Source organism: Mytilus galloprovincialis, chromosome 13 (assembly GCF_965363235.1).
Source record: "Mytilus galloprovincialis chromosome 13, xbMytGall1.hap1.1, whole genome shotgun sequence".
Taxonomy (NCBI): domain Eukaryota; kingdom Metazoa; phylum Mollusca; class Bivalvia; order Mytilida; family Mytilidae; genus Mytilus; species Mytilus galloprovincialis.
In genome coordinates, this window is record NC_134850.1 from 73,095,480 (window position 1) to 73,223,267 (window position 127,788).

Here is a 127,788-nt window from a genome sequence, read left to right on the forward strand (position 1 = left end):
TATAGACTATTTTTAGCCTTCATCGCCACGTTTGTTTGTGACAGGATCATAAGACACACATACTTTGTTGTGGAAGTTAAGGTTCAGTCTGCCATGGAATTGTATGTACATGCATGAACAGATGATTATTACAGTTTACATTCAAGTACTGTATGTTGTGGAAGTTCATGTTCAGTCTGCCATGGAATTGTATGTACATGCATGAACAGTTGATTATTACAGTTTACATTCAAGTACTGTATGTTGTGGAAGTTCATGTTCAGTCTGCCATGGAATTGTATGTACATGCATGAACAGTTGATTATTACAGTTTACATTCAAGTACTGTATGTTGTGGAAGTTAATGTTCAGTCTGCCATGGAATTGTATGTACATGCATGAACAGATGATTATTACAGTTTACATTCAAGTACTGTATGTTGTGGAAGTTCATGTTCAGTCTGCCATGGAATTGTATGTACATGCACGAACAGTTGATTATTACAGTTTACATTCAAGTACTGTATGTTGTGGAAGTTCATGTTCAGTCTGCCATGGAATTGTATGTACATTTGATTATTACAGTTTACATTCAAGTACTGTATGTTGTGGAAGTTCATGTTCAGTCTGCCATGGAATTGTATGTACATGCATGAACAGTTGATTATTACAGCTTACATTCAAGTACTGTATGTTGTGGAAGTTCATGTTCAGTCTGCCATGGAATTGTATGTACATGCATGAACAGTTGATTATTACAGTTTACATTCAAGTACTGTATGTTGTGGAAGTTCATGTTCAGTCTGCCATGGAATTGTATGTACATGCACGAACAGTTGATTATTACAGTTTACATTCAAGTACTGTATGTCGTGGAAGTTCATGTTCAGTCTGCCATGGAATTGTATGTACATGCATGAACAGTTGAGATTATTACAGTTTACATTCAAGTACTGTATGTTGTGAAGGTTCATGTTCAGTCTGCCGTGGAATTGTATATACATGCATGAACAGTTGATTATTACAGTTTACATTCAAGTACTGTATGTTGTGGAAGTTCATGTTCAGTCTGCCATGGAATTGTATGTACATACATCAACAGTTGATTATTACAGTTTACATTCAAGTACTGTATGTCGTGGAAGTTCATGTTGAGTCTGCCATGGAATTGTATGTACATGCATGAACAGTTGATTATTACAGTTTACATTCAAGTACTGTATGTTGTGGAAGTTCATGTTCAGTCTGCCATGGAATTGTATGTACATGCATGAACAGTTGATTATTACAGTTTACATTCAAGTACTGTATGTTGTGAAGGTTCATGTTCAGTCTGCCATGGAATTGTATGTACATGCATGAACAGTTGATTATTACAGGTTACATTCAAGTACTGTATGTTGTGGAAGTTCATGTTCAGTCTGCCATGGAATTGTATGTACATGCATGAACAGTTGATTATTACAGTTTACATTCAAGTACTGTATGTTGTGGAAGTTCATGTTCAGTCTGCCATGGAATTGTATGTACATGCATGAACAGTTGATTATTACAGTTTACATTCAAGTACTGTATGTCGTGGAAGTTCATGTTCAGTCTGCCATGGAATTGTATGTACATGCATGAACAGTTGATTATTACAGGTTACATTCAAGTACTGTATGTCGTGGAAGTTCATGTTCAGTCTGCCATGGAATTGTATGTACATGCATGAACAGTTGATTATTACAGTTTACATTCAAGTACTGTATGTTGTGGAAGTTCATGTTCAGTCTGCCATGGAATTGTATGTACATGGATGAACAGTTGATTATTACAGTTTACTTTCAAGTACTGTATGTCGTGGAAGTTCATGTTCAGTCTGCCATGGAATTGTATGTACATGCATGAACAGTTGAGATTATTACAGTTTACATTCAAGTACTGTATGTTGTGAAGGTTCATGTTCAGTCTGCCGTGGAATTGTATGTACATGCATGAACAGTTGATTATTACAGTTTACATTCAAGTACTGTATGTTGTGAAATTCATGTTCAGTCTGCCATGGAATTGTATGTACATACATGAACAGTTGATTATTACAGTTTACATTCAAGTACTGTATGTCGTGGAAGTTCATGTTCAGTCTGCCATGGAATTGTATGTACATGCATGAACAGTTGATTATTACAGGTTACATTCAAGTACTGTATGTTGTGGAAGTTCATGTTCAGTCTGCCATGGAATTGTATGTACATGCATGAACAGTTGATTATTACAGTTTACATTCAAGTACTGTATGTTGTGGAAGTTCATGTTCAGTCTGCCATGGAATTGTATGTACATGCATGAACAGTTGATTATTACAGTTTACATTCAAGTACTGTATGTTGTGGAAGTTCATGTTCAGTCTGCCATGGAATTGTATGTTCATGCATGAACAGTTGAGATTATTACAGTTTACATTCAAGTACTGTATGTTGTGAAGGTTCATGTTCAGTCTGCCGTGGAATTGTATGTACATGCATGAACAGTTGATTATTACAGTTTACATTCAAGTACTGTATGTTGTGAAATTCATGTTCAGTCTGCCATGGAATTGTATGTACATACATGAACAGTTGATTATTACAGTTTACATTCAAGTACTGTATGTTGTGGAAGTTCATGTTCAGTCTGCCATGGAATTGTATGTACATGGATGAACAGTTGATTATTACAGTTTACTTTCAAGTACTGTATGTCGTGGAAGTTCATGTTCAGTCTGCCATGGAATTGTATGTACATGCATGAACAGTTGAGATTATTACAGTTTACATTCAAGTACTGTATGTTGTGAAGGTTCATGTTCAGTCTGCCGTGGAATTGTATGTACATGCATGAACAGTTGATTATTACAGTTTACATTCAAGTACTGTATGTTGTGAAGGTTCATGTTCAGTCTGCCATGGAATTGTATGTACATGCATGAACAGTTGATTATTACAGTTTACATTCAAGTACTGTATGTTGTGAAGGTTCATGTTCAGTCTGCCATGGAATTGTATGTACATGCATGAACAGATGTGATTATTACAGTTTACATTCAAGTACTGTATGTTGTGAAGGTTCATGTTCAGTCTGCCATGGAATTGTATGTACATGCATGAACAGTTGATTATTACAGTTTACATTCAAGTACTGTATGTTGTGAAGGTTCATGTTCAGTCTGCCATGGAATTGTATGTACATGCATGAACAGTTGATTATTACAGTTTACATTCAAGTACTGTATGTTGTGAAGGTTCATGTTCAGTCTGCCATGGAATTGTATGTACATGCATGAGCAGATGTGATTATTACAGTTTACATTCAAGTACTGTATGTTGTGAAGGTTCATGTTCAGTCTGCCATGGAATTGTATGTACATGCATGAACAGTTGATTATTACAGTTTACATTCAAGTACTGTATGTTGTGAAGGTTCATGTTCAGTCTGCCATGGAATTGTATGTACATGCATGAACAGTTGATTATTACAGTTTACATTCAAGTACTGTATGTTGTGAAGGTTCATGTTCAGTCTGCCATGGAATTGTATGTACATGCATGAACAGATGTGATTATTACAGTTTACATTCAAGTACTGTATGTTGTGAAGGTTCATGTTCAGTCTGTCATGGAATTGTATGTACATGCATGAACAGATGTGATTATTACAGTTTACATTCAAGTACTGTATGTTGTGAAGGTTCATGTTCAGTCTGCCATGGAATTGTATGTACATGCATGAACAAATGATTATTACAGTTTACAATCAAGTACTGTATGTTGTGGAAGTTCATGTTCAGTCTGCCATGGAATTGTATGTACATGCATGAACAGTTGATTATTACAGTTTACATTCAAGTACTGTATGTTGTGGATTGATTTTTTTTTTTCATGAATAAATTTATCAAACCATCATGTTGTATAACTTTAGACAGAATTTGTTTTACAAACATGAAAAAGCATCTAAAGAAAATAATTCAATTTAGAAAAATACTGATTATGGACCTAGTCAATTTGATAGTGCAGCAATTCATGCAAATTCCAATTGTAGACAAGACAGAGAAAGCTTTACAATTAATCTTAACTAGAATACACTTTCAATAATTGTAGTCAAGTTTTGTTATAATAAAATTGAGAATGGAAATGGGGAATGTGTCAAAGAGACAAAAAACCCGACCATAGAGCATAGTCCATTTGCAAGTTCCCTAGTTTACTATAATCAGAAATCCATTTTGAGAGTTGTTTCACAAAGGAGGGACATACTTTTTCATCGACATATGCAGTGATTGTGGAAAGAGCACATTTATCTGCTTGTAATCTTTAAAGATATCAAATAGTTTGATATTAGTAACATTCAATCATTCGTTAAACTAAAAACTGTTTATATTAATACATTGTAATAATTATTTTACATTAAAAATGAATAAAAAAGCCTATCAAATTTTCAAGCTTTGCATTAAAATTGGTAAAGGGACATTTTGTCTTCAGGTTGCACTGTGTAAATACAACTGTTTAATAAACCGCCCTTTTTGGGGGAGATATATATATCATTCACAGATGTTTTATTTGCGTACTGGTTCCCAGGTATGATCTCTGTTTCTTCTCATAGACATAACTTAAGAATGACACCAGTCTAGATACACATGCAAAGATAGTGGCTATATTGAATTCTGAGGAAGACCCAAAGTGAAAGGAGTTTAAACTCTTAGAATTTCAGGGCATATAAATGTTGAAAAACCGCTCGGTGGCCACCTCAATACTTAATTGATAGGGGTTGTAGCTGATATCTGTTTATACCCCACCCTTTTCATGTAATTTAGATCTTAAAAATGTATACCTTTTCATTTATTGCAATTAGGTAAAAATGTATCCTTTTTCCCATATTGTTTGTGTTTCGCGGGGCGTGTTGGAAAAAATGGAATATTCTATGCTAAGTAATTGGATCTTTATCGACCTTTAAGGCTTATAATATTTCAGATAGTTTTCCCTATTTATTCCAATACTTTCAAGCTGGAAAAAGTTAACCTATTCCAGCGACAAGTCCTATAACCTTGTATATAGTAAACAGGGCAAGTAACATGAGGCAGGCTCAAATCGCCATTTGGGTCAGGAGAGTTTAAAATAAGAAAGAAAACTTTTCTCTCATTTAATCATTTCCAGTAGAAAAAAAGTAAAATCATAAAAATACTGAACCCTGGAGAAATTCAAAACGGGAAGGCCTCAATCTAATAGCAAAATCAAAAGCTGAAATACATCCAACGAATGGATAACAACTGTCATATTTCTGACATGCATTTTTTCATGTAGAAAATGGTGGATTGAACCTGGTTTTATAGCTAGCTAAACCTCTCACTTGTATGGCAGTCGAATATAATTGGAATGGAGATTAAAGGAAAATGACAAACTTGTTTTCACATTTAATATTTAAGCAACATATAATTTACACAAACAGTTGTAACAATAGGAAATAAATTATTGTAAGTTTGCTTAAAAGCCATAATTGAGAACGACATTGAGAATTACATGGTTCCATAAATATCTACGATTAAAAGTTGCAGATGAACAGTCTTGAACCAACATAATACAAAAGATAATGTGTAAAAACTGATAAGTGGTTTTATTAAAGTCCTGTCACGGGTTTTGATAACCCACATTTATCTGTGAAATTTATACAATGGAAAAATGCTTATCACATAGATTGTTGAATTTTTTTTTAGTATTTCATGGAATCTAAGAAATATTTAGTCATGCAAGTTCTCTTGTACAGACATTAACATATCTGTTGAAATCATCCTTGAGTTATTTACCTTTGTCATTTACGGCTTCTATCACATGACTTTGAATTATTTTGGAGTTATCTATCTTTGTCATTTTCTATCTTATCACATGACTTTGAATTATTTTGGAGTTATCTATCTTTGTCATTTTCTGTTCTATCACATGACATGCAATTATTTTGGGGTTATCTATTCTTGTCATGTTTTGCTTCTATCATATGACACTGAAACTATTTTGGAGTTATCTATCTTTGACATTTTCTGCTTCTGTCACATGACACTGAAATTATTTTGGAATTATCTATCTTTGACATTTTCTGCTTCTGACACATGGTACTGAAATTATTTTGGAATTATCTATCTTTGTCATTTTCTGCTTCTGACACATGGCACTGAAATTATTTTGGAGTTATCTATCTTTTTCATTTCCTCCTATCACATGCCATTGAAATTATTTTGAAGTAATCAATCTTTGTCATTTCCTCCTTCAATCACATGACATTGAAATTATTTTGCAGTTATCTATTCTGGTCATTTTCTAATTCTATCATATGACATTGAAAATATTTTAGATTTATCTATCTTTTACATTTTCTGATTCCATCACATACCATTGAAATTATTTTGGAGTTACCTATCTTTGTCATTTCCTTATTCAATCACATGACATTGAAATTATATTGGAGTTATCTATCTGTGTCATTTTTTGCTCCTATCACATGACATTGAAATTATTTTATATCTGACATTTTCTGCTTCTATCACATGTCATTGAAATTATTTTGGAGTTACTATCTTTGTCATTTTCTCCTTCTATCTCCTGACATTGAAATTATATTGGAGTTATCTATCTTTGTCATTTTCTGCATCTATCTCCTGACATTGAAATTATATTGGAGTTATCTATCTTTGACATTTTCTGCTTCTATCACATGACACTGAAATTATTTTGGAGTTATCTATCTTTGTCATTTTCTCCATCTATCACATGGCACTGAAATTATTTTGGAGTAATCTATTTTTGTCATTTTCTGCTTCTATCACATATCATTGAAATTATATTGGAGTTATCTATCTTTGACATTTTTTGCTTCTATCACATGCCACTGAAATCATTTTGGAGTTATCTATTTTTGTCATTTTCTCCTACTATCACATGCCATTGAAATAATATTGGAGTTACTATCTTTGTCATTTTCTCCTTCTATCACATCCATTGATATTATTTTGGAGTTATCTATCTCTATCACATGCCATTGAAATTATATTGGAGTTATCCATCTTTGACATTTTCTGGTTCTATCACATGCCATTGAAATTATTTTGGAGTTATCTATTTTTGTCATTTTCTCCTTCTATCACATGCCATTGAAATAATAATAGAATTACTATCTTTGTCATTTTCTCCTTCTATCAAATGCCATTGATATTATTTTGGAGTTATCATCTTTATCACATGCCATTGAAATTATATAGGAGTAATCTATCTTTGACATTTTCTGGTTCTATCACATGCCATTGATATTATTTTGGAGTTACTTTCTTTGTCATTTTCTGCTTCTATCTCCTGACATGGAAATTATTTTTGGGGTTATCTATCTTTGTCATTATCCCTAGGCTTCTGTGACAAGTCATTGAAATTATTGTGGAGTTATCTATATAGGTAATTTTCTGCTTCTATCACATGACACTGAAATTATATTGGAGTTATCTATCTTTGAAATTTTCTGCAACTATCACATGACATTGAAATTATATTGGAGTTATCTATCTTTGTCATTTTCTGCTTCTATCTCCTGACATTGAAATTATTTTGGAGTTATCTATCTTTGTCATTATCCCTTCTGTGACAAGCCATTGGAATTATTGGAGTTATCTATATTTGTCATTTTCTCCTGTCACATGACATTGAAATTATATTGGAGTTATCTATCTTTAACATTTTCTGCTTCTATTACATGCCATTGAAATTATTTTGGAGTTATCTATCTTCGTCATTTTCTCCTTCTAACACATGCCACTGAAATTATTTTGGAGTTATCTATATTTGTCATTTTCTCCTTCTATCACATGACATTGAAATTATATTGGAGTTATCTATCTTTGATATTTTCTCCTTCTATCACATGTCATTGAAATTATTTTGGAGTTAACTATCTTTGTCATTTTCTGCTTCTATCACATGCCATTGAAATTATATTGGAGTTATCTATCTTTGTCATTTTCTGCTTCTATCGCATGCTATTGAAATTATATTGGGAATTATCTATCAATGTCATTTTCTACTTCTATCACATGACATGAAATTATATTGGAGTTATCTATCTTTGTCATTTTCTGCTTCCATGACATGACATGAAATTATATTGGAGTTATCTATCTTTGTCATTTTCTGCTTCTATCACATGCCATTGGATTTATTTTGGAATAATCTATAATTGTCATTTGTTGAAGAAATTAAATACAGTTGAGAACGGCATCGAATCTAAACATTACATACATGCCATTGGTGTAATCACTGATGAAATAACTTACACTATCAAGCAAATGGTTTTTTTAAGAATTAGACATAACTCAGTCTAAAAAATGAATTTTGACACCCGTCTTGAAAAATCAGGAGCCGGTAATTCAGTGCTTGTCGTTTGTTTATGTGTTACATATTTGTTTTTCGTTCATTTTTTTATATAAATAAGGCCGTTAGTTTTCTCGTTTGAATTGTTTTACATTGTCTTATCGGGGCCTTTTATAGCTCACTATGCGGTATGGGCTTTGCTCATTGTTGAAGGCCGTACGGTGACCTATAGTTGTTAATTTATGTGTCATTTTGGTCTTTTGTGGATAGATGTCTCATTGGTAATCATACCACATCTTCTTTTTTGTATGAAAAAACATACAGTGGTATTGTAGTCACTAGTATATTCTCTAAGATATTTAAAGCAATAATAAAAGACAGACTAGAACCTGAGCTATTTATATCCCAAAAAACTCTACAGAGAGGATTCACAGAAGGCGCATCAAGCCTATTTACAGCTTTTATAGTCTCCGAAACAACAAAACACATGACACAACATAGAAAACTAAAGAATAAACAACACGAACCCCACCAAAAACTAGGGGTGATCTCAGGTGCTCCGGAAGGGTAGGCAGATCCGGTTCCACATGTGGCACCCGTCGTGTTGCTTATGTAATAACAAATCCGGTAGTCTAATTCGGTAGGTCACATTCATGAAAGGGAGGGGATTGTAGTTACGACGTAAGAAACATGTCCAATATCATTTGTGAAACGGTTATTCCATAACGGTCAACCAACTCGTGATGGCGTCCGTAAAATTTACGAAGGGATGATTTCAACTTCACCATTTGAAACTCTTGGTTAAATAGCTTCCTTGTGAGCAGCAACCCTCTATCAAGAAAATCATGATAGGAAATGCAAGCACTGGAATATCGTATCAATTGGAAGATATATACCCCGTATGCAGGTGCTGCTGGAATGTTGCTACTTAGAAATGGTAAGTTCACAATTGGAAAGGTGAACTCATCTCTTTTGTCGTAAAGTTTTGTTTTCAACCGACCATCATTTTCAATTTCTGGATGTAAATCAAGCTATGAGGCCGACTTAACTGTATCTGTAGTATCCTTTATCTCTAGTTCGAAGGGATAGACGCGTTCCATATAGTCACCAAATTTTGAATTATTTAGTAAAAGAACATCATCTATATAGCGGAAAGTAGAGTTAAAGGATATTGCTAACCTTATCTTTCTTCCTTAGAAGTTCCTGAATGAAGTCAGTCTCATAACAATAAAGAAACAAGTCGGCAAGTTGAAGGGCACAATTTGTTCCCATTGGAATGCCGACAGTCTGTTGAAAAACACGTCTTCCGAACGTAACAACTATGTTGCCAATCAAGAAATCAAGCGTCTTGATAATATCAGTTTCAGAGAATTGTTTGTATGAATCAGAGTGATCCTTTACAAAGAAGGATTCATCCCTCCCTAAGACAAGATACTTGTATCTACGTTGGCATTTCTTTTTTATGAAGGACATCAATACCAACACTTTCAATTTGTCTTTTAGTTTGAAATGTGGAATACTAGTGTAAAGAGTAGAAAGACAAATGTTTTAATTCTGTTACAAGATGAAAGAGAGTTAGATTGTATGTACTGTAAAAGATCTTTGGAATTTTTAAGTATCCACACCTGATTCACGCCACCTCTAGAATATGAAGTTTCACAATAACTTTAAAGCCCGTCTTTGATTGCTGAAAAAATAGATGTTAATAATTTAAAAAGAGGTTTCGTGGAGCACTTGGAAGACCCATCAATATACCGTTGTGTGTAAGGACACTTATGTAGTTTAAGTATCCAATACAGTGATGGAAGATCCAGTTCTTCATCTTTGGTTGAAATTCAAAAGTTACATAGAACAGACCTATGATTATCCAGGATTTCTTTTGGATTTGTGATTCTTTGGTTACTCCTTGGTTTTGATTGTTATTGTCTTATCAATTTTCGTTTACATTTTAATCCTTTCATTTATTAAACACATGATAGAAACGTCTCATTAAAAGGAATCAAAACGGTTTTTTAAATCATAAACTTTAACCTACAGGTAGAATTATAAATGATGTAAATAGCACATAATTTCAAACACTTGTTTTTAAAATTCACAGTTGTACCTGTATATCAAGTTTTTTAAATTAAGCTGTAAATATTTGTGTAAATAGTTTAAAACCATATATCCCATAAGATAAGATAAGATAGGAAAAATTATTTTTAAGTCGGGTTACATGAAATACTACAAACATGAGCTTTGTAGAGCTTTTTGACGACATTAATAACAATAACAACATATACAATATTAAGACATATAGGACATATACAGCACACATAATAGACAATATAGAGAGCTATATTGCATAAGTATAAGCAAAGTTCATATATATAAAATCAAGCACAAGCAATTAAGGCACTAAACTAGATTATAAGCACGTGCAAAGCAAACAAATAGATAAGCTAAACCAGTTCTAAAAGTAGCATAAAAAAAAAAAAAAAAAAGCTTTAAGATTTACAAGAACCACATCTGCATGAGTTGCCTTTCCAGTTGTTGATCATACTTTTAAACTGGTTCAGGTTCGACTGCGCACGTTTCGCGTCAGGCAGCTCATTCCAGAGTGTATAGCTCAGTCCAGCATACCTAAGGCTTAAGGAGTGAAGTCCAAATTGTGTTGTTCTCACCTGTGGTACTTCAACTGTCTGTTGTTTTCTAAAAGAGTAAGGTACATTTTTTCCCCAGACAGTGAGTTCCCATTTGAACTCTGGTGCTGCTCAGGGGCAAGAACACATAAACTTGTAGATCTGATTGAAGAGAGGATCACAAAGGCGGTTAAAAGGCATGGTAAAATTGTTATTTACCTTTGGGCCGGTACATGTGACATTACGCAAAAGGCTGGCAAATATATAAGACTGCGAAGTAGTAGTAATAAAGCAGTGGAGGAAATTATATCTGAATATAATAGAGCAATAAAAATAGTAGAGAAGTTTCACACACAGGCAAAATTGAAAATAGTGGACTGTCCTATTTCATCAATACAACAGTGGAATAAAAATAAAGGGCATTATAATCCGTCCATCTTTAAAAGTGAGGACAGTAATCTGACTAAACAAATAACATTTCTAAACAAGAAAATCTGGTGTATAAATAAAAAGTTGGGTACAAACTCGGTGAGAACAAGCCAGTTCTATTTTAGGAGTAGAAAAGAAAGATCACATCGATCAAGAAAATCTATTAAAATCTCATTGAATAATAAAGACGGTGTCCATCCAGGGAAACTATTAAGCTTGGCAATAACTAAAAAACTTTTGTTAGACTCGTATAAAGAGTGCTTTATTACCATCCCTGATAACGCAATCCTTCAAATTTTAGTTGAAGAAGAAGAGCTTAAGTCCATTATCTAGCAGGCTGAAACTGGAAATACAGAAGACAAGGCAAGTGTTTACAAGATACAGAATCTGGATACAGGGCGGTGAGTGTTTACTTTCTTATTAATACTTACCTAAAAACAGTCTCATACAAACTAAATTTATTCCTGTAAATTGGAAATACATATATAAGTATAGATAATCAAGTGATCTCCTGATGCCTCCTAAAAGAAAAAGCACAAGGTCGCTGTCAAACAAATTGTTGGTCCTTGTTAATGAGACAGAAGAAGATCCATTTGAAGGGAAAGTAAGCACTAATAGCTCAGAAAGTAGCAAAAGTGAAATAAAACAGACAGTAGAAAAAACGGACAACTGTTACGGTTGTAATCAGGAAGACCCCCCAAAAGGATTATCAAAAATCAAGAAGGTAATCTGGCTGTCCTGTGATATATGTAACAAATGGTGGCATAGTGCATGTGCAAGCTATACCAATAAAGAAGCACAAAGGATTGTCGAAGATAAAATCAAATTCGTATGCGCATTCTGCGTTATATCCAAGGCACCTATATACATACAGGCACAAGAAATAATTAGCGCCAAATTCAAGGAAGTAAAGAACAAAGATGAGAACAGCATAGAACACAGCATAAATGACAAGATTGACAAATTAGTAGAAATAACTAAAACAATACTACTAAATGAAAACATACCAGATACAAAGAATAAAATATACATAAAACCCACAGAGAGTACGCAAACAGACTCACAATCTATACTTATAATTGACAACATTATAGTGGAAGATAAGACAGCGCTTAGAGACAGTAGGAACATCAGAAAGGAGTTAAACAAAATTCCAGTATTAACCAATAAAGTCGAATCAGCTTATAGTCTACCACATGGTGGAATAGCACTACATCTCAAAGACAAGAAAGATAGCAAGAAAATTGTGGACTCCTGGGCAACAACAAATCTAGGTGGTAACTCCATAATTCATACACCACGTCGGAGTCAACAAACGAGTACAGTAACATACCTACACAATATACCAACAAAGATAGAGGAAAGTTACATACAAAAAGAACTAAGTAAAGATTACAACGTGAGCAGGGTACACAGACTAAAATACAGAGACACAGGCAAACACCTTCCAGTAGTCAAAGTAACATTTAAAGATTGCGACTCAGCAGAAAAAGCATTGAAATCAGAGGGTATATATGTCCCAGAGACTGACAAAAGAGAAAAATTTGAGCCAGACAGAAAATCTAAAGTGACGAGATGCTTCAACTGCAATAAACTAGGCCACATAGCAAGAATCTGCTCCTACAAGCACGCTTGCAGCAACTGTGCTAAGGAGGAGTGCATCCTCAAACAGTGCACGTCAGCTCCCAAGTGTGTGAACTGTGGTGAAGACCATCCGTCAACGTCAGCAAGGTGCCCAAAGTATAAGCAAGTGCTAAAGAGACTAGAAATACAACGGATACTAAGTGCTGAAACCCGTCAGGATGAAAATCCTTCTTATTAATGCCCAAGCTATTAATACGGCATACAAGGACATTGTAAATACTGTAAATACTTTTGATGTTGATGTTGTATGTATAAATGAAACTTTTCAAGATGTAAATAGTAAACTGAAATTTTTAAACTGGAAAGTCTTTGATAAACCCAGGATAGGCAGAAAAGGTGGAGGAGTAGCAATATGTGTGAGGGAAAACAATGGAAAATTTGTTGCTATTGAAACAGACATCTATACCAGCTTGGAATATGAATCAGTAGCAGTAAATATTACAACTGACAAAGGCATAAAGTTTGCACTGCTGTGCCCATACATACCACCAGAAAGATCTGACCAAATAGAAAAACTGTGTTCTAAACTCGAAGACGTAAAAAGCAATATTCCCTTGATTATTGCAGGAGACTTAAACGCCAAAAGTCAAGAATGGAGAAACATCAAAACTAACAAAGCTGGTGAACTAATAGAGAACATGCTAACCAAACAAGACATGATCTGCATAAACGATGGCCAGCCAACACGAAGGAATTCAGACTCTGTTATAGATCTTATGCTGATGAACTCCAATTTCCAACATAATATGATAAGTTGCGACACTCTTTCACACGAGACCATCAGATCTGACCATATCAGTATCCTTACTAATCTTCGTGTTTGCTCTGAAGATAATTGGGGAACACCAAAGAAAATATGGCAACTTAACAAGGTAGATTGGGAAGAGTGGAAAAGTGTCACAGAAGAAAGGTTTGGTGAATGGTTGGAAAACAGGCCAGCAAATAACAACTCAGTTGACCATATTTACCAGTCATTTGCTGACATCATAAATGCAACACAAAAAGAAATGATCCCATATAAAGAAATTAAACCAAGAAAACACCAAAAGCCATGCTGGTGGAGTAGCTCAGTAACATCTGCCAAAAAACACCTAAATCACTGCCAGAAACAATACAGAATGAGGAACATTCCACAAAACAAACAAAGACTCATCATTGCAGAAGACAACTTTGACAAGGCAAAGGAAGATGCACAAGAAGAATGGAGTAATAACCTCGTAAACCAACTAAATCAGGCTAAAAACTCAAAAGACTTCTGGAACACGTACAAAAAGATGTCCAGGAAAACAGAAGATAACTCAGTACTCCCATTAATTGTTGAAAATAAAGATCCAATATTTGACAACAAAAGTAAAGTTGAACTTCTACAAAAAAATTTCTTTGGAGGTAGCCACCTAAAGGATGAGTCATTTGATAAAGAATTTTATGATAGTATCAACAAAGAATACAAAGAACTAAATAACATGTATCAGGCAGCAAATGAAACAGATCAACATAGAGAAGGCTTGGATAGAGAAATAGACAAAGACGAGGTAGAAGCAGCGATATACCGCCTTCGCACGGGGACTGCCCCAGGACCAGATCAGCAGTTTGCTGAATTCTATAAGCATGCAGGTGACAAATTTACAGAAGCCTTAGTAACAATGATGAACATCATATGGCAAAAAGGGGAATTACCAACAGAATGGAAAATGGCAGATGTAAAATTTCTAAGAAAACCAGGAAAAACCAGCTATTACTCATCCTCTTCTTACAGACCAATCAGCCTAACTTGCATTATATGCAAACTAATGGAGAGAGTCATCCTAGAACGCATTGTGGCATATATTGAGGGTCACAGATTGATTGATTTAACTCAAGAAGGGTTCAGAAAGAATCACTCAACCACCAATGCTCTACTTCGGTTAGTCCAAACAATAGCTGATGGTTTCAATGAGGATGAATCAACTCTTGCATGGCTAGTGGACCTTGAAAAGGCATATGACTCAATATGGCGTGAGGGGTTAATGATCAAGCTGCATAAACTTGGGATAAAGGGGAAAACCTGGTTATGGATAAACAGCTTTCTCACAAATCGAACAGCCAGATGTATGCTGAATAACTTCTTTGGAGAACAATTTGATACCAAAATCGGCTTGCCACAAGGGTCAGTACTATCACCCACCTTGTTTAACATATTCATAGCTGATATAATGGATAACACAAAAGGAGAAAATTGCAAGTTTGCAGATGATGGCACTTTATGGCATAAGGGGAAAGACATAAAGGAAATGAAAGAAAGAACTTCAGAGGATGTCAAAACTATTTTAAAATGGACAGAAAAATGGAGAATTAATGTAAACCTGGAAAAGTGTGAAGTATGCCTATTCTCAAAAGGCAACACAGATGCAGAGCAGAAAACATTAAAAGTCAACTCCTTCTCCTATAGATATAGTCCAACACCGAAGCTACTTGGAGTAACTCTAGACGAGAAGCTTAAATTTGACACCCACATCAATCTGATGCAGAAGAGGGCAAATAATGCAATATATGTAATTAGAGATATTAAGGGCATGGGAGGAATATCAAGATCAAAAATACTCCAAATATACAACAGCATGGTTAGATCTATCATGGAGTATGCATGCCCAGTCTGGCAAATAACATCTGCAGAGAATATGAAGAAATTAGAAGCTGTACAAAGAAAAGGCTTGTCAATATGCCTAGGACTACCAGGAACATCAGGTAGAGAGGCAATGGAAGTTGAAGCCAACATACAACCCATAGACCTCAGAATAGAGGAAATATCAGTACGTGAACTGGCAAAAATACAATCAAAGAACATAGCAGAACCAATTAAACAACAACTAGAACAGTATTTAACAAACAACGCAACCTATGAACAACAGGATTCTCCATTTGGTAAAGCTATAAACCAATCCATAGACATGTTCAAAGCCACGAAAGTTGACATCAAACTTATAGAACCAGAATTCACATACAAAGCTGGGGTAGATGTCATGCTAAGGAGATCACCAAGTTATTGGAGTCGTCTAGGTAGCTCAAAGAACAGAACAGCCGAACAAACTGTTGAAAGTAAACAGGTTGTAAAGGACCTATTAGGAGACAGCACAGACTCAACAGTAGTGGCATTCACTGATGGTTCATGTCAAGGTAACCCGGGACCATGTGGGGCAGGAGCAGTAGTATATTCTGGAAATAGCCAAGGCATAAGTCTAAAGAGGCCAGTAGCTAATAGAGGATCGATACTTCTTGCTGAACTAGTAGCCATACTAATGGTCCTGGAGCACTGTATAACGACTATAAAGGACCAGTTTTCTGAGCTTAAAATACTGTCAGATAGCCAGACTGCTGTAGGCATCTTGACTCTGAACTGGAAATCTTCTAACTACATCGACACAATTACTGATATCAAAGAATGCATGGGAACGCTCTTAAGACACGGCATACTAACAACCCTATCTTGGATCCCAGGCCATGCTAATATAGCCGGGAACGAGATAGCGGACCAGTTGGCAAAAGACGCTGCAAAAGAGGCCTCATCACTAAATGATCAGTATAATGTCATAACCATGTCAGATGTAAGATGTGCAGTCAAGATGTCTACAAAACTCAAATGGCAAAGCAGATGGACAATTAGTGAAACTGGAAGACAGCTTTTCAACATAATTCCTATCGTTGGTAAGGACGCACAACTAGACAAGCCTAACAACCAAATAGGAAGAATATTGTCAGAAATAAGAACGGGCTACAGCAGACTTAACAAATACAGAAACCAAATCGGTCAATCCCTCACGCCATATTGTGAATGCGGAGAAGAAGAAACATCAGAACACTTCCTGCTATACTGCCCAAGATACCAACAAGAAAGAAAGGACATGCGAAGACAAATGGAACTACTTAACATCGATCCAACAAATATACAGTCAATACTAGCACCACCAAAAAGAGAAACCTACGAAGCAACATCGCAAATTGTAGGGGAATATATTACAAAATCAGGGAGATTCCAAGAACTTGCAATCCCTGATTCCCGATCCTGCGCCTAAACAAGTATACCAAAGTACCGCGAGATATTACCTCGAGCAACGGTGTACCATAAGAGGAGGAAGATAGCACACAGAGAACAGTAGTGTCAATTATTGACCTTAGGATCAGGATCAGGTTCCCCAAGTGGGAGTGCTCCGGATATATAACGGAGGAATTTACCTGAACAGAACAGAACAGTGGGACGAGTTGGTGAATAAGTGGAGTGATTTTCAACTGGGGACGAGTTGTCACATATTCATACACACATTCAGCAAAAACAAACAAGATCGTTTCCTTTCCCCTTCGAAGAAAGACCATTAACGTAAGGTAAGCGCGTTATGGGTTCCCTTATAATTTACATGTTTCTTTGGCTTACTAATTTCTGAATATTGGAAGGACAACTGGAAAGGAATACTACTTTTACCATGATTACACATAATGTCCATAATGGAGCAGTCCCGCTATAGTTTCTTGCCTATAATATAAAGGGATCCCATATGGTTGCTGTATACTACTTTTACTAGTGTGTCGACAGCATTGATTATTGTTTGCTGTGGAAGTTTTTGCTGTGCATCCCAGGACATCCCTAGTGCTGGGTTAGTCCAAATAATTATGACGTCTTGAAAGGCTATTATAATTTTTTTCTTTGACGCCTTACTTCGAAGTAAGGCGTCAAAGAAAAAAATTATAATAGCCTTTCAAGACGTCATAATTATTTGGACTAGTGCTGGGTTTGCACTGGCTACCATGTTGTTGATATCGTATCTGTGATTACATCTAGTTGTTTACCATGCATATAATAGGGTTCTGTTATTGGGGTTTTAGATCACATTTCATTTACTGATGCTAAATTCCATTTTCCACTTCCATTGACTTCTGTTCTAATTTTGTTATTACTGTTACATGTAGATCTTTTTGTAGGATGGCTTGATATCGTATGGTTCTTATTGGTCGGTTGATGGTGCAATCATCAGCAAACAGGCGAAATGTTGATTGTATGTTATCAGTGATGTCATTGATAAAGATTATGAAAATCGTAGCGGAGGGGGCATTAAGTTTGCTGTTAAGCTTTCGGGTCGATCCGGCCCCAAGTCGATCCGTCCCACGTCGATCCGGCCCCAATCAAAAATATATTTCTAAGGAATAAAAATAAATATATATATATTAATTGTAATTCATAAATGTTTATTATTTTTATTATAATGTTAAAAGTGTACCATGTGTACGGTAAAAAAAATAAAAGAGGCCTTTGAAAAATATTTTCTCTAGATGAGTATATGAAACAACTAGGTTGATTATGTTTTTATTACAAGTTTTCAAGATTATTGGATATAATTATATTAAAACGTATATAAAATAATTCAGACATCAACATTAATCAGCAGTAATTAGCATTTTCTTTCAATTGACTGTGATCCTAACAAGTCTTTCATCTTGTGTAACATGTAATAACAAATAGTTACATACATGAACGGTACAAGCCAATCCCAAAACTGATACATACAAACTTTGTTTTTCTTTTTCAGTTCTTAAAATTTCTCAAATTGAGAAATGTTGTTTGATTTGCTGAATCCTTACTATTAAAGTGCTGATATTAAATTTTAGAGAGTGAAAACGTGCATTCAGTGTCATTGTTTTGTTATTTTCTGGCAATAAAAATAATGGATACTCATATGACTTTTTTTTATCTACAAACTATTCAAAATATTGTCAAAATAAGAAAAATATATTGACTATATATTCGATGTTACAAAAAAAACCCCAAGTGTTATACAATAGAATAGAATAAAATAGTTTCATATTCTATTATATTTCTAACATTATATATGTTATAGAAGCCTATGATGTAACCTGGAAAAAAAATACAAAATTATTATTATATACACCAACCAGAAGATCTTGTTGAAAAACAGATTACGTAACTTTAATCAATCAGCATTGGATTAAATTAAGTGATTACTAGTGGCATTACCTTAGTTCACAACCATCAGACAACTGTTGAATATACAAACCAATTATAGAATAATGATTTGATTAAATTAGTCATTATGATGCGTTAAATTTTATAGGTCCATTGGACTGTATATATTTATTTAGCTATTCTATGTGTGAACTGATCAAATAAAAATCGACATGAAATTTAAAGTAAAAGTTATCATGGAAAATAACTTTATAATTCAAAAATGTAGAAACTGCGATACAAACAGACACAATAACTCTCATTTTCGTATCGATTTAAAATGGTTCTTTAACTGGTACTCCAATACTTCACTGACCTGTTGTCATCCATCATCGGACACTTTTTTCAAATTCCATTTATACTGTTAAAATTTGTGACAAATTCCTCCAAAATCAATATAGTTAATTCATATTTTATTATGGGGCCGGATCAACTTGGGGACGGGTCGACGTGGGCCGGATCGACTTGGGCCGGATCGACTTTGGGCCGGATTGACTTGGGGCCGGATGGGTTTGGGGCCGGAACGACCGGATACCATTAAGTTTAACCCTTGTCCTTCTGTACGTAGGTACGTACTTCCCACAGTTGGTTTCAGTTCTCTAACTTTGGTTTGCTTCAACCAAATATTATGAAACTTATACAAAAGGCTTATTACAATGTACCATAAAACTAAGATCAAGTTTGAAATTTGGTGGCTTCTCATTTAAGTGGTTGAGTTATGCCCCTTAACAAATGAAAAAGTTGCTGAATTTTTTGTTTCCGTTCTTTAACTTTAGTTTGCCTCAACCAAATGTTATTAAACTTATACACAATGTTTATTACTACAAAATACAGATCAAGTTTGAATTTTTGTGTTGTCACTTCAACCATTCTAGAGTTATGCTCCTTTACAAATGGAAAAATAGGTATCTAATGTCTGTTCTAAAAATATCAATGATGAAATTGTTTAAATTGATTTTTATACGACGGCAAAAATTGAAATTTTTTTGGTTGTATATTGGTATCACGTTGGCGTCGTCGTTGTCGTAGTCCGAAGACTTTTGGTTTTCGCACTATACATGTAACTTTAGTATAAGAAAATAGAAATCTATGAAATTTAAACACAAGGTTTATGACCACAAAAGGAAGGTTGGGATTGATTTTGGGAGTTTTGGTCCAAATAGTTTATGGGAATTAGGGGCCAGAAAGGGCCCAAATAAGCATTTTCTTGGTTTTCGCACTATAACTTTAGTTTAAGTAAATAGAAATCTATGAAATTTTGACACAAGATTTATGACCACAAAAGCAAGGTTGGGATTGATTTTGGGAGTTTTGGTTCCAATAGTTCAAGGAAAAAGGGCCCAAATAAGCATTTTTCTTGGTTTTCGCACCATAACTTAAGTATAAGTAAATTGAAATCTATGAAATTTAAACACAAGGTTTATGACCATAAAAGGAAGGTTGGTATTGATTTTGGGAGTTTTGGTCCCAACAGTTTAGGAATAAGGGGCTCAAAGGGTCCAAAATTAAACTTTGTTTGATTTCATCAAAAATTGAATAATTGGGGTTCTTTGATATGCCGAATCTAATCTAACTGTGTATGTAGATTCTTAATTTTTTTGTCAAGTTTTCAAATTGGTCTACATTAAGGTCCAAAGGGTCCAAAATTAAACTTAGTTTGATTTTAACAAAAATTGAATTCTTGGGCTTCTTTGATATGCTGAATCTAAACATATGTACTTAGATTTTTGATTATGGGCCCAGTTTTCAAGTTGGTCAAAATCAGGATCCAAAATTTTCAATTGGAGTTATCTTTCTTTGTCCAGATTAGTAGTTGAATCAACTTAAATCATTGGTTTATACAATATACAATGTATATTCACTTTTACTACCAACTGATAAATTAAAACAATCTTTACCAGTCAGTGATAATTAACAAGCCCTTTTTTTTACATTTTAATATTTTATGATGTATTTAAATGAGTAGTTATTGTTGCAAACTCCATTAGAAATTTGAATTGAGATAAGTTTAGGGGGATGTGAAAAAAAAATGGGGTTCAATTTTTCTCATTTCAGATTTCATAAATAAAAAAGAAAATTTCTTCAAACATTTTTTTGAGAGGATTAATATTCAAAAGCATAGTGAATTGCTCAAAAGCAAAAAAAATATTTTAAGTTCATTAGACCACATTCATTCTGTGTCAGAAACCTATGCTGTGTCAATTATTTAATCACAATCCAAATTTAGAGCTGAATCCAGCTTGAATGTTGTGTCCATACTTGACCCAACCGTCCAGGGTGACCTCTGAGGTCGTATAAAGCTGCACCCTGCAGAGCATCTGGTTAGAATTGAAGTTATCTTCCAATTTTGAAAAATAATTTTAATGAACTACAATCATGGTCAAAGGAAGATAACTCCAATCTTAAAAATTTATTTTAATAATTACATTAACTACAACCAATGCTTTACAATGCATTGAATGTTCACTGAAAAAATTCAAACAATATTTGCCCTTCAGTGCTTATAAGCACTTCTATTAATTGTCTTCAGAACTTTTTGGCCCTTTATATCCTTATATGATATTTTGTTTCCATTTCTAACTTAAGTTTGTCTCAACTAAATTTAATGAAATGTAAATATAATGCTTATTACCATTTAACTCAGTTAAACTTCAAATTTTAGAAGTGTTACTTTTACAGTTTTTGAGTTATGTCCCTGTATAATGTATTATGCTTGCGGGGGCATTATCTGTGTCGTAATGGACACATTCCCCATTTATTTAATCAAGTTTCATCCACCCCCATCCCAACCCCCTCCATAAAATTAAATTGTAGCTCCATTAGCTTGCAAATGATGTGATGTATGTGAGACAGGCCTGTAGTTTGCTGGTTCGAATTCATGGCATGGTCCTTTCTTGTAGATTGGACAGACAAATGGGCGTTCCAAGCCTGTTGGTGTTTTTCTTAAATATATAGATTTATTAAACAAGAAAGTGACTGTTGGAGCTAATTCTTGATGAAGTTCTTTCAGTATTCTTGGGGTGAGTTGGTCTGGCCCACTTGCTTTGTTAGGGTTGAGTTCTTTCAGTATTCTTGGGATGAGATGGTCTGGCCCACTTGTTTTGTTAGGGTTGAGTTCTTTCAGTATTCTTGGGATGAGATGGTCTGGCCCACTTGCTTTGTTAGGGTTTAGTTCTTTCAGTATTCTTGGGGTGAGTTGGTCTGGCCCACTTGCTTTGTTAGGGTTGAGTTCTTTCAGTATTCTTGGAATGAGTTGGTCTGGCCTACTTGCTTTGTTAGGGTTGAGTTCTTTCAGTATTCTTGGGGTGAGATGGTCTGGCCCACTTGCTTTGTTAGGGTTGAGTTCTTTCAGTATTCTTGGGGTGAGTTGGTCTGGCCCACTTGCTTTGTTAGGGTTGAGTTCTTTCAGTATTCTTGGGGTGAGTTGGTCTGGCCCACTTGCTTTGTTAGGGTTGAGTTCTTTCAGTATTCTTGGGGTGAGTTGGTCTGGCCCACTTGCTTGTTAGGGTTGAGTTCTTTCAGTATTCTTGGGGTGAGTTGGTCTGGCCCACTTGCTTTGTTAGGGTTGAGTTCTTTCAGTATTCTTGGGGTGAGTTGGTCTGGCCCACTTGCTTTGTTAGGGTTGAGTTCTTTCAGTATTCTTGGGGTGAGTTGGTCTGGCCCACTTGCTTTGTTAGGGTTGAGTTCTTTCAGTATTCTTGGGATGAGATGGTCTGGCCCACTTGCTTTGTTAGGGTTGAGTTCTTTCAGTATTCTTGGGGTGAGATGGTCTGGCCCACTTGCTTTGTTAGGGTTGAGTTCTTTCAGTATTCTTGGGGTGAGTTGGTCTGGCCCACTTGCTTTGTTAGGGTTGAGTTCTTTCAGTATTCTTGGGGTGAGATGGTCTGGCCCACTTGCTTTGTTAGGGTTGAGTTCTTTCAGTATTCTTGGGGTGACTTGGTCTGGCCCACTTGCTTTGTTAGGGTTGAGTTCTTTCAGTATTCTTGGGGTGAGTTGGTCTGGCCCACTTGTTTTGTTAGGGTTGAGTTCTTTCAGTATTCTTGGGATGAGATGGTCTGGCCCACTTGCTTTGTTAGGGTTTAGTTCTTTCAGTATTCTTGGGGTGAGTTGGTCTGGCCCACTTGCTTTGTTAGGGTTGAGTTCTTTCAGTATTCTTGGGGTGAGATGGTCTGGCCCACTTGCTTTGTTAGGGTTGAGTTCTTTCAGTATTCTTGGGATGAGATGGTCTGGCCCACTTGCTTTGTTAGGGTTGAGTTCTTTCAGTATTCTTGGGGTGAGTTGGTCTGGCCCACTTGCTTTGTTAGGGTTGAGTTCTTTCAGTATTCTTGGGGTGAGTTGGTCTGGCCCACTTGCTTGTTAGGGTTGAGTTCTTTCAGTATTCTTGGGGTGAGTTGGTCTGGCCCACTTGCTTTGTTAGGGTTGAGTTCTTTCAGTATTCTTGGGGTGAGTTGGTCTGGCCCACTTGCTTTGTTAGGGTTGAGTTCTTTCAGTATTCTTGGGGTGAGTTGGTCTGGCCCACTTGCTTTGTTAGGGTTGAGTTCTTTCAGTATTCTTGGGGTGAGTTGGTCTGGCCCACTTGCTTTGTTAGGGTTGAGTTCTTTCAGTATTCTTGGGATGAGATGGTCTGGCCCACTTGCTTTGTTAGGGTTGAGTTCTTTCAGTATTCTTGGGGTGAGATGGTCTGGCCCACTTGCTTTGTTAGGGTTGAGTTCTTTCAGTATTCTTGGGGTGAGTTGGTCTGGCCCACTTGCTTTGTTAGGGTTGAGTTCTTTCAGTATTCTTGGGGTGAGATGGTCTGGCCCACTTGCTTTGTTAGGGTTGAGTTCTTTCAGTATTCTTGGGGTGAGTTGGTCTGGCCCACTTGCTTTGTTAGGGTTGAGTTCTTTCAGTATTCTTGGGGTGAGTTGGTCTGGCCCACTTGCTTTGTTAGGGTTGAGTTCTTTCAGTATTCTTGGGGTGAGTTGGTCTGGCCCACTTGCTTTGTTAGGGTTGAGTTCTTTCAGTATTCTTGGGATGAGATGGTCTGGCCCACTTGCTTTGTTAGGGTTGAGTTCTTTCAGTATTCTTGGGGTGAGATGGTCTGGCCCACTTGCTTTGTTAGGGTTGAGTTCTTTCAGTATTCTTGGGGTGAGTTGGTCTGGCCCACTTGCTTTGTTAGGGTTGAGTTCTTTCAGTATTCTTGGGGTGAGATGGTCTGGCCCACTTGCTTTGTTAGGGTTGAGTTCTTTCAGTATTCTTGGGGTGAGATGGTCTGGCCCACTTGCTTTGTTAGGGTTGAGTTCTTTCAGTATTCTTGGGATGAGATGGTCTGGCCCACTTGCTTTGTTAGGGTTTAGTTCTTTCAGTATTCTTGGGGTGAGTTGGTCTGGCCCACTTGCTTTGTTAGGGTTGAGTTCTTTCAGTATTATTGGGGTGAGTTGGTCTGGCCCACTTGCTTTGTTAGGGTTGAGTTCTTTCAGTATTCTTGGGGTGAGTTGGTCTGGCCCACTTGCTTTGTTAGGGTTGAGTTCTTTCAGTATTCTTGGGATAAGATGGTCTGGCCCACTTGATTTGTTAGGGTTGAGTTCTTTCAGTATTCTTGGGATGAGATGGTCTGGCCCACTTGCTTTGTTAGGGTTGAGTTCTTTCAGTATTCTTGGGGTGAGATGGTCTGGCCCACTTGCTTTGTTAGGGTTGAGTTCTTTCAGTATTCTTGGGGTGAGATGGTCTGGCCCACTTGCTTTGTTAGGGTTGAGTTCTTTCAGTATTCTTGGGATGAGTTGGTCTGGCCCACTTGCTTTGTTAGGGTTGAGTTCTTTCAGTATTCTTGGGGTGAGATGGTCTGGCCCACTTGCTTTGTTAGGGTTGAGTTCTTTCAGTATTCTTGGGGTGAGATGGTCTGGCCCACTTGCTTTGTTAGGGTTGAGTTCTTTCAGTATTCTTGGGGTGACTTGGTCTGGCCCACTTGCTTTGTTAGGGTTGAGTTCTTTCAGTATTCTTGGGGTGAGTTGGTCTGGCCCACTTGCTTTGTTAGGGTTGAGTTCTTTCAGTATTCTTGGGGTGAGTTGGTCTGGCCCACTTGCTTTGTTAGGGTTGAGTTCTTTCAGTATTCTTGGGATGAGTTGGTCTGGCCCACTTGCTTTGTTAGGGTTGAGTTCTTTCAGTATTCTTGGGGTGAGTTGGTCTGGCCCACTTGCTTTGTTAGGGTTGAGTTCTTTCAGTATTCTTGGGATGAGATGGTCTGGCCCACTTGCTTTGTTAGGGTTGAGTTCTTTCAGTATTCTTGGGGTGAGATGGTCTGGCCCACTTGCTTTGTTAGGGTTGAGTTCTTTCAGTATTCTTGGGGTGAGTTGGTCTGGCCCACTTGCTTTGTTAGGGTTGAGTTCTTTCAGTATTCTTGGGGTGAGTTGGTCTGGCCCACTTGCTTTGTTAGGGTTGAGTTCTTTCAGTATTCTTGGGATGAGTTGGTCTGGCCCACTTGCTTTGTTAGGGTTGAGTTCTTTCAGTATTCTTGGGATGAGTTGGTCTGGCCCACTTGCTTTGTTAGGGTTGAGTTCTTTCAGTATTCTTGGGATGAGATGGTCTGGCCCACTTGCTTTGTTAGGGTTGAGTTCTTTCAGTATTCTTGGGGTGAGATGGTCTGGCCCACTTGCTTTGTTAGGGTTGAGTTCTTTCAGTATTCTTGTAGTGAGTTGGTCTGGCCCACTTGCTTTGTTAGGGTTGAGTTCTTTCAGTATTCTTGGGGTGAGATGGTCTGGCCCACTTGCTTTGTTAGGGTTTAGTTCTTTCAGTATTCTTGGGGTGAGTTGGTCTGGCCCACTTGCTTTGTTAGGGTTGAGTTCTTTCAGTATTCTTGGGATGAGTTGGTCTGGCCCACTTGCTTTGTTAGGGTTGAGTTCTTTCAGTATTCTTGGGATGAGTTGGTCTGGCCCACTTGCTTTGTTAGGGTTGAGTTCTTTCAGTATTATTGGGGTGAGTTGGTCTGGCCCACTTGCTTTGTTAGGGTTGAGTTCTTTCAGTATTATTGGGGTGAGTTGGTCTGGCCCACTTGCTTTGTTAGGGTTGAGTTCTTTCAGTATTCTTGGGGTGAGTTGGTCTGGCCCACTTGCTTTGTTAGGGTTGAGTTCTTTCAGTATTCTTGGGATGAGATGGTCTGGCCCACTTGCTTTGTTAGGGTTGAGTTCTTTCAGTATTCTTGGGATGAGATGGTCTGGCCCACTTGCTTTGTTAGGGTTGAGTTCTTTCAGTATTCTTGGGATGAGATGGTCTGGCCCACTTGCTTTGTTAGGGTTGAGTTCTTTCAGTATTCTTGGGGTGAGATGGTCTGGCCCACTTGCTTTGTTAGGGTTGAGTTCTTTCAGTATTCTTGGGATGAGTTGGTCTGGCCCACTTGCTTTGTTAGGGTTGAGTTCTTTCAGTATTCTTGGGGTGAGATGGTCTGGCCCACTTGCTTTGTTAGGGTTGAGTTCTTTCAGTATTCTTGGGGTGAGTTGGTCTGGCCCACTTGCTTTGTTAGGGTTGAGTTCTTTCAGTATTCTTGGGGTGAGTTGGTCTGGCCCACTTGCTTTGTTAGGGTTGAGTTCTTTCAGTATTCTTGGGGTGAGTTGGTCTGGCCCACTTGCTTTGTTAGGGTTGAGTTCTTTCAGTATTCTTGGGGTGAGTTGGTCTGGCCCACTTGCTTTGTTAGGGTTGAGTTCTTTCAGTATTCTTGGGGTGAGTTGGTCTGGCCCACTTGCTTTGTTAGGGTTGAGTTCTTTCAGTATTCTTGGGGTGAGTTGGTCTGGCCCACTTGCTTTGTTAGGGTTGAGTTCTTTCAGTATTCTTGGGGTGAGTTGGTCTGGCCCACTTGCTTTGTTAGGGTTGAGTTCTTTCAGTATTCTTGGGGTGAGATGGTCTGGCCCACTTGCTTTGTTAGGGTTGAGTTCTTTCAGTATTCTTGGGGTGAGTTGGTCTGGCCCACTTGCTTTGTTAGGGTTGAGTTCTTTCAGTATTCTTGGGGTGAGTTGGTCTGGCCCACTTGCTTTGTTAGGGTTGAGTTCTTTCAGTATTCTTGGGGTGAGTTGGTCTGGCCCACTTGCTTTGTTAGGGTTGAGTTCTTTCAGTATTCTTGGGGTGAGTTGGTCTGGCCCACTTGCTTTGTTAGGGTTGAGTTCTTTCAGTATTCTTGGGGTGAGTTGGTCTGGCCCACTTGCTTTGTTAGGGTTGAGTTCTTTCAGTATTCTTGGGGTGAGATGGTCTGGCCCACTTGCTTTGTTAGGGTTGAGTTCTTTCAGTATTCTTGGGGTGAGATGGTCTGGCCCACTTGCTTTGTTAGGGTTGAGTTCTTTCAGTATTCTTGGGGTGAGTTGGTCTGGCCCACTTGCTTTGTTAAGGTTGAGTTCTTTCAGTATTCTTGGGGTGAGTTGGTCTGGCCCACTTGCTTTGTTAAGGTTGAGTTCTTTCAGTATTCTTGGGGTGAGATGGTCTGGCCCACTTGCTTTGTTAGGGTTGAGTTCTTTCAGTATTCTTGGGGTGAGTTGGTCTGGCCCACTTGCTTTGTTAGGGTTGAGTTCTTTCAGTATTCTTGGGGTGAGATGGTCTGGCCCACTTGCTTTGTTAGGGTTGAGTTCTTTCAGTATTCTTGGGGTGAGATGGTCTGGCCCACTTGCTTTGTTAGGGTTGAGTTCTTTCAGTATTCTTGGGGTGAGTTGGTCTGGCCCACTTGCTTTGTTAGGGTTGAGTTCTTTCAGTATTCTTGGGATGAGTTGGTCTGGCCCACTTGCTTTGTTAGGGTTGAGTTCTTTCAGTATTCTTGGGTTGAGATGGTCTGGCCCACTTGCTTTGTTAGGGTTGAGTTCTTTCAGTATTCTTGGGGTGAGATGGTCTGGCCCACTTGCTTTGTTAGGGTTGAGTTCTTTCAGTATTCTTGGGGTGAGATGGTCTGGCCCACTTGCTTTGTTAGGGTTGAGTTCTTTCAGTATTCTTGGGGTGAGTTGGTCTGGCCCACTTGCTTTGTTAGGGTTGAGTTCTTTCAGTATTCTTGGGGTGAGATGGTCTGGCCCACTTGCTTTGTTAGGGTTGAGTTCTTTCAGTATTCTTGGGGTGAGTTGGTCTGGCCCACTTGCTTTGTTAGGGTTGAGTTCTTTCAGTATTCTTGGGGTGAGATGGTCTGGCCCACTTGCTTTGTTAGGGTTGAGTTCTTTCAGTATTCTTGGGGTGAGTTGGTCTGGCCCACTTGCTTTGTTAGGGTTGAGTTCTTTCAGTATTCTTGGGGTGAGTTGGTCTGGCCCACTTGCTTTGTTAGGGTTGAGTTCTTTCAGTATTCTTGGGGTGATTTGGTCTGGCCCACTTGCTTTGTTAGGGTTGAGTTCTTTCAGTATTCTTGGGGTGAGTTGGTCTGGCCCACTTGCTTTGTTAGGGTTGAGTTCTTTCAGTATTCTTGGGGTGAGTTGGTCTGGCCCACTTGCTTTGTTAGGGTTGAGTTCTTTCAGTATTCTTGGGATGAGATGGTCTGGCCCACTTGCTTTGTTAGGGTTGAGTTCTTTCAGTATTCTTGGGGTGAGTTGGTCTGGCCCACTTGCTTTGTTAGGGTTGAGTTCTTTCAGTATTCTTGGGGTGAGTTGGTCTGGCCCACTTGCTTTGTTAGGGTTGAGTTCTTTCAGTATTCTTGGGGTGAGTTGGTCTGGCCCACTTGCTTTGTTAGGGTTGAGTTCTTTCAGTATTCTTGGGGTGAGTTGGTCTGACCCACTTGCTTTGTTAGGGTTGAGTTCTTTCAGTATTCTTGGGGTGAGTTGGTCTGGCCCACTTGCTTTGTTAGGGTTGAGTTCTTTCAGTATTCTTGGGATGAGTTGGTCTGGCCCACTTGCTTTGTTAGGGTTGAGTTCTTTCAGTATTCTTGGGGTGAGATGGTCTGGCCCACTTGCTTTGTTAGGGTTGAGTTCTTTCAGTATTCTTGGGGTGAGATGGTCTGGCCCACTTGCTTTGTTAGGGTTGAGTTCTTTCAGTATTCTTGGGGTGAGATGGTCTGGGCCACTTGCTTTGTTAGGGTTGAGTTCTTTCAGTATTCTTGGGGTGAGTTGGTCTGGCCCACTTGCTTTGTTAGGGTTGAGTTCTTTCAGTATTCTTGGGGTGAGATGGTCTGGCCCACTTGCTTTGTTAGGGTTTAGTTCTTTCAGTATTCTTGGGGTGAGATGGTCTGGCCCACTTGCTTTGTTAGGGTTGAGTTCTTTCAGTATTCTTGGGGTGAGTTGGTCTGGCCCACTTGCTTTGTTAGGGTTGAGTTCTTTCAGTATTCTTGGGGTGAGTTGGTCTGGCCCACTTGCTTTGTTAGGGTTGAGTTCTTTCAGTATTCTTGGGGTGAGATGGTCTGGCCCACTTGCTTTGTTAGGGTTGAGTTCTTTCAGTATTCTTGGGGTGAGTTGGTCTGGCCCACTTGCTTTGTTAGGGTTGAGTTCTTTCAGTATTCTTGGGGTGAGTTGGTCTGGCCCACTTGCTTTGTTAGGGTTGAGTTCTTTCAGTATTCTTGGGGTGAGTTGGTCTGGCCCACTTGCTTTGTTAGGGTTGAGTTCTTTCAGTATTCTTGGGGTGAGTTGGTCTGGCCCACTTGCTTTGTTAGGGTTGAGTTCTTTCAGTATTCTTGGGGTGAGTTGGTCTGACCCACTTGCTTTGTTAGGGTTGAGTTCTTTCAGTATTCTTGGGATGAGTTGGTCTGGCCCACTTGCTTTGTTAGGGTTGAGTTCTTTCAGTATTCTTGGGGTGAGATGGTCTGGCCCACTTGCTTTGTTAGGGTTGAGTTCTTTCAGTATTCTTGGGGTGAGATGGTCTGGCCCACTTGCTTTGTTAGGGTTGAGTTCTTTCAGTATTCTTGGGGTGAGTTGGTCTGGCCCACTTGCTTTGTTAGGGTTGAGTTCTTTCAGTATTCTTGGGGTGAGATGGTCTGGGCCACTTGCTTTGTTAGGGTTGAGTTCTTTCAGTATTCTTGGGGTGAGTTGGTCTGGCCCACTTGCTTTGTTAGGGTTGAGTTCTTTCAGTATTCTTGGGGTGAGATGGTCTGGCCCACTTGCTTTGTTAGGGTTTAGTTCTTTCAGTATTCTTGGGGTGAGATGGTCTGGCCCACTTGCTTTGTTAGGGTTGAGTTCTTTCAGTATTCTTGGGGTGAGTTGGTCTGGCCCACTTGCTTTGTTAGGGTTGAGTTCTTTCAGTATTCTTGGGGTGAGTTGGTCTGGCCCACTTGCTTTGTTAGGGTTGAGTTCTTTCAGTATTCTTGGGGTGAGATGGTCTGGCCCACTTGCTTTGTTAGGGTTGAGTTCTTTCAGTATTCTTGGGGTGAGATGGTCTGGCCCGCTTGCTTTGTTAGGGTTGAGTTCTTTCAGTATTCTTGGGGTGAGATGGTCTGGCCCACTTGCTTTGTTAGGGTTGAGTTCTTTCAGTATTCTTGGGGTGAGTTGGTCTGGCCCACTTGCTTTGTTAGGGTTGAGTTCTTTCAGTATTCTTGGGGTGAGTTGGTCTGGCCCACTTGCTTTGTTAGGGTTGAGTTCTTTCAGTATTCTTGGGGTGAGTTGGTCTGGCCCACTTGCTTTGTTAGGGTTGAGTTCTTTCAGTATTCTTGGGGTGAGATGGTCTGGCCCACTTGCTTTGTTAGGGTTGAGTTCTTTCAGTATTCTTGGGGTGAGTTGGTCTGGCCCACTTGCTTTGTTAGGGTTGAGTTCTTTCAGTATTCTTGGGGTGATTTGGTCTGGCCCACTTGCTTTGTTAGGGTTGAGTTCTTTCAGTATTCTTGGGGTGAGTTGGTCTGGCCCACTTGCTTTGTTAGGGTTGAGTTCTTTCAGTATTCTTGGGGTGAGTTGGTCTGGCCCACTTGCTTTGTTAGGGTTGAGTTCTTTCAGTATTCTTGGGGTGAGTTGGTCTGGCCCACTTGCTTTGTTAGGGTTGAGTTCTTTCAGTATTCTTGGGGTGAGTTGGTCTGGCCCACTTGCTTTGTTAGGGTTGAGTTCTTTCAGTATTCTAGGGGTGAGTTGGTCTGGCCCACTTGTTTTGTTAGGGTTGAGTTCTTTCAGTATTCTTGGGGTGAGATGGTCTGGCCCACTTGCTTTGTTAGGGTTGAGTTCTTTCAGTATTCTTGGGGTGAGTTGGTCTGGCCCACTTGCTTTGTTAGGGTTGAGTTCTTTCAGTATTCTTGGGATGAGATGGTCTGGCCCACTTGCTTTGTTAGGGTTGAGTTCTTTCAGTATTCTTGGGATGAGTTGGTCTGGCCCACTTGCTTTGTTAGGGTTGAGTTCTTTCAGTATTCTTGGGGTGAGATGGTCTGGCCCACTTGCTTTGTTAGGGTTGAGTTCTTTCAGTATTCTTGGGGTGAGTTGGTCTGGCCCACTTGCTTTGTTAGGGCTGAGTTCTTTCAGTATTCTTGGGGTGAGTTGGTCTGGCCCACTTGCTTTGTTAGGGCTGAGTTCTTTCAGTATTCTTGGGGTGAGATGGTCTGGCCCACTTGCTTTGTTAGGGTTTAGTTCTTTCAGTATTCTTGGGATGAGATGGTCTGGCCCACTTGCTTTGTTAGGGTTGAGTTCTTTCAGTATTCTTGGGGTGAGTTGGTCTGGCCCACTTGCTTTGTTAGGGTTGAGTTCTTTCAGTATTCTTGGGATGAGATGGTCTGGCCCACTTGCTTTGTTAGGGTTGAGTTCTTTCAGTATTCTTGGGATGAGTTGGTCTGGCCCACTTGCTTTGTTAGGGTTGAGTTCTTTCAGTATTCTTGGGGTGAGATGGTCTGGCCCACTTGCTTTGTTAGGGTTGAGTTCTTTCAGTATTCTTGGGGTGAGTTGGTCTGGCCCACTTGCTTTGTTAGGGCTGAGTTCTTTCAATATTCTTGGGGTGAGATGGTCTGGCCCACTTGCTTTGTTAGGGTTTAGTTCTTTCAGCAGCTTTCCTACTCCATTGATAGTGATATTGATTTCATGCATGATGTTAACATTTTTTCCGTATATATCTAGCATTTCAGTACTAGTATTGTTGTCTTCAATAATCACCTATTGGAACTGATGGTTTAATAGACAACTTTCAAGTTCGATGCATTTCCGTCAAAAACTGTGGTTTTAGTGAACGTCAATTGTGCAATTAGGGGCGTCGTCACTTCCATTCTAATGTTGAGCGTGTGGTTGGAAAACTATAATTCTATATTGTATGAATTATTTGGCAGATTGAATTCTCAGAATTGACAATCAGCACTGCTGTCATGAGGGAATTGTCATTAAGTACCTACAGAACAACCATTATTCCTAGTTTATCCTACACAACGAGGATCACTAAAAGAGGGACGGAAGATACCAAAGGGGTAGTCACACTCATAAATCAAAACAAACTGACAACGCCATGGCTAAAAATGAAAAAGACAAACAGTAAAACAATAGTACACATGACACAACATAGAAAACTAAAGAATAAACAACACGAACCCCTCCAAAAACTAGGGGTGATCTCAGGTGCTCCGAAAGGGTAAGCAGATCCTGCTCCACATGTGGCACCCGTCGTGTTGCTTATGTGATTACAAATCCGGTAAATAGTCTAATTCGGTAGGTCACATTCATGAAAGGGAAGGGGATTGTAGTTACGACTTAAGGAACATATCCGATTTCATTTGTGAAATGGTTATTCCATAACGGTCAACCAACTCGTGATGGCATCCGTAAAATTTACGAAGGGATGATTTCAACTTCACCATTTGGAACTCTTGGTTTAATAGCTTCCTTGTAAGCAGCAACCCTCTATCAAGAAAATCATGATAGGAAATGCAAGCACGGGAATATCGTATCAATTGGGAGATATATACCCCGTATGCAGGTGCTGCTGGAATGTTGCTACTTAGAAATGGAAAGTTCACAATTGGAAAGCTGAAATCATCTCTTCTGTCGTAAAGTTTTGTTTTCAACCGACCCTCATTGTCAATTTCTAGATGTAAGTCAAGATATGAAGCCGACTTAGCTGTATCTGTAGTATCCTTTATGATCATTAACATTGCAGGGATACAGGCCAGCCCCTCTATCTGGTAAATGACGTCATAAACTAAAAGGCGCGCATAATTGACGAGTTTTTTCCAGTGACGGATGAACTCGAAAGTGGTCTATTGGTTTACTTTGTCAACTGTGTCATTTGATGTTAATCCTTAATGTTAATAATCATATACCATGAAAGTAATCATGAATAGCAATAAACATGCTTTGATTTTACAAAATCTTCTTTCTATGGTTTCACCCTTAAGATTTTATGTAATGTGTTTCAAAAATTATGAAAATTCCTGTTTAAAATGTATGTGCTTTTTGATTCCTCCTTTATTTGGAGCACCCCTCGAGAGCTTCACGGGTACAGTGGAATCCGTATTTACAATGAACTGAAATTTTCAGCACCCTGATTCAGATCTGCTAAAACACATGGGATTCCAATGTATTTTTATATGTCTCAGCTAAAAGTCGAAGGTTGCAGTTGTTACTCGCAGTTGCACATCTGGCAGTCTGGTAAATTTAAAAGGAAATTATAGTTTACTGCTAATCAAAGGTTTAATTTTTTTAGTATATTTTTTTAATGTATTTATAAATTTATGTTTTGGTATGAATAATTACTAAAGCTATTAATCAGTGTGATGATTGTCTCAATAAAGTATCTTATAGTACTTCATTAACTGGTACCTCGTTAGCACTGCAAACAGTATCTTTAAATTTGAAAAAAATATAATTGTTAAAAGACATCAGATCTCATCAGAGACAACGAAGTCAAAAAGCGAGATACAGGTATGCTGTTTCTGGTGGCGGCTACGGCGGCATCAACAATGTATTAGTTTGTGATTAGGTCTAGTTTATATTTCATATGGCCATAAAAGTGCGAGGTTTGGCATGCCACAAAACCAGGTTCAACCCACCATTTTTTTCCTTTAAAAATGCCCTGTACCAAGTCAGGAATATGGTCATTGTTATATTATAGTTCGTTTCTGTGTGTATTACATTATAACGTTGTGTCGTTTGTTTTCTCTTATTTTTGAGTGTAAATTCACATTGCGATAAGACGTGTCACGGTACTTGTCTATCCCAAATTCATGTATTTGGTTTTGATGTTATATATATATGTTATATTTGTTATTCTCGTGGGATTTTGTCTATGTGTGTTACATTTTAGTGTTATGTCGTTGTTCTCCTCTTATATTTAATGCGTTTCCCTCGGTTTTAGTTTGTTATCCCGATTTTGTTTTTTGTCCATGGATTTATGAGTTTATGGGGAACCACAAGTGGTAGGTCAATGATATTTGGTATAATTAGTTGTGTAAGCATCAGCATATCTCATTTCCATGAACAATGATGAAGATAATCAGGCTATACCCCCATAGTCAATGGTCTATTGACTTTGAAAATTTTTCTGAGTTATCATGTATTAGTTTGTGATTTCATTTAGGTCAATTCTAGGGGAACCATTAGCATGATTAGTGGTAGGCCAATGTTAATTGGTATTCAGTTGTATAAGCATTGGCACATCTCATTTCCATGAGAATATTTGACCTCACCCCTCAGTCACAGTGTAATCACTTTGAAACTTATCTAAGCTAGTTTACATGTATTAGTTTGTGATTAGATCAGTTTAAGATGAACTGCTAATGTTAAGTCAATGATATTTGGTATGCAAATTTATTGGCATTTGCAAATATCGTTTCTATGGAGATTATATAGCCCCTCCCCCTCTTATTGACTTTGAAACTTTTCTATAGTTTACTAGTAAATATTTGTATTTAGCATGTTTAGATTTGAGATCGACTTATAATAAGTCAATGATTATGATTGTCTTTGGTATGCAGTTGTATAAGCATTGGCCTATCTCATTTACATGGAGATTGCCATGTAACTCAGTCATGATTCATTGACTTTGAATATCTTCATAACTTGTGTAAGATGTTAAAGTATTGCTAATTTGATTTCAATGATCAAAATTATAAAAAGGCGAGACATATCTCTGTGATAACAGTTTATTTTCATATTTATTATGTTTTCTGATGTTTAAGTACATATGATGATCATAAGAGTCACATTCTCATTACTGTAACCTGTACCATAGGATATTATAAGGACAGGTTCATCAATTAATAGATTCATTATATTAATCCCAGACAGTTAAATGAGACCTACAAATCAAAACAAAAACATAGATTCATATACAGTATGTACAATGTATCTTTTGAAGAAATGCAGTTTTGTTTTAATCTAAACTGTTATATTTTTTATTTGTACATTGTACTTGATGTATAAGATTAACATGATTAATGCATTACTGAAAAAGAAAATACACATGTGTTCTTTAGTACTTCTAGTATCATGTTACACTTCTACCTAAGAAAGGTAGATTTTTCTTATCACACGGAAGTGACTAAAGCCGTCAAAACCCCAGCTTAAACAGTGCTACATGTACATAGATTTGTAAACAAGTATAAGAACATTTTGCTATGGTTCAATGATTATTTCTATGTAATGCAATCAAAGGTTTATGAAGATATTGCTATGGTGACATTATAATAATAGCAATCTAATGAATTACATATTTCTATGGTGATAGGCTTATTATTGTGTAGTTATAGGTCTATGAAGAAATGAATTGTGATTGAAGATCTTGAAAAGATTGTTATTGCATTATGGAGAGAAGAAAACCTTCCAGGGGAAAGCCACTGTTTGTTGATGAAGAAACTGACCAACTTATCCATCCATATAACAATGCGTTGTCCAAAAAACAGGAATATTGGGAAGCCATGGGAATTTACTACAGGTATAGTTAAACAATAGTAATAAACAATGATATTCTTCTGGGTTCTATAATTCTCTCATTAATAAGGATGCAGACCATCTGGACCCTATTATTCCCTCCTTAGTAAGGGAGAAGACCTTCTGTACCCTATTATTCTCTCATTAGTAAGGGCGCAGACCTTCTGGACCCTATTAATCTCAAGCTAGAGAGAAGACCTTCTGGACCCTATTATTCTCTCATTAGTAAGGGAGAAAACCTTCTGGACCCTATTATTCTCTCATTAGTAAGGGACCAACCCTTCTTGACCCTATTATTCTCTCATTAGTAAGGGACCAACCCTTCTTGACCCTATTATTCTCTCATTAGTAAGGGAGCAGACCTTCAGGGCCCTATTATTCTCTAATAAGGGAGAAGAGACTTTATGAATCCTATTATTCTATCATTAGTAAGGGATCAACCCTTCTTGACCCTATTATTCTCTCATTAGTTAGGGACCAACCCTTCTTGACCCCATTATTCTCTCATTAGTAAGGGACCTACCCTTCTTAATCCTATTATTCTCTCATTAGTTAAAGAACAGACCTTCTGGACCCTATTAATCTCTAATTAGAGAAGAGACGTTCTGAATCCTATAATTCTCTTATTAGTAAGGGAGCAGACCTTCTGGACCCTATTAATCTGAGATGAATCGGAGAACCCGTTGTTGGGTTGCTCTCCCATAATTGGTAATTTTAAGGAAATTTTGCTGTTTTTGTTTATTATCTTGAATATTATTATAGATCATTGTAGATAGAGATAAACTGTAAACAGCAATAATGTTCAGCAAAGTAAGATCTACAAATAAGTCAACATGACCAAAATGGTCATCTGACCACTTTAGAAGTAATTGTCCTTTATAATCAATTTTAACAATTTTTTGTAAATTTTTGTTATCTTTTAAAAAATCTTCTCCTTTGAAACTAGTAGGACAAATTTATCCAAACTTATCCACAATCATCATTAGGGTATCTAGTTTAAAAAATATGTCTGATGACCCTGCCCTCAAACCTAGATGGCGGACATGGCTAAAAATAGTGCATATTGTGAAAGTACTTTTATTCGTGGTGTACCAATTTTCGTGGGTTTCATGGATGAATTTGTCCACAAATTTAATCGCCAACGAAATAAAACAACCATTGTCCAAATCAAGATATGGAAAGATTCCCATCGGTAGGTTTGACTACTTATATGATCTAGAGAATATATTTAATAACGCCAAATCTTAGAATACTTAAATAGCAGTCGCAGAACTACAACAGCATGCAAGATTATACCCATTTAATCTTTAATAACCTAAACTGTACAACTTCTGATGTTTTAATTCTCATAAAAAATATTTTTGATCTATGAAAGTCAGATTTCCAGTATTGATATGCTAGTACAATGTATGATAAAGTGTTCATTTTATATCCTCATAGTTCTCGTACAAATGGGAAATAATAATTTCATGCTGGGCTTGATTTTGATAAGAATCGTTTGACAATTCAAGATACTTTTATAGCATTTGTTTATGTTACTGTTTTCTTTAGATGACATGTTTATGGCCTAATTAACACCTTGATGGTCTTTAATCTGTTGATCACTTTATCATGGGTTAAAAAGTGTTATCACTATGAATTACACGGGTCAATGTTTACCTTGCAATTTCCTTCAATCCAGACTATTTGTAACCTTTAAATTATTTCTAAAGGTTTCATTTTTTTCAATTTTTTTCTTTAGAAAACTAAAATCAACGAATTTAAAAAACCCACGAACATGTAAATATTGCTCAAACCACGAAAATTGATACCCACGTATTAAAATACTTTCATAGTAGGGTAAACTTCAGTTTTGGGCTCATATCTCTGAAACCAAAGCATTTAGAGCAATTCTGCTGCGGATAAAATTGTTCATTAGGTTAAGATCTATCTGCCCATAAATTTTCAGACCTATCGCACAACTTGTTGTTGAGTTGCTGCCTCTAAATTGGTAATTTTAAGGAAATTTTGCTGTTTTTGGTTATTATCTTGAATATTATTATAGATAGAGATAAACTGTAAATAGCAATAATGTACAGCAAAGTAAGAGCTACAAATAAGTCAAATAACTAAAGTAGTCAATTGACCCCTTAAGGTGTTATTGCCTGTGTTCTTGTCTGCAATGACTTTTACAAGAACTGTTGACGGCTGGTTGATGTTTCTGTTGATCGGTCCTGATAATAGATATCCCATCTTTGACTGAACAGCGGTGGATCCGTTTCCTCTAATTACTTTGTCCTCGATAATGTCCAAATAGTGGCCATGGTCGGCACCTATGAGTAAGTCGATTTCTCAACGTTATGTACTTTGCACAGAATGTGCCAGTTTCAGTTCTCTCAAGTATGGCAAGCTCCATGTAGTCAGGGAAATATTGTTTTTATTTTTAATTGGGACGGCAATTTCTGGAACAATGAGTGTGCTAATATGCACATTTTCTCCTGTGTTGGTCTGTAGTTGTATTATTGCAATGTCTAAGTTACGAACATTCTGGAATAAATCTCAGAATGCAGACAGTTGAATGCTGACTATTTCTGTTGGTTTAATTTCTAGTTTATCAGCCACATTCTGAGTTATGAAAGAACGCTGTGCTCCTTCGTCAAATAATATGTTACATTCTACTTCTTGGTCGTTATATACAACTGGTGCAGTTGCTGTTTTCAGGAGAATGTCGTGACTCTGTTGTGATGAGTGCATTACTCTAGTCTCATTTGGTTTTCCACTTCATTTATCTCTGACTGTTGTATTGTAGGTTCCGGTTTCATACCTGGAATGACCTCTTTATCTTTACATATGCTAGTATGATGCATTCTGTTACACTTTTTGCATTGTTTAGTAGACTGGCATGCGGCCACTCAGTGTGACCCTAAATAGTTAAAGCATAACTGTTTCTGTTTTACAATTTGATTTCTTGTGTTTGCGTCTGTTACTTCAGTGCACTCCGTCGGAAAGTGTTCACCTGAACAAAATATACATGTACTTGTATTTACCTTCTTGTGTGTGTCTGTGGATTCACCCTTGTTGGATGTATGTGATTGCGTACCCATGAAAAATGCAGTGGCGTACAATCTGTCTGATTCAATGACTCCCTGTCCTGCCTCAAGTATTTCAATCTCTTTAGTTATAGATTTGCGTAGATTATCCAATATCAAATTATCTCTTCCGTGTTCTCATGCAATATTCTTTCTTATGTCAATCGGTAACTTGTCCAAAACTATGATACCAAAAGCGAACCATACATCTCTGAAGTTTGACCAAGTTACTCTAATCCTTGCATATATGATTCAAGTTTGTCTCTGTAAGACCTCAAGCTTAATGCATCCTTTGTTGGTTTGGATAAGTTCATGAGTGCTTTCATGTAAGCATGAACCAGTTTGCTAGGTTGTCCCAACCTATCTCTGAGAAGGTTGACTGCGGTTTCGTAGTTATCATTAGTCTAGCGAATCCCTCTACTGTTTTCGTGGTGCTTCCCTCAAGCTGGGCTTTAAGATAGTTAAACTTTTGAATTGGCGTTAATGTGTCGTTGTAGTGTATAGATGACTCGAAACAATCTCAAAATGTCTGCCACTTGAGAATATCTCCATTAAAATAGTAAGTCTAACTTTGGAAGCCTATGGTAATTAAGTTTTTGAAGATCTCGGGTCTTAATACTGACATTCTCTGACGGACGGGTACATGCACTGCCGGGGCGTGAATTGAATACTGCTGGTTCATAGAATCTATTGCACATGTGTGCATATCAACTCTAGCTTCGGATGTGAAATTATATGCGTCTGGGTAAAGTCTGCTCGTTGAAGGACCAACAGTATCATGCGAAATTATAGTATTTGTTTCAAAGGACTAAATAAATTTCCGAATTTGTCTAATTTTGCCATCAAGTTTGTACATACTCATCTGAGTCGGTGATTTTCTGCTCCAGATTTTCCTCCCATGTCTGTTCCAAAAGTCTGTTATTCAGGTCAATAAATTTTTTCTGTTTCTGCGTGACGGCATCATCAAGGGCTTTCACTTCTTCAACTTCTGTGTCTGTTTTTGACTTTAACTTGTCCAAAGGTTTCGGCACAATTAAATGTTGAAGAATCTTAATAAATCAAGTGTTATGTTTTCTATACGTTCAATCGTCATGATAGCTAATGCATATAATATATAACGTCACACAGTAAAGGGTTATGGTAACAACGTTACCATAGTGTAACGTTTGTACTTTGCGTATTTTCCGACAGACCCTCTTATTCTCTCATTATTCTCTCATTAGTAAGGGAGCAGATCTTCTGGACCCTATTGTTCTCGAATAAGTAAGGGTGCAGACCTTCTAGACCCTATTATTCTTTCATTAGTAAGGGGACAGACCTTCTGCACCCTATTATTCTTTCATTAGTAAGGGAGCAGACCTTTGGGACCATATTATTCTTTCATTAGTAAAAGAGAAGACCTTCTGGACCCTATTATTGTCTCATTAGTAAGGGAGAAGACCTTCTGCACCCTATTATTCTCTAATTAGTAAGGGAACAGACCTTCTAGGCCTAATTATTCTTTCATTAATAAGGGAGAAGACCTTCTGGAACTTATTATTCTCTCATCAGTAAAGAACAGACCTTCTGGACCCTATTATTCTCTCATTATTAAGGGAGCAGCCCTTGTTGACCCAATTATTCTTTCATTAGTAAGGGAGAAGACCTGCTGGACCCTATTATTCTCTCTTTAGTAAGGAAGCAAAACTCCTGGACCCTTTTATTCTCTTATTAGTAAGGAGCAGACCTTCTGGGACCTATTACTCTCGAATAAGTAAAGGAGCAGACCTTCTGGACCCTATTATTCTCTCATTAGTAATTGAGCAGACCTTCTGGACCCTTTTATTCTCTCCTTAGTAAGGGAGCAGACCTTCTGGACCCTTTTATTATTCCTCATTAGTAAGGGAGCAGATCTTCTGGACCCTATCCTCTCCTTAGTAAGGGAGCAGACCTTCTGGACCCTTTTATTATTCCTCATTATTAAGGGAGCAGACCTTCTTGACCCTTTTATTCTCTCCTTAATAAGGGAGCAGACCTTCTTTCCCCTTTTATTCTCTCCTTAGTAAGGGAAAAAACTTTCTGGACCCTATTACTCTCTCCTTAGTAAGGTAGATGACCTTCTGAAAACTTTTATTCTCATCTTTGTAAGGGAGAAGACTTTTTTGACCCTATTAATCTCTCCTTAGTAAGGCAGCAGACCTTCTTGACCCTATTATTCTCTTGTTAGTAAGGGAGAAGACCTTCTGTGCTCTATTATTCTCTCCTTAGTAGGGGAGAAGACTTTCTAGACCCTAGTATTCCTAATTAGTAAGGGAGAAGACCTTCTGGACCCTATTATTCTTTCTTAATAAAGGAGAAGACTTTCTGGACCCTATTATTCCTAATTTGTAAGGGAGACGACTTTCTGGATCCTATTATTCTCTCCTTAGTAAGGGAGAAGACCTTCTGAATCCTTTTATTCTCTCCTTAGTATGGCAGACATGCAGACCTTCTGCACCCTTTTATTCTCTCCTTAGTAAGGGAGCAGACCTTCTGGACCCTATTATTCTCTCCTTAGTAAGGGAGAAGACCTTCTGAATCCTTTTATTATCTCCTTAGTATGGCAGACATGCAGACCTTCTGCACCCTTTTATTCTCTCATTAGTAAGGGATCAGACCTTCTGGACCCTTTTATTCTCTCCTAGTAAGGGAGAAGACCTTCTGGACCCTATTATTCTCTCCTTATTAAGGGAGAAGACTTTCTGGACCCTAGTATTCTCTCCTTGGTACCACAGACATGCAGACCTTCTGGACCCTATTATTCTCTCCTTAGTAAGGGAGAAGCCTTTCTAGACTCTATTATTCCTAATTAGTAAGGTAGCAGACCTTCTGGACCCTATTATTCCTCATTTGTAAGGGAGCAGACCTTCTGGACCCTATTATTCTCTCATTAGTAAGGAAGAAGACCTTTTGGACACTATTACTCGAACCCCCCCCCCCCCCCCCCCCCCCCCCTTCAGTAAATATGTTTCAAAAAGCCCTGCTTTTCAATTCAACTACATGTACTTAATAATATATGGTTTTTTTTGCAAAATATTGTAAAAACTATCATTTGAACAGAATTTTTGTATGCGTTATGACCTTTGTGGAAAGTCAACTTGAAATTGATAGTACAAACATAAAACACAATAAGTACATTGTTCAAACACTTGTATCTAGGATTGGCTATTTTTAAAGTTCGATAACTATTCAGATTACGTAAATTACATTTTACTAGTATTTTACACGTGCAGTTGAATTATTTTTGAAAATAATACTAATACAAATGTATTACAGTAACAATGAAAACAATGGCAATTGTATCCCTCAGAGCAATCTGCTCTCTGATTTTTAAAGGCAGTGCTTTAAGGCCTGACTTTCAAGTCATGAGGTACATCTTTTCATACTCAACGTCCAACTAATCTATGTAGAAGGTCTTTTGGCTAGAAATAGATCCGGAAATGTTCAATTTTCTCCTCTTCTTTTTATGGTATGATATGGTTTTTGTTTCTTTCATTTACATTGGGTAATAAAGAAACTATCAGTGTGTATTTTTCGTTTTAAAAAACTTGTTATTAATGTGTATTTTGCATTATAAGCAGTCAACCTGATTACAAACTATCATTATTTGTATTCCGTGTGAAAAGAAGTCGGGTAAATTTCGAGTGTTATCTGGCATCTAATAATTTTTTAATTTGTTCAGACGTTGATATAACAATGAAAGGTCGACTGAACATGATTGATATTGCATCTTCTATAATTCACAGAGGAATTCGGTTTATGAACGAGAAACCGTAAAGCGTTTTCAATTTCGGTCCTCAATCCTAAAACCTTATGGCCTTATGGCACAACTCTTCTCATTGGTGCATATAACGCCCTATTGTATCTTCCTCCATGTTTTTTCCTCCATGTACTTTAATTTTGTTATTGCTGTTACGATTGAGGTTGCGGATGTTCGGGTAAGTTGAAACGTCCTGTTTTTGAAATAAAGCCGAAATGATTTCTAACTTCCGTTTATATTCTTCTGTGTTTTCGTGATCTAGTCTTCCTAGCAGGGTGAATGTGTTGATCTTGCGTATTCCAATTTCTTTTGTAATTTGGTGGTACATTTCTTCTCTATAACTTTCGTAATTGGTTCACTCTGTGAGGTAGTGCTGTTGTGTTTCCTTAGATCCGTAGCTGCATAAGTCGGTGGTGTTTTGCCCTGTGCGTTGTTTATAATAGTTAAGGGTTGTGTAGCCAGTTCTAAGTTGTATAAAGATGCTGAAGAGTTTTTTTGATGTTTTTAACGTTTGGTGTAATCTCAAAAAGGTCTCTTCCTGTGTTGCTTAGTTCCCATCGTCTTTGCCACTTCATCATGACAATCTTGTGTGCACCTTGTTTTACGTCTTGAAGGGTGATTATGTTGTTTTTTGGCAAGAGTTGTGTTGCTTCTTCTGCTGCTTGCTTTGCCAATAAGTCCGCTTCATCGTTCCCATGAATATTTGCATGTCCTGGTGTCCATAGGATGCAAATTTCCATCCCTTTAGTTCTTAGGTCCTCGATGTGTTCTCTGATGTCTCGAATCACATCAATATATAGGATTTGGGTGCCCAGTTTAGTGTGAGGAGTCCTACTGCACTTTGACTGTCAGAGAAGATCTTAAGTGTGGTGATGGTGTCGTGTAGTCTTTCCAGTATACAAAATTCCAGTACCATTACAATTGCTACAAGCTCTGCTAGTTAGATGGTTCCTCTTTGAGCGACAGGTCTGTGTAGTCGTATGGCTGGTCTTGAGTCTTCTGTGTATATTATTGCACCAGCTCCACATGGTCCAGGGTTTCCCATGCATGATCCATCAGTGTATGCAGTTGCTTGGTCATTTGTTGTGTTACCTATTAATTCTGTCATGACTGTTATGCATAGTTTCTTTTGTTCTGATGTTCTTGATTTCGAGCTGCCGAGTCTGTTCCAGTATGATGGTGTTGTTTTTGTCCTTGATGTTTCTCCAAGTCTATAAGTAAATTCCGGCTCTATTAAATTGATGTTAATGCCAGTTTTTTATGCCCCACCTACGATAGTAGAGGGGCATTATGTTTTCTGGTCTGTGCGTCCGTTCGTTCGTTCGTTCGTTCGTTCGTCCGTCTGTCCCGCTTCAGGTTAAAGTTTTTGGTCGAGGTAGTTTTTGATGAAGTTGAAGTCCAATCGACTTCAAACTTGGTACACATGTTCCCTATGATATGATCTTTCTAATTTTAATGCCAAATTAGAGATTTTACCCCAATTTCACGGTCCACTGAACATAGAAAATGATAGTGCGAGTGGGGCATTCGTGTACTGAGGACACATTCTTGTTTCCATTTCAAATGATTGACATGGCGCTTTGCCCATTGGTGTTATATGGATGTCATGGCCTATTTCTTCTTGGTAATTTATAAGTTGTTGTTTAATAGGTTCTTTTATGGACTTTGATTGGATTTTTGCAATTTCTCTTATAGCAATTTCTTCGATTCTTAGGTCTATTGGTAAAACTCCAGCCTCAATTTATAAAGCTTCTCTGCCTGATGCTGATGGCATATCTAGGCACAGAGTGAGCGCTTTCCTCTGTAACCTATCCAGTTTTTGGAGGTCTTTTTGTTCAGCAACCTGCCATGCTGGGCAGCTATATTCCACCACAGATCTTATTAGACAAAAGTACAATTGTAACAGTTTCTTGGTATTCATCTTACTGATTTGTCTTACTTCTCGTAATATGGTCAGATTTCTACTTGCTCTTTTTTCAAGTGTTTCTAGGTGTTTTCCAAACGTCATCTTCTCGTCCAGTATTACTCCGAGTAACTTTGGGTTTGGGTTATAATTTAGGTCTTTTCCATTTAATTTAAAATTGAGAATGGAAATGGGGAATGTTTCAAAGAGACAACAACCCGACCAAAATAAAAAACAACAGCAGAAGGTCACCAACAGGTCTTCAATGTAGCGAGAAATTCCCGCACCCAGAGGCGTCCTTCAGCTGGCCCCTAAACAAATATATACTAGTTCAGTGATAATGAACGCCATACTAATTTCCAAATTGTACACAAGAAACTAAAATTAAAATAATACAAGACTAACAAAGGCCAGAGGCTCCTGACTTGGGACAGGCGCAAAAATGCGGCGGGGTTAAACATGTTTGAAATTTTTTGTTTTATCGTCTTTACTGATTTTCTTTTTTTTCAATGCTGATGTTAACTCTCCATTTTCTGGTCCATTCTATTGCTTTTCCGATGTCATCTATTTGCTCTGGCTTTTTGGATTGCCACATTGTACTGTCATCTGCAAATTTTGTGTTTTCACCTTTGATATCATTCAGAAAATCGTTAATATAGATGTTCAACAGAGTAGGAGCTAGCACAGAGCCCTGTGGTAATCCTATATTTGTTTCAAATTCAGTTCCTATGAACCCATCAAATATACATTTTGCCATTCTGTTGTTCAGAAAGTTTTTAATCCATTTCCATGTTTTTCCTTGGATTCCTAGTTTATGTAGCTTTACCATTAGTCCTTCTCTCTAGATTGAGTCATATGCTTTTTCCAGGTCAATTAGACATGCCAAAGTTATTTCACCCTTGTTGTATTTCTCTATGAGGTTTTGGATAAATCGCAGTAGACAGTTGGAGGTAGAGTGGTTTTTCCTAAAGCCTTCTTGATTTATATCAATAATCTGCATTCCCTCTATAAAGGCTGCAAGTCGGTTTAGGATTATCCTCTCTGTTATTTTACACATGACACTAGTGAGGCTGATTGGTCTATAAGATGACGGAGAATAGTAGTTGGTCTTTCCTTGTTTGCGAAGGAATTTGACATTGGCAGTTTTCCTTTCTGTAGGGAGTTTCCCATTGTTCCATGATAGGTTAATCATAACTCTCATTGCTTCTATGAATTTTGGTCCCGCAAATTTAAATAATTCTGGGAAGTGGTCGTCTGCTCCAGGTGATTTGCCTATTTCAAGTGCAAAGATGGCGTCTTCTACTTCATCAGATGTAATTTCATAGTCCAATTTTTGTTTTGTTGCTTTTATTTTATCTTCCATATTGCATATGTTTTTATACTCTTCCATTGTTAAGGTCTTTCCCCTACTTGAGGAAAGACCTTATTGTTTTTCTACTGTTTTTTTTTTAAGGTCTTTCCTCTCCGCGAAGTAAAGAAAGAATCAATAGAGACACTTACTAAGGTGTATTTAAGAAGGGGTCATATCAGTAGGTGATGTTATAAGTAGAAAAAGGATCATTAGAGACAATTTCTATGGAGTCTACTAGAAGGTGTTATATCAGCAGGTGATGTAATAAGTAAAGGAAGGATCAATAGATACACTTTCTATGTTGTCTATAAGATGGGGTCATATCAGCAGGTGATGTACTAAGTAAAGAAAGTATCAATAGAGACAGTTATATGGTGTCTACAGGAAGATGTCATATCAGTATGAATTGTTATAAGTAAAGAAAGAATCAATAGGAGACTTTCTATGTTGTCTATAAGAAGGGGTCATATCAGCAGGTGATGTTATAAGTAAAGAAAGAATCAATAGAGACACTTACTAAGGTGTATTTAAGAAGGGGTCATATCAGTAGGTGATGTTATAAGTAGAAAAAGGATCATTAGAGACAATTTCTATGGAGTCTACTAGAAGGTGTTATATCAGCAGGTGATGTAATAAGTAAAGGAAGGATCAATAGATACACTTTCTATGGTGTCTATAAGATGGGGTCATATCAGCAGGTGATGTACTAAGTAAAGAAAGTATCAATAGAGACAATTCTATGGTGACTACAGGAAGATGTCATATCAGCATGAATTGTTATAAGTAAAGAAAGGATCAATAGAGACACTCTATATGTTTTCTATATGAAGGGGTCATATCAGCAGGTGATGTACTAAGTAAAGAAAGTATCAATAGAGACAGTTATATGGTGTCTACAGGAAGATGTCATATCAGTATGAATTGTTATAAGTAAAGAAAGAATCAATAGGAGACTTTCTATGTTGTCTATAAGAAGGGGTCATATCAGCAGGTGATGTTATAAGTAGAAAAAGATCATTAGAGACAATTTCTATGGAGTCTACTAGAAGGGGTCATATCAGCAGGTTATGTAATAAGTAAAGAAAGGATCAATAGAGACACTCTATATGTTTTCTATATGAAGGGGTCATAACAGCAGGTGATGTACTAAGTAAAGAAAGGATCAATAGAGACACTCTATATGTTTCCTATATGAAGGGGTCATATCAGCAGGTGATGTACTAAGTAAAGAAAGTATCAATAGAGACAGTTCTATGGTGTCTACAGGAAGATGTCATATCAGCATGAATTGTTATAAGTAAAGAAAGAATCAAATGAGACACTTTCTATGGTGTCTATAAGAAGGGGTCATATCAGCAGGTGATGTTATAAGTAAAGAAAGAATCAATAGAAACACTTACTAAGGCGTATTTAAGAAGGGGTCATACCAGTAGGTGATGTTATAAGTAGAAAAAGGATCATTAGAGACAATTTCTATGGAGTCTACTAGAAGGTGTTATATCAGCAGGTGATGTAATAAGTAAAGGAAGGATCAATAGATACACTTTCTATGGTGTCTATAAGAAGGGGTCATATCAGCAGGTGATGTACTAAGTAAAGAAAGTATCAATAGAGACAGTTCTATGGTGTCTACAGGAAGATGTCATATCAGCATGAATTGTTTTAAGTAAAGAAATAATCAAATGAGACACTTTCTATGGTGTCTATAAGAAGGGGTCATATCAGCAGGTGATGTTATAAGTAGAAAAAAAGGATCATAAGAGACAATTTCTATGGAGTCTATAAGAATGTGTTATATCAGCAGGTGATGTAATAAGTATAGAAAGGATCAATAGAGACACTTTCTATGGTATCTATAGCAAGGTGTCATATCAGCATGAATTGTTATAAGTAAAGAAAGGATCAATAGAGACACTCTATATGCTTTCTATATGAAGGGGTCATATCAGCAGGTGATGTACTAAGTAAAGAAAGTATCAATAGAGACAGTTATATGGTGTCTACAGGAAGATGTCATATCAGTATGAATTGTTATAAGTAAAGAAAGAATCAACAGGAGACTTTCTATGTTGTCTATAAGAAGGGGTCATATCAGCAGGTGATGTTATAAGTAGAAAAAGATCATTAGAGACAATTTCTATGGAGTCTACTAGAAGGGGTCATATCAGCAGGTTATGTAATAAGTAAAGAAAGGATCAATAGAGACACTCTATATGTTTTCTATATGAAGGGGTCATAACAGCAGGTGATGTACTAAGTAAAGAAAGGATCAATAGAGACACTCTATATGTTTCCTATATGAAGGGGTCATATCAGCAGGTGATGTACTAAGTAAAGAAAGTATCAATAGAGACAGTTCTATGGTGTCTACAGGAAGATGTCATATCAGCATGAATTGTTTTAAGTAAAGAAAGAATCAAATGAGACACTTTCTATGGTGTCTATAAGAAGGGGTCATATCAGCAGGTGATGTTATAAGTAGACAAAAAGGATCATAAGAGACAATTTCTATGGAGTCTATAAGAATGTGTTATATCAGCAGGTGATGTAATAAGTAAAGAAAGGATCAATAGAGACACTTTCTATGGTATCTATAGCAAGGTGTCATATCAGCAGGTGATGTTATAAGTAAAGAAAGGATCAATAGAGACACTTTCTATGGTTTCTATAAGACGGGGGTCATATCAGCAGGTGATGTTATAAGTAAAGAAAGGATCAATAGAGACACTTTCTATGGTATCTATAGCAAGGTGTCATATCAGCAGGTGATGTAATAAGTAAAGAAAGGATCAGTAGAGAGTCCCTGAGAATGTGGGAGTCCTTTTGGATAAATAAATATGGTGTCTATAAAACGGGGTCATATCAGCAGGTGATGTAATAAGTAAAGAAAGAACCAATAGACACTTTCTATGGTGTTTTTTAGACGGGTTCATATCAGCAGGTGATGTTATAAGTGAAGAAAGAATCAAAAGAGACACTTTCTATGGTGTCTATAGGAAGGGGTCATATCAGCAGGTGATGTTATAAGTAAAGAAAGGATCAATAGAGACACTTTCTATGGTGTCTATAGGAAGGGATCATATCAGCAGGTGATGTAATAAGTAAAGAAAGGATCGATAGAAACACTTTCTATCGCGTCTATAGGAAGATGTCATAACAGCAGGTGATGTAATAAGTAAAGAAAGGATCAATAGAGACAATTTCTATGGTTTCTATAAGACGGGGGTCATATCAGCAGGTGATGTTATAAGTAAAGAAAGGATCAATAGAGACACTTTCTATGGTGTCTATAGGAAGGGGTCATATCAGCAGGTGATGTAATAAGTAAAGAAAGGATCAATAGAGACACTTTCTTTGTGTCTATAGGAAGGGGTCATATCAGCAGGTGATGTTATATGTAGAAAAAGGATCATTAGAGACACTTTCTATGGTATCTATAGGAAGGTGTCATATCAGCAGGTGATGTAATAAGTAAAGAAAGGATCAATAGAGAAACTTTCTATGGTGTCTATAGGAAGATGTCATATCAGCATGTATTGTTATAAGTAAAGAAAGGATCAATAGAGACACTCTATATGTTTCCTATATGAAGGGGTCATATCAGCAGGTATTGTTATAAGTAAAGAAAGAATCAATAGAGACACTTTCTATGGTGTCTATAAGAAGGGGTTATATCAGCAGGTGATGTTATAAGTAGAAAAAAAGGATCATAAGAGACAATTTCTATGGAGTCTATAAGAAGATGTTATATCAGCAGGTGATGTAATAAGCAAAGAAAGGATCAATAGAGACACTTTCTATGGTATCTATAGCAAGGTGTCATATCAGCAGGTGATGTAATAAGTAAAGAAAATTTCAATTGAGACACTTTCTATGGTGTCTATAGGAAGGGGTCATATCAGCAAGTGATGTTATAAGTAAAGAAAGGATCAGTAGAGACAAAGTCCCTGAGAATGTGGGAGTCCTTTTGGATGAATAAATATGGTGTCTATAAGACGGGGTCATATCAGCAGGTTATGTAATAAGTAAAGAAAGAACCAATAGAGACACTTTCTATGGTGTTTCTAAGACGGGGTCATATCAGCAGGTGATGTTATAAGTGTAGAAAGAATCAAAAGAGACACTTTCTATTTTAGTATATAGGAAGGGGTCATATCACCAGGTGATGTTATAAGTAAAGAAAGGATCAATAGAGACACTTTTTATGGTGTCTATAGGAAGGTGTCATATCAGCAGGTGATGTTATAAGTAAAGAAAGGATCAATAGAGACAATTTCTATGGTGTCTACAGGAAGTAGTCATATCAGCAGGTGATGTAATAAGTAAAGAAAGGATCATTAGAGACAATTTCTATGGAGTCTATTAGAAGGTGTTATATCAGCAGCTGATGTAATGAGTAAAGAAAGGATCAATAGAGACACTTTCTATGGTGTCTATAAGACGGGGTCATATCAGCAGGTGATGAACTAAGTAAAGAAAGTATCAATAGAGACAATTCTATGGTGTCTACAGGAAGATGTCATATCAGCATGTATTGTTATAAGTAAAGAAAGGATCAATATAGACACTCTATATGTTTCCTATATGAAGGGGTCATATCAGCAGGTGATGTTATAAGTAAAGAAAGAATTAATAGAGACACTTTCTATGGTGTCTATAGGAAGAGGTCATATCGGCAGTTGATATAATAAGTAAAGAAAGGATCAATAGAGACACTTTCTATGGTGTCTATAAGACGGGGTCATATCAGCAGGTGATGTAATAAGTAAAGAAAGGATCAATTGAGACACTTTCTATGGTGTCTATAGGAAGGGGTCATATCAGCAGGTGATGTAATAAGTAAAGAAAGGATCGATAGAAACACTTTCTTTGGCGTCTATAGGGAGGTGTCATAACAGCAGGTGATGTAATAAGTAAAGAAAGGATCAATAGAGACAATTTCTATGGAGTCTATATGACGGGGGTCATATCAGCAGATGATGTTATAAGTAAAGAAAGGATCAGTAGAGACACTTTCTATGGTGTCTATAGGAAGGGGTCATATCAGCAGGTGATGTAATAAGTAAAGAAAGGATCAATAGAGACACTTTCTATGGTGTCTATAGGAAGGGGTCATATCAGCAGGTGATGTAATAAGTAAAGAAAGGATCAATAGAGACACTTTCTATGGTGTCTGTAGGAAGGGGTCATATCAGCAGGTGATGTTATATGTAGAAAAAGGATCATTAGAGACACTTTATATGGTATTTATAGGAAGGTTTCATATCAGCAGGTGATGTAATAAGTAAAGAAAGGATCAATAGAGACACTTTCTTTGGTGTCTATAAGATGGGGTCATATCAGCAGGTGATGTAATAAGTAAAGAAAGGATCAATAGAAACACTTTTTATGGTGTCTATAGGAAGGTGTCATATCAGCAGGTGATGTAATAAGTAAAGAAAGGATCAATAGAGACAATTTCTATGGTGTCTATAATATATAAAAAAGAAGATATGGTATGATTGCCAATGAGACAACTATCTACAAAAGACCAAAATGACACAAACATTAACAACTATAGGTCACCGTACGGCCTTCAACAATGAGCAAAGCCCATACCGCATAGTCAGCTATAAAAGGCCCCGATAAGACAATGTAAAACAATTCAAACGAGAAAACTAACGGCCTCATTTATGTAAAAAATGAACGAAAAACAAATATGTAACACATAAACAAACGACAACCACTGAATTACAGGCTCCTGACTTGGGATAGGCACATACATAAATGATGTGGCGGGGTTAAACATATAAGACGGGTGTCATATCAGCAGGTGATTTAATAAGTAAAGAAAGGATCAATACGGCGGTTTTGCTGAGATATGGCACGTAGGTACGTGGAATGCGCAATGTTTCTATAGCAATTAGGGTATCTCTCCAAGATTTCCACTCAGCTGCTGTCTCATGGGAGAGAGGTTGGTCCCAATCGACCGTTTCTGATACTATTTTCCTTAATAGGAGTTTTCCTTGTATAATCACCGGAGCCAAAAATCCAAGAGGATCATAGAGACTGTTTATCGTCGATAAAATTCCTCTCCGAGTGATCGGTTTGTTTTCTGATGAAAATTGAAATAAGAATTTGTCAGTGTTTACGTCTCTGTTGAGACCAAGACTACGTTGTAGGGGTTTGCTATCGCATTCTAGGTCAAGATCCTTTAGATTTGAAGCCAAATCACTGGCATGAAACGCAGACTTAACTTCTGCACAATTAGAGACGAACTTGTGAAGCCTTAAGTTTCCATACTTTGCTAATGCTTGTTGTGTGTCCCTCATGAGCTTAACAGCTACCTCTTTTGTAGGACATGACGTAAGACCGTCGTCGACATAGAAGTCTCTTGTAACAAAACTAGTCACGTGACTGCCGAACTCTTGTTCTGATGTCTGAGCTGCTTTTCTGAGTCCAAGTGTAGCAACGGCAGGTGACGGACTATAACCAAAAACATGAACTCTCATGCGGTATTCGACAAGGTTCTCTTGTAGGTCGTTGTCTTTATGCCACAAAAATCTCAGATAATTTCGATGGTCTTTTCTTACTACAAAACAGTGAAACATTTGTTGAACTTCTGCAGTTACTGCGACCATTTCTTTCCTGAAACGCAGCAGTACTCCCAAGAGATCATTGGTCAAGTCTGGACCTGTAAGCAGGACGCTGTTAAGTGAAACTCCGTTACATTTGGCTGAAGAATCAAACACACCTCTTATCTGATCGGGTTGCTTCGGATGATAAACGCCAAACAATGGCAAATACCAGCACTTCTCATGTTCGTGCAATGGTGGAGCAAGCTCTGCATGATTATTGTCTAGGATCTTACTCATAAATGTAAGAAAGTGTTCCCGCTTAACTGGGTTTCTATTCAGACTGATGTCTAACATATTAGCCCGATGTGGAGCTTGTTGTCTGTTGCTTGGCAACGGCTGTCTTGGCACTCGGAACGGCAACGGTGCTACCCAACTTCCTTCCGAGTCTCTCTTAAATTCGTTGTCATCTGCTTCATGAATATTTTGTCCTCATATGACATTACAGGTTTATCATCGTCCTTTGTTTGTTCAAAGAGTGGCGATTGTAAAGCTTTCTTAACAGGGTCTGTGTAATTTTCCCGAATGTCAAATTTGCTTGTACATGGTTGAAACGTTGAAGGTTGTCCTGTAGGTAAAATGTTGGTTATTTTGACATTTAACTCAAGAGGCACATGCTGCTTGTTAATGCAAGTTTCTCCTATCACTACCCAACCCAGTTTCAATTGTTGTGCATATGGAGTTCTAGATGGTCCTATGCGCTGGTCAAGCACGTGGTGTGCTTCTATAAGGTCTCTGCCAATTAAGAGAAGAATTTGGCAATTTTCCTCTATAGGTGGAATGCTACCCCTAAGTTCTTTTAAATGAGGGTGATGTATTGTTACTTCAGGAGTAGGAATTTCATCCCTATTATTGGGAATATGATCACATTCAATCAGTACAGGAAGGTCAAACTTGTCATTACCATTGATTGATTCCATGACAAAACCTTTTCCTCTTTTGCCGGAAGTGACTACTTTGCCGGAGCATGTTGATAAAGTATAGTTCTCCGGTTTATCTTTGACGTCGAAAAGATTAAAGAATTCGGGCGATGCTAGTGACCGGTTGCTTTGGTCATCAATGATGGCGTACATGCGCATAACTTTGTACTGGTTATTTTTGTGATAAACATTCACAGGAAGTATTTTAGCACAAGATTTCCCGCCATATGTATCTTTGCAGATCTCAGTACAGGAAGAGTTAACTGATGTTGCCTTAGTTTCAGCCGATTATATAGGCTCCCCGCCGTAGACTGTGAACTCGCAGGTTGCTGTGGTCTAGTGATGTGAAGTGCGGTAGTGTGTTGTTTACTTCCACATTCTTTACAACTTATGTGTGCATTGCATTCCCGGCTCCTGTGTGTGGTAGAATCACAACACTTGTAACATAAATTGTTTTCTTTCAAAAGACCTTTGCGCTCCTCTATTGACTTGGCTCGGAACGCTCGACATTCATGTAAGGAATGCTTTGTATTGTGTAGAATACAAAGACCTTGTTTGCTGGCGTCTCCAGATTGCTGCTCAACCTCTGTTTTATGAGTATCCACTTTAGTCTTGGGGTAAGACGTGAACCTTGGCGCAGCACCTTTTGTATTTGGTGTGACTTTTGACCCAAAGAGGAGTCCAGGATCGTTTTTAATTCTACTGATTTCACTGATGAATGCAGATAACTTTGTAAAAGGAGGAAAGGCAGCGCCGTGGTTAGATTTGTATCTAGACGCCCTTGTAAAAAGTAAAATCACAAAAATACTGAACTCGGAGGAAAATCAATTTGGAAAGTCCATAATCACATGGCAAAATCAAAAAACAAAACGCATCAAAAACGAATGGACAAGAACTGTCATATTCCTGACTTGGTACAGGCATTTTCAAATGTAGAAAATGGTGGATTAAACCTGGTTCTATAGCGCTAACCCTCTCACTTTAATAACAGTCTCATCAAATTCCGTTACATTTACATGATGCGTTAAATTAACAGTCACAATTAATAAAATAGTCAAAATATGGGTACATCAGTCATCATCGTATAACAATTTAACAGGACACAAAAACACCTACTATCTACGAACACATGGATTGATTTGAGTGTCTGACGTCAGAAAAAATATATACGTCACATAAATTTGTCGTTCAATGTGCATACAATAGTTATCAAAAGTACCAGGATTATAAACAATTTTAAATTTACATAGGCAATGAGCGCATACAGGGTTAAAAAATCAAAAGTATGTAAGAATCCAAAACTTTAAAAGGAACAATTTAACAGGACACAAAAACCTATCTACGAACACATGGATTTATTTGAGTGTCTGACGTAACATTTACATAGGCAATGTACGCATAAATTTGTTGTTCAATGTGCATACAAACAATTTTAAAATTTTCATAGGCAATTTACGCATACAGGGTTAAAAAATCAAAAGTATGTAAGAATAAATTACAGAAATAGACCGAGATTCAAACTAGTTCAAAAGTTATACATAGAATTTATGAGAATCCAAAAATTGTTAATTCCACTACGCCATTGATTGATTTTGACGTTTGTGGTTCAACGTATATAGTAATTCATAATAGAAATATATCATAATGACATATTATAGACAAATATCATACTGACGGGATCTTTTAAAGTACAGAGTCACGTTATAAGCACACTTTTCCACTAATCCACTTTTCCTGAAGTCCATATGGTAGTTTTCCAATGACAGGATTTATTCCGGTCGGTGAATCAAAATAAGCTAGCAGACATCCCAGCTTGGGATTTTCCTTGTGGTATTCTATTTCTGATAGAATGTCAGACAGTTCATATAGACGTGCGTTGTCCTTATTCGTCAAGGTTGGGAATTTGTCGAGTTTACTCCTGAGAGAGGCTTCCAACTTTTCTGGAGCACCTTATCGCTCGTCAAGCCTCTTCCATAATCTTTGTATACCTATTGTAGGATTGGCGTTCGACGCTCTTATGCTAATGGCATGTTTAGCAGACTCTAGACCGAGCCACTTGATCAGTAAATCGATCTGTTCTGAGTCAGAGACTTGTAACTCATCAGTCACATTCTTGAAGCTTGCTTTCCTAGTATGGAAGGATTCTGCCCGATCGTTAAAGCTTGTTAATCGGGAGAAAAGCAGGTCCTTACGCAAGAGAAATCTAGTAATCTCCGATGTGGGGTTGATTTGTTGCTGGTGTGCAACAGGGATCTCTTCTTTAATACCCTGTTTTTGGTGTTCAGCAGGGACATCATCTGAAAGGCCTAGTTTTTGTATACCGGTTACTGGGATTAATGTAACTTCCGGTGACTCAGTATCAGAGGGCAAGACAGCAGGTGTTTGTGAAGGCAAGTTTAGTGCCACAGATGGCACGAACGCCGGTGCTTCATGACTCAGCTCAATCTTAACGGGACTTTGTTTTATCTTTTGAAATCCTGTTACTTCCTTTAAAGCAGTTGGTACATGATGCTTATTGACGAACTCTTGCACACACTGGATAGGGTCTTCAGTTTCATCATGGAGATCGCTAAAGGCTTGGCTGCCGTCGTATTCCAGGACACGAGCCTCGGCTTCTGCGGTTGCAGCTTCTCTTTGTGCTTCTAGAATGTTCATAGCAGCTTTAATTTCGGCTTTTTTCCGTGTTGCACGTGCAGCCTCCTGTTCCATTAAAGTTTTCCTGCGTATGGCCTCACGTTTCATTTCAGCTTTCTGGTGTGCACCCTCAGCATTTCTACTTGTGGCTTCTTGATCTGCTCTGATAGCTTCTTGTTCCGACTCGGCCTTAATTTCATTTTGCTTGAAAAGAGTCTTCTTCTATCATTGCCTTCTGCTTTAGGAGCAAGGCCTGTTTTTCAGCAAAGGCTATCTGAGTTCTGGCAGCCTCTGCTTTGGCACGCTTCTTCCGTGCAAGACTTGACATGTCAGAGACATTGGAGCTACCGCTGTGCGAGCTTTTCTTACCCTTTGAGGTCTTTGTTTTTGTAGATTTAGCCTTTGTAAGGGCAAGGCGATGCTCATGTAAGGTTTCCATGACTAACTCCACTCGGGACAGACGAAAATCCAATGAATGATTACACGCGTCTATGTCTTTTTGACTCTCCAATGTCCTGGTCCTTTTCAGAAAGTCCAGATATTCGTCTGTGAGTCTACGATAACTCGTACATGCTTTTATAAGTTTATCCTGTACTGTTAGAAGTTGTTAGAGTTCTTTTGGAGGCTTGGTGGTCTCCAATACTGTGAAAGTACTTTAATTCGTGGGTATCAATTTTCGTGGTTTGAGAAATATTTACATGTTCGTGGGTTTTTAAATTCGTGGATTTTAGTTTTCTAAAAAAAAAATTTGGAAAATTGAAGCTTTAGAAACGAAGGTTACAAATTGTCTTGATTGAGGAAAATTGCAAAGTAAACATTGACCGGTAAAATGGTAAATCGTAGTGACAACACTAATTAACCCTAGATAAAGTGATCAACAGATTTAAGACCATCAAAGGTGTTAATTAGGCCATAAACATGTCACCTAAAGAAAACAGTACACAAAAACAAATGCTATAAACGTATCTTAATGTTAAATAATTCTTATCAAAATTAAGCTCAGCATAAAATTATTATTTCCGATATGTACGAGAATTATGAGGATATAAAATGAACACGGAAATCTGACTTTCATCGATCAAAAATATTTTTATGAGAATTAAAAGATCAAAAGTTGTACAGTTAATGTTCTGAAAGATTAAATGGGTATACTCCTTCATGGAGTTGTAGTTCATAGCGCGTTTGCCCTATGACTACTATATAGCATTTTCAGATTTGGCGTTATTCAATATATTCTCTAGATCATATCAGTAGTCAAACCTACATGGGATCTTTCCATGTCTTGATTTGGACAATGTTTGTTTTATTTCGTTGGACACTTAAATTCGTGGATAACGTCATCCACGAAAACCACGAAAATTGGTACCCCACGAATAAAAGTACTTTCACAGTAACTGATTCTATATCTGACCAAAGGGTCTCTATTTCCTGACAGAACTTGTCACGTTTTTCTTTGAAAACTCCTTTACCTTTATATGTGAGGTCACGCACTCACCAAGTTTCGACATTTTCATCTGAAAGTGTTGTGTTAGACGGATTTTGTAATAGTTCTAGATCTGGAACATTTTCCTCTGGGAGCTGTGTTTCTTCTTGCTATTCCGTGTGACTGGGATCCATGATGAAAATCAACTAACTGTAGGCAGTGTTTGTTCAACTTGATGGTTTGCTGCCTAGGACGCACAAGTTGTGTTGCGTAGTGTCAAGGTAACAGCTACGAACGATGCTCCGTTGTATTTCCTGTTCAGGAGATGTGTAGACAAGTTGTTGTCAATTGACTATGCTGAGCCGGACTCAACTAGTTTAACCAGGTGACTGCAATCGCAATCTCGATGAATATATAACGAACACAACTCGTTTTGATAAATTGTAATTAATATATTCCACCAGAAAGGTTTACAAGTAGTCAGTAAATTGGTAAACTGAAAGAAATAAAAATACAATATTTTACAAATATGAATGTTAAATACAAGATTATTAATCGAGTCAAAAACGAAAGTAGAATTTGCAGTTCATTTCTCGGAAATAAATATATTACAGTTCGTATGTATTTATAGAACACTTATCCAAAAATAACGGAGTTAAACAGATAAATTTATCACAGTTTATGATTGAATCAAACGTACTTGACAGTGGCATGTCTCGATTTCCTCAGAAAAGTAAAATGTCGTCCATTTTCCATGTGTTGAGATATTGAAGCGGACGGTGTCACAGAAATTATAGGAAGTCGATAAATACGGTGATTTAAGAAATCGGTCCAGTTCCGGATAAATATGAATTATATAATAAACATTGAATGTGGAACAGAATAACTACAAACCACCTCTGCTCTATGGAAGATAATGATATAACTGTACTAGAAATACACACAACCTGTAATTAACTGCCTTTACAGCGCTTTCGCGCTTTGATTAGAGTAATGATATCTACCGGATTTCTTTTATTTCTATTAATAATTTCATTTCATTTAAAACTATCCAGTTTTCAATATGAAAATTTGGTTTAGGAAAGTCAGGAATGGAATGTGAATGGTATCCAAAGTTCTGGGTCGGGAATCCCTCCTTTTTAAAATGGCTGGATCCGCCCCAGAGTAAAAAAACTTGACCGGGATAAAGAAAGGACACAAGCATGACCTTGTACTATTTATTATCATTTATTAAGTACAAAAAGTCGACCAATGCACAACATGTGTTGATTTGGTTATTTTTATATTTTACATGTTTTAAAAGCTGTTCTCCACGTTTTTGCTATTTATTGAAAGTAGGTTTTTAAGAGCAGCGATTACAAGTATAAACGGTTGCCGCTTTAGAAACCTATTTTTGATAAATATAAAAAATGTGTAGAACAAGACTACCTACATCATTTTTCGTTTCGCCTTGACGGAGTCAAAAAGCGAGACATAGGTATGCTATTTTCCGGCGTCGGTGACGGCGGCGATGGCATCAAAAATGTATTAGTTTGTGATTAGGTCTAGTTTTAGGGTGAAGCACAAGTGGTAGGCCAATCATATTTGGTATACAGTTGTATAAGCATTAGCACATCTCATTTCCATGGAAATTATCTGGCCCTGTCCATTCAGTCATGGTCTATTGACTTTGAAACTTTTGCTTATTTTACATGTATTAGTTAGTGATGGGGTCACTTCGTGTGGAGCAACTAGGGGTAGGTCAATGATATTTGGTATGCAGTTGTATAAACATTGGCACACCTCATTTTCATGGAGATAATTTGGCTCCACCCCCTTAGTCATGGTCTATTGACTTTGAAAATTTTGCAAAGTTATCAGTCTTAGTTTGTGATAAGGTCATTTCAAGGGGAACCATTAGTGGAAGGCCAAAATTAATTGGTATTCAGTTGTATAAGCATTGGCACATCTCATTTCCATGGAGAATATTTGGCCTTGTCCCTCAGCCACAGTCTAATGACTTTGAAACTTATCTTTGTTTACATGCATTAGTTTGTGATTGATCAGTTTAAGATAAACTGTTTATGTTAAGTCAATGATATTTGGTATGCATATTTATTGGCATTGCAAGTATCCTTTCCATGGAGGCTATTTAGCCCCACCCCCTCTTCATGGTTCATTGACTTTGAAAGTTTTTCATAGTTTACAAGTTTATGTTTGTATTTAGGTTTAGGAACGACTTATAATAAGTCAATGGTGTTTGGTATGCAGATGTACATGTATTAGTATTGGCACATCTCATTTTAATACATGGAGATCATAGGCATTTGTCTCAGAATTATTTTTCCTATATACCTTATTATAATAAGGTATATAGGAAAAATATACCTTATTATAATAAGGTATATAGGAAAAAAAATTCTGAGACAAGTGCCTGTGATGGAGATTGTTGAGCCATGTTACTCAGTCATGGTTCATTGACTTTGAATATTTCCATAACTTGTGTAATATGTTAAAGTACTGCTATTTTGATTTTAACATTTACATCATCCAAATTACAAAAAGGCGAGACATATCTCTGTGATAATAGTTTATTTTTGCTTTTCAGCTATGTTTAAAAGTGAACATAAAATGAAGCATGTGCATTGGTATTGAACATTTCTTATGAGTACAGAGTGAAATGAAAACTCACACTGTGTTGAACATACTAAGGAAGATGCTTTAATATTCTTATGGAAGGTGCAAACATCATTACCAAGCAAAGCTCAGTCATGAGAATGATTGTTTAGTTTGAAATAAATGACCTGAAATTTGAAGGGTATACTGATGAATAGATTATACATTTATTCAATTTATGATCATTTATGGTCAGTCAATGAAACTCTGATATGGCTATTAGTCAATTTATCAAGGTGGGATGGAAGGGGGAGGTGCTACTTTCTTGAATTAATTAAATAAAGTTAAATCCTTACATATACTGGTCATAATTAAACATTCGCTTCTGATATTTTATTTTATTTTATTAGGTATGGGAAATGGACTTATAAAGAGAAGGAAAAACTGTACAAAAATTGGAATTCGTATCTTGAAAAATATGAATCTGCTTTCAAAAACCCTTTAGATTTACTAGACAGGAGGAGAAATAAGGATTTAATTACTCTGATGAAATTGACAGATTTCTTTAAGGTCATTGCAAGGTCATTAAATAGAACAACAGATTCCTGTTACTGTAAACTTCGACGAGATGTACATTCAATTACTTTGAAAAATGGAATTTTTTCTGAAGTAGAAATGAAGAAATTAAAAAAACTGTCAAAAAAATATAAAAACAAATCATGCAAATATCAGTTAATTGCTGACAAACTGGGACGTGACCGAATGTCTGTAAAGAACAAATTATATCGTCAAATTAAAACAGTAAAAAGGGGGAATTGGACTTTGGAAGAAGAGGAAGACTTAATTAAAGCAGTACGAGAAGTAACTGGTTTACAAAACATGAATGAAATAAAACAACTGGAAATTCCTTGGAGGAAAGTAGCACAGCTAGTACCCACTAGACAGGGATATCAATGCAGGAAACATTTCTTTCTCACTAAATGTTTAAAGCTTGATGAGAATGCTAGTAAATTGAAAACATGGGGAAAAGAAGAGTCACATCGGTTGATAGATATTTTATCCAATGGAGACTATTCTTTTGAAACAGATATTGATTGGAACGAAGTTAATCAATCATTTGTCGATTTCAGTCCATCAGCAAGTTATATACAATTACAGTTCTATAAACTGAAAAGTGGTATACCAGACTTCCATAGAAAATCTTTTTCTGATTTGTTGGAAGAAATTAATTCTAGTCATAAACACTAATCAAGTTAATAATTAATAGGTCTGGACAATTATACATGCACATGAGTAATTAAAAGTTATATTAGTTCTGAATATGAACATGATGAACACATTACCAATTATTTTTTTTTAAGTTAAGGGGTTCATATTTTTTGGGAAGAAATTTTGAAGAAAAAAAGCAACGAATTATATCTATCAGAGATAATGAAATTTGTTCTGCAAGGTACATCCAATATTGTTGATATTGTGTCCAAATTTGCCCCAACTGTTCAGGGTTCATTTCCTGCAGTTGTATCAGGCTACACTCAGTGAAGCATTTTATTTGTTTTTGGAATGAATGAAATATTAGAAGTTTTTAAAACCTTGATATAAAGGTAAAAAAAACTTATAAAAGAGTTTGATAAAAGAAATACCATTTAGTCAGTCAATTTCCTAATTTATGAAAATTTCAGAGAGTGCATTGTTTTTAAATTTTGGTTTCCAGATGTTATCTTTTGAACATGATGTCAATGACGTTGGTTAAATACTGATATTTGAAATGAGAAAAACACTATTTATTTTGTCAAAACAGCAATTATGGAATGAAATTTAAGAAAAAAGGTTACCTTTAAAAATAAATGATGTTTTAAGTTATCATTAATTTAATATCTAAACTTGTCAGATATTTCCCATATAGGAAAAAGATGACTGGCCCTATTGATTTAGGGGTCAATAAGTAAAAGATCAAGGTCACAACAGCTATCAATTCACTGAAATTTGGGTCAAGTTTTGGTGTCCTGATGTTGACTTTGGAGACTGAAATTTGAGGCAACTTGTTTCCAGATGTTGTCTTTTGAGCTTTATGTGAAACTTTTTCATAACTTGGATGTAAATGCCCAAAAGAATTGGAAATACCATTTTTTAAATGTTTTTTGGTACATAAGTAGTGCTATACATATTGTAATTTTGTCATAATTCAATTGTTGTTTTTGGATGCTTTCTTTAAAACTTTTCTCCTACTATAGTAAATTATCAAACTTGTTTCAATAATGTGACAAGGGGTGTCAAAAGACATAAAGTCAAGGTCAAAGTCACAACTGTGATTTTTTTTGTTGGCATGCAGAGTTCCCATTACTATATTTTTCTTTGTGTATCATATGAAATGCTTTGTGATTTTGTTTTTGTCAAAAATGTGTATTGTACTTATGAAATGAAATTATTTGTCAGATCACACACTATAATTATGAATATTGTCAGATCACACACTGTAATTATGAATATTGTCAGATCACACACTGTATGAATATTGTCAGATCACACACTGTAATTATGAATATTGTCAGATCACACACTGTAATTATGAATATTGTCAGATCCTGCACTTTCGCCTGGCTATTTCTGCTTGGTTTTGCTTTTTGAGGCAGGGATTGTCCTTCCAGTTTTCCTTCCCATGGAAATAGTATTAAATTGGAAAATAAGTCTGTAATTTGATATTGTCTATTGTACCAATAAGATTTTTGTTTATTTTAGATCAGTTGGTAGATTTCTAAACTATTTGTTTGTTCTACTCGTATTAAATTTTCTTCCTTTTCAAGTTTGCAAGATAATAGACAAAGCTTGTATTTTACCCCCTATGTTATATTTTTAGCTTTCATTGCTATGTTTGTTGGCGACAGGATCATACAACGCATATTTTGTTGTGGAAGTTCATGTTCAGTGTGCCATGGAATTGTATATACATGCATGAACAGATGCTTTTTTTTACAGTTTACATTCAAATACTGTCTTTATTTTTTTTGTTTCCCATAGGAGGGACATACATGTTCCTTGATATATGTTGAGATTTCAGAAAAAGCACATTTGGTTGTTTGTACTCTTTTAAGATTTCAAATAGTTTAATACTAATAGCATTATTCATTTGTTAAGCCTAAAACAGTATGTATCAATCATTATTTTACATTAATAAACTGTTAACAGAGATATGTCTCGCCTATTTGTTATTTTGATAATGCAAATTTTGAATTAGTGATACTTTAATATGCATGTTATGCAAATATTCAAAGTCAATTAATCATGAATGAAGGTACAAGGCTGAACAATCTCCATGGAAATGAAATGAGCCAATGCTATTACAACTGCATACCATTTATCATTGGCCTACCACTAGCGGCTCCCCATAAACGAACCTAATTACAAACTAATACATGAAATGTTAGCAAAATTTTCAAAGACCATGGCTAATGGGGCCTGACCAAATAGTCTTCATTAAAATGAGATATATGCCAATTCTTGTTCAACTGCATACCAAATATCATTGACCTACTACTAGTGGTTCCCAATAAACTGGCCTAATCACAAACAAATACATGTACTAAACTAAGCAAAGTTTCAAAGTCAATAGACAATGAATGAGGGGGCAGGGCCACATTATCTCCATGGTAATGAGATGTACCAATTCTAATACAACTGCATACCAAATATCATTGACCTACCCAAATATTATTGGCCTACCACTAGTGGTTCACCATAAACTAGATAAGGGTAATCACAAACTAATAATCTGACCTAAAATTGATCCTTGTTGAGTACCTGTGATTTGTTTTATTTCTCATATACCGTAAGCAATAGACCAGCTTTATTTGATTTATGGAATGATTGTAAAATGTACATGTCAGTCATGCTGGTGTCACCTGACCTTGAACCTGTTTTTATGGTTCATTGGATAATGATAGGGTTTTCTTAGGTAATATAAGCAATACTAATATACTTATGCAGAAAATGGTGGATTGCACCTGGTTCTATAGCTTGCTTAACCTCTCACTTGTATGACAGTCTCATATAATTTGAATGGAGATAAAAGGAAACATGACAAACTTGTTTTCACATTTAATCTTTAAGCAACATATAATTTACACAAACAATTATAACAATAGGAAATAAATTATAGTAAATTTGCCTAAAAAGTCATTATTGAAAATGACAAGCCTCCTGAAATGTTCGAAAGTTACAGATGTAGTTTTCAACCAACATAATACAAAAGATAATGTGTTGGTTAAAAACTCAAAACATAAAACTGATAAGTGGTTTCATTAAAGTCATGTGGTTTTGATAACCTAATTTTATCTGAAATGTCTATACATTGGAAAATTGCTTGTAACTTAGATTGTTGAGATTTTTTTAGTGTATTTCATGGAATCTAAGAAATATTTAGTCAAGTTCTGTTGAGGACCTTAACATATCTGTTGAAATTATCCAGGAGTTATTTACCTTTGTCATTTTCTGCTTCTATCACATGTCTTGGAATTATTTTGGAGTTATCTACCTTTGTCATTTTCTGTTCTATCACATGACTTGGAATTATTTTGGAGTTATCTATCTTTGTCATTTTCTGCTTCTATCACATGACATTGAAACTATTTTGAAGTTATCTGTCTTTGTCATTTTCTGCTTCTGTCATGAATGATAAGGAATGGCAGACTGATGATTTGTTCAAAGGAATAAATATTTCTGATTTTTCAAAATTTCAATACAGTATATATAACCATAGGAGACCATGTCCTGATCACAAAAACCCAATTTCTATGTGAAATCTTGGTCAACCCCATAATTAGGAATACATCTTTTAATGTTCACATTAAAATCAGACCATTAGCTTTCTCATTTGAATTGTTTGTCATTTGTCATTTAAGGCCTTTTATAGTGGACTATGTGGTCTAAATTTTGTTCATTGTTAAAGGCAATACATTGACCTATAGTTGTTAACTTCTGTGTCATTTCGACTCTGGTGGAGAGTTGTCAGAACACACCTTTTTATACGCCCGTCAAAATTTTGACGGGACGTATTATGGTATACAAATGTCCTGTGTCCGTCCGTCCATCCATCTGTCTGTCTGTCCGGCGTAAACATGTCACACCGTAACTTGAGAATGACTTATCCAAATTTCATGAAACTTATCATAGTTGTTTCTTATGATGGTCAAATGATCTGTATACTTTTTGGTGAAAATAAGATTAAAACTTTTTGAGTTACAGCACTTTGTAACTAAAACAGGGGTGTGTTTTTTTCACATGTCGCACCGTATCTCAAAAACGATTCTTGATTATGGCTTAAAACTTTAAACACTTCTTAGTTATATTAATCCTAATATCTGTATACTTTTTGGTGATGATTCAAAATTTTATTTTTGAGTTATTGCGTATTTTGTAAAAAAGGGGGAGGGGTTTTTTACATGTCCCGCCATGTCTCAAAAGCAATATATGGTTTTTGCTTAAAACTTTCTCAGAAACTATTTATGATTATTGCATAAAACTTCCACACAAGACGTCAGGTGTATCATGCGCTCATGGCCCAGCTGTTTATTATTTGTATATTTGTAAAGTTTCAAAACGTTGTTACCCAAATTCATGGAAAACAAAAGCTTCCTCACTTTTCCATTTCTGACGAACCACAAATGAGGTTCAAAACTCTTAATTGGCATAAATGTTAAAAAGTTAAAAAGCATATAGACTATGATTCAAGTTGATTTGACCACAAACTTCTGGTAATATAAACTACCCTAAAGTTTAACGTGATACAGGAAGGGTGGTCAAAATGAGGCACAGATGAGGAAACATGATGCCACAAAGACAATCTCTTCTATCAACTCAAATTGAAATACTGTCCAAGTCTTCTTAACTCCACATTCAACCAGATAATGACTTAGATGATAAATCCTTTTAAAGATCTAGACATCATAACATTTGATTTACGATGACTGTTTTATGATTGACCTGTTTTTTTAAGGAACATTCTTCATAACACATTTGATTTACAATGACTTTGATGATGAGACTGTTTTTTTAAGGACCAGTCTTTTTATATTTGATTTACCATGACTCTTTAATGATGGAGGTTTTTTTAAGGATCCTTACATGATGAACTTACCGTTAAAAGGATCAGTCTTCATGATGAATTTAAAATGACTGTTACATGATGGACCTTTTACTTTTGATACTAAAAAAACATTTTTATTCAATCTTAATTAACAATGACTGTAACATAATTGACCCCCGTTCTTTTGTTGACCATTCTAGTTCATTGTTTTTAAATTTCGGGTCTATTTGTTCATCAAAGCCTAAAGACTGAGGTCCAACTTTATAGGAGCCTGGTTTTAACCACACCTGTAGTCCTATTCTAACACAGTAGGTCTTTTTGGTCTTTGGATCTGTTAATCTGTAAACAAATATTAAAAAAATATAAAATTATTCCATAGATAATAAAACTTTGATTGAAAGCTCTGTCAATAATGTAAATGTGTGACTTTAGTTGGTCTTTGGATCTGTTAATCTGTAAACAAATATTAAAATTGAGTAATACAAAAAAAATATAAAATTATTCCATAAATAATAAAACTTTGATTGAAAGCTCTATCAATAATGTAAATATGTGACTATAGTTGAAGACTATGAAAACTTCCAGATATATACTAATTTTGTTGAGGCAAGTTTGTTTAAACAAAATCTTCTTCACAGAGGAGTTGCATACACAACGTGTCATTGTACAATTAGTAAGATTCTTGACAAGTTTTACAGGCACTTGTCTTTGTGGCATATAAGACAACCATATACATGTATTACCCTGTTTGGCTCATTTGGTGTTTTTTTTTAACCAAGCGTGTCAAAGAAGAGGGACGAAAGATACCAAATGGACAGTCAAACTCATAAATCGAAAATAAACTGACAACGCCATGGCTAAAAATGAAAAAAAGACAAACAGACAAACAACAGTACACATGACACAACATAGAAAACTAAAGAATAAGCAACACGAACCCCACCAAAAACTAGGGGTAATCTCAGGTGCTTCGGAAGGGTAAGCAGATTTTGCTCCACATGTGGCACCCATCAAAGAATGCTTAAAAGTTCAGAGTAATTTTAGTCATATAAGCTAGGTAGTTAACTCTTTAAATATTAATGGGTTTGAATAACCTGTGTTACTTAGACACTTCAAATTCTAGTAAATTGTTCACACAAATTGCCAGTGATTTAAATTTGTAGGGATTGTAATGTGTTGAAAGCATGTTCTTCAAAACTCTGTGATATACTTACTTATCGCTTATGCTTATGTTTAGGACTGAATTTGTCAATTCAGCACAATTAATACATATATTAGAATACACCCTAAAGACCAGACATTAACACTGTGTGGTGTGTACTTACTTATATTTAGGACTGAATTCATTACATCCAGCATATTTAATAGTCGGAGATAAGTACACTGGTTTGAGACCACAGGTTTCTGGTCGTGATTTCTCTGTGTATTTTGTTATAGATGACGTTAAAATACTGCATGATCCACTCTCACTCCCTAAAAATAGATAAAATTGATAAAGTTTTATAAAATGCAGCTAATAAACCCTAGATTACAGCTAATTCACACTGAACAGATCTCTGCGGAAATGCTTAATAATTGGAGGGATGAAGAAATGCCTGCTAATTTCTCTATCTTCAACCAAAGCAAGAGATAGACCTCTTTCATGATCATTTACTAGTATTCAACAAAATTATCCAAACCCTGAAAGATTTGGTAAAATATCTTATAGAATAATGATGAATGTACATTTGTGTCAATGTATACATTCTTCCATAATATCAAGTCCAAATATTACATTTAATTGTTAGATTCATGTAATAAACATCAGGCTCTTACTGACTTATAAAATATTATTAACTATGTATGCTGTTCTACACTCTAATATCTGTGGCTGTACTTCACAGATTTCACATGCAACATCATTATCAGTACAGGAAGACATATTATCGCTATTTTCCAAAATTTTCCTTTGATCTTACTGACTGATAATTTTCTTTCTCAGCACAGTAGAGTGGTATGAAAAATTATTCCTAGAAAGTAATGGTGCACATGCCTGATGTCAATAGCGATAAACAGATTATCATTGGTCATCTCAACACGATTGATTCTCACTTTCGCCATTACGGTTCAAGCGAGAAAATGAATCTCGTTGAGATAATCAATGATTATCTATAAATCTTATGAAATGCCCCCCAAACAATTTAATTTTACCTGATACATGTAAATCCCCAGTATCCACAATTCTCCGTAACAAATCCATCCGTGTTCCGTAATAGGCTGAGTGCCATTTGTCCTGAACATTTAATGTGTGAGCTTTGTTCGGTAATCTGAAATAAATCAATGGACATCAGTTTTGTTTTTGTTCTTATGCCAGTGGGGTCATGTTCACTCTGAAACTTAATGTTTACATACACTATTTCTTAGAAGATCGGATAAGGGTTCACAATACTGAATAGTAAAGTTCAGAAATTATTAGACTAAAATGCGATTTTAATTTTTTGTGATTTTGAGAAAAATCCTGTTTGATCTTATACCACATGGTATTTGACCTTGGTGTCATAGTGTATTTTGAACCCCCTAAAAAGTGAACCCGTATGATGACTATTTGCAAATCCTGGATTTTAATTGGCAGTTTCTGGATGAGAGATCTAATCAGCTGATATCTTATCATTATAGAGAAAATAAAATCCAGAGCTAATTTGATATGCTAAATTGACAGTTTTTCATCGGTTATGTCTTCAGACATTAAGGTAGCCATCTAAGATCAGAGAGGTGTACCAATTGCATTATACTTACTTGAAAGAGAATTTACACCAGGAGGAAGGAAGAGCAAATTCTTTTGGTGGATCTCCTTTACAATGATACATTTCATCAGATCTAAGTTTGTGGCAGACATCACAGTAACAAATATTCATGGAGGAGTCGAAATATCCATCTAAAAATAGAAAAAAAAACCATTCATGTCCAGGTCAAAATATCCATCTTAAAATACAAGAAAAAATTTATAGAGGGATCAACATATCTGTCTAAAAATAGACAAACATTCATAGAGGGGTCAAAATATCCATCTAAAAATAGAAAGACATTCATGGATGGTCAAAATATCCATCTAAAAATAGATAAACATTCATTAAATGGTCAAAATGTCCATCTAAAAATAGACATTCATTGAATGGTCAAAATATCCATCTAAAAATAGATAAACATTCATCGAATGGTCAAAATATCCATCTAAAAATAGACATTCATTGAATGGTCAAAATATCCATCTAAAAATAGATAAACATTCATTGAATGGTCAAAATATCCATCTAAAATAGATAGACATTCATAGAGGGGTCAAAATATCCATATTAAGATAGACAAACATTCATAGAGGGGTAACCATATCCATCTTTTAAGATAGATGAACATTCATAGAGGAGTTGAAATATCCATCTTTAAATAAACAAACTTTCATGAAGGAGTCAAAAATCTATCTAAAAATAGACTAACATTCATAGAGGGGTAAAAATATCCATCTAAAAATAGACAAACATTCATATAGGGGTTAAAAAAAGCTATTTGTATACAGTTGTATTAGCATTGGCACATCTACTTTTCATTGAAATTGTTTGAGCCCTGTCACCTCAGTAATGGTATATTAATTTTGAAATTTTTGCTAAGTTTAAATGATGAAATTCATTATTAAGTCAGTAAAAGGAAACAATAATGATAAGTCAAAGATATTTAGTATGCCACTGTATAAGGATTAGAACATCTCATGTCTATGGAGATTTTATGCCCATTCAATCATGGTTTATTGATTTTGGAAAGTATTATAATTTTCATGTACAAGTTTGTGATCAGGTCAGGTAAGGGGAACCACTTATGAATAGTATTGGCATTAGCAAATCTTATGTTCACAACAATTATTCTGCCTTCTCCGCTCAGTCCTGATTCATTGACTTCAGTTTACATGTAAAAAGTATGGCCTTTTTCATTTCAACATTTGTTGAGTATTGAAATAATTTATAAGCAGTACCTACCCGTGTTTTTATTATATTTATGTTATTATGCATACCTGTGTTTTTATTATATTTATGTTATACATACCAGGAACTCCTAACAGTATTTTTATCCTAGAACAAATATTTTGGTATTCACAGTTCCGGACTAAGTTAGGTTCTACAATATTTATTCTTCCTGACTTCTCCTTTACCACTACAAAACATGATAACATGATTTCAATACCTCATCTATCTCATCTCATGAATATTCATATTATAACTCATCTCATGAATATTCATATTATAACTCATCTCATGAATATTCATATTATAACTCATCTCATGAATATTCATATTATAAACCTATAGATTCTCCATAGTTTCTCCCCTTACCACTGCAAAACATGATAACATGATATCAATACCTCATCTCATGAATATTCATATAATATATAACATAGAACTATAGATAACATTTACCACTTTCGATAAATAACATTAAATGTTCTTATATTCTTATATTATTATCAGGAACAATACTTAATGATTAAATCCAAAAGACTATGGAATCAAGGAATTTTATAAATACAACATATAATACCTTCATCGAAATCAGCTTTTTCTCTGTCCTCTGCTATACACATAGGGACAGGGGATACACGTTCTGTTGGTACGACAGAAACCTATAAATACAATATTTTAACCCAATTACATAATCCTAAGTGTTTGCCATAGTATAAGTAGAGATTTGGATAACACTCACTCAGTTTGAATTACATATATATAAGTTAGGATTATTTCAATTAAATGATTTGTGATTCCTGAAGTGCACTTTTGGTAATCTGGTCAAGTTCTTTGCATGTTTGGATGGATATAACTGTGGTTTGTTAAAAAGGGAGATACTGTATTTTGAACTATGAATCGCATCTTTTTTTATCTATTGAGGTGTAAAAGCATCGACCAAAGCATATTTTGAATGGAAAGCTAAAGTAATAGCACATTCTGTAAACAGGGGAGATAATAACATGTTTATATTACCATACATTTCTATTTTCCCACATCCAGTGTAGGGAATGGGATTATGGTTTATAATCAGGGGAGATAATTCCCTTATCATATCAATAATCCTTAATTCAGAATCAAGAGATGGAGAAGTCCCCTTCGTGATTTCCCCATCCTTAGTCAGGAGGGAAAATTACCTTTTCTCATCAACAATCTGTGAATCAGAATCAAGAGATGGAGAAGTCCCCTTCGTGATTTCCCCATTCCTTAGTCAGGGAAGATAATTACCTTTTCTCATCAACAATCTGTGAATCAGAATCAAGAGATGGATAAGTCCCCTTTGTGATTTCCCCATTCCTTAGTCAGGGGAGATAATTATCTGTTCACATTGACAATCTGTGATTCAGAATCAAGAGATGGATAAGTCCCCTTCGTGATTTCCCCATTCCTTAGTCAGGGGAGATAATCACCTGTTCTCATTGACAATCTGTGATTCAGAATCAAGAGATGGATAAGTCCCCTTCGTGATTTCCCCATTCCTTAGTCAGGGGAGATAATTACCTTTTCTCATCAACAATCTGTGAATCAGAATCAAGAGATGGATAAGTCCCCTTTGTGATTTCCCCATTCCTTAGTCAGGGGAGATAATCACCTGTTCTCATCAACAATCTGTGAATCAGAATCAAGAGATGGAGAAGTCCCCTTCGTGATTTCCCCATTCCTTAGTCAGGAGGGATAATTACCTTTTCTCATCAACAATCTGTGAATCAGAATCAAGAGATGGATAAGTCCCCTTTGTGATTTCCCCATTCCTTAGTCGGGAGAGATAATTACCTGTTCACATTGACAATCTGTGAATCAGAATCAAGAGATGGATGAGTCCCCTTTGTGATTTCCCCATTCCTTAGTCAGGGGAGATAGTTACCTGTTCACATTGACAATCTGTGATTCAGAATCAAGAGATGGATAAGTCCCCTTTGTGATTTCCCCATTCCTTAGTCAGGGGAGATAATTATCTGTTCACATTGACAATCTGTGATTCAGAATCAAGAGATGGATAAGTCCCCTTCGTGATTTCCCCCATTCCTTAGTCAGGGGAGATAATTACCTGTTCACATTGACAATCTGTGATTCAGAATCAAGAGATGGATAAGTCCCCTTTGTGATTTCCCCATTCCTTAGTCAGGGGAGATAATCACCTGTTCTCATTGACAATCTGTGATTCGGAATCAAGAGATGGATAAGTCCCCTTCGTGATTTCCCCATTCCTTAGTCAGGGGAGATAATTACCTGTTCACATTGACCGTAGAGATCTATTATTCCATAACATGGATAGGGAATGTCCCTGGCTGCTACACCTTGGTCCATATTATCTATATATAGGTGCAAACAGAAGTCATTATCTATTAATAAGCCTACAGTTTGGCCTATTTTTAACTGGTCTAGATTTGGTCCATACTTTTCTTTCACCTGTAAAAGAAAACACTTAATCATTGTATTTCAAATAAGTCTAACTGAAATATTTTAGTACAGATACAAAATAAAACCATTTACAAGATCTATTGACAAGATGATAATTTTTATATTTATTTCCTTGTTTCTCTTTGGATTTGTTATCATAAATTCCCAATTGGATAGAAATTAGCAGTTATTTTATATGTACAAAGATATCTAATAACAGTGTAAAAATGGTATAAATATTTCTTATCTCATTGGAAAAAATATTCTGTATTCTTTAATCAATTAGGATAAACTAAGATCCTTGTCATATGGTCTCATTGGCAATCATACCCCGTCTTCTTGTCTTTTTAAGTTTAAAAATATTTCATGTCATTCAAAATAATATTATAAAGGAACTTCTAATTCCATGTAATTGGAAATAATATTAAAAGGGAACTTCTAATTCCATGTAATTGGAAATAATATTAAAAGGGAACTTCTAATTCCATGTAATTGGAAATAATATTATAAAGAAACTTCTAATTCCATGTAATTGGAAATAATATTAAAAGGGAACTTCTAATTCCATGTAATTGGAAATAATATTAAAAGGGAACTTCTAATTCCATGTAATTGGAAATAATATTAAAAGGGAACTTCTAATTCCATGTAATTGGAAATAATATTAAAAGGGAACTTCTAATTCCATGTAATTGGAAATAATATTAAAAGGGACTTCTAATTCCATGTAATTGGAAATAATATTAAAAGGGAACTTCTAATTCCATGTAATTGGAAATAATATTATAAAGAAACTTCTAATTCCATGTAATTGGAAATAATATTAAAAGGGAACTTCTAATTCCATGTAATTGGAAATAATATTAAAAGGGAACTTCTAATTCCATGTAATTGGAAATAATATTAAAAGGGACTTCTAATTCCATGTAATTGGAAATAATATTAAAAGGGACTTCTAATTCCATGTAATTGGAAATAATATTAAAAGGGAACTTCTAATTCCATGTAATTGGAAATAATATTAAAAGGGAACTTCTAATTCCATGTAATTGGAAATAATATTATAAAGGAACTTCTTATTCCATGTAATTGGAAATAATATTATAAAGGAACTTTTAATTTCATGAAATTGGAAATAATATTATAAAGGAACTTGTAATTTCATAAAAAGAGGACTATTTGGATGCAAGAGAAACTGATCACCTCTTTTTAAATTTGTATACAGATAATATTTCAATAACTGTAAAAGGGCACTCTTTACCTAATCACAACAATTGTAGACTTAATCTTCTTGTATTATTACATTACCTTGACACCACAACTGTAAACTGAATCGCCTTGTACTACAATACAGGACTTTTTAATACCAATGGCTGATACTGGAAAGTTAAATCTGTCAGGTGTAAAACCCAATACACCAACAACTAGTGAGCAACTCCAACAGGTATTTAATTTATCTACTTTTATCTGAAAATATAAACAAAAAACAATTTAATAACCACAGGTCATTTAGAAAATTAAAAGGGAGTATAAACTTGGTGTGAGCCAAGGTTCCGTGTTGAAGGCCGTACATTGACCTATAATGGTTTACTTTTTTAAATTGATATTTGGATGGAGAGTTGTCTCATTGGCACTCACACCACATCTTCCTATATCTATAAACATCTATTCTTAACTGAGAGTATGTCTAAATAAAGATCTAGCAGGTGATTTGAGATTCTAAATGTCAGACGATTTCATTCATAAAAAAATATCTTGAGCTTGTTTCCAGTTCGCACTGACCCGTTTCAGGACTTTTCTGATTAAGTTTGAGCAAATACAATTAAGGTAAGCAAAGGCTCACCTGGATCTATCTTCAACACTTGTCACTTTCTAACAAAGGCTCAACTGAATCTATCTTCAACACTTGTCACTTTCTAGCAAAGGCTCACCTGAATCTATCTTCAACACTTGTCACTTTCTAGCAAAGGCTCGCCTGAATCTATCTTCAACACTTGTCACTTTCTAACAAAGGCTCGCCTGAATCTATCTTCAACACTTCTCACTTTCTAACAAAGGCTCGCCTGAATCTATCTTCAACACTTCTCACTTTCTAACAAAGGCTCGCCTGAATCTATCTTCAACACTTGTCACTTTCTAGCAAAGGCTCACCTGAATCTATCTTCAACACTTGTCACTTTCTAACAAAGGCTCGCCTGAATCTATCTTCAACACTTGTCACTTTCTAGCAAAGGCTCACCTGAATCTATCTTCAACACTTGTCACTTTCTAACAAAGGCTCACCTGAATCTATCTTCAACACTTGTCACTTTCTAACAAAGGCTCACCTGAATCTATCTTCAACACTTGTCACTTTCTAACAAAGGCTCGCCTGAATCTATCTTCAACACTTCTCACTTTCTAGCAAAGGCTCACCTGAATCTATCTTCAACACTTCTCACTTTCTAACAAAGGCTCGCCTGAATCTATCTTCAACACTTGTCACTTTCTAGCAAAGGCTCACCTGAATCTATCTTCAACACTTGTCACTTTCTAACAAAGGCTCGCCTGAATCTATCTTCAACACTTGTCACTTTCTAGCAAAGGCTCACCTGAATCTATCTTCAACACTTGTCACTTTCTAACAAAGGCTCACCTGAATCTATCTTCAACACTTGTCACTTTCTAACAAAGGCTCACCTGAATCTATCTTCAACACTTGTCACTTTCTAACAAAGGCTCACCTGAATCTATCTTCAACACTTGTCACTTTCTAACATTATAGATCAGCATAGCAAAGCTTAAGGCTCACCTGAATCTATCTTCAACACTTGTCACTTTCTAGCAAAGGCTCACCTGAATCTATCTTCAACACTTGTCACTTTCTAACAAAGGCTCGCCTGAATCTATCTTCAACACTTGTCACTTTCTAACAAAGGCTCACCTGAATCTATCTTCAACACTTGTCACTTTCTAACAAAGGCTCACCTGAATCTATCTTCAACACTTGTCACTTTCTAACAAAGGCTCGCCTGAATCTATCTTCAACACTTCTCACTTTCTAGCAAAGGCTCACCTGAATCTATCTTCAACACTTCTCACTTTCTAACAAAGGCTCGCCTGAATCTATCTTCAACACTTGTCACTTTCTAGCAAAGGCTCACCTGAATCTATCTTCAACACTTGTCACTTTCTAACAAAGGCTCGCCTGAATCTATCTTCAACACTTGTCACTTTCTAGCAAAGGCTCACCTGAATCTATCTTCAACACTTGTCACTTTCTAACAAAGGCTCACCTGAATCTATCTTCAACACTTGTCACTTTCTAACAAAGGCTCACCTGAATCTATCTTCAACACTTGTCACTTTCTAACAAAGGCTCACCTGAATCTATCTTCAACACTTGTCACTTTCTAACATTATAGATCAGCATAGCAAAGCTTAAGGCTCACCTGAATTTATCTTCAACACTTGTCACTTTCTAGCAAAGGCTCACCTGAATCTATCTTCAACACTTGTCACTTTCTAACAAAGGCTCGCCTGAATCTATCTTCAACACTTGTCACTTTCTAACAAAGGCTCACCTGAATCTATCTTCAACACTTGTCACTTTCTAACAAAGGCTCACCTGAATCTATCTTCAACACTTGTCACTTTCTAACAAAGGCTCACCTGAATCTATCTTCAACACTTGTCACTTTCTAACATTATAGATCAGCATAGCAAAGCTTAAGGCTCACCTGAATCTATCTTCAACACTTGTCACTTTCTAACATTATAGATCAGCATAGCAAAGCTTAAGGCTCACCTGAATCTATCTTCAACACTTGTCACTTTCTAGCAAAGGCTCACCTGAATCTATCTTCAACACTTGTCACTTTCTAACAAAGGCTCGCCTGAATCTATCTTCAACACTTGTCACTTTCTAACAAAGGCTCACCTGAATCTATCTTCAACACTTGTCACTTTCTAACAAAGGCTCACCTGAATCTATCTTCAACACTTGTCACTTTCTAACAAAGGCTCACCTGAATCTATCTTCAACACTTGTCACTTTCTAACAAAGGCTCACCTGAATCTATCTTCAACACTTGTCACTTTCTAACAAAGGCTCACCTGAATCTATCTTCAACACTTGTCACTTTCTAACAAAGGCTCACCTGAATCTATCTTCAACACTTGTCACTTTCTAACAAAGGCTCACCTGAATCTATCTTCAACACTTGTCACTTTCTAACAAAGGCTCACCTGAATCTATCTTCAACACTTGGCACTTTCTAACAAAGGCTCACCTGAATCTATCTTCAACACTTGTCACTTTCTAACAAAGGCTCACCTGAATCTATCTTCAACACTTGTCACTTTCTAGCAAAGGCTCACCTGAATCTATCTTCAACACTTGTCACTTTCTAACATTATAGATCAGCATAGCAATAAGAACTTAAATTCTTGTATTTGCTGATCCTTTTAGTTATTTACACTTTCTCTCTACTATAGTGTTTACCAAAATGGGTTAACCATCTTTTTGTAAAGGGCCAGTAAAATTTCAGCTATATGTCATTTTTTTGGATCTTGTCTTGATGACCATTTTTGCTGTGTGATGTTTTTTTCTTAATTAGCCTATATAGTGTTTGCACAAAACTAATTTTAAAACTCTTAGTAGGAGTCCACTAACAATTCCAACTTTGTTTACTAATTAGTAGATATTATATAACTAAAGATCAAAGCCAAAAACTTCAAAATGGGGAAATAACTCCTATAAATTGCAGCCATATTGCTTATTTATAGATCTGTGATTTCCTTTGTGTACTTTTTAAGTTATAACATGTTACTATTAATAGGTTGCTTTAAACTGTTGTTTTGGTTAGTTCACATCAAATACTTTCTATTTGCATATAGTGGGAAATAATTACAAGAAAGTGATGATGCCCTTTGAGTACTAACCATTACATTATTTTAATTATAAGTTTTATGTTGTGACATTATTTTTATCTATAGAGCATGTTTATTTTCTATACTTGTTTTTCATGTCATCTTGAATCATTTCAGTTTCTTATAACACGTAAAACAAAACCATAAGTAACTTACTTGGAACAACTTATTTCTCTTGAGACGACAACTAGTAACGATAACAGCTTGATTATAACTACCCGCTCTTTGAGCTGTACAGTTACCCTCTGACAGAATTATATTCTTTCCATGGTTACCATGGAAACTAACATCACTGGATGTATCCTGATCCTGATCTTTGTCAATCTACAATTATATAATTTTTATATGATTTGCATATTAGGGAATACGTTGATATGATTATTCCACAAAACTTCCAGTAGTTGATCTTGACGTTGGTTATTTTTCAGTATACGATGTTGACCGAACTTCTTTTGGTAACCAATGTAAACAAGATGACAGCGATAATAACACTGATGCTACAGAATTTATTTTCATTGCATGTTAATCGTTAAAAAAAAATAGTACACAAAAACATTCGTTGAATAATAATAAAAGTTTTTGCAGTTTACCTTTTTTCAGATAGCAAACTTCATTGAGTACATATTGTTGTGTTAACCAACAAATATATTCATGCGCCAGTCCTATTCAATGACATAATTTACGTGCCATGAAAATGTGTTTAATCTTATAATAAATAATTTACAGTGTTATAACCATGACAATTGTTCAATTTGTTTTAGTAGAACTTTTTAATTTCCAAATTTAAAAGAACTAACAAAGATAGTGATTAAAACCACATCTCCTCATTTTCTAAAGCATCGCTAAACAATATCACGAGACAAGGAATAAACTATTCACAATCTAAATGTTTTTTATTTCTCATGAGGTTGGATATTCTGTCAGATATAATTCATATATACTAGTCCTATTTATTTGAGATAAATAACATCATTATTTTCAAGACTTAAAATTTGTTAAAGTAAAGGTCATCTCCCCTTACCTCAACATATCTAACATGATAGACACCAGACTGGTCAATTTAGGATACAGGCCTCTACAATAACTTTTTTTTCAACATGTCCAGTAGAAGAAGTACATTTGAAAACTTATTTGTCTGAATGAAATTGTTACTTGTCCAAATTTTTTTAATTAAAAATAACCTTTTTACATTTTAAGTTGATTAAAGGAACAAAACGAATTTAAACAATTATAGAACAGAATTTGATGTATTTCTTTTGAAATCCTTTTTAAAAATATGAGTCAAGTACAACTGAATTTAGTCATGTCACAGAACTTAAGTTCTAGTTTTCATCAATGCCAGTCTCATCAGACTCTAAAAATGAGGCACCATCTGATAGGCCTGTACACTCTTTGGATTTGTATCCTGTTTTTTGTTTAAGTTGAAAAAGTATGATTTTGTGAATTTTATGAAATTTTGGTAAATAAAAAAAAATATTGTTGTGAAAAAAATACTGGTATGGTATTTATTATAAAGAACAGAATAAGGTAAGAAAATGAGGTACTGATTTGTCTTGGTCCCAAAATGTCTCCTGCCTTGCCAAACTGTCTATCAATCATGTCTACTAAATATGTCTCCTACGGTGCCTATCTGTCTATTAAACTTTGAGCTAAACCTGTCCAGGTGACAAACTGTCCTGTAAAGTTACCTTATCGAACTGTCCTGTAAAGTTACCTTATCTACAAAGCGCAGCATTGATTCGGATCAGTAAGACTTGTTTCCGAGAAAAGTATACCTTTAGCCTGTTAAAAAGTACCTGACAAAGAACCAGTTAAAAATTATCAATTGCAAGTAAACATGTTGAAGAAAAAGGTTTTGCAATTGAATAAACAGAATACAGAAACATGTCAAATTAACATTTGTTTTTTTGTTTTTTGTTTATAATTATACTTTGTTCATCAAAGTTGGATGAAATTTATTTTCTGCAGAATTATTGTACTTGTCCCGACGGATAAGCTTGACACAACTTTTACTTGTCCGACCTATTTTCCCTCTGGTACCGGACAATCGGACAAGTGTTATTGTCGAGGCCTGGGATATCTTCTCTTTTAAAAGAACCAATCAAAGAGAAATTTATCTGCCCTTACTTCTACAATTCCTGACACAGCAAGCTGACTAGCAAGCATTGGATTATCTCCTCCTGGATTACTGATCACACAGAGAGTTATTTCCCCTTACCTCTACAAGTTCTGATACTGTTGACACTTGACTAGCAAGCATTGGATTATCTCCACCTGAATTACTGATCACAGATATTGATTCTACAGATCCGTATAAATCTATCACAGCAAACACATTCTGTAAGTAAACATAAGTGTTAACATAGTTTGATGATATATAAAAGTTGTTACAGAAAAAAAGGTAAAAATCTAACATTACACTAAATAACTATGAGTTACTTTTCAGTTTTCCATTATTATAGTCAAGAGATTGGTCTGCATCTAATATCATCTAAAGCCAGATAGTCTTCCATAAAGAAAACATGGAAATTTCAAAAACAGACAATGGCAAAATTTTCTCTTTCAAAATTTGTAAATAGCATATATCATGTAATCATTCAATATCTATATTTACTTTTGTACCCACTTTACCTTAGGAATGTTAGAAGCAGCAACGCCCATATCTTCTCCATTGATATATACATGCATGGTGCCATCGGCACATCTCTTCACCCCAACTCTGTTTCCTATCTGAAAATTGGACATAAATTAAAATGAAAGTTGTAAAAATAACTCAGAGCTATAAATATTCATAAAATTGAGAATGGAAATGGGGAATGTGCCAAAGAGACAACAACCCGACCATAAAGCAGACAACAGTAGAAGGTTACCAACAGGTCTTCAATGCAGCAAGAAATTCCCGCACCCAGAGGCGTCCTTCAGCTGGCCCCTAAACAAATATATATACTAGTTCAGTGATAATGGACGTCAAACTCTCCAATTATACACAAGAAACTAAAATTAAGATAATACAAGACCAACAAAGGCCAGGGGCTCCTGACTATATATATTCATGAATATTCTTGTCAGGTAAATACAGAGCTATAAATATTCATGAATATTCTTTGAAAGGTAAACACAGAGCTATAAATATTCATGAGTATTCTTGAAAGGTAAACACAGAGCTATCAATATTAATGAATATTCTTGACAGATAACACAGAGCTATAAATTTTCATGAATATTTTTTGAAAGGTAAACACAGAGCTATAAAAAAATAAAACAGCACGTTTAATAATTTATTGCGTCCGAAGCGCTTTTCTGGATTTACCTTCATCAGGAACGCTCAAAGCCAAACATTTGAAATCCGAAGATGTATAAGTACCGAAAATCGTTGAAGAGCTATATGTTAAAAATACCTAAAATAAATAGCCAAATTCATCTAAAGCCAACTTTGCCTGAGGGAGTTGAAACCTTAGTTTCATAATATATTCATGAGTATTCTTGAAAGGTAAACACAGTGCTATAAATATTCATGAATGTTCTTGAAAGGTAAACACAAAGCTATAAATATTCATGAATATTCTTTGAAAGGTAAACACAGAGCTATAAATATTCATGATTATTCTTGACAGATAACACAGAGCTATATATATTCATGAATATTCTTTGAAAGGTAAACACAGAGTTATAAATATTCATCAGTATTTTTGAAAGGTAAACACAGAGCTATAAATATTCATGAATATTCTTGAAAGGTAAACACAGAGCTATAAATATTCATGAATATTCTTTGAAAGGTAAAAACAGAGCTATAAATATTCATGAATATTCTTTGAAAGGTAAAAACAGAGCTATAAATATTCATGAATATTTTTGAAAGGTAAACACAGAGCTATAAATATTCATGAATATTCTTTGAAAGGTAAACACAGAGCTATAAATATTCATGAGTATTCTTGAAAGGTAAACACAGAGCTATCAATATTAATGAATATTCTTGACAGATAACACAGAGCTATAAATTTTCATGAATATTTTTTGAAAGGTAAACACAGAGCTATAACTATGTAATGCCGGCCTTCCCCCCTTTTTGGTAGTAAACCTACGTTTGTATAGTTCAGGATCTATGTGTATGGAATAGTTACCTTGTTCAATAATCAACTCAGATTTAATTCTTCTAATATTCTTTTAACGATTTTAAAGTCCAAACCCATCTTTATTGATGAAGATCCAGCCATATTTACCAATAATATAAACATTACGGGAATTCCCCTTAAAAGTTACATGGTTACTGATTGGTAGACAATTTGTAACGAGGTCTGTCATTGGTCAGTTGAAGGTATAAAAGCAAAAACAACACCAGAACGGGGAGATTGTTGGGTTAACAAAGTAGAAGAGCGGCAATATTTAAATAAGAAGTCAAACTATGTCGGATAATTACAACCAAGTATTAAAAGTTAGTAAATACGGTATATAATAACCGTTATCTTTGTATATTACTCTAAGGTTGTCGGTGCTGGTGGTAAGGTTGTGGGTGACAGTGCTAAGGTTGTCGGTGCTGGTGCTTAGGGTGCCGGTGACGGTGCTAAGGTTGTAGGTGCTAAGGTTATCGGTGACGGTGCTAAGGTGGTCGGTGCTGGTGCTAAGGTTGTAGGTGCTAAGGTTATCGGTGACGGTGCTAAGGTGGTCGGTGCTGGGGCTAAGGGTGCCAGTGAAGGTGCTGAGGTTGTAGGTGCTAAGGTTGCCGGTGACGGTGCTATGGTTGTCGGTGTTGGTGCTAAGTAGGGTTGCCGTGACGGTGTTAAAGTTGTTGGTCTCGGTACTTAAATTTGCGAGGTTTTTATTATATCAAGTTGGTGGGGTATAAAGTAAAATTTGGGTATAAAATCTTCGTTTAGGGAGATTATACAAATAGTCCAAATAAGTAACCCCTTTAAAACTGGACTGTTGAGAAATATATAATCGGGTTGTATGTCAAAGTAGGACCAAGCATTACCGGGAACTCGACCAGACCAGTGACAGAGCCGGCAAGACCCAGCCTCTCCAACGGAGATTATTGATTTTCGTACAAATAAAATATGAAACTTTATTTATTTAGACATTTTATTTCATAACTATATATATACAAGTATACGTTTTCCCATTCTGTAACGTGTTTGGTCCGACGGTTAAAAGTGGACGTCGAACCTTACACTTTATAGATCCTTTAAATCCCTTTTTCTTTGTGACACTGTGTTCTCTGGTGGCCGACTCTAACACCAGGGAGGCGGCGTTACAACTATTCATGAGTATTCTTGAAAGGTAAACACAGTGCTATAAATATTCATGAATGTTCTTGAAAGGTAAACACAAAGCTATAAATATTCATGAATATTCTTTGAAAGGTAAACACAGAGCTATAAATATTCATGATTATTCTTGACAGATAACACAGAGCTATATATATTCATGAATATTCTTTGAAAGGTAAACACAGAGCTATAAATATTCATCAGTATTTTTGAATGGTAAACACAGAGCTATAAATATTCATGAATATTCTTGAAAGGTAAACCCAGAGCTATAAATATTCATGAATATTCTTTGAAAGGTAAAAACAGAGCTATAAATATTCATCAATATTTTTGAAAGGTAAACACAGAGCTATAAATATTCATGAATATTCTTTGAAAGGTAAAAACAGAGCTTTAAATATTCATGAATATTCTTGAAAGGTAAACACAGAGCTATAAATATTCATGAATACTCTTTGAAAGGTAAACACAGAGCTATAAATATTCATGAGTATTCTTGAAAGGTAAATACAGAGCTATAAATATTCATGAATATTCTTGAAAGGTAAAACACAGAGCTATAAATATTCATGAATATTCTCGAAAGGTAAACACAGAGCTATAAATATTCATGAATATTCTTGGAAGTAAAACACAGAGCTATCAATATTCATGAATATTCTCAAAAGGTAAACACAGAGCCATAAATATTCATGAATATTCTTGACAGATAACACAGAGCTATAAATATTCATGAATATTCTTGACAGATAACACAGAGCTATAAATATTCATGAATATTCTTTGAAAGGTAAACACAGAGCTATAAATATTCATGAGTATTCTTGAAAGGTAAACACAGAGCTATAAATATTCATGAATATTCTTGAAAGGTAAAACACAGAGCTATAAATATTCATGAATATTCTCGAAAGGTAAACACAGAGCTATAAATATTCATGAATATTCTTGAAAGGTAAAACACAGAGCTATCAATATTCATGAATATTCTCAAAAGGTAAACACAGAGCCATAAATATTCATGAATATTCTTGACAGATCACACAGAGCTGTAAATATTCATGAGTATTCTCAACAGATAAACACAGCTATATTCATGAATAATATAAACCAGTACCGTATACATCTTCTCTATGTACAATACAATTTATTAGACTTACCTCTAGTCTATATAAAGATGGAGTATAATTTTCCTTAATAAGTGAGCCACATTTCTTGACCTCTGAGCCCAGAACTACCCATGTTGGTTTAGAGACTAGTTCTGTAGCTCTGGTGGGGACCAAGGACTGTGGAGTAGAGTCAGATATAGCTGAACTGGTCAGTCCAATGTGTAACGATCCAGACCAAACTTTGGATAATGTTTCTATTCTTATCTACAAATAAAGGAATATGATATAGCTGAACTGGTCAGTCCGATGTGTAACGATCCAGACCAAACTTTGGATAATGTTTCTATTCTTATCTACAAATAAAGGAATATGATATAGCTGAACTGGTCAGTCCAATGTGTAACGATCCAGACCAAACTTTGGATAATGTTTCTATTCTTATCTACAAATAAAGGAATATGATATAGCTGAACTGGTCAGTCCAATGTGTAACGATCCAGACCAAACTTTGGATAGTGTTTCTATTCTTATCTACAAATAAAGGAATATGATATAGCTGAACTGGTCAGTCCAATGTGTAACGATCCAGACCAAACTTTGGATAGTGTTTCTATTCTTATCTACAAATAAAGGAATATGATATAGCTGAACTGGTCAGTCCAATGTGTAACGATCCGGACCAAACTTTGGATAGGGTTTCTATTCTTATCTACAAATAAAGGAATATGATATAGCTGAACTGGTCAGTCCGATGTGTAATGATCCAGACCAAACTTTGGATAGTGTTTCTATTCTTATCTACAAATAAAGGAATATGATATAGCTGAACTGGTCAGTCCAATGTGTAACGATCCGGACCAAACTTTGGATAGGGTTTCTATTCTTATCTACAAATAAAGGAATATGATATAGCTGAACTGGTCAGTCCGATGTGTAATGATCCAGACCAAACTTTGGATAGTGTTTCTATTCTTATCTACAAATAAAGGAATATGATATAGCTGAACTGGTCAGTCCGATGTGTAACGATCCAGACCAAACTTTTGATAGTGTTTCTATTCTTATCTACAAATAAAGGAATATGATATAGCTGAACTGGTCAGTCCGATGTGTAACGATCCAGACCAAACTTTGGATAGTGTTTCTATTCTTATCTACAAATAAAGGAATATGATATAGCTGAACTGGTCAGTCCAATGTGTAACGATCCGGACCAAACTTTGGATAGGGTTTCTATTCTTATCTACAAATAAAGGAATATGATATAGCTGAACTGGTCAGTCCGATGTGTAATGATCCAGACCAAACTTTGGATAGTGTTTCTATTCTTATCTACAAATAAAGGAATATGATATAGCTGAACTGGTCAGTCCGATGTGTAACGACCCAGACCAAACTTTTGATAGTGTTTCTATTCTTATCTACAAATAAAGGAATATGATATAGCTGAACTGGTCAGTCCGATGTGTAACGATCCAGACCAAACTTTGGATAGTGTTTCTATTCTTATCTACAAATAAAGGAATATGATATAGCTGAACTGGTCAGTCCAATGTGTAACGATCCGGACCAAACTTTGGATAGGGTTTCTATTCTTATCTACAAATAAAGGAATATGATATAGCTGAACTGGTCAGTCCGATGTGTAATGATCCAGACCAAACTTTGGATAGTGTTTCTATTCTTATCTACAAATAAAGGAATATGATATAGCTGAACTGGTCAGTCCGATGTGTAACGATCCAGACCAAACTTTGGATAGTGTTTCTATTCTTATCTACAAATAAAGGAATATGATATAGCTGAACTGGTCAGTCCGATGTGTAACGATCCAGACCAAACTTTTGATAGTGTTTCTATTCTTATCTACAAATAAAGGAATATGATATAGCTGAACTGGTCAGTCCGATGTGTAACGATTCAGACCAAACTTTGGATAGTGTTTCTATTCTTATCTACAAATAAAGGAATATGATATAGCTGAACTGGTCAGTCCGATGTGTAACGATCCAGACCAAACTTTTGATAGTGTTTCTATTCTTATCTACAAATAAAGGAATATGATATAGCTGAACTGGTCAGTCCGATGTGTAACGATCCAGACCAAACTTTTGATAGTGTTTCTATTCTTATCTACAAATAAAGGAATATGATATAGCTGAACTGGTCAGTCCGATGTGTAATGATCCAGACCAAACTTTTGATAGTGTTTCTATTCTTATCTACAAATAAAGGAATATGATATAGCTGAACTGGTCAGTCCGATGTGTAACGATCCAGACCAAACTTTTGATAGTGTTTCTATTCTTATCTACAAATAAAGGAATATGATATAGCTGAACTGGTCAGTCCGATGTGTAATGATCCAGACCAAACTTTGGATAGTGTTTCTATTCTTATCTACAAATAAAGGAATATGATATAGCTGAACTGGTCAGTCCGATGTGTAATGATCCAGACCAAACTTTGGATAGGGTTTCTATTCTTATCTACAAATAAAGGAATATGATATAGCTGAACTGGTCAGTCCGATGTGTAACGATCCAGACCAAACTTTGGATAGGGTTTCTATTCTTATCTACAAATAAAGGAATATGATATAGCTGAACTGGTCAGTCCGATGTGTAACGATCCAGACCAAACTTTTGATAGTGTTTCTATTCTTATCTACAAATAAAGGAATATGATATAGCTGAACTGGTTAGTCCAATGTGTAACGATCCCAACCAGACTTTGGATAGGGTTTCTATTCTTATCTACAAATAAAGGAATATGATATAGCTGAACTGGTCAGTCCGATGTGTAACGATCCAGACCAAACTTTGGATAGTGTTTCTATTCTTATCTACAAATAAAGGAATATGATATAGCTGAACTGGTCAGTCCAATGTGTAACGATCCCAACCAGACTTTGGATAGGGTTTCTATTCTTATCTACAAATAAAGGAATATGATATAGCTGAACTGGTCAGTCCAATGTGTAACGATCCGGACCAAACTTTGGATAGTGTTTCTAATCTTATCTACAAATAAAGGAATATGATATAGCTGAACTGGTCAGTCCAATGTGTAACGATCCGGACCAAACTTTGGATAGGGTTTCTATTCTTATCTACAAATAAAGGAATATGATATAGCTGAACTGGTCAGTCCAATGTGTAATGATCCAGACCAAACTTTGTATAGTGTTTCTATTCTTATCTACAAATAAAGGAATATGATATAGCTGAACTGGTCACTCCAATGTGTAACGATCCAGACCAAACTTTGGATAGGGTTTCTATTCTTATCTACAAATAAAGGAATATGATATAGCTGAACTGGTCAGTCCGATGTGTAACGATCCCAACCAAACTTTGGATAGTGTTTCTATTCTTATCTACAAATAAAGGAATATGATATAGCTGAACTGGTCAGTCCAATGTGTAACGATCCGGACCAAACTTTGGATAGTGTTTCTAATCTTATGTACAAATAAAGGAATATGATATAGATGAACTGGTCAGTCTGATGTGTAACGATCCAGACCAAACTTTGGATAGTGTTTCTATTCTTATCTACAAATAAAGGAATATGATATAGCTGAACTGGTCAGTCTGATGTGTAACGATCCAGACCAAACTTTGGATAGCGTTTCTATTATTATTACCAATGTCATTTCAACTGATCGGGCGGAGCTTACGTTTTAATTTGCATACGGACAGTCTATTTGAAGATGTGTGTGATTAGGATGATTGCCGTTATAATTATTACTGATTTCTAATCACCTATCAGTGCCATCAAAGGAATTTACAAAAGAACAACTGGACACTTCATTGATGAGTTTATCCTAAAACACCTATCTATAGATGGAATGGTTTATTATGATCGAAACGGTAAACTCCGCCCAGTCAAGTGAAATAAATTGAGTAATATCTACAAATAAAGGAATATTTAAAACATATGTTCAGAGTAGAATTGAAGGTTTTCCGTCTCACATGTGTATAATTCAAAATATTTAATTGAACTGTCTATTGCTTTTACATAAGTTGTATTTTAGTGGGTCTTACTAATTATTTAAATTGAGCCATTCACAAATGATATTTACATTTTGTTCTCATGTTACACTGTCCTATGTGTGTCTAACTGGTTAATTAAGTTGAGCCATTCACCAATGATATTCACATTTTGTTCTCATGTTACACTGTCCTATGTGTGTCTTATTAGTTAATTAAGTTGAGCCATTCACCAATGATATTTACATTTTGTTCTCATGTTACACTGTCCTATGTTAAGGGAGAACCACATTTCCTAGGGTTGAGTGTTAACAAACATGTGTAACCTCTCTACATTCTCAATGTGTCTGTCCAAGGCTAGGAACCTGTAATTTAGTGGTCTTGTAGGTTCATGTCTGTCATATTTATTACAAAGTGGAAATGCTATCATTCCCTTAGGATCCATTCTTATATGATTTGCATATTAGGGAATACGTTGTTATGATTGGTCGATAGGACTTCTGGTGGTTGATCTTGATGTTTTTATTTTTCGATAAACAATGTTGACCAAACTTCCTTTCGTAACCAATGTAAACAAGATGGCAGCGATAATAACACCGACGTTAACAAAATTTATTTTCACTGCACGTAAATTGTTTAATTAAATAATAAACACAAAAAGATTTGTTTGAATGATAATAAGAGTGTTTGCAGTTTACTTTTTATCAGATAGCAAATTTCATTGAGTACATATTTTTGCTTTAATTAACCAACAAATATATTCATGCGCCAAACAAATATATTTATGTGCCAAACAAATATATTCATGCGCCAAACAAATATATTCATGTGCCAAACAAATATATTCATGTGCCAAACAAATATATTCATGTGCCAAACAAATATATTTATGTGCCAAACAAATATATTCATGCGCCAACAAATATATTCATGTGCCAAACAAATATATTCATGTGCCAAACAAATATATTTATGTGCCAAACAAATATATTCATGTGCCAAACAAATATATTCATGCGCCAAACAAATATATTCATGTGCCAAACAAATATATTTATGTGCCAAACAAATATATTCATGTGCCAAATAAATATATTTATGTGCCAAACAAATATATTCATGCGCCAAACAAATATATTCATGTGCCAAACAAATATATTCATGTGCCAAACAAATATATTTATGTGCCAAACAAATATATTCATGTGCCAAACAAATATATTCATGTGCCAAACAAATATATTCATGCGCCAAACAAATATATTCATGTGCCAAACAAATATATTCATGTGCCAAACAAATATATTCATGTGCCAAACAAATATATTCATGCGCCAAACAAATATATTCATGTGCCAAACAAATATATTCATGTGCCAACAAATATATTCATGTGCCAAACAAATATATTCATGTGCCAAACAAATATATTCATGTGCCAAACAAATATATTCATGCGCCAAACAAATATATTCATGTGCCAAACAAATATATTCATGCGCCAAACAAATATATTTATGTGCCAAACAAATATATTCATGCGCCGGTATTCAATAACATAAATATACAATTTACATGTGACAGAGATAACGAGTGTTGAAAAATATATTCCCTATCTCCTATTTTATAGAATTATAAGGATTAAATGCCTTCTTCAAGGAATTTATTGGTGTATAACCTGGACCAATTCACTCACAAACAAATAAAAGTCCTTAAAGGAATTTATTGGTGTATAAACTGGACCAAGTCACTCACAAACATATCATAAAAGTCCTTCCGACTTTTATTTGTTTGTGAGTGAATTGGTCCAGTTTATACACCAATAAATTCCTTTAAGAAGGTGTTTAATCCTATAATGAAAATGAAACAAACAGCTAAGGGTACTTAATCATAAGTCAAGAGTAACAGATTATCTACCAAGAAAGACCATATTAAGTCTCACCAAAATTATTAAAGCAGGGAGCAAAAACTGTGGAAAGGAAAATACCTCAAAAAGTTCATCTCTTTTGAGTGGATCAGAACTAAAAACAAGTCCATGGTTAAAATTTCTCGTTCTACATGCAGAAGAACCATTATTTTTTATGGAAATATTCTTCCCACAACACTGGCTAAACTTGTGTGTGACATCTGAAAAATAGAATAAGTTACCTTTAATAAAAGTCATTTAAACCATTAATACCAGCTGCAGTTGTTTGAACCTATACTTAGTCAGGAATCTGATGTTCAGTAGTTGTTGTTTGTTGATCATGTTGATGTGGTTCATAAGTATAACTTGATTCTTGTTTTTTACATAGTTTAGATTGTTGGTTTTCCTGTTGGAATGGTTATACACTAGTATGCTTTGGGGCCCTTTATAGCTTGCTGTTTGGTGTGAGCAAAGACTCTGTGTTGAAGACCGTACTTTGACCTATAATGGTTTACTTTTATTAATTGTGACTTGGATGGAGAGTTGTTTCATTGGCGCTCATACCACATCTTCTTATATCTACTGTTTAAATACTTTGATTTGAGAAAGAACAATTTATCTGGTCAATAAACACAATACATTTTGTCATTAGTGATCAACTTTGAAAGATTAACATTTGAGCAGTGTCGGAAAGAAATCATTCTTATGCAAATAAATATACCGGTATGTTAACTTATTTCATGTAAAAAAAGATTCTACAGAAAGTCTGTAACTGTTTGAAAATTAAATTGAACTTTATAAAACAAACCAAATTTCATCTTTTATTTTATATTTGAATGTTCCAATATCAATCAAAGTTTTAAACATGTATATATATACGTGCATTTGTACAAGGTTGATTTCTATATGATGCAGCCCATTTCACTGCGTGTTGACTCAGAACAACTGACTACTCAACTTAACAAAACAATCTGTTTACATCTATTTATTGTGTATCAGGTCAATAGTAGTAGACAATACAAAACATACTATTATCATTCTGTATATTTACTGAGGACGTAGACTGAGATTTATAAGATAAAATATATAAGTGATATTATAGAATAGTCTTCAGTTTTCTTTATATCAACTGGGGGCCAAAGTCTGAGATTGATTAACATACAAATACAAAAACAAGTTGAATTTAAAGTCAGATATGTGTATTACATGTACAAAACAAACTTTTGCTTAATAAAAACAATTAACAAACTGATCTGATCTAATCTGTATATTAACTGAGGACAAAATCTTAATTGACAGAAGTGATTTTAAAGACTAATACGTCCTTATTCTGTATATTAACTGAGCACAAAGTTAGAGGTTAATGAGAGAAGTCATATCAAAGACTGATGGGTCCTTATTTGTATATTAACTGAGAACAAAGTTAGAGGTTAATGAGAGAAGTCATATCAAAGACTGATGGGTCCTTATTCTGTATATTAACTGAGGACAAAGTTAGAGGTTAATGAGAGAAGTCATACCAAAGACTGATGGGTCCTTATTCTGTATATCGAAGACTGATGGGTCCTTATTCTGTATATTGAAGACTGATGGGTCCTTATCCTATATATTAACTAAGGACAAAGTTAGAGGTTACACATTACCTGATGGTGATACTATTGACAGATCTGTACTATTTTGTAATAAATTATTATCTGTAGGAAGGACTCCAGAACCACTTGTAATAGACACTTGGCTACACTGTCCATATAAATCTATCACTGCAAATACACCTGTAAAATACAAAAAAAGCTACCTTTTGATGTCTATTTTTAGACTTTTTTTCAATTTCAATTGTACAGATTTATCTATTATGTATTATTGCAAAAGAAATAAATCATTTCCTCATTCAAGGATTTTTTAATTTCTACTCAGAGAAATCCATCACTCATTGATTAATTAACTTAAAGAAAAAAAGAGATCTTCAAAAAAGAAGAAATACATGTATCAACACACAAAACTGCATGTGTTTAGCTGAGCAGACCACTCACTGCCACTGACAATGTAACAACTTACTTGTAGAAATATCTGAACAGGCCACTCCCTGGTCTCTACCGTTATAATAAAAGTGTAGCGTCCCATCAGAACATCTCATCATCCCCAGACGACACCCCACAGTTACTAAATCTAAATCTAAAGGATAACCATTTCTTATAGTAGTACCATCCTGCATGATGGCAGATCCACTGAAAACAAAAAAGAGGACACACATAAATATCTTGACTAAATCATTGCAAGTCAATTTAAAATGAAAAGTGGACACATACAAATGTCAAGGCAACATCATAGAATATACTGTGGATTCATTTATTTTCGTGGGTATCAATTTTCAAAAAAAAAAAGACGTTTCGTGGTATACGTAAATTCGTGGATCGCTGATTACAACAACAAAAAATAGATATGTAATTCGTGGATTTCTTTTTGATTTAGGAGATCATTTAACCTCCTTGGTTTGATCAATAATAAAACAAAACAAAAAAGAAGAAATTCATTGAAAAAGCTCGCTTGGTCATTCTAGGCTAAAGTGTTCATTGATAACTTCGATTACAATAATGGACAGAGACAACTAATTATTTGTTTGTTTTACAATTTATAAATTCTTGTCTGAATTCTAAAAGGCATTCAAAACTTTATGATTGAAAGCTCATTTCCCTAATCACGATATAATAAACAGTGATATAAGTCTAAGGTGTGAAAATAAATGTTCCTGTCATAATCAATATAACCTACGGGCAATATCCCCGTACTTAATCCTATTGATGTTTAATCACTGGTAAACCAAACTATGACACGGTAATTAACAACTTGCAGTTATTTTCCATGAACAGTTTTAATCAATTTTAAAAAGTAAATTATCACTGATATTAGATATATTTATCATAGATTTAATTAAAATACTTGTATCTTCTTTCAATAAAAAAAGCATGTGTTATGTTACAATGTTTATCGCTAGTCAACACTATACTTGAACTGCATAACATAACAGGAAATAAACATCCGACTCAATACACATTTCTCGGGATTATTCTTCGTTGAATTCTTAAATTCGTGGTTCGCTGTTACCCACGAAATCCACGAAAATTGGTATACCACGAATAAAAATGAATCCACAGTATATATAATAGAAAACATAAATACAATAGTTGCATTGTATCATAATCACTGGGGAAAACATAAGATGGACACACCTAAATGTAATAGCTGCATTGTATCATATTCGCTGGGAAAACATAAGATGGACCTAAATGGCATAGCTGTATTGAAGCAGATTCAATTAAACATGAAGTGGACACACATAAATATCAGGTCTTAATAGTAGCACATGCACTATAATTGTGTACCATAAAGGTATTGTTTGTGTACTATGAAGGTATTGTTTGTGTACCATAAAGGTATTGTTTGTGTACTATAAAGGTATTGTTTGTGTACTATAAAGGTATTGTTTGTGTACTATTAAGGTATTGTTTGTGTACTATAAAGGTATTGTTTGTGTACCATAAAGGTATTGTTTGTGTACTATAAAGGTATTGTTTGTGTACTATAAATGTTTGTGTACCATAAAGGTATTGTTTGTGTACCATAAAGGTATTGTTTGTGTACCATAAAGTTATTGTTTGTGTACCATAAAGGTATTGTTTGTGTACTATAAAGGTATTGTTTGTGTACCATAAGGTATTGTTTGTGTACCATAAAGGTATTGTGACTAGAACATACCTTAACATCCAGGTATCATAATCTATATCTGTCATGGTGTTAGGAAATTCTAAATCTTCTGGCTTGATGGCTGTTACTCCTAAAAAAATATACCAAAGAAAAATATTCTTAAACTTTTAAAAGGCTATTACTCCTGAAAAGAAGACATCACATAAATACTAGAGCTTTATACCTCAGGGAAACATAAAAACATTATTTCTCTTGATTTCTGCCTTTCTCCTATAAAAAAAGTATTTTCACTTTCATTTGAACCCTTTTGCATAAAACCTGAACTAAGTATTTTGCCTACTAACCCCCTCATTACAGCACAATCATAAACCAATCATTTTCTCCTGGGGACTGCCTTATCACACCCTAGAAAGAACAAGACACACAATTGACATAATTTACTAGGTCTGCATAAATAAATTCAATGGGCTCAACATAGAAAGACCAAAAAATAATTATTTTCATTGTTGTGGCTGACTTACCAGCCTCAATAGATCCAGACCAACGATCCACCATTTTCTCAATAATGATTTCAAACAGTTCGTTATCCTTTAATGGTCTGTTACTCATGATGATGGCATCATTAAATTCTCCCGTGGCATTAGGACGTGTAGCAGTTCTACCATTGTTGACAATAACAGCATTCTGTCCATGGACGAGATGAAACCTTAATTCTTCTGTCTCCACCATACTACTAGATTCTGCATCTGGAGAGCTGAGACTATCTGTAAATACATAAATAAATTACAATGTAATATTATAAATTGTTTTTTTCCACTTCTAAAAATCCTGCATGTTTTATGATTAAAATTGAGAATGGAAATGGGGAATGTGTCAGAGAAAACAACCCGACCATAGAAAAAACAACAGCAGAAGGTCACCAACAGGTCTTCAATGTAGCGAGAAGTTCCCACACCCATAGGCGTCCCTCAGCTGGCCCCTAAACCAATATATACTAGTTTAAATGTTCAGAATTAGTTTTATTTTCTTACATTTAATAATTGTTTTCTCCTTAGTATTTGATTTGCTGTCATCTTCTTAGCAAAAAACACATTTTCTTAATACAAAAACACTTAAAAGAACAGATAAGTTTCTACTGAATTGTGCTAATTTTGATCAACTGAATGAGATGATATTGTTAACAAGTATGAGAAACCGTGGAGTAAAAGGTCAGCCAACAACAAATACAAAATCAAACTCAAAATATGTTTATTTAAGTCCCTATTAAAATTTTAAGGTTTGCATGAAAAAAAAACTTCTCTTTTTTATAAAATAAAGAATGGAAATTGGGAATGTGTCAAAGAGACAACAACCCAACCAAAGCGTAAAACACACAGCCTTAAGCCACCAGTATAGTTCAGTCCATCTGTGAAAATATTTTTTTCTCATTATTTTACTGTGAGTGTCCAAAGTTTCCCTTTAAAACTTGTAATTGTCTTACCATATCTATCTATAATTGTGGCCTGTGCAGCTTGTCCATACAAATCAACTACACCAAACACATTCTCTGGAACATTAGTGGCTGCTTGACCCTGGTCTATACCATTAACATAGAAATTCAAAGTCCCATCAGCTCTTCTTCTAACACCTACTCTATCTCCTGCCTAAAATAGGTTAAATCAAAGAACTGTTAATGCTGTGGGACAGGTTATACCATTGACATAGAAATTCAAAGTTCTTATCTTGGCTCCTTAGCAATCTCCTGCATACAACATATTAAATCAAGGCAGAGTGACAGATAGAGGGACAGGCTATTCTGCTAACCAAGTTGTGTTAAAAGAAGAAACAAATTTAACACACAGATAACTTTTAACAGAGTCTATGTGGAACGCTCTTTCAACCATAATATATTTCATGATTCTGTCAACAATAAGAGTCATCCCAACCCCTTCCCCTAGGTAATCCTACCTTTAAGCGATCAAGGTTCTGTCCATATTCATCAATAACTGTTGTTCCATTATGCATCACTCCATTCCCTGTCATCATCCATGTCCCAGATCTGATGTTTGTCATTGTTGAAGGGAACTCCAGCTCCTCAGCACAATGTAATGTTACCCCTATCTCTACTGACCCTGCCCATTTGTCTATCATTTTATCAAGTCGGACCTCAAATAGTTCATCTGGTTTCAGTGTTCTAGTCGTAAGTACAACTCCATTGTTAAAATCATCCATTGCACTGCAAAATCAACAAGTTCTTTTAATGTTAATTTACGGGATTCACGTTTTTCTTATTTTCAAACAGTTTTTATTCTTCTCACAAAATTTAGCAAGGTAAATAAATGTTTTTTTTTTTTTAATTTACATAGAGTAATGTGTTAATCAACAAATTTTGGATTTAACATTGATCTGCATACAAAATATAATTCATTTAACAATATTAGTTTTCCTTTATACAGAAACCTAAACAAAAAGTTGATGCAGTGGCTGTATAGATATATATACATTTACATAGAAATGTTGACCATGAAGGTTTAACAATTTGATTTTATTATACCCCTGAAATAAACTTACTTAGGTCTGAGAGCTGTTCTTTGTCCACTCATAACAGTAGCATGTGACCCACATGATGTATGAAATAATAACCTGTCAGATTCTTCTTCATCTAAAAAATATATCTCAAACATTTCAATATCAATAACATGTGATCACTTCAGATACAACCATTATAACAATTAAGACTAGTTTGAAAATGGAACAAAACAACAAAAGTGATGCCAATAGTTTTTTAAACCCTGAACTTATCATTTATAAGTATCAAAGATTCATGAAATTTAGTTCTTCTATTACTGTGGATTCATTATTATTTGTTGGATACCAATTCTTGTGTTTTCGTGGGGACATGAATTCTCAAATATTCAACAGATTTCAACTTGTGAATAGGCTTTGCATGCAGAGATTGGCATAACCACAAATAAAATATTCACAAAAATTTTAGTTTTCCTCAATCCACGAAAATTGATACCCATGAAAATGGATCCACAATAACAACTAAACTGTTTGACATAATAGTGACGCTTCAAACCCAAACACTTGGACACCTTGTATACAAAAGAGTTAATCCTCTCTTTATATTCAAATGAATAAAGCCCTGTTGTATAAAAGGGAGATAAGCCCTACTAATATACAAGTAAATAATCCTCTATTAATGTACAAGGGAGATAATCAATTACCAATATTAGTAACTTCCAATGCTTCTTCATCATACAGATCAGGAAAATGTCGGAAAACATTATTTCTTGTAACTGTGTTTTGTATGTTGTTAGGGTAGTTAGGGTCATTTCTGTCCAGAATGGTTACTTTGACAGCCATCCCATAGAGGTCCACCACACCCCATATAGTCTGTGGGGTCTCGTTAGAGGCCACACCTTGGTCCTGACCATTGATGTAATAATGTAACTGACCATTAGATTTCCTCATCAAACCAATTCTATCTCCCTCCTGGAAATAAAGTAAAAAAGTTTATTGAATATAAATAAAAGTTGACTTTGGATGGAACAGTGGAAGATATATGTAATTTCAACTGTAGAATTAATTCTTTTATTAAAAAAGTTAACAAAAGGAAATTAATATGTAGCCAAAGAACCAATTTAACATTGTTTTTTATTGTAATAACAGTTAAATTTTAAAAGATTACAGAATTTTTCACTTAATAATGTTTTCACAATAAATGGTTCGCTTCACTCTGATATATATAACATCTGTTATGTTTTATAAGAATTTAAAATCAAAGCCCACACGCAATATTCATAAAAAAAAACTTAATTTTCAGGAAAGGATTTGAAAATATACTACTCTAAATTACTTTAAAAGAATATTTTACAAGTAAAACGTTCGCTTTGATCTTATACACAATACATATCCATGATAGTGTCCCCCTTTTAAAAAAAATACAAGAAAAGATGCATAATGGAACAAATTAAATTCATGACATAGTACACCAGTCATTTAAAAACCCTGTTATTAGTATAAACTTTAAAATACAATGATATAGTATTAGTTTGATAAAAGTTTTGATCCTTTCAATTTTCTACTAATCATTACTAAAATGTTTTGACTAAAATGTGCAGTTTCAGATACAAACAAGTATGCCTAACCCTAAAACATGTTACTAAATCTCCTATAGTCATATTACAACCCTTAATGTCCACAGACACCACAGGTGACCCCCCCCCCCCCCCCTCTATATGATATTTAACCTAACCCTAACTTACCGCCAATTCATCTAAGTTATATTGTCCATACTCTCTCCTGGTACCTTTCCCATTAGTTAGAATTCCACAACCACTCATCATAATGGTACCTACAAAATAAAATATCATCATATAGTAATGTTTCAAATAAAGAAAATATATCATGCAATCAATAGCAACTTTTCATTGGCTATGCATATATCATGTGATCAATAATTTATGTTTCATTAGCATCAAATAGTAACCTTTCATTGATGGAGAATTCATCATGTGAATAGTTTGACTGCAAAAACATAATGTGCTAAAGTAGTTTCATTAACTATGAGTACACCATGCGATTAATAAGTATTATTTCATTGGCAACAAGTTGATTTTTTAATTTTTTACGTTCTCTTTGAAGAAAAACTTACCAGATCTCATATTTGTCATAGTTGCTGGAATGTCCAAAGTACCAGGGTTATGTGTTGTAATTCCTACCTCTATAGACCCTGACCATTTATCTACTAAAATATCCAAACGAATCTAAAATATAGAAACATATAATATAAGTTCCAATTATATCATTTCTAGAGCTTATCATTACTTATACACTGATAAAGAACCATACATTTTTAAAACCATGCAAAAGGTTATAATTGAGAAATTTGTGCCATTATTTTGTATTGTAAATATTTTAAAAGCCTTCTTTATAAGTAATATCTTTTCATTAGTTTCATTTATGTTAAAGACGTTTTGCACTGCTGAACAAATGCAGTAATTCTACATGTTAAGGCCTAAAATAAAATTTCATTTGTTTGGCATTGCCGCCCGACCCACTGAAAAACTTGCCGCCCAAATAATTTTATTTGCGTTTCAGAAATTTATTTTTTTTTATTTAAAAAATATTGAAATTGTGCCGGAAATTGATCGTATCCGCTGAGTTTGTTCCTGGCTTTACTTATTTCAAATCATGATCTTAAAAGCGCTTGCCTTACACTGTATTGGGAGCAAACATTTAAATGACATGGAATAGAAAAAGTCTGCCAAAAGTAATGTCAAAGAGGCCGGCAGGAGATTCCAAGAACTTGCAATCCCTGATTCCCGATCCTGCGCCTAAACAAGTATACCAAAGTACCGCGAGATATTACCTCGAGCAACGGTGTACCATAAGAGGAGGAAGATAGCACACAGAGAACAGTAGTGTCAATTATTGACCTTAGGATCAGGATCAGGATCAGGGGAAGGCATCTCCCTATGCTGCAATGCATTGGTTACGGGAGATGGATTTTATCAAAAATCAAATTTCAGCTATTCTTTGAAAGAAACGTTCTGAGAAACCTTGTAGAGGACTCAATTTTATCTTTTGTAAAGCAGAAACAGATGATTTCTGCTTGACTTTGTCGCTTCATGAGATAGAAGTTTTTCACCGGGACATCACAGAACAAATATGCGTGGCTCTTACATTTGTTGAACTTATTAAATATTTGAAATTTATCATTGACAATTTTTCCCTTGAACCAGAGAACAAAGTATCTACTATAGTCAGAACCACAATGATGCATTCAAGATAATTATGACTGTAAGCACCAAATCTTAAAGACCAAAATGATTTACAGGTTTATAGTAGTTTTGTACCAGTAGATGCTAGCCTGGTACAAAACATACATATTTTAAAGACTAGCATCTTGTGTCAATTGAAGTACTTCCCCCTTTTCTTGCCTTTCTTCTTAACATGAATAAGATAATTCTTAAAACATAAAAGATACTGACAGAAACATATTTATAAATGTATCCAGTGTACTAGACTTAGTGATGAATAAAATCCCCTCCTTTTCCACAATTCTAAGGGCTCATTAATTATCTGTATTCATGTAATGCATGTCCAGATTTCTGTTGACCAAACAAGCATTACAACCCATAATTTATTTATCTGTAAAAATTGTCTGTCCTGCTGCATATTTCCATTTTGAATTTATCATACGTTTTAAACCTACTAGCCTTGAAAAACCTTGCACTTGGATAATATTAGTATAAACACCATGTCTAGTTGTGCCAACCTTCCAAATTTTTAATATTTTGCTATCCTAATTTGGAACAGATCCTTTATCCTCAAAACTTATCAGGGGCAGTAGGCGTTTGTATGGTAGTTCGTCACACCTTACATGTATGATTACTAGCCTCCAGGTATTGGTCTGAGCCCTAGTTGGGCAGTTGCAAAATTAAGGTTTGATTTTCATGTCAGATGTGATAAGGTTGGTCAGTTTCCTCCCGCAGGTTGGCGTTTTCCTTCAAGTACTACGGTTTAGTACGCCACTAAAACTGACTACCATGAAATTACCCATATGGTGTAGAAAGTGATGTTTATAAAACCAAAGCAAACAATCAAAGTTTTAAATCTTTGTCCATTTGTACAAGGAGCCGTTGTGGTTGAGCCATTTAACTTATGGTAATTTTACCAAACTGTGACCACTACTTCAAGATGTGACATATCAGGCCTCTGTTCAATGGGCAGTCCCACAATAAAAGTTCAATTTTCACGTCATACATTTTATATGGTTAATTTGTCAGTTTCCTGCCTCAGTTCTGTGTTTTTTCTGGGTACTTTGGTTAACTTTGCCAATAAAACTGACTGTCTTGCATGAAATTATCCATATGATGTAGAATGTGACATTGACGGTTGACCCCTTTCAAAGAAACCACCAGCATGTACACACAGCAATGCTGCAATGCTTTAGACAACATTGATCTAGAGACTTCATGATTTACATATATAAAGCTTTTAAATGTAAAAAAAAAAAAAAAATCCCTACCTACCTACCCACCAGCTGATAGTGTGGGTCGGCAATGCCAAACAAAGAATTTTTTAAGGGTGGCCTAAACTCTGATGGAATTCTTCATAAAAAATTCATGATGGTATATAATCATGATATACAATTTGGTTTAAATTTAAAGATGATTATCATGGTTATTGTTTGTATGATATCTGATTTGTTTAACTGCTATTTTACTCCTTAACTTGAGTGTTTTGAGTTTTGTGGCTTTATTGAAGTGTGTCTGTTTAGAGGAATACAGTAGCTTTGTTATCTCTTGCATCTTTACATTTATATCAATACAATGTACGATCTTTAAAGTTATAACAATGATTCACTTTTCTTTTTGTTGAAGTTACTAAAAGAAAACATGTTTTCACATTTTGAAAAGTAATGGTTATGTTCAATTTTCATTCCACAAGTTTTTTATCATATTTGTTTTTAGTAAATTGTGTTTGACATAAATTAGGCAATTAGTTTTCTCAAGGGCCTTCAAATTCAACTATACAGTTGTGTTTTTTTTCTCATTGTTGAAGGGCCTACGGCCTACAGTTGCCTATAATTGTTAACATACACTTCATTTGAACCCTGGTGGACGGGTGTCTGATTGGCAATCATACCACATCTCCTTATGTTACATTGGGTAATATAATACAACATACTTCAAACATTTCATCATTTTTTAAAGGTCTATTTGTCATCACAACTCCATTATTGAACTCATCCAGGGGGCGCTTTCTCTCTGCTGTTCTCATTTCATTGGTTAATTTAATAAGACTGCCACACTTTTGATGGAATGTCAACATATCATTTGAAGGGGAAGCTTCAGCATTGGAAGTATTGGATGTTGATAAAATGTCTGCACTTCTGGTTAAATCATTGACAATCTGATTGGATAATTGTGTAAGGAATTCATTGGCTATCTGACTGGCAACATCATTGGAGGTGATATCTAAAACAGAATTGAGTGGTTAATTGTCCAACATCGCCAGAGATGAAACATCTAAGAGAATTGATTGGTTAAATGTGACATAATTTGTTCAAGAAATTCATTGTTTATCTGACTAGCAACATTCCCTCCAGAGGTGATTTCTATAACAACTAATTGGATAATTGTGAAAAATAGTTGTAATTGTAAATTTACCTAAATGAAAAACTTAAACAAATTCAATCAATCATTGAATATAGCTCATTGTGGTCTATATGTACTATACATCACTCAACAGTCAGGGATATAACTCTATAGGGTTATTACAGGAAAATAGCATACAACTCATGAAAGTATCTGTAATAACACAGGCAAGTTATTTTCTGTAATAACCCTATAGAGTTATATCTCTAACTGCTCAAGTCACTGAGAATTTTAAGATAACCTAAATGACAAACCACATTTCAGACTGATCATTACAAACTTCAATGTTCTGTGAAATGTGATGAGAAGAAATACTCACTATTATCTAGGTTGAGTTCAATATCGTAGCAGCTACGTAGCGGCTTCGTAGCTTCTACCAATATCTATGTAGCAGCTAGTCTATAGCTACACGTTCAATAGTCAAAATCTATGTAGCAGCTACGATATTGAATGCGGCCCTGTTCTTTGTACAGAGGCGAGAAATACTTACTATTATCTGTTCTATGGACAGAGCCTGGTCTAATAATAGAAACCTGGGCACATTTTCCATACATGTCAACAACAGCATAAACTTTAGAATTTATGTCTGACGCAGCTGTTCCTTGATCAACACCATTCACAAAGAACCTTAACTCTCTCTTCCAGTTCACCATAACACCAACTGTGTCCCCCTCTGATAACTGGTCTAAATCTGAAAATATATCAAAGAACCATAACTCTCTCTTCCAGTTCACCATAACACCAACTGTGTCACCCTCTGATAACTGGTCTAAATCTGAAAATATATCAAAGAACCATAACTCTCTCTTCAAGTTCACCATAACACTAACTGTGTCCCCCTCTGATAACTGGTCTAAATCTGAAAATATATCAAAGAACCATAACTCTCTCATCAAGTTCACCATAACACCAACTGTGTCCCCCTCTGATAACTGGTCTAAATCTGAAAATATATCAAAGAACCTTACTCTCTCTTCCAGTTCACCATAACACCAACTGTGTCACCCTCTGATAACTGATCTAAATCTGAAAATATATCAAAGAACCATAACTCTCTCTATAACATCAACTATATTCCTGTTAATAACTGGTCTAAATATATCAAAGAACCACAACTCTCTAATTATAACATCAACGATATCACACTGTGAACACTGGGTCTAAATCTGAAAATATATCAAAAGAACCATACATGTAACTCTCTCTCTCAAAGACACTAACTTTATCTGATTTGTATCCCCTCTGATCTATATAACTAATCCAATCTAAAAACTAGAGGCTCTTAAGAGCCTGTGTGGCTCACCTGTATCTTCTTCATTTCAACAATTGACACTTTTTAGTAATAAACTGTTGTCACAGATACATGTTTCGCCAGTTGGCATAAAATTCGGAATAAAACAATGTGAAGAGCCGGGTCTGAACATTGTTGACAAACTATGACGTACAGATAGTAATGTAACTTTATAATAGAAAATAGCATTGTCTCTTGTAATTAGTTCCTATCAATCTAACTTAAGCAGAAAACTTAAAATTGAAACTTGCTAATTATTTAAAGTCACTGCCGGACCATTACCTATGCCTCTTTACCATATCTAAGTATAAAACTGCCAGATCTGTTGGTGACCTTCTGCTCTTGTCTGTTCTGTGGTCGGGTTGTTGTCTCTTTGACACATTCCCCATTTCCATTCTCAATTTTATAACCTATGCATATATACCCACTTACATATCCGTTGTCTTCTGTTGTTATAGTCATGATAGTTATAGAATTACATTTTTCAACTATAAAATTGCCAGAAACAAGAATGTGTCCCCAGTACACTGATGCCCCATCCGCACAGTCATTTTTTTATGTTCAGTGGACCGTGAAAATTGGAGAAAATCTCTAATTTGGAATTAAAATTAGAAAGATGATATCATAGGGAACATGTATACTCAGTGGTCTCGCTAGCCCAAAATAGAAGGGCGCCGCGCCCTGGGTGCCCTCATCCGCGCCCTGGGTGCCCTCAGCCGCGCCCTGGGTGCCTTCATCCGCGCCCTTCTGCCCTGACGTCTTTTTCCAAAATTCTCTTGTGCCGTTTTGGTAAAATTGCCTTTTGTTTCATCGATTTCTGATCTCCAAGTTAATTACATATATGACACCTGTGTGATTGCCCCCAGGTTAATCATGTCATTACAATCAATTACAATGATTACAATCAATTACAATGATAAAGACTTCAAAGGTGTTAATATCTAGGTAATTTAATTAGGACAATGTATCTTTTTGTCATACATTTGATGAATGTGTCAGCGAGTGTGTTTAGCTTGGGTCGGTATTTTCGATTTCCAAGTCACAATGGAAGAGTGTATAAATGAAGACTTTCATGACTTTAGAATTGAATTTAAGTCATCAAAATAAAACTATGCCTTCACAGAAATGCCTTCCATCTCAACTTGTTAGCGACAAGCACAGTTTTTAATTAACGCAAACGTGTTGGAAATTAATTTTGGAGTTACTTCCCCTGTTTTAGCTTATTACAAATTTGTGCTCTAAAAATATTATCTAGTATCAAAAAAAGGAATAAAGAATCAATTGAATATATAATAACATAATAATGTTACCTTAAGGATATTAACTGTCTTTGAACATATTAAAAAAAATATATTGCAATTTCTGTTTGATAATTATACTTTTAGCAATCCATGTTCTAAACATTGATAAATTAGTAATACACACTTTCTTAGAGTCATTATGTATAAAAAGCTGAAATTGTTAATACATTTGCATATAGATAAAAAAAAATATTCTTTGACAATGGGTAGAGTGAAATTAAGCTATAAAAACATAATATGTTGATGAAGATGTACTATATAATTCATAACTACACAAACAATGAAATAAAGACTATAGTTAAAATGCATCTTTATTTAAAAAAAAAACAACATATACAGTAAAAAAAAAGAGATTTGTTAACTCGTGATACACACAGAAACGTAGACAAAAAAATTAGCAGTGCCTTTTCTTATCATAAAAAGTGCCCTGCCCTCCACTGGCACCCTGCCCCTTTTGATTTCTAGCTAGAGCACTGATACTTAACTAAGGTTAAAGTTGATTGGACTTCAATTCATCAAAAACTACCTCGACCAAAAACATGATGCAGGACAGACGGAGGAACGGAGGGATGGACTGACAGACAGACCAGATAATATAATGCCCATAAATGGGCCATAATAAAAACAAACTTACCTGCCCCATACTCCTCTGTTATAGAATGTCCACCCTTCAGTATAGAACTACCAGACATAACCCATGTTCCCTCTCTGAAACCTTACCTGCCCCATACTCCTCTGTTATAGAATGTCCACCCTTAAGTATAGAACTACCAGACATAACCCATGTTCCCTCTCTGAAACCTTACCTGCCCCATACTCCTCTGTTATAGAATGTCCACCCTTAAGTATAGAACTACCAGACATAACCCATGTTCCCTCTCTGAAACCTTACCTGCCCCATACTCCTCTGTTATAGAATGTCCATCCTTCAGTATAGAACTACCAGACATAACCCATGTTCCCTCTCTGAAACCTTACCTGCCCCATACTCCTCTGTTATAGAATGTCCATCCTTAAGTATAGAACTACCAGACATAACCCATGTTCCCTCTCTGAAACCTGTTGCACTGATAGGGAAGTTCAGGTTATTTGGATCACATGTAGTAACTCCAATCTCTATAGATCCACTCCATGAATTAACCTGAAACAATCAAAAAATGATTTCCACAATAACAATGTTAAACTATAGTACTGAATACTGCTTAAATCTTATGGGTATGCAAACAATATGCAACTGTATACATTACATATATATTTTCTTTTTATGGGATATCATTTTATTGATTACTCGACCTTAGTGTTTTATTGTTTGTGTTAATGTATATATATATATCAAAATATTGAAACGACATACGTATACCAAGGATGCAAAAAACAGTGCTTCTTCAATGTAACATTTGACCTGTGCAAAATCGGATAAGTACATCAAAATGTTCCATAAATGGGAAAGGCACTAATACATAATTTTCCAGTTCTGTCCTTGAAAAGTTCATTAATTATGCACACCTTCATAATGTCATTTACCTGATCAAGTGATCGCGTATCATGTGATCGCCTATCATCCGATCGCCTATCATGTGATCCCCTATATTCGTGCAGTATTATATCATGTACGTGAGGATTAGCAGGTATGATACATCAAACTTGAAGTGGCCTATGGCCATATACAAATGTACATGTACGCAGTTCCAGATACCTTTTTTAGTTGAATCTGTCATATGACTTCCATCACCATGTGACCATAACCATGAAAACCTAGGCCTCGTTACCTCCAGCCCGAGTTGAACAAACAGAGGAAAAAGTTTGATTTTAGACTGCACAAAATATTTGGAAAACTTAAATCTAATAAGAATGGTCACCCAGACGTATGGGAATCAAGATAATTTCCATACTTACGGAACATAAAATATTGAGGTACATGTGCTACCCTATGGAATGACGATTCTGAAAGTATTGGACACTCTTAATTAGTAGAGCAGGGATACAGGCGCGCCTTCTATCTGGTAAATGACGTCTTCAATTGACAATCTTTTTCAGTGAAAGACTGATACTGGAAGATCATGTTCTGTACATGGTAGTCCAAATAATTATGATGTCTGGCAAGGCTATTTTTAAAAAATTTCTGGGACGCAGGGAGGCAACCCAGAAAAAAGTAAAATAGCCTTGCCAGACGTCATAAATACTAGAACACACCCGCGAAATCGTGTGCATATACAGCTTGTGAACTGCTGTAGGGTGATTTTTTGTAAAAGATATTATGTATGGAGAATTTCATAAAAGGTATCAAAAGCCCTCTCCCTTTTTGCAAAGTCCGATTATTTGTTTCCTTTCTGTTAAATTCAATTATTTTCGTGTTTCGTGCCTCAGACCACAATTATTCTTCTCCTTTGCTACAATGCATCTTTTGGTAAAAGTCAAATTAAATTAAAAATTTGCACGGCTTCAAACATGAAATAAATGTAACTGCTTATATAAAGACCATTATTAGTCTAATAAAATATGCTTCTAGGACAATCCATAAGTGCTTTTTCTTTTGAGAGCCTTGTTAACATGCTAATGGTAGGATATGAATCATGTATAAATAACTAAGACCGACTAAGGCCAATTTGAGGGTGGTCGGAGGGGTCCTGATCCCGAAATCCTGGGCTTAAAAACATGAAATCCTGAGATGCAGAATTTAGAGAAATTCATATCTAGAAATCGAAAAATATATTCCCGGATCCCGTAAAAAACAATCCCCAAATCCCGGGCTTAAAACACACGACCCTGACGTCCCAAAAAAGGTCCTGCCTCCCTCTAATCTCTACCCTACTTTCATTTTTGCCAAATCACTACTTTCACTTCCAACAATAAATTTTTATGACCCATTTATGGGCATTATGTTTTCTAGTCTGTGCGTTCGTTCGTTCGTCCTTCCGTCTATCCCGCATCAGGTTAAAGTTTTTGGTCGAGGAGGTTTTGATGAAGTTGAAGTCCAATCAACTCGAAACTTAGTAAATATAGTGCCGATGTGGCATCCGTGTACAATGGACACATTCTTGTTTCCACATGTTTTACTATATATTCAACTGGTATGACCCCTTTTAAAAATAGTAATATATTTCAAAGAAAACTGCAGACAGAATACAGAGAGTCTCTATATATTAAAGTATTATAATCGTAGTTTACATGTAGATAAACGCAAAAAATTATTGTCCTCTCTAAGGAGGTATAATAGTTGTGGTTCTGGCGACCTAAACACCATGATATGGAGAACGCTCTGGTTGGCTTATTTATTTTTTTATTTTTGTTATCTATCATACGATTGGTTGTACTTGTGCGTGTTTCAAACCGGAAGTTTATCTATGACTAAAAGTCAGTCTGATGATGTAATCAATATTCGGACTCCTTTTTTTTCGTTTTTCTCCATGATGATTAATTTATCGTGGAAGGAAGAGAAGCGACACACAAAATGAGGTCTTCTTGTTTTATAATAGTATAGATTTAGACCATGTACATTATGTGAGTTCGTGGTCTAGTGGTTAAGACCGATGGCTACAGTGCTAAAGGTCCGAGTTCGATTCTCACTCGGGGTGCTAAAAATATCAGTACATCAGAAGGGTAATGTTCACCCTCTCACACACATCTCTTGTACCCAGACCAGAGTTTAAACTAGAATGGGTACTTTGGGGGCCTCGGTTGGTCAAAGTTGTCCCCTACTTTGACCTGGAGATCAATCTTCTGATATCTCTCTGGTTTGTCTGTTTCCACCGAGTGGCCCGGTGGTTCTCTCCAAGTACTTCGGCTTCCTCCACCATAATAACAGACTTCTCTGTGTCCTATACGCTCCCTTGGGCAGTGTTGGGTGGGGATTGTTCTGGTGGTGGGATAATATTGTAAAGGACACATCTCCATTAATCCTTAGGGAGTGTACATGGAACCACTGTACCCTAGTAGTCAATCATGGGGTGCGTCTAAATTGGCGGAATCTCGAAGTACATACATACATGGCAACCCTTCAATCAATTGTTTATTGGTATGCACAGATGGTTTTGGTTAAAATGTTAGCAAAGACATATCGCACCAATTTAAGGCTGATATTGGTTTAAGGGACTGGGGAAACGCTGACAAAGTAAGAAAAAATATAAGACATGCTGAGACATGGACAACCTTTTTGTCTATTTTGACTTCAAATAATTGGTCTTCCTTTAATGGGTCTCTGCTAATAGCGACACCATTATTGAACTCTTGGGCGGGATGGTTTCTCTGTGCTGTCCTGTTCTCATTACTTAGTTGGACAAGCGATCCAACCCTTTCATGGAATTTTGGCAAGGGTTCGTCTGAGGAGGCCATTTTCTGGAATCCTCTGATTTTTACGTCTACCTGGTAAATCCAAGAGAACACCCGAAGTTAACAGTTTCCGTTTTTCGGTTCATCAGCTGATTACCAATGGATTTAATTAAAGACGGGTGGTTTAGTGAATTAAGTGAACTATGGCCAGGACAGTGCATGTCACTCCAAGTGGAAGAATTGTTGTTTCATGAAAAATCTAAATATCAGGATTTAATTGTATTTAAAAGGTAAAATTTGATATCTCTCACTGTATAAACAACACACGTGTCCAAACTGTTATTTTATCTTATATGATGCATTTTCAGTCAATGCTAAAATTAAAAGATAAAAGAAGATACAATGTTACTTAGAATTTAGCTGTAAAGAATTATTTGCTTTTTCAAAGTTTTTAATAAGTACATCTAGGTTTTGATGAATGTTTTCCAATTTTTAGTACAAGTATAACATGTATAACAATCGTGTATATATTTAGATATATAATAAAGTTAAAGGGCATAATCATTCAGCTTATCATAAGCCTAATATTTTTTTGCTAATTTTGAGAATAAAAAATATGAACAAAAAAGGTGTTAAAATATTCTTTTTTTACAAGTTTTATTGGTTTTAGGCAAAATATAATATATTTTTCATAAAAGCAGAATTGTGAAATTATAATTAACCTTAACCTGAAACCCTATCATGGGACATGTACATATTCAAATAAACATGATAAACAGATCAATATAACTTTTACATATGTCAGTGCTATTTAAATTTTAATTATATGTCAGTGCTATTTTAAAGCTCACTAGAGCTTGTGTAATGTAGTTTATTGAATATCGACTCTAAATAAAACTTTGAATCTTGAATCTTATTTAAATTAAACTTATATGTCAGTGGTATTTACATTTGCAAGTTAAAACTTAATTGTCAGTGCTATTTGATTTAAGCTTATATGTCAGTGCTATTTAAGTTTAAATGTTTAAATTATATGTCAGTGCTACTTAAGTTTAAATTATATATATGTCAGTGCTATTTAAGTTTAAATTATATATATGTCATGTATGTCAGTGCCATTTAAGTTTAAATTATATATTCAGTGCTATTTAAGTTAAACTTAATTGCCAGTGCTATTTAATTTAAGCTTATATGTCAGTGCTATTTAAGTTTAAATTATATATATGTCAGTGCTATTTAAGTTTAAATTATATATATGTCAGTGCTATTTAAGTTTAAATTATATATATGTCAGTGCTATTTAAGTTTAAATTATATGGCAGTGCTATTTAAGAAAACTTATATAATTATATATATATGTCAGTGCTAATAAAGTTAAACTTACATGTATATGTCAGTGCTATTTCAGCATGTTCAGTAAATACTATTTGTCAGTGATCCCTATTTCAGTTACATTTTGTAATATTACATGTCAAACATTTGTCAAAGGGTTCCCTCTTTCACTCAGTAAATATTATATGTCAGTGTTGTCTATTTCAGTAAAACTTATGGTAATGTTTTGGTGTTAGATGGTGTAATACAGTGCACAGAAAGAGATGAATTTTCATATCAAGAAATGTTGGCACATTTACCACTGAATTCTCATCCTAACCCTCAAAAGGTTTGCAAATAGAACAGTTTTAAAGGGGAGATCCAATAACCCTAAGGTACATGTAATCCTTACCAGTGAACAGTTTAAAAGGAAGGGGAGATCCAATAACTTGAAGGTAATCTTTACCAGTGAACAGTTTGGGAAGGGGAGATCAAACTATCTTAAGGTAATCATTACCAGTGAACAGTTTAGGGAGGAGATATCCAATTACATTAAGTTAATCCTTTCAAGTGAACTGTTTGGAAAGGGGAGATCTAATAACCCTTAGGTAATCCTTACCAAAGAACCTTTTAGGAAGAGGAGATCCTATTACTCTATGTTAATCCTTACCAGTGAACAGTTTATGAAGGGGAGATCCAATTACTCCAAGGTAGTCCTTATCAGTGAACAGTTTAGGAAGGGGAGATCCTATCATTCTATGTTAATCCTTACCAGTGAACAGTTTAGGAAGGGGAGATCCATCTACTCCAAGGTTGTCCTTATCAGTGAACAGTTTAGGAAGGGGAGATCTAATTACCCTAATGTTATCTCTATCAGTGAACAGTTTGAGAAGGGGAGATCTAATTACCCTAATGTTATCTCTATCAGCAGTCAGGGGACTTACTTAAACAAGTGATTTTCTAAATCACTGATTCAAGTAACATTATTTCCATAAAGGTTGGAAGTTAGAGTTGTCTTTCTTTAATAATCACCTATTTAAGTAGTACAAATTAATCACTAGAAGAAGTGATTTAATATTAGTGTAGCTTTAAATATAGAATACTAATGATCCAGGGACTAATTATGCTTCTAAACTTATCAGAACCAACATCTGTGTTGTCTAGGATGACCAGGTCATTTCAGGTGATGACCTTGTACTGAATCTAGGATAATGACATAAAAATCACTTGTTTAAGTATCAGACCTCAATTTCCTTCCCAAAAATCACTTCTTTAAGTATCATTCTTTTAATAACCCCCATTAATTTCAACACCCCCGAACAGTGAAATTTTTATCGCGAACAGTAGAATTTTATTACATAATCTGAAAGATGAAACCTTGAACTTCACAGGAAAAATACTCCCACTGCTGTGAAAAATCTGTTAAGAAAGTATCAGTTCATTAAGTTAGGCCATTATTATAGCATTTTTTCAACTAAAATAGAATTTTCAGGTAAATGATAGCATCAAAGGCATAAACCTTGCTACTTAAAAGAAGCAAAAAGTTCATATTTTTTTAGTTTTACTAATTAAAAGATGTTATTTAAACCTATGTGTTTAAAATTTTGAAAAAACTACAAAATCCCAATTTGTGACAAAACCTCGAAATTGCTACTCAAATAAGTGATTTAAAAATCACTTATTTCAGTAAGTCCCCTGACTGATCAGTGAACAGTTTGAGAAGGGGAGATCTAATCAACCTAAGGTAATTCTTACCAGTGAACAGTTTAGGAAGGGGAGATCTAATTACCCCTAAGGTAAACCTTACCAGTGAACAGTTTAGGAAGAGGAGATCCTATTATTCTATGTTAATCCTTATCAGTGAACAGTTTAGAAAGGGGAGATCCAATTACTCCAAGGTAGTCCTTATCAGTGAACAGTTTAGGAAGGGGAGATCTAATTACCCTAATGTTATCTCTATCAGTGAACAGTTTGAGAAGGGGAGATCTAATCAACCTAAGGTAATCCTTACCAGTGAACAGTTTAGGAAGGGGAGATCCTATTATTCTATGTTAATCCTTACCAGTGAACAGTTTAGGAAGGGGAGATCTAAATACTCTAATGTTATCTCTATCAGTGAACAGTTTGAGAAGGGGAGATCTAATCAACCTAAGGTAAACCTTATCAGTGAACAGTTTGGGAAGAAGAGATCTTATAACCCCGAAGTTTATCATTACCAGTGAACAGTTTGGGAAGGGGAGATCAAATTACCCTAAGTAATCTTTACCAGTGAACAGTTTAGAAAGGGGAGATCCAATTACCCTCAGGTAACCTTTACCAGTGAACAGTTTAGAAAGGAGAGATCTAATTACTCTAAGGTTATCCTTACCAGTGAACAGTTTAAGAAAGGGGATATCTAATTATCATAAGGTAATCTTAACCAGTGAACAGTTTGGGAGGGAGAAATCCAATGACTTTAAAGTAATCATTACTAGTGAACAGTGTAGAAAGGGGAGATCAAATTACTCTAAGGTTATCCTTACCAGTGAACAGTTTAGGAAGGGGGTATCTAATTACCCTAAGTTATCCTTTCCAGTGAACAGTTTAAGAAAGGGGATATCTAATTATCATAAGGTAATTTTAACCAGTTAACAGTTTGGGAGGGAGAAACCTTATTACTTCAAAGTGATCATTACTAGTGAACAGTGTAGAAAGGGGAGATCCTATTACTCTAAGGTTATCTTTACTAGTCAACTTATTGGAGAGGGAAGATCTTATTACCCTAAGGTAATCTTTACAAGAGAACAGTTTGGGAAGGGAGATTCAGTTATCCTAAGGTAATCGTTACCAGAGAATAGTTTGGGAAAGGGAGGCCCAATTACTCTAAGATAATCCTTACTTGTCAACAGTTTGGGAAAGGAAGATCCACTTATCTGAAGGTAATTAATACATGTAATACCATGAATACTCAACAGTTTGGGAAGGGGGACTTTGCACATGATTATTTAAATTAATGTAAGGTCATGAAGGTTCTCTTTGCCAAGTCATATAAAAATCTAAAATCTTTAACCTTCATCAAAGTTTTATATGAAAACTTTATCATTCAAGGGTACTTATTATACATGTACAAGTGATTTCAGAGTCGCCCTTTTAAGTGATTTTTGCATAATTTTTTTTTTTTTAATTTAAAAAAAAGATCTGAATTTGTGGTTCACAGTTATCATAAAAAATTGGTACATGAAAAACAGGTATGCAAATAATATGCATACTAATTTTCTTAAGAAAATGTTGAAAGGTATTTAAATTGAAATTTATGTCAAGTTCTAAAATGTAACATGTCATGCATTCATCCAATTTCTCCATGTTCTCAATTTAATTTATATCATTTTAACAATGTTTAAATTTTCTTTTCAGGTTTTGATAATTGGTGGAGGTGATGGGGGCGTACTGAGGGAGGTTGTTAAACATCCACAGGTGTCTTCAGTATATATGTGTGAAATAGACGAGGTATGTTGATAGGTATTAAGGGAGGTAATCAAGCATCAACTGGAGTCATCAGATTATATGTGAAAAAGATTAGATTGTTAATACAACATTTATTTGTACAAGTATCAAACCTCCAGAGGGCCAATAATCAATAAACAGTATGCTCAAACAGGTATCTTTGTTGTATGAAAATAAGTCCTTACTTGAATTGTGAATAAGTCACATGTAACCAGGTTACAGATAAAACAAAGTGTTCTTGGAAATCCCTGTGAATGTCATGCATGTATCACTAATGAAGTTTATGTAAATATAGGTGTCATTGTGATAATAGAAAGTTAAATACCTGCCTGGCATATAACAAGTAATAAAAAATACCTATATGAATAATTCCTGTAATTATAGCAGGTATTTCAAAAACACCTGCCTGACATATATAACAAGGAATCCTAAATACCTATCTTGGTCTCTGGATATAAACATGGAATGAAAATGTATCTGGGTTAAAACAGGGAATAAGAAATATCTCTTGGTAAAAACAGGTAATTGAAAAAAATTTGGTAAAACCATGGATACCATAAAGATATCTGAGAAAATATGGGAATTAAAAACAGGGAATTAGGAATATCACTGGGTAAAGACAGGGAATTGAAATTATTCTTGGGGAAAACAGAATTTTGTAATTACTCTTCAGTAAATTTAGGCTAACTCGAAACCAATCAAGCTATTTGTTTTTTTTTCTTTTGGAATTTTTCTAATACTGAAACAAAGAATTGCATTTTTGAGGGTTTAATACAAGTCATTGATGTTTCATCTCTCTGAAATCCTGTTTAAATATTTATATTAGTTTATACCTACATACATCAAGTTCTATTGAATTTTCTTGTAGATTTTCCACACTGCATATATACCAATATTTACTTACTGTCAGATCTTTGAGCTGATGCTGAAAATAGTCCACTAATTATTTTGGTACACTCTGGATAACATATTGAAAGTAAAAGTCTGCACCTAAATATACATGATATACATGCTTTGATTATATACTTTGCTTGCTTTAATCTAGTTACTTATCTATTCTGTGAATTAATTTGGAAGGGTTGAGACTAACTTTCATTGCATTTGGTCTACAAGGTCTTGTCTTTGACTTAAATTGGGAGGGAGATTTAGGTGTGCTTTTTCATCTATTATTATAGCATCAACATTTTTGTAATTGGTGCAAGATATACATGATATATCTCCATGATCTCTGAGTAACAGTAAACACATCATCTACATTGTTTATGTTTTTTCTTCTTATGTCCTCATTTACCTCAAACATTTACCATTAGATTAACATCATTTTTACAATTTACAATACATGGGCTCGATAATATTATCAGCAGGTCGTGTGTATTTTCGTCCAGATACCATCTAACATGTCTAATGAACCATTGAGGAGACCTCCAAAGACTGCAGACAGTCATATAACATGATATAAACAAAAAATATAGAAATAAATTGATAGATAGCAAACTAGTTCAATTAGGTTTTTCTAGGTCTGTTTGATTTCATATTACAGGCTAAAAATATATTTTATAAATCATTGTTTTTACCTGTATAAAAAGAATGAGTTATTTTGGATCGATTTAGTTTAATCAAATTGTTTCCTTTGTTATTCTTTCAATTTTGAGATTCTTATCCTCTTTAATAACTGAACACGCCTAATTCATGCTCAAACCATCTCTAGCTAAGGGGTTGAATTGAAGGTTTTTTTTCTAACATGAGTACTGCTCAATGATGTTGAATTATTATCTTGTAGGTCATATAGGTAGTGCTCCATTAACCAATCTTGAGTTATGCCCCTTTATAAATGGAAATTTGTTGTTTCTGTTCTGTACCTTTAGTTTGCCTCAATCAAATGTTATAAAATTTATACACTGTCATGACTGTATTTAATTACCACAAAACAACAATCAAGTTTCAAGGTGGGTGGTGTCACTTTTACAAATGACTCATAGAGACATTCTCCATTTATTCTCATTGACAATCACACCTGCATATATACTTATCTCGCTATTTTCATACTATATTTTGAAATGTATTATATGGGTAATGAATTTCTATTATACATTTTATACTGAAAATAACATCCTTTGGTTCTATTTGTTTAGGGCACAATCCATTTTTGAAGAACACTCCAAATATGTCTACTATAGGACACATCATGCTATAAAAATAAATGCCAAACAGAAACAGCATGTTGAAAAAGAAAATAAACCACTTAATCTATATATAAACATCCATTACAGCTAATTTCCTAATGCTTGTAAAGCAAGACTCTGGTAAGCTTGCTTGCTTTGTTTGCATATTGTACAATTGTAATTGGGACAACATCCAATCAAATTTGAATATAATATATACAGGTTAAATTATGCCTATATATATTGTTTGAAGATGTCAATGTTAATTACGAAGCTTGAATTAACAACAGAGCAAGCAAGCCTACCAAAGTTTAACTCTACAAGCATTAGGAAATTAGCTGTAAACTTTATTCTATTTTTTTAATTTCAGAAAGTGATAGAGGTATCGAAAAAGTATTTACCCAACATGTCATGTGGGTTTAACAGTGACAAATTAACTCTTCATATAGGAGATGGATTTGAATACATGAAAAAACACCAGGGTGAATTTGATGTCATTATTACAGATTCCTCAGATCCGATTGGTAAGTAATCTATTGTTACTAATTATGGTAATAGTGACAAATTACAGACAAATTAGGTACCGTTTGAATACATACAAAAATTACACGGTTTAGTTGCCATTACTATATGGTATAAAATATATTTTCAAAAGAGTGGCCATTTTAACATGGAGGTTGAAAAAGATGTATTAATTGATATTTTTTCCTTGTGACTTCTCAGTCTTTTTTAAAATGAACATTGATTGATTGATTGATTGATTGATGGTTGCTTAACGTCCAGTGGCAAATATAAAATGAACAAATTGAACTATTAGAAAGAGCAGTGATAATAATGATAATATTCTTGATTTAAAGAGGGTAAACACAGTAAGTTACAAGCTTATCTTCCCTGAGGCCCTTACATACGATATAATCAAAAACAGATATTTACACATAGATTATTTACAATCTTATAGTTCAATGTACGTAACATTATAAAAGATAAAACAGTTCAAGAGGTACATGTAGTCAAAATGAAAACATGAGATATACATGTACTTGATGTACCAATCAATACTACGTACATTCTAAATCATTCATAAACTTATCGGTGTCAAGTATTTCTGAATGTTTTGATTAAAAGTAATAAAGTGTTTTAAATTTTATGTATTTTGTGTATGGCAGACAATTCCATTGAACTGATCTAGAAATTTAAAAAAAATCTTAAGGGCATACGATACAGTTACAGGGGAGGTAATGACGTTGCTAACGTAAATTGTTATTTTCGTGACGTCAAACTACGACTTTTCGGGAAAAGATTCAGTTTTCGACTGCTTTTTATCATTCAAACTTATCTAACTTGAAAACAAGTTCATGGACCCCTCTTTTTTAAAATGCCATTTGGTTTGTTTTCGCGAGAAGATTATGTGTGCCAATTTTCACGAAAACGTAAATAGTGCATTTTTTTTAATTTTAATAAAAGTACAGCAAAAAATGACGTTTTTTTCTCAATTCATGACCGTTTGATAAATATGAGTTATTTCTGAATAAAAAATGCATAAATTTTTAGAATACTTATAAAATACAGAAATTACAAATTATTTAACAAAAAACAATTTGTGTTTATCTTTTAAAACAAAAAAGTTATGTCTTTCTTTCGAAAGGAAAAATACGGCCACAAATACGAATTTTGAGCAAATATACAAAATTTCGACCTCATTTAACTCAAAAAGTAGCACATGGAGGTATATATTTTATTACATATTTGATTTAATCAGGCAAAAAATAGCCTTTATGGAAATTTTCATCAAACTGTAAATACAGGATCAAAATTGTATCGTATGCCCTTAAACAGTTCACATGGTTCAGTTTTTGGCTTAGGAACTATTAGATTATTTTGAGTACCACCATTAAAATAACATGAATAATACAGATTATTATCCTGATTATCTGATATCTAAACATTGATTGGATAACATCTGCTGTCAAAATTATTGGCATAAAATGTTGTTTTAGGAATCAGAATTTGTTATTTGTGTTTTGAACATATAACTAGTATAAATATGTGACACTACAATAAACAAATTGTATTCTTATTATAAAATATAATTAAGAATTAGGAGATAACTGTATTGTATTTTAAGCTCCGACGGCATCAATTGGGGATTTGATGGTCGCAAATTAAGTTTACTGGCGACGCGTTAGCGGAGACAGTAAACGGGTATTTGCGACCATCAAATCCCAAATTGATGCCGTCGGAGCTTAAAATACAATATTGTTATCTCCATTCTAATGAAACTGACAGAAAACAACGTTAAATCTGTCATATGCCGTCTGCGCTTGCGTGTATGTCCCATAGCATCAATTGTCAATTGATGCCATGTAAGAAAGTGACGTTATCCAATCAAAATGATTGTTACAAACGTTGTTGCATTAGAATGACAGTTTGTATTTGAATAACTCAGTTGGGAATTTGATTGGTCTCTTATTTCCGTGTTGACAGCAACACTATAGTTTGTGACTGTCTAAACTCAATTGACAGTGGCAAATCTTCAAAAACAGTACTGAAAATAACATACAAAAACATACCATACCCGTAGCCAGGGGGGGTTCGGATGAACCCCCCTTGAAAACAAATAAGCACTGTTTAAGTCAATGTTCTGTTCGAATTGTGACTGTTAAAGTCGAGTTTGTGAGTCCAATGGGCCTGCATACTGCAAGAAAATTTCAAAACTGAAAGTCCCTCATCAAATGGCAAAATTAAAAACTTTTAAACACATCAAACTTATGGAAAACAATTGTCTAAAATTCCTGACTTGATAACCCTGAAATGCCTTAATAAACATGATAAAACCTTTGATCTAAATGATAATAGCTAGGTTTATATTGGTTTATTGTAGGACCAGCATCTTCTTTGTTTGAGAAATCATATTATGAGTTGATGAAGACCGCATTAAAACCAGGTGGCATCGTCTGTTGTCAAGGTAACTGCTAATCTGCTATAAGTATAGATAAATGTAAACATAATTCATTCATTGTGATTAGTTAACTTTTATATATATTAAATTTTTATGATTAAATCTGACAGATTTTATTTAGTTTTTTGTTTGTATGAATATATCAGCCTGAAATATAGTTTTGTAATTTGAATTTTAAATGTATTTATATTAGAGCGCTGTTCTTGCCTCTTACTTCCATATTTGAATAACTTATTTGATAATACTTCCATGTTGATACCATTGTTTAATTGACATGCATCTGACTTCTTTATCAACAAACAAAACCATACAGTAATACCTGGTTTTCAAAAGACACATGTTAATGCAATGGGGTAATGTAGTTATTCTACAATAGAAATAACCTGTCAAAATGTGTCCTGGAAAAGGTATGAATTACATGTAGCTCCTGATAAAGATCTGATTTAAAGAACAATCTCTATATATGTATGATTGATTTATACTGGGAAATCTTCTTTCAGGAGAGTGTTTATGGCTTCATTTAGACCTAATTAAAGGAATGTTAGATTTTTGTGGCAATCTGTATGCTGTAACAAGTTATGCCTACACAGCAATACCCACCTACCCTAGTGGACAGATAGGTTTTATCATGTGTAGTAAAAACCCAGTAAGTACCCATCTACCCTAGTGGGCAAAAAGGATTTATCATGTGTAGTAAAAATCTAGAAACTTTCCAACTTTCTTACAGGAATGATTTATCATATGTATTAAAACTAAGTAGTTATCTAACTTTCCTATTGGGAGATTTATCGTGTGATTGTTCAGTAAAAACCAGTAAATATTCACCTATCCTAGTGGAAAGATTTATCATGTGTTGTAAAAACCAAGTAACTATCCAACTACCCTAGTGACATTTTCCCCCAATACATTGTATGAGTGGATATATAGGATTTTTCATGTGTTGTAAAATTGAATAGACCTATATATGTGAACAGATAGGATTTTATGCTCCTGCCATAGCAGAGGAGGCATAAACTTTTATTCTTGTTGGTTTGTATATACGTAAGACTGTAGTACTATACCATAGATTAATATTTAATTTGGGTGGTGTCATTTATACTTTTCAAGAGTTATGCCCCTTTACAAATGGAGAAATTGCATAATATTGCATACCAGTTCTCTATTTTAAGTTTGCCACATCCAAATGTTATGGATCTTATAGATCAATGCTGATAAACTTGAAACACAGATTATTTGGTGGCGTAACTTTTAGAAAGAAAAATTTAATGATTTTGTCTTCAAATAGTTATCAAAGGTACCAGGATTATAATTTAGTACGCCAGACTAAGTCAAAGTTTGTTTCGGTTTACTTAAATGCAAGCATTCATTTTACTATCAATCACAAAGTTAAAAAAGTTTGAATGTTTATCTTTTCTTTTTTCTTTCAGGATACCAATTTTGCAGAACCATTGAGAAAATTGACACCTGAAGAAAGTGAGAAGTTAGATTTAAAGTATTACAACTCTAGTATACACAGCAGTGCATTCGTTTTACCAGAATTTGCTAGGAAGGTAACTCTCTGTTCAAAACAATACACGAAGGACAATAAAAACCTGCTGAAAGGACAATAATATCTAATAAACCAATTTACCCAAAATACAACCTATGGATATTTGAATTTGGTATTTGGTTTGTTTAAACACTCCATCCTTTATCATGTTTATACTGAATAAATCACATGAAGGACAATGAAAACAACAATAATATCCAATAAACCAACTTACCAAAATACTGTATAGCGGGTTATTTTCGTGGGTGTAAAATTTCACGATTTTCATTGAAAAAGGTATATGAAATATTTTGGCCGATTCAACATTTTCATCAATACTTTTGCATTTAACTTTTTAAATTAGTAGAATTTATTTTGGCGATTTTGTTCTATCTGCGAAATATATATCATATACATAAAAAAGCATTTTATCTCAATTTTGAAGTATCTAGTAAGATCTAATTGAACATGTATATCATTTCATCTTCTATAAATTGATTTTTATTTTATTCAGAAATTGAGTCAGAAAGAGAGTATACAGAATGGTAATTAGAAGAAGAGCCTATTCAGCATTAATATCATCTTTAAGTTTCATTGGTTGTACAAAGATGTCTTTCTCGGCATTCAAATATAAAATAAACATTCTAAGATATCTTTGCACAGATAATAAATGTATTTTATGTTAATTTTGTGCCTTTTTTATACTAATGTTTACAATTGGTGATGCTTGTTGGTGTTTATAGCCAATTTCAGCACTTTTGGCTATATCAGTTTTGATGGAAGAAAAACAGTGTGCCTCAAGCAAACACTACTGAACAATCTGTAGTGTGCCTAAAGCATTGATATTTTGTTGATAGTCCTTAATAGAAAGCTTTTCTACAAGGCTTAAATTAAAATATTGTTTGTTTGCCCTTTACGGACCGACCTTATAAATTTGTTTCCCCTGAAAATCTTTTATTTGTATTTACCAGCAAGATTTTTGTTTTATTTTATTTTTTCGCTCCTACCAAAAATCCTATATTTGTATTTCCCACTCCAAACTTTTTTACCGAAATCCTCTGGTTTTATCTTTCCCATATAAGGTATAGTCCGTTTGGTATCAGGTGAGCGGTTAACATGAATGAACACTTGCATTTAGAGTTTCAAAGCTTTGTTTGAAATCGATGTTGAAAGCTTTGAAATCATGATATGATGAACGTTTAATTTCTCTTGTGTCTTTATACTTGAAGAGCAGGGTTCATTCAAAAAAAAAAAAATCGTCCAATACAAAATTATTATGAGGCAGGCATTACCTGTGAATAGGGACGAGGTCTGTATGAATTATTTTTTTTGTAACTTAAATATTTGTTAAAAAAGAAACGGAAATACCGTAACGTTTCCGATTTTGGTTTTGTTGTTAGGGATTTTACTTGTGACATTATTTAAGTTATGACGTCATGTTTAATGTAAACAAAGAAATGCAATGCATCAGGTAAAGTTAATTCATATCAACGACAAAGAATTATTAAAAATGAAAAATTGGTATTGTGTTCCTTGAGTTCCTATATTTTACTAGACTGCTCAAAGTCTCACGACAATGAGACCAGAAGAACTAAGTAGATTTCTGCGTTCTGCGCAAATGCGGGAACTAAAAAAAGCGACAAAAAAATTTTTGAACTATTTTGAGTTCAAATTAGTAAATTTTCCTGATTTTTTTTATTGATTTTTCTACTGTAATAGGGGACTTCGTCCACATATCAATGTGTGTACAAAATATTTTGTAAAAGGACATTGTATCCTATGTAGGAATGGCCTTTGGTAGTCCCTAGATCAGGATGCCTTCGATATTGATATATTATTTATATCTAACATGAACCAAAGGTCTGTAAAGTGGAGAATATTTGGCAGTAAAATCGCCAAGTTTTTCCATACAGATCATTTATGCGATGTTAAAAAGTGACAATTGAGTTTGAAGTCTTGTAGCATTTTATTGGAAACACAGGCACACACAAAATTTTTTAAAACACTCTAGGGACTTTTTCTACTAGTAATGTATGTCTGCCCGGACATATTTTACCAGGACCATGTTATTTCTTACAGAAAAACTTTAGGTCTGGGTAAGCGTACAAGGTTTAAAATATTCCGCACAGCCCTATATTTTGATATTTGAAAAAAAATAGTAGTGCATGTGAATTAACTTCACATTCTATAGATATTTTTTTTTCAAAACTTGGGACTATTATACTAATAGTTCCAGAAACTTATTAGGAAAAGCATACTTAAACAAAAGCAATACAGACAAAATGACATCATGCAGATTTTGTATCTATAAAATTAAAATATTATACCTACCTGCCTTCCCATGACAAAAAATGTACCGAGCTATGTTATTTTTAAGGAAAGAAAAAGAAAATATTTTACCTACCTACCTACCCTGTTTCAAAACATAGGGTCGGAAAAGGGCAAACAAACAATATTTTGATTTAGGCCCAATTATCACATAAACTAAACACGACACAAGTAAATGAGGTCAAGGTCATATAAGCCAAAAGAGAAATACATGGACACCTAACAATTATTCAATACACTAAATATAAGTTGACCTATTTCTTATAGTTTCTAAGAAATAGACTTAACCAAGAAAAACTAAACAGTGACCAATAAATCATGAATCATGCCAGGCACACATGTGCAGCTTACAATCCTTCAATAAAACCAATATAATTGACCTATTGCTTATAATTTTAGAAAAACAGACCAAAACACAAAAACATAACACTGAGCAATGAACCATGAAAATGAAATCAAGGTCAAATAAAACCTGTGAAACTGACATGTCTATCATAAGGTATTTCCATACACCAAATATAGCAGACTGGTTGTATAAGAAAAAAAGACCAAAACTCAAAAACTTAACTTTGACCACTGAACCATGAAACTGAGGTCAAGGACAGATGATACCTGCCAGCTGACATGTACAACTTACCATCTTTACATACACTAAATATAGACCTTTTTGTCGAGCCTTCGACTTTAGTCGAAAAAGCGAGACTAAGCGATCCTACATTCCGTCGGCGGCGGCGGCGGCGGCGTCCACAAATATTCACTCTGTGGTTAAAGTTTTTGAAATTTTAATAACTTTCTTAAACTATACTGAATTTCTACCAAACTTGACAGAAGCTTGTTTATGATCATAAGAAAGTATCCAGAAGTAAATTTTGTAAAAATAAAATTTCATTTTTTTCGTATTTTACTTATAAATGGACTTAGTTTTTCTGCGAGGAAACATTACATTCACTCTGTGGTTAAAGTTTTTAAAATTTTAATAACTTTCATAAACTATCCTTAATTTGTATCAAACTTGGACAGAAGCTTGTTTATGATCATAAGATCGATCAAGAAGAAAATTTTGTAAAAATAAATTTACATTTTTCCGTATTTTACTTATAAATGGACTTAATTTTTTTGCCAGAAACAAAACATTCACTCTGTGGTTTAAGTTTTTTAAATTTTTATAATGTTCTTAAACTATCCTGGATTTCTACCAAACTTAAACAAAAGCTTGTTTCTGATCATAAGATATTATTCAGAAGTAAATTTTGTAAAAAAAAATATCACTTTTTCCGTATTTTACTTATAAATGGACTTTTCTTCCAGTTAACATTACATACAGTCTGCAGTTAAAGTTTATAAAACATTTATTAGATTCATAAACTATCCTGGATTTTTTTACCAAACTTGGAAGCTTCTTTCAATCAAAAGACAGTATCGAGAGGGAAATTTTTATTAATGTTTTTCCTCATTTTTGTTGAGTCTGCGATTAACAGCAAAAGTAGGCGAGACACTGGGTTCCGTGGAACCCTTAGGAATTTTTCATATAGTATATGAGATTCAGACCAAACACAAAAAGTAAACTATATCTACTGAACCATGAAAATGAGGCCAAGATCAGATGACACCTGCCAGTTGGACACACCAAATATACTAAACCTATTGCTTATAGTATCTGAGATATGAACATGACCACCTAATTTAATAAAATTGAGAATAGAAATGGGGAACATGTCAAAGAGACAACAATCTGACAAAAGAGCAGACAACAGCTGAAGGCCACCAATGGGTTTTCAATGCAGCAAGAAACTCCCTCACCCAGAGGCGTGCTTCAGTTGGCCCCTAAACAAAAATGTATAATTTGTACACCTTAACCTTGGTCACTGATCCATGAAATAAGGTCAATTGAAAACTGTCTGACGGGCATGGGGACATTCCAAAATATGCACATACCTAATATAAATATCCTATTACTTATAACAAGAGGGATTATTAACATTACAAAAAATCTTTTTTTTAAGGAGTCACTGAACCATGAAAATGAGGTCAAGGACAATGGTCATGTGATAGAAGGAAATTTAATAACATAAGGCATCTATAAACACAGTATGAAGCATCCAGGTCTTCCACTTTCTAAAATATAAAGCTTTAAGAAGTTGGTCACTGATCCATGGAATAAGGTCAATTGAAAACTGTCTGACAGGCATGGGGACATTCCAAAATATGCACATACCTAATATAAATATCCTATTACTTATAACAAGAGAGAATATTAACATTACAAAAAATCTTTTTTTTAAGGAGTCACTGAACCATGAAAATGAGGTCATGACAATGGTCATGTGATAGAAGGAAACTTAATAACATAAGGCATCTATAAACACAGTATGAAGCATCCAGGTCTTCCACTTTCTAAAATATAAAGCTTTAAGAAGTTGGTCACTGATCCATGAAATAAGGTCAATTGAAAACTGTCTGATGGGCATGGGGACATTCCAAAATATGCACATACCTAATATAAATATCCTATTACTTATAACAAGAGAGAATATTAACATTACAAAAAAAACTTTTTTTTATGTATAAACACAGTATGAAGCATTCAGGTCTTCCTCTTTCTAAAATATAAAGCTTTAAGAAGTTACCTAATGAAGCCGCCGCAGGATCACTATCCCTATAGCTATGTGAGCTTTCTGTGACAAAAGTCGCTGGCTTGACAAAAATGACAAAATTGTAACTTGGATGAAGAATTGTCTTATTGGAACTCATACCACATTTTCTTATATCTATCTTGTACAAACTTCATGAAATTCCATGAAAATTATTGATGTCTTTGAAATCTTTTACTGCAGACTGGACCTAAATGTTCTGGAAGCTGACAAAGGATTCTAAGATCACTATATCTCACTATTCAGGAAATGTACTTTGCAGGCTTTGCAATAACATATGCTTTATAGGTTGTGAAGTAATAAATTTTGTGGGAAATTTCTTTTCATCATTTGTTCCTCATTTCTTTTTTAATTGTTTTGAATAAGTGATGTGGTGTATCTTTTTGTGTTGTTCTGCATCTATCTCTTCCTGTTTAATGGAGAGGAAAAAGTAAGAGAAACTTGGTGGGCAATAAAGTATGGACAACTGATCTGATGTTCAGTGGTTGTCATCTGTTGATGTGGTTCATAAGTGTTTCTTGTTTCTCGTTTTTATATAGATTAGACTTGGTTTTCCTGTTTGAATGGTTTTACACTAGTAATTTTTAGGGCCCTTCCAGGGGCGGATGCAGGAATTTTCGAAAGGGGGGGTGCTAACCCAGGGCACCCAGGGCAAAGGGGGGGTGCAAAACATATGTCCCGATACAAATGCATTGATCAGCAAAAATAAAGGGGGGGTGCGCACCCCCGGAACCCCCCCCCCCCCCCTGGATCCGCCACTGCCTTCATAGCTTGCTGTTCAGTATGAACCAAGGCTCTGTGTTGAAGGCCGTACCTTGACGGTACCTTGATGGTTTTCTTTTATAAATTGTTACTTGGATGGAGAGTTGTCTCATTGGCACTTATAACACATCTTCAATTTCTAACAACTGAAATGGAAACCTGGGAACTAGACATAAAAACATGGATACACTTTATTCTTATGTAAAACTTGACAAAATCACTCACTTAACAAAGCCTTTCTCACCGGATTACAATTCTAAAGTATTTTGTTGGTATATTAACGTCTGAAAAGCATTATCATATACGCTCTCCTAGATCTTAGTATCAATAAATATGAATTAATGTGAAAAAACTGAAAAGCAGTACATGAAGATACAATTTGTACATTGTTCTTTTTAAATAAGCTGTAGTCATGTCCTAGGGTTTCTGAAAAAAATAATTCCACAGTACTTTGAATACCATGCAGGTTATATTATTCTCTGAAATGTAATCCCATTCAAGTAGCCATGAATTTTATTTAATGTACACTCATTGATGGCATTCAGTTTAAAGCATTTCTGCATGTAAAAATATTAATATAATGAACTTCGACATGAATTTATATTCATTCACACTAAAAGAATGTTGAAATTTGAAACTATGACACATAAAGAAAGATATGTTTATTCCTATAAAGTCTACAATGTCATTAACAACCTAACAGTTTAACACTTTTCTTAACAAACTTGTGTATTAAAAAATATAAAACACACATTAATTTGGTTACATTGCATGTCATTCACTCATGTTGAACTATAAATACATAAAAATAGAGTACATGAAGATAGTATACATGGAAAAGATTTAAATTTTACACTGACATCAGTGTCCGACATTAATATTGATACAATATAAAAATGATCATTCTTCATTAAGAGCTGTAACAAAGTTGGCCTATTAACCCTTTTAACTGAAAGATTAGACTAATAAAAAAGTAATTATATCATACAAATAATGAATTATTATTAACCAAGTTGTCTCTTAATATTTAGCTGCATAAGGTGTAACACCACTAATTAAGGCCCAGTCAGAAAGGAGTATATATTTAACACAAAATATTTAAAAATATGTAGAACATTAAAGTATTTTTGGAATCAAATGGGTACATTTTGCCTGTGTATCAGATCTGAAGTACCTGTTTTCATACATCATAAGTTCCGGGAACCATTTTTTTAATATGACATTATTAAAAAGATTGCATATTTTGGCGTTAATATTGAGTCACTGATAAGGTCTTTGCATCGGAACTAAACACATTTATGCTAAAAACAGTTGTTGGCATGACACGGGTTATGTTCTTCTCATATATGTTATGATGGTATGATACTAAACCCCTAACGGGAAGGATTGTGCCTGATGTTCATATGATGAAATCATAATCTTTCAGTCAGTTTAATTGAAGTCTGGAGCTGGCATGTCAGTTAACTGCTAGTAGTCTGTTGTTATTTATGTATTATTGTCATTTTGTTTATTTTCTTTGGTTACATCTTCTGACATCAGACTCGGATTTCTCTTGAACTGAATTTTAATGTGCGTATTGTTATGCGTTTACTTTACTACATTGGTTAGAGGTATAGGGGGAGGGTTGAGATCTCACAAACATGTTTAACCCCGCCGCATTTTTGCGCCTGTCCCAAGTCAGGAACCTCTGGCCTTTGTTAGTCTTGTATTATTTTAATTTTAGTTTCTTGTGTACAATTTGGAAATTAGTATGGCGTTCATTATCACTGGACTAGTATATATTTGTTTAGGGGCCAGCTGAGGGACGCCTCCGGGTGCGGGAATTTCTCGCTACATTGAAGACCTGTTGGTGACCCTCTGCTGTTGTTTTTTATTTGGTCGGGTTGTTGTCTCTTTGACACATTCCCCATTTCCATTCTCAATTTTATGTTGATTTTTTTTCAATACAAGACACCATAATGTGTTGCTTTGACATGCAATGATGGTTACTTTTTTCCAACTTAAAACAAAAGAGTTGTGTCTGCTTGAAACAGAGAAAAGCAATAGTCCATGAATTAGTGGTGTACTTCCATAACTAGGTAAAAAAGAATGTTTACTTAAGGATGTACTAAGGTGAGGTTAGGTGAAAATTAATAAATCA

General features: G+C 35.0%; 4 protein-coding genes and 1 long non-coding RNA gene across 10 annotated transcripts; 3 read left to right on the forward strand and 2 right to left on the reverse strand.

The window, feature by feature from the left end:
- The first annotated feature begins 15,642 nt into the window (after positions 1 to 15,642).
- On the forward strand, positions 15,643 to 17,079 carry LOC143056198 (uncharacterized). Its single transcript, XM_076229278.1, has one exon. It carries the CDS (start codon positions 15,643 to 15,645, stop codon positions 17,077 to 17,079), a length of 1,437 nt encoding a protein of 478 aa, XP_076085393.1.
- Positions 17,080 to 17,292: 213 nt separating this feature from the next.
- On the forward strand, positions 17,293 to 63,233 carry LOC143056406 (cyclin-D-binding Myb-like transcription factor 1). The gene is made up of 3 exons (XM_076229496.1): positions 17,293 to 17,386; positions 35,572 to 35,762; positions 60,455 to 63,233. The coding sequence occupies exons 2-3, from the start codon at positions 35,632 to 35,634 to the stop codon at positions 61,290 to 61,292; spliced, it is 969 nt and encodes a 322-aa protein (XP_076085611.1). The 5' UTR covers positions 17,293 to 17,386; positions 35,572 to 35,631; the 3' UTR covers positions 61,293 to 63,233.
- Positions 63,234 to 64,123: 890 nt separating this feature from the next.
- LOC143055905 (uncharacterized) lies at positions 64,124 to 64,623 on the reverse strand. The gene is made up of 2 exons (XR_012972165.1): positions 64,573 to 64,623; positions 64,124 to 64,517 (listed from the first exon to the last, which is right to left on the reverse strand). It is a non-coding gene; the product is annotated as an uncharacterized LOC143055905 (long non-coding RNA).
- A 332-nt stretch (positions 64,624 to 64,955) lies between these two features.
- Positions 64,956 to 108,555, reverse strand: LOC143055903 (neuralized-like protein 4). 6 transcript variants are annotated; one of them, XM_076228953.1, is made up of 29 exons: positions 108,345 to 108,555; positions 105,255 to 105,336; positions 105,088 to 105,168; positions 102,315 to 102,378; positions 102,094 to 102,230; positions 101,134 to 101,423; positions 98,093 to 98,204; positions 97,704 to 97,792; positions 96,663 to 96,930; positions 96,004 to 96,094; positions 95,401 to 95,668; positions 94,934 to 95,096; positions 93,975 to 94,217; positions 93,505 to 93,583; positions 91,807 to 91,976; positions 91,395 to 91,523; positions 89,833 to 89,972; positions 83,902 to 84,114; positions 80,097 to 80,195; positions 79,684 to 79,803; positions 77,622 to 77,789; positions 73,863 to 74,021; positions 72,384 to 72,563; positions 70,693 to 70,774; positions 70,198 to 70,305; positions 68,899 to 69,037; positions 68,314 to 68,429; positions 67,449 to 67,596; positions 64,956 to 66,462 (listed from the first exon to the last, which is right to left on the reverse strand). In XM_076228953.1, the coding sequence occupies exons 1-29, from the start codon at positions 108,525 to 108,527 to the stop codon at positions 66,258 to 66,260; spliced, it is 4,326 nt and encodes a 1,441-aa protein (XP_076085068.1). In that variant the 5' UTR covers positions 108,528 to 108,555; the 3' UTR covers positions 64,956 to 66,257. The 6 variants fall into 6 exon arrangements, with proteins under 6 accessions (XP_076085068.1, XP_076085067.1, XP_076085066.1 ...); XM_076228952.1 differs by lacking the exon at positions 102,315 to 102,378 and having other exon boundaries at positions 102,094 to 102,294; XM_076228951.1 differs by lacking the exon at positions 105,088 to 105,168 and having other exon boundaries at positions 105,174 to 105,336.
- Positions 108,556 to 108,568: 13 nt separating this feature from the next.
- Positions 108,569 to 120,593, forward strand: LOC143055904 (spermidine synthase-like). The gene is made up of 8 exons (XM_076228956.1): positions 108,569 to 108,754; positions 110,004 to 110,124; positions 113,169 to 113,261; positions 115,791 to 115,944; positions 118,302 to 118,385; positions 118,880 to 119,025; positions 119,807 to 119,929; positions 120,422 to 120,593. Exons 1-8 carry the CDS (start codon positions 108,624 to 108,626, stop codon positions 120,458 to 120,460), a joined length of 891 nt encoding a protein of 296 aa, XP_076085071.1. The 5' UTR covers positions 108,569 to 108,623; the 3' UTR covers positions 120,461 to 120,593.
- The last annotated feature ends 7,195 nt before the right edge of the window (positions 120,594 to 127,788 follow it).

Coding starts and splice junctions, on each gene's coding strand:
- LOC143056406 (XM_076229496.1), top strand. CDS start 35,632: ATGGAGAGAAGAAAACCTTCCAGGGGAAAGCCACTGTTTGTTGATGAA. Junction 35,763..60,454: donor GCCATGGGAATTTACTACAG/GTATAGTTAAAC, acceptor TTATTTTATTAG/GTATGGGAAATGGACTTATA.
- LOC143055904 (XM_076228956.1), top strand. CDS start 108,624: ATGGATTTAATTAAAGACGGGTGGTTTAGTGAATTAAGTGAACTATGG. Junction 119,026..119,806: donor TCATGTGTAGTAAAAACCCA/GTAAGTACCCAT, acceptor TTTTTCTTTCAG/GATACCAATTTTGCAGAACC. Junction 119,930..120,421: donor TACCAGAATTTGCTAGGAAG/GTAACTCTCTGT, acceptor TATTTTATTCAG/AAATTGAGTCAGAAAGAGAG.
- LOC143055903 (XM_076228952.1), bottom strand. CDS start 108,527: ATGGCCTCCTCAGACGAACCCTTGCCAAAATTCCATGAAAGGGTTGGA. Junction 97,793..98,092: donor TATGACAAATATGAGATCTG/GTAAGTTTTTCT, acceptor TTTATTTTGTAG/GTACCATTATGATGAGTGGT. Junction 70,775..72,383: donor TCTACGGTCAATGTGAACAG/GTAATTATCTCC, acceptor TTGTATTTATAG/GTTTCTGTCGTACCAACAGA.
- LOC143056198 (XM_076229278.1), top strand. CDS start 15,643: ATGGAGTATGCATGCCCAGTCTGGCAAATAACATCTGCAGAGAATATG.